This window comes from Phaenicophaeus curvirostris, chromosome 2, assembly GCF_032191515.1.
Source record: "Phaenicophaeus curvirostris isolate KB17595 chromosome 2, BPBGC_Pcur_1.0, whole genome shotgun sequence".
Taxonomy (NCBI): Eukaryota; Metazoa; Chordata; class Aves; order Cuculiformes; family Cuculidae; genus Phaenicophaeus; species Phaenicophaeus curvirostris.
Window position 1 is genome coordinate 30,295,824 of NC_091393.1, and position 144,179 is coordinate 30,440,002.

At 42.6% G+C, this 144,179-nt stretch overlaps 1 long non-coding RNA gene across 3 annotated transcripts; it reads right to left on the reverse strand.

Annotated features, from left to right (window-relative positions):
- Positions 1-22,126: 22,126 nt before the first annotated feature.
- LOC138717792 (uncharacterized) lies at positions 22,127-88,910 on the reverse strand. 3 transcript variants are annotated; one of them, XR_011336944.1, is made up of 9 exons: positions 66,016-66,280; positions 50,644-50,728; positions 48,893-48,985; positions 45,806-45,880; positions 45,194-45,435; positions 38,279-38,560; positions 22,828-23,129; positions 22,399-22,496; positions 22,127-22,301 (listed from the first exon to the last, which is right to left on the reverse strand). It is a non-coding gene; the product is annotated as an uncharacterized lncRNA (long non-coding RNA). The 3 variants fall into 3 exon arrangements; XR_011336943.1 differs by lacking the exons at positions 22,127-22,301; positions 22,399-22,496; positions 22,828-23,129; positions 66,016-66,280 and adding exons at positions 34,121-34,396; positions 34,925-35,065; positions 68,559-68,602; positions 88,835-88,877; XR_011336942.1 differs by lacking the exons at positions 22,127-22,301; positions 22,399-22,496; positions 22,828-23,129; positions 66,016-66,280 and adding exons at positions 34,121-34,396; positions 34,925-35,065; positions 88,835-88,910.
- Positions 88,911-144,179: the final 55,269 nt, after the last annotated feature.

Below are 144,179 nucleotides of genomic sequence, written 5' to 3' on the forward strand. Positions count from 1 at the left end.
TTCTATCACCAGGTACAGGGTGAACCCTCCATTAGAGGGACCCTGCTCGCAGCTCAAGTGTGGATAATTCATACCAATGCTTGAGCATAAACTCCCAGCTCGGGTTAGTTGACCAGCACAGATGCATCTCCTGCTCCACATCTGCACCCAGGGAGAGAGGAACTCAAGGCATCCACCGCTGGTCTGGGCTGCCAGCACAAGGTCTCACCGGCATCCCAGAAGAAAGAACTCGGATCCACTTTATGGCCCTAAACACACACTCTCGTGGTGCTCAGAGAAGCTTGTCTGGCTGTAACGATGTGACTGGTAAGGCAACATTTGGAAACTGGCTTTGACTAAGACTGACTGAGTTGTCGTACTTTAAAGTCGATATCAAAGCACTCCAAAACCGGGAAGAGTAATGGGCTCTCCGCATAATGGCAATAGACATCAGAGCAGCCTAAAGGATTAATGAAACAGAAGGCACAATTTTGTTACTTTGATGCTCGGCTTCCCATGCAGCCTTTTAAATTGGCGTCCTCCAAATCTGCACACACTCCCTTTTGCACAGAACCACAATGCACACAGAGAGGAGCGCATGATGCAATTTGGAGAGACAATATTAGGCTGGAGAATTTTGGACTATTTCTCTTACAGATGCAATCAATGCCAGTTTTGTGTATCTTTCTACCTGTACCAACACAATAATTACCAGACTACAGCATTCTGCAGTAATGATCATTAACTGCAGTAGCAATATTGCAGGCTCTAGGGCCTTATTGTAATCTTCCTCATTTCAGTGTTAAACTACTCTAACTTCATTAGCTTCACTGGAGATACTCCGCTTTACACCTACATAATTGAGAGCAGAATCAAGCCTCCACTGCTGTGGAAAATACTGTGTAGTGCAGCACTTTTCAAATAAAATGTAATTAACGTGAAATTCTAGATCCATATTGCAATTTGCAGAATGATCACTGTGGGTGCAGCATGACTTCCAACTCCCTCTCTCATCTTAATTTAGTTAGAAATAGGAGTGCCTGCGTAATATTTTCTCCATAGCAGCAAACAGAGGCATATTTCTTTTTCTTTTCCTATTGTTATTTTTTTCTCTTTATAAATCTTTGTCAACAAAGGATTACTGGCTCACCTGAGAGAGGGAGTTGAAGTCAGATACTCACCCATAATTAGGGAAACTTGGAATCCTTGACAGTGAACACCTGGCTTCTCATTACTACCTGAATTTTATACTTCCAAGCATTAATCTCTCCTCAGGGTTTGCCATGTAGTTTCATTCTGGTATTCAATGAAACCATCAGGTTTTCCAGGCACTGACACCTTTGAAATGTTTTCCACATGGGAACCAATATGAAACATGTGTGATTATTACCGATTTCTCTGTGTTGATTTCTATTATGGTAGCGCCCTGGAAAAATAGTACAGACAGCAGTAATAAAATCTTTAGTTGAATGACTTTATACCAGCAGGAAGAGTTGTGTTTAACAGGGGCTGGTTTGGCGGGAGGGGCTGCTACAGTGAGTGGTGTTATCATGATGATACTTTGGTTTAAAGGATTCAAAGAACTTCTTGCGCGGTTTTTAGCCTTGAGAGTAAGTCCTACCAGCACCTCTTTCCTCTTAAAAGCCAGCGCTGCTGCGACTCCTCACAGGTCTGTATGAAATCCTGTGGGCTGGCTGGGAGCTGGGAGCAGTCAGAGGGTGAACTCCCAGCTAAGGCTGCCGGGTTACCGCTCGGGCAAATTACTATGATTTCCTTTACTTTACTGAGTGCAGAGTTTTCTTAACTTCCCAACCTTTACCAGCCTCATGGGCAGGAAAGTTTTCTCATTCTTATGAGATCAAATGTGCTGAGAACTTTGTACTTCTACTCCAGGCACTGGAATACCCAGGCAAAGGAATATCTTCGGGGTTTATCTTCTGTTAACTGGAAGGGCTGACTATACTGTGCCTGAATTAGAGTTGTTTAAAGCACTCCAGGCCCAAATCTCTTATTCACTAACACAAGGCTGTAGGGGTAATAAGAAATCAAAATAATCTGAAAGAAGAACAGCAAAGATAAGAGATCCCATGGAGCTAAAACTCACTCACAAGTGGGTTTTAAACAATAGTTCATTTGGTTTCTGGCAGCCCCAGGTGTCACTGAAAAAGAAAACAACCAGGTTGTTTTACCTCTATCAAGTCCAAGCCCTGAGGTGCTTGACAATTTTAAAGTTTTCAGTTAATTCAGGAAAAGCAGACTATGAAATTACTGAAGGCACAAGTAGCACGGTCAGTGAAAGAAAATATGCGAGACTTGCCTGGGATCTGAAGGTGAAAAAGAGTCAAGCAAAGGGAGATTGTGTGACAGCTCTAAGCCAAATTAGAGTATCCAAATTAGCAGGATTTTGCTGATAGAAGAGCAGTTGTGACTGAACCCCAGAAGAAAAAAACACAGTAGACAACTGAGAAAACCCAAAGTAACCTACGGTGGGCTTTACATCTGAAAAGATTAAATGAATGAAGAATGCAAAATTCAATTAAAATATCAGAAAATCAAAGGTGTTGATCAAAGTGGTGTTCGTCTTGCACTCCAGTGATAAAAAGTGGAAAACTCAGGTCCCTACTGCATTTCCCTTACATGTTTCAACTCAGACTCTAGTGTTTTATGTGTCATAGATGCTAAAAAACTCAAGCATCAGTATGTTCCAGCAGAAGAAGAGAGTTTGTTTCATGTCTATATTTGCCAGAACTCAGTCTCTTTTAAAATCAGCCACAGTCCAGTTCTCACCACTGCCAGAGGACACCTGACAAATTTTCTCTGGAGAAGGAGACTTTCTTTCTTTCATTGCATGATCATGATTTGAGTTCTGGGCATGGTCCTCGGAGAGATCAATGCATCTACTTTGAAAAAGGCTTCACAATCATGCTATCAGAACTGGAACGCAAGCATATTTCCCCAGACCTTCCTCGAGGTCCTAAATGCATGACATTTCCCAAATTCCTTGGGGATATTAAATAATCCTTATCAGTCTCCTGGTCACTTGGGGAGCAGATGCAGAGCATTGCCTCCTACTTAGAAGGGCTAGGGCGGTGGAAATATTCTATCTTCATAAATATATGCTTCAAATTATCCATAATTTTTTTTTAAATCCAAAACTGTGCCATAGGGCCAGTGCACATTATGTAAGCAATGTAAGGGGAAGTTTAACCTAGATGCTTCTTCAGTGTCCATTGACTGTTTTTCAGTCTCCACGATTGTTTCAGTTCTTGCATCAACCCCCTTTCTCTCAATTCCCTCTGGTCTGTTTTCTCTGTCTCTGATTTTATGCAAATGTGGGTTATCTGATGATTACAGAACTGAGAATATAACAATGCAATAGTCTTGCTCGAGAGCATTAGGCCCAAGCACAGTGGATCAGAACCTACTCTGCTGTGAGCATTTCTGGGCACTTAGCTGCACATTCTGCAATTCTTGTCTTTCTTCCTTCAGTTCCCACAATTTCTCTTCCATTTATTTGTGTCAAGAATGAATTGCCTCATAAGGCTGTAGGGCAGCCTCATGCTGCTGAACACATCACGGATGCGTTCTTCGACACAGGAACGACATGATGCCAGCTTCCCAGCATGCAGTCTTCATATATTTAGTTGTATCTGCACGTAATCTGACATTTCTGAGAGTCCCCATTTCTTCTCACATCAGCTTCTCTCATCATAGGCACTATTGTTCTCAGTTTTCTTTTAAGAAAAACACCTGCAGAGGAGGTGATGAACGATGTTGCAGTGGTGCCTCCTGCGACGAGCTGGTGAATCTGCCCCAGTATAACAGACAAATTCTGGTCACCGATGAAGTTACAAGGAAAATTGCTGGGCTGCAAAATGTTTCCATGAATCCATCTCAGCTGTTCTCACAAGATAAGGGACCCTGAGGAACCGCTAATCTTAACAGCTATGCTTTGACCAGCTTTGGTCAAGAGATTGACTGATGAACCAGCTTTAACCACTTGTCTGCCAAGAGGAATGAGAAACAGAGAAATCCCAAGAACCTTTCTAGAGACACACAAAAAAAGTAGTGGAGGAGAATCATCACAAAACTCATAGGACAAAGAAACACGTACATTCATGTGCTGGGGAGATCCTGACAGGTAATGGATCAGTTCAAGACATAGAAACATCGCCTTACTCAGAAAACAGCAAAAGAAATATTTAAAAGGAGCCAAAGGACCTGTTTCCAGATTAACTGATGTGCCAGAGGAATATGGAAAAGGCAAAGAAACACATACAGGATTTATCATGTTTATCTTCTGCTGGTAGGAGCAAAGGAGTTCAGAAAACCTGAGCAGAGCCCTCTGAGAAAGCATTAATAACTACATCCATGCCCTCCTGAACACTTAAAATGTAAAACAGCATGCTTGCGTACTTGCCAGGAATGATTTCTAGGAAAGCATATTTACATTTAGGAACTCTAAAGAGTTGGTGTTTTGTTTAGTGGAAGGAACAAAAACAAATGTTGTTTTGGATGAGTACAAATGTTTCATTTTGTGGGTTGTTTTTTTTTTTAAATTCAGTCAACAACAACAAATACTTTACGTCTAGATCCCTGATGAGTCAGGGCTACACACAGGAAAACAAAACCCATAGATTTATGTTGTCTTCTCTCACACTGGAGAAACCCAAGGGGAAATTATGTTTGACAGGCAAAAAAAAAAAAAAAAGAAAGAAAACAGGAAATAATTCTTTTTTTAAAAATCTCTAAGAGGATTAAAGTGATGGGGAACAAATGACTAAAACCTCAGAAACTAAGAACTTCCATCTTTAGGTGTGTTGGTGCTTCTATTATGAGTCCCCACTTCAAATATAACTACAGAGAAGAAATTGATTTTCTGTTTTTATGACTTCTTAAAGGTACATTAATGTTCTGCATAACCGAGTATTTGCACAGTACTTTTATTATGTGGAATACCATTAATTTCAATGGGAGTTTGTGTAGCGCGGTAACGACGTCATTAAGCAGGGCTGTTAAACTCATTGGGCTATATACCATCCTGAGTTACACCCGCGCGCCCCGCGCTCCCCGATCAGCATGCCCTCTCCCACACCTCCCTACCTGAGCCGTACAGTGTGTCCCTGCTTCCCCCAGCTAGCAGGGGCCAAAGACTAAAGTGCTGCAGCTGCAGCTAATGACTAACACTTTTGAGACACAGCCAGCTGCACAAGAACCAGGTTTGTCCAAAAGACACTCCAACGCCTTCGCTTTACAGTGGCTGCACCCTGGGGTGGAATGGCTTCATTTATCGCTTTATCCTCAAGTGTCACAGGTCTCATCTCACGACTCCTCTACAAAGAAGGAACGGAGCAACTTAATTTCCTGGAGGAGAAGTGATGCACACACAGGAGATCTGGTCTAGACACAGCAAACTCCTCCAGCAGCCAGAGCCCCAAGCAGCATCACGGCTAGAGGCTCCTTTCCAGACCCGTTACTGCTGCTGGCAGCAGGGACATCAATATATGACATGTTTTATAGGGGACTATTTCCATTTCAGTCCACGGGTAATAACTTGCATACTCAAGGATTTGCAAGACTTTGTCCTTTTAATGCTTAGGGATTAAACTGCATCTTCAGAAAAAGCTTGAAATAATGGGTGGTGAGTAAGCTGTGCCATCTTTGAAATAGCTCCAGGGAGTATTGTGCTCGGCATCACTCTTACCTGTGTGTGCTGAGCCAAGAGAAGGTGGCACATTCTCCTTTCCTTCCTACCCTACCCATGCCTTGAAGAGAAGAGAGAACTTGCTGTATGTATAGATGGGGGAACAAGAAGCTGGAGTGCAGCCCTGTGAAGGGGATCTGGGGACTTTGGTTGGTGATAAACTCAATCTGAGTCAATAGCGTGCACCCAAAGGAGGGCAACAAAGATGGTGAAAGGACAATAGGGCACGACTTGAGGAGTGGCTGAAGTTCCTAAGTTTGCTCAGCTTAGAGGAGACTGAGGGGTAACCTCAATTCTGTCTACAACCTCCCCAAAAGGAGGAGTAGAGAGGGAGGTGCTGATCTCTTCTGCTTGGAGTCTGGTGATAGGACGTGAAGGAATGTTTAAACCTGTGTCAGGGGAAGTTCAGATTGGATATGAGGAAAATGTCCTTCCCTGAGAGGAGGGTCAGGCACTGGAACAAGCTCCCTGGGGAACTGGTCATGGCTCCAAGCCTGTTGGATGTACAAGTAGTGCTTGGACAACGCTTTTAGATACCTGATTTAACTTTTAGGTTGCTCTGTGTGTCGTCTAGAGTTGGACTCTATTATCCACTCAATTGTGGATTTCCAACTGAGGACATTCTATAAGTCTATGAAAATCCAGCCCCATCCTCAGCGTTCCTCCTGGCCTAGAGGCAGCACAGCAGAATGGACCAGGAGCCAGCAAGGGCCTTGGATGAAGGAAGCTCTCAGTTTCCATCTTCACATCACGGCTTGCAGCCTGAAGTATCTCTTTGACTTTAACCTCTGTCCTTTGCTCTCTTTCCCAATCATGGACTTTTCTTTCGGATGGTTTATTCTGCTTCATTGAATTCAAGTAGAGGTTTGTCAATTTTCAGCAGAAGCAACATCAAGCTTTTTATTTTTCTTTTTTTTTTTTCTTAGTATCTCATTTGGATTGCAGTTATACTGATTGACAACTGCACTACAACTGCATTGAATTGCTGCCCAAATCAGTAATCTACTTTGGTGTCTTAATTAACTAGAGTCAAATTTGAATTGAATTGCTTTTCTTAGAGATCTTTTAGGGTGGCTGTCAATCCAAAGGTAAAGACTTTTATAAAATTGCTGCCGCTTTTTATTTTGTACAATTGCTTTAGATAAAGATATTTTTCTTCATCTCGTACCTCTCAGTACTTACATTTCTTATTTCAGATTCCCTTCTATTTCCTTTTTTCATTTTTAATATATTCTTTTCTCCCTCTTATTTTTTAATTAGCCTTCTATTTGAATTTAATTATTTTCTTCTCTTTCAGCTAACTCCTGTCTTACACAGCACACTATCTCACCACTGCCTTCAATAAAGCTCTGTCTCTCAGCTTCACCTGCCTCTTTCAAGTCTCAACTCACTAATTTATTTTTTGCATTTTTAATCCCCTCCCCAATAATTCTTTTTTAACTCATGAGTTTCCCTTCCAGCCACAGAGCCTTGGTTTCACCCTTTTTGCTTCCTTTATATGAATGCAATGCTGAGGGTCCCAAAAAAGCAGCACCAGATCTGTCCCCTTCCAGTGTAGAGAAGAATCAGGCACACAAAGAAAACCTAGTAAAGAAAACTGATGTTTTCCTGAACAAAACTTGGATGTTTCCTTTTGAACAGACAGGGAAGCAACTGTGCAAAGTATGACAAATAGCGGGACAATTTGTCACATCCCTGATCTCAGGAAGGTGCAGGAGCACTGCAATTAAAAGTTAATAAATATTCCTAGCCTTTATCCATTCCGTACCAACACCTCTTTCCCCGCTCCTCTTCTTCCTACAAAATTCACATATGCCACCTCTCTTGGGCACAGACCCTGATCTTGTTTTTACTGCTTTTACACTGGCTTCACTGCACTAACTTCTCTCGAGCTATCTAAAGCAAGAGCAGACTCGGGCTCTTGTTGCGTTGGGATTTTCTTCTCTTTTCCTTTTACTTTTTAAATTTGATGTCCCAGCTGATCATAAACGGCTGGCTTTTTTCATTTCAAGAGTAGCTTAAGTCTGCTCTCCCCAACAGCATAGAGCAGTTATCAGTTAATGAGATGACTTGTACCCTTGTCCACACTTGCATCACTACGGCTGCTTAAATAAACTGATGTGCTGCAACTGAGGATTAAACCGTCTCTTTCAATCCTGCATGCACTGCAGCACAAGCTGCTCACTCCAGCAGCCACAGAACCAATTGCAGTCCTGGGAAAGTCAAGATGAGCACAAACCCTTGTGCATTAAAGGTAAAGCAACTTCAGCAGTGGAAAAATGAAGAGAGGAACACGTCCTCTGCCTGCTGTTCAGATGCTGCTGAAATCCCCTCCCTGCTTTTTTCCAAATGTACACTGTTTTTTTGCATTTTCACATTCTTTTTTAATCCACCCACACTTTGTTTTTGAAAGGTGCCCTGTGAAGGTGCCGGGGTTAATAAGGGCACTCCAATGTTCGTCTCTGTAGACTTCACCATTCCAAAGCCATGCACATACAGTACAGGAAACGATCTAGGAAAACTAGAAAATTCCTAGCATTAGAAAATATCTTTGGAGCTTCATACTTCCAGGGTGAGGCAACAACTTTCGTACCTTGAAGCTTGAAGAAGAGCTACTTTTTAATAATGCTACGTTTGCTGACTCCACAAGGAAGTCACAAATTTGGGGATACAGTTCCAGAGGGTTTATTGCAAGTGTAGGTCCCATGCTGAAGGATATTGAGCTATAAATTACTATCTGGTCATTTCAACTGGGGAACTGAAGATAATTATATACAACATTTGTTTTTTATTGATTACAGAAACATCACATCCTAACTATTCCACCCCTAACCAGGCTCAGATGTACCCTCTTGTTGCTGCACAGACCACATTAACAAAGATTCCTTAAGGACAAATCGGAACTGGGGATCTGCTTATCAATGCAAAGTTATACTTTGTTCAGAGAACCTAAATTAGTTGCTCCATTTCCATGTTACAGAGACAAAATTAGTAACATTTCTTCACATGTGGAGGTAGCATTTGCACTGAGGTGATTACACTTGCCAAAATAAGCAAAAGACTCAGTTGCTGAATATTTTTTCTGTTATCCGCTATTACTCCCTTCTCTGCAAAAATTCTGCTTCAGGTTTCTTCGACTTATTACAGTGGAGAGCTGAGACACCATTCTTAAAAGCAGCTTTATGTAGAACCAAGACTGTGCAGACACCTTCCACCAGACACACCCACATCTCCGCTCAACCCTGAAAGGTATTTATACCAATGCAAAATGACTGTATAATACTACCACTCTGGCTTATGGTAACTGAGGTCCATCAGCTAACCAATTGTGCACGGCGCCAAAATCATAGAATCATAGAATAACCAGGTTGGAAGAGACCCACCGGATCATCGAGTCCAACCATTCCTATCAAACACTAAACCATGTCCCTTAGGACCTCGTCCACCCGTGCCTTAAACCCCTCCAGGGAAGGTGACTAAACCACCTCCCTGGGCAGCCTCTGCCAGGGACCAATGACCCTTTCTGTGAAGAATTTTTTCCTCATGTCCAGCCTGACCCTCCCCTGGTGGAGCTCGAGGCCATTCCCTCTCGTCCTGTCCCCTGTCCCTTGGGAGAAGAGCCCAGCACCCTCCTCTCCACAACCTCCTTTCAGGTAGTTGGAGAGAGCAATGAGGTCTCCCCTCAGCCTCCTCTTCTCCAGGCTGAACAATAGTACTGAAGAGACATATAAACCTCATAAACGACTTTCCCATCCCTTCCACGTTACACTCGTATGAGATCTACACATAAGCAGCAAGTCTTCAGGCTTAGAAAGGATTCAAAATAAAACTCACACCAAAACAAAAACCCCATTGTGCACATTCTGATTAACTTTTGAGTGCACCTGAAGCAATTACTAGAGTAGTAATGATATTCTTCATAGAGCCTGTCCCTTAATGTGCACCATAATTATAGGAAACTTGGATCCCAACAGACATGGTCTCCAAAGACTCGAGGGACTGGAGGGGGGGTTGTGAAAGGGAGAGGGCTAAGGCCATAAACATAACCAAGGCACCCCTGCCGACCCCTCTCAGCACAGACCAGTGCAAATACATGGTCTGAAAATTAACCCAGCTAGGAAGGAAACATCCCACAGGGAGAATCAATACCCAGCAAAGGATAATGGGAACCCTGTGCAAGCAGCTGTGATCTGCTCTCTGAACATTAGCACCTGTCGGGCGACAGCAATTGATGCTGGTCAATGGGCAGCTCTCCTTACAGCTCAATTCACACAAAGATTGTTAGCTGGAACCAACACGGGTGGCACCCCGTGCTGCCAAATGGTGTCCCTTTCTTCCTAAAGGGGGACAAACAATTACTTCCTCACATAATTGGCACTGCTCTTTTTAATCTCTCCTCCTCCCTTCTGCATTGGCCTTTTTGCAGCTCACAAGGACAATCCACAGAACCCACAGCTAGAAATGGAGTTCTTCAGTTTAATTTCAGAACGTGCTCTGCCACGGAGTTAGGGCACTTCAGCCGTAACAAGGAATTTGGGCTTAAGCACTTCTATTTGTCTTACACTTTCTGGTCATCATTAAAGAGCCTTATTTATTACCCTTTCAAGGGCAGTGGAAGAGCAAAACTGGAGATGCTCAGAGTAGGATGGAATTTGATTTAGCCTCCTTAGGATGGAGAAATTTTGCAGATAGTGACATTTATGCCTGTCTGTAGCTGTCTAAGTTGCATCACCGTAGACCATTCTTGTCACAGCCTTTATACATGTCACACTGCAATGTAATAAAAAGAGAAAAAATGGATATAAGCGAAGAGCCGTGATGCTTTCACAGAGTCCACTGGGCAGAATGAGGAATCAGCTGGGTGTAGTCAGCAGTAGGTCCTGAGGCCATTTCTTTCACTCAGAAGGACCTTGTTTCTGGTGCAAGCAGTAGTAAACAATATCAAAGTCTGGAGAATTTTTTTAGAAATTTCAAGTACGCCTTTTTGACCCGTGACCATATGACTCCTAATATTCTCTAAGTGCTGTTATATTTCAATACCCTGAGCTACTGCGAAACACACACAGGAAGCTGAACTCTAAAGAGATTTAAGCCTTGTTCCTAAATGCCATGCGAATACTCACACGCTCGAAATTAAAAGTGTGCTTCATTGGGCTGGGGTCTGTGAATCTGCTCTAAATACTAAAAGCTAGAAGAACGGCTCCAGAAGTTTGCAAGAAATTACAGTGCCACCAGGAATTACTCCAGATCTTGTGGTTCCTAGTTCCATGCTCTCAGCAGAAGGATATCCAGTTTCCCACCAGAGAACCCGGTGGCATTAGCAAACACAGAAAAGCAGATCGAGCTTACTGAGATGCCAGTGATGGCTCTGAAAGGTAGACAGCTGAGCAGCGTACTGGAAAATGACCAGATATATTTAAACTGGCACAATCCAGTTCACTACATTCTGAACAGACGCCAAAGGTTCAGGGGCACTGCGAGCACATCTTACATAAGGGACACACGTTTCTGCCATCTACGCCCAGTACTGAGCACAGCTGAGTGGAGAGCCGGGAGCAGAGGGCAGAGGATATCCTAGAGTGTTCTTTCAAACTTGACACAGATTTCCATTTTGTCACGTTCTTAGCATGTGTGTTTATTTTCCTTGAATATTCAAGCATTTGGAGCTTTACAGTTGCCAGAGCTTATGAAAAGTGCATATTTAGCTCAAAGAGTTCCCAGATGTGAATTTCAAAATGACACTGTGTTGATTAGCTATAGAAGGCAGCCAGTCAAAGAGCAGAAACAACAACATGTGACTTGGCATCCTCCAGCCAGCCAGAAAATAGTCACCCATTGAATTTTTCATTATTTTTTCCAAAATCTGGGAATACAGCAAAAGTTGAAGGTACAAACAAATGTTCCTGTTTCCTGCTCCACACCTAAAGTCTCACCTTATCATCACTGCTGTTTCACTTCCTCCTGCTGAGAAAGGTCTGGAGAAGACCTGTGGGTCTATCAGGCTCCAAGGTTCCTCCATCACTGAAGTTATCCTGCCATGGAGGCACCTGGGGCTCTGCCCCACCTCTGGGGTGGCGGGGGGGAAATGAAATTAGGCTGTAAGGCATTTATTTTCTCTTAATGTTATGCATTGTTTCCAGCTGATCATTCATCACCAGAGCTCACCCCTATGAATGATTCATGAGGGGCAGCTGTTCCTGGGTCTCGGCTCCCGAGCCACACACACCACAGAAGGCAAATCCAGGCTGCTTGTGGGAGACCTTGAGCACCTGAAGAGCTCTGAGGCCTCTTCAGCTCAAAGAGCTTCTTTTTTTCCAAATGAAGGTAAGGCCACAATGCACCCTGACAGCGCAAGGGGCAAAGCAGCAGGTAAGTTACCCAGAGAGATAAAAGGTGCTTCAAGATATACAATGGGCAGGCTTTAAGGAAAGGTCATAGTCTGATCAGGTGGAAACACTGGGATTCAACATCCTGTTCAGGATTCTTCCAGCTTCCACAAAAACCATGCATAAAACCCACAAAACTTCATTAAAACGTTGATATATTTTGCAGATCTTATTTGCTTCGTGTCCTGTTTTTCAGGGAAAGGTCTGTGCTTAAACTGCAGGCACTACAAAGGACACGGGAAAGCCAGTTTTCACATCCATTCCTGATTCACTCCCGAGTCCTGACTTTGTATAACAAGCTGTATGTCTCATTCTTTCGTGCACAGCATGTGTAGTGCTTTCTGCTGCAGACAGAACGAAGCCTCTGCGAATGAGGCTTCCCAGCTTTAAATTAACAGTAATGTAGAAATAATATCCTCCCTCCTTCTTTACTATTGCCTCAGCTGAAGGAGGAAGACATAAGAGAGGATGTAAAAACCTATTCGAAGAGAACAGTTGGTAATACTACAGTAATTAATATTACAAACTGGCTATTTTTTTTCAAATACAATTTTGCCTTAGGAAAACAGGACACGAGCAGTAGAACTGAAGTGGCAATTTATGCACCATGTGGGGAACTTGCACAAATCAGGAACATATCTTATGCCTTTTCCCCCTCTCCTGTGCTCTTGCCCCTTTAATAAATAATAAATAAATAAATAGATTGCTTCCAGGATGACATTCTAGTAGCAATTTTAGGATATCCCTGGACCCCAGCAATTACACTGAAGAAAGAGAGGTGCTACTATCTCAAGCTAAACATGCAAAATAAGATTGAATTGCCAAAATCTGATGCTATTCTTAAATAAGCAGCACAGATGTTTAGAATGCAAGAGAAAATGATACTTAGAATTTAAGTTTCAAACTCTCTAAACCCACCTTGGTTGAAAAAAGCATCACAGACTGATATTTCGAAAAATAGTTTTTAACAGGAAAGACTCTAAATCTACAGCCCAGGTCTGGAATTCACATATCGCTTCCTTCTTTAAGGAACAGTAGTTTACACCACTGCAGAATGGGAATTTTATCTTTTTCTAACCATACGGCTTTTGTGTTCTCTGTTCTTTATCCTATTTGGATGGTGCTTTCTCTCAGCCTTGGGCTGACCTTTCACTCGTCCCACCACAGACTCCGTCCACAAAGCATTCAAGGGTATTTATACCGCAATGGTTGTTTATACAGAAATGGGCAAGGGAAACACAGTTGTTTGTAAATGCAGGAGGACAATTTAAAATAGAACGAATTTCAGCTGCAGTGCTGGAATTCTTTACCGTGCCTCCGTAAGAGACGTACAAACCACTTACTCTGCAGAGAACAAGGTTACAAGTCGTACATCAAGCATACACTGGAATTACATGGTTTGTGGTAGACCTCTCCGGTGCCAGAGCCAAACTCTGCTCTCAATCCCTGGAGACAACGGGCTCATGTTCTTACAAGGTTGCAGAATCTGGCTTTAAATCAGTAAGCAGGCACACCAGACAAAAAACAACAGGCCTCTGCAGACATATGTCCTTCATCAGATGTTACTTGCACATGGAAATCATTTTTAGTTACTGCAGAAAGCCTTTTGTTGTCTCCAGGAATACCAGTACTATGTCCAGGCAACCAAACAGTGAGTAGCTCCCTGGAAGCGGGAGAGCATTTCTCAGGGGCAGAGGCAATGTGTCTAGCCACCTTTTTTTCCCATTAACAACAGTTTAGTGCAGTTCAACCTCCTCATCACATAGACACGTGGCATCAACACTGTGCCCAGAGAATTAATTATGCAGATCTCTGCTTCAGGGAGTTGGGCTCAACGATTCTTACGGGCCCCTTCCAACTCAAGATATTCTATGATTCCATATATTTCCACTTGCTTCCGATAACATTATCCAGTGACAAAAGTGCAAAAGGAAGAAACATCAAAGCATTATTCATTCAATAAACAAGCTGCTATAGGATTCTTCCCTTTGATATAAAAACCTCTGTTAATTCTCTCAGGCTCATATTTCTCTAATGAAGATCACTTCCAACTATATGGCAAGAGAAGACCAAATTTGTACAGAACACTAGGATTCTTGAAAATGAAACAAGGGCAGTTCCTTCAAGAACAGTGTGGCTATAATGCCTCTCCTCTTCTCAGCACCCTTCAGATTCCAGCTGTGTGCAGAACATGATAATGTTATCTGTAGGGAAAAAATAACAAAGAGACAAAGAGGGTTGGTTATCTGGAACAAATTTCTGCTGCTAAAGGTGAAGCATAACAGAGCTCAGAAACTGTTAGCGTTGGGCACATTGCGTATGCCCATGCTGGTCACACTCTGGGAAACTTCTCTTTTTCTCCAGCAGTTGTTTCAGTCCTATATCCTGTATCCCCAGCATGGAAGATCTGATTCAAGCTGAAGGCCACCAGATTCAAACACACCAGATTTTAAGTCCTCATCCTTTATCACTATGTTTTTCCCCACATCCAGTGAAGGCTGGAGATTCTCCTTAGCCTTCCTTTTGTTGTTAATGTCCTTTTAGAAACATTTATTTATTTTCTTTTACTGCAGTAGCCAGGTTTAAGTCCAGTTTGGGCTTTGGCCCTTGTAACTTTCTCCCTGCATAACCTCACGATATCTTTGTAGTCCTCTTGAGTTGCTTGCCTCTTCTTCCCCCTCTTTTTTTCTGAGTTACAGCTAAAGCTCTATGTTCGGGCAGGCCAGTCTTCTTCCCCGCCAGCTCGTCTTTCAGCACATGGGGACAGCCTGCTCTTACGCCTTTAACAATTCCTTCTTGAAGAATGTCCAGCCTTCCTGGACTCCTTTGTCCTTCGGGACTGCCTCCCAGGGGACTCTGTCAACCAGGCTCCTAGAAAGGCCAAAGCCTGCCCTCTGGAAGTCCAAGGAGGCAATTCTGCTGACCTCCCTCCTCTCTTCTCCAAGAATCAGTCAGGATAGCTCTGCCCGAGACGGCCTCCAACCATCACGCCCCCTGCAAGTCCTTTTCTGTCCACAAACAACAGCTTCTCCCGTCGGCAAACTGACTGTGTCAGGAAACCAAAGCAACCAGCCTCTCTGCCCAGCATTGACTCCATTTCCAGCAGTCTTGGCTGATCTAAGAGAGATCCTACAGGTCTCTCCTACAGATCCTACAGGAGATCCTGCTACCTCAACTGAAAACTGATGAAGAAGAAGAGAGAAAAAATAGTGCTGTGCGTGTAATGGACATGAATGGAAATTCTTTGAACCAATACTGACGTGGGAAATAGTTGTGGACTTAGAGCATTTTTCTGTGATGCTTGACAAACCTTATAACAAACTAAAAAACTGAGAGGTCGGTTTTTCTTACAGTAACATTCACAGCGACTTTTTTCTTTGAAATGATTACTGTTCTGTTCTCACCGTGAAGGGCGCTTTCTCACCCTTGTTGCACACAGTAAATGTTTGAGACAGAACTGAAATAACTCATTCAAACAGTGGCATATCTTGGAAGAAAATCCAGCTGCATGAAGGCAAGTTAGAAAGGGAATGATTTTGTAGGTGCTGTTGTTCACTCCCTGGAATATCACCTATCTTTATGAAGAACTTGTCCTAGAATAATTCCAGACTCTTTTTCACATCACTGGCAGGCTTCTGTGCACACATCGATATCCAGACTGTCCTCTGGATGTTCAGTCATTGGCAGAGATGTCCGTGTGCCGTGGCTTTTTTAAAGACCAGTAATTCCTGCAGGAGAACTAACCCACCGCCCACTGACCTACAGCCCAGCTCACTATGGGAGACAAAACCTCAGCGCTGCAAACAGATGGTGAAACTCCTTCAGCTCCACTCTGCTGCTGTGAATGTGCTTTCTGTATGATAAGTGGCAAAGAACACTGCAAAGCAGAGGTCGGACTAAATGACTTCCTAAGGTCACTTCAAACCTGAATTTTCCTATGATCCTGTGACAGGTGGCAATGTGGTACATGAGACAGAAGCCGCTCCTGCTGCATAAACCTGAGGATTTACTGTCTATTATTACCAAGCTGTTGTTACAGTTCTGCCATCTGATGGGAGGCACTGCAAGAAATAACATTCTGATCATGTGAATTGACTGCCTCGAATGTGCTTTTCCAAATAAAATGCTAGTTTATTTTTATTTATGACTTAAAACTTCTAAATTATAAATTACAAATATATATATTATATATATATTGTAATTCATTATATAGGACGGCATGACAAAATCTAGCGAGGAGTTCGTGAGCTAAAATAAAAGCCAAGCAACTCTCCGACAATTTAGCAGTGTCTGCACACTGTGCTACATCCTTCCAGCAGAATCCCGCACACGAAGATAGAGTGTGAAGTCCCTTTTCTAGGGCTTTACAGCAACCAGGGCTGCGCTGCCAGGAACAGTACAACTCTCAGCCACGTTCAGCAGTTGTGCAACAGTGATTTGGAGCAATATTGGAACGGGACCCCCTCTACGACAAATATAGGGCTGACAAAGTTCTGGAAGGAGCCAACACTTAACAACAGATACAGCGTGTGCCGCAAGGGAACGTTGCTTGGAGCGTAATGTAACGTAAGATAAGATTACACTCACAGCGTTGCTGTTTGCAGGAAAAGCGATGTTACCCCTCCAGTACAGGCACATTCACACATTGTAATGAATTGCAGATTGAATATTATGTTATTCCTGCAGATTCAAAGGGCTGTTGTAGAGTGGAAGGTTGTGGGCGAGGTTGTCCCACTGCTAACAGTGCCAAAGACTCGCCTCATTTCACTTGAGAGAAGGAATTCCAACATCCCCCTGGCAGACGCTCTGCTCAAACGCCCCTCTCCCCTCCAATGCTGTGCTTCCCTTCATGAACACAGTGGGTATTTGAGCCTATTTCAGAGTATTTCAATAAACAGTCCGCTACCTGGTGTCAGCGGCCAGGCACTCAGAGCCCACAGAGTGATTCAGAGCACTCACGCTTCCATGGAAAGACATGTCCTGACTCCCATCCCGGCTCCCGTGGGCTGAGGGTCAGGCTCGTAGAGTCCGCACATGACTGGTAATTTTTAAATGATTACAATGAAAGGAAAGACTGCCTTTTTAATGCCCAAGAACAACAGCTGCAATGTCATAGGGGTTGTGTTCCGAGATGCTCCTAGACTGCAGCCCAAACGAGTGTCTTAATGATACTTCGAAAACATGTAAAGCACTTCTTTTATATGCAATGACGATTCTGTCTGGGTGCATCACCTGCTTGTCCAGCCAGAACAGAATTAGAATTAATGAACCAGATTCTACTCCGACTTGCACAAAATGCAATGAAGCTACGCTGTGTGTAAATAAGAGGAGACTTGGAATAAGTTACTTTCTTAATGACAGTCAGCTTATAATTACAGAGCACCTTTCAACCCCAGTGGATCTCCAGGTTCTCTGAAAAGTGATGCAGTGCAAAGCTCTGCTCTATTTACATGCATCTCCTGTTCAACAGCTCTGAACCAACAGCTCCAGAAAGCTCATACAAAAATAAAGTTTTTATCAAAACCACAGAAAGAGCCTGGGGAAACAGAGTATGATTACTTGCACAGAAATTTGGAGAGTATGCAGGCATTTCACCTCTGCTTCTGTAAGAAATGCCTTTAGAACCTTTTGCAATTATACTTGATGATGGCCTTGTCTTGTTACCACATAGACAAGATGGTTTCTCTGGCACAGTTTCCCAAAGGGGACAGTTTGAGTCTCTCACAGGTGATGCCAAATGACAGTCCAAAGGTGTTTTACCGATTCAAAGAACTATCATCTCTTTGTTGCAGTAATTGCCATGCTTGGTAAGTATGTTATATATGGTCCTTGTTATGTATGGCAATTTATACGGTATAAGAATGTATCTGGTGCTAAAATAGTAATAAAATACAGACTAGTTTCTTGTCTTTAAAAGATGTAAATTATTATTATTATATATGTCTGACCATTGACAGAACAGTAGTAGCTGCCTATATCAGTGAGAGGTGTATTAGAAACAGAACAAATGAATCAAGAGTAGTTTCAACATTTCTCTCACATTCCTACCATCCACGCACCAAACCATCATCATTGCAGCACCACACACACACATTTCTAATTCTTCCCCATTCTAGCCTTTCACTTGTTTTTTCTTTACCTAGAAAATGCAATTGTCCATTTTTTTCTTTCTTTCAGTGACAGTTCCTGTAATTAAAGTTAGATGTGGAGAACAGAGTGCACAGATTATAGACAGAGTGGAAGGATGTTAATGCACAAGTCCTGAGAAACTTTAAGAGGCCTCAGCTGCTCATTAGGTAACATCTACACTTGTATGCAGGTGAGTAAAGGAGCCAAATCTCAGGAACAAACAACAAATCAAGCGTGACACTCCATCTTATTGGATGGAGAAGAGGCCCCCTGGGAACTGGCAGCAGAGTCCTTGATAGTAAAGTGACTTCAGTGAAAATGTATGGAAGACAGCATATGGTTACGCCATCTGACTCCTTATTAAAGGACAGAGGTCTGGTAATAGCACGGGGTCATAACGCTGCAGCAGCCCACAGCACATGTGCTTCTCTCCCAGTAAAAACTTCTGTCTCCTTCACACACCTCTCGGGCCGCGTCGCTCTGATTGACCACAGCAAGTGAGTTTGGCAGGGCAACACGCCGCCCCAAGGAGGAAGGGTTAGGTCATATTAATATAAGAATGCAGCTGATTACAATGTAAGCCCCTGAAAGTGAGCCGACTATAGCACAAGACTGGAGGAATGTGCCTGTCTGCAGGGTCCCGCCGCGAGAATGCATCCCTCTATCTATCTATACCTAGCAGCGTGCGCCTGGCTGCAGGCAGCTGTCGTGCGACCAGAGTGCCCTGCTGGGCTTGTCACCTATCAAACCATCGCACCCGCGGTTATTGCGGGTTTAAACACACCTCCCAGCTCCCTCCCAGCACCTAACTAGTGTCTGTCTGCGGCGAGGAGTGAGGGCTCTTGCTGGGTTTGTTTAGAAGTTTCTGCACCTCCCCATTGACAGAAATTTTGTCCTTCCACTAGAAAATGCTGTTCTGCTCTTGTTCTTAAGGGAATGATTCTGTTATTAAGAATCTGATTTATTTTTAATAACCTTTCCGCTATATATATAGGAACACCCTAGATATTATAATCTAAAAAAATCCCTAGGGGTAATGTGCTTTGGATTAAATATACTGTCTGGAATTTTTTGAATAGTGGGCAGTAATCAAATGAGGTGCTTTCTCTATATTTGTTGTGTTGTAAGAACACACTGCAGTATATAGCATTTTTATGTTTTCTTCCTCTGCTATACAAAAGCAACATTTAAATAACAAAACATTAAAAAAAAATAGATCTAAATTAATTCTTAATAGAGGATAACCAATCCTGCAATCAGACCCAACAGGCCCATCCCTCCTGAAAGCCAAAGAGTCCACCTGCTCTGCACCGACTTCTATATTTATAGATGTGTCTGACTGGGATTTGCCGGTTACTCTGCCCTTCGTTAACGGAGCTCAGCCCTGCACGGTCCCAGAGAGGATGCTTAGGATAACTCTGAAGGGACTGTGGCTCCCCTCCTCAGCTGGTGCAGCCTTCCCGTGCCCAGCTGCCCTTTGGAACGATGGGCGCTTCCAGGCACCTGTCTTCTCCTTGTCGTTGGGACAGCTCATTGCCTTTCAACTTACACCTTTCCTTCCCAAATCTCCTGCCTCAGAGGTTTCACACACAAGCACTAGCTGCCCTCATCTCTCTTTCTTCAGCAACAGTACATGGAAGTCCATTTAAAGACCTCAGGTTGGAGCTTTTGATCTCACTCCTCATCTCCATGGATCAAGTAGGCTGAGCTTTTTCCTCCTCAGTCGTATGAACTATTAGTATGTGAATGTTTCGTCCCTTTCTTCCCCTAGAAAAGAAAGCTTAAAATGTTATTTGCTTTGGATTCTGAGAAGTACAAACTCTACCACATGGCAGACACATGTGAATCCATATGCTAGCATGTCTGTAAAGCCGAGAGAGATTAAAGCCCGAAGCTTCTACTAACAGCTCTCCGTTTTTTTTTCTTGCATGCAACATTTTTAGATCAAGCTCTAAGTGTTCACCGATTCATGAATATTTTTGAGCCAGCTCTGTTCACTGTGATAAATCATGCTGCTTGTGTGTTGGTTTAGTGACAGATAGTTACCTGAAAACTTCCAATATAAAATGGTTTATGGCCATCTGAGGAGGAAAAAATCTGTGATCTTTGCCTGACTGCTGGAACAGTATGACAAGAGGAAACACACTGTATTCAAGTCCCACAGCACGCCAACTTGCTTGCTTTCTTCTAGAAACGGACAGAACTGAAAGGAAAATGACTGCTGGCATATTGTGAAAGTGCTTCCAAGTTTGTACAAGTTCCAGTGATAGATGCAAACACAGACAAAACCCTTCAAAAGAAATGAAAAGTTCTGCAAAGAAAACTGAAAAATATCCTATGAAAGGAACAGAACTATCATGGTTAGGCCTTCCAACAAAAAGAAACAGATGCTTTCTAGGCTTATTTTCCAGAGTCAGATTTATTGTAGTTGCTAAACCAAATATAGATATTTAAGAATGTTATTCACACTGTAAAAAGCACATTTCTTATTTAAAGCAGTGCAAAGAAAACTTTTCTTCTTTTAAAGACCTCAAATACAAGGATTGCCTTGTCTCCTTGAAAGCTAGCTGCTTTGAATCACTCACATTGCTGTGCTGCATGAGCATGTAAGCAGGCAGTTGGCTGACAAGTTACCCTGCGTGAACTGCCCCGTGACAGCAGCTTGTATGCCCCCTTCCGCACACCCATAAAGGCTGCACAGTCTGAATTAGCTCATCCCTCATGGCCATCAAATTCAACTTTTGAATTAGCGATCCCTCTGGGATGGGCAAAAAAATTGTCTTCCATTCAGGAGAAGAATGAGAAGGAAACTACTGACAGACAGCAGAGAGCTGCTATCCCCTCAGCGATGTTCACAGGAGTCACCATCAGATGCCTTCGATCGTGCACCACACTGTCCCTCTGCTAATGGAAATAGAGAGATGGGACTTTCAGTTCTTTCCCTGTCAATCCTTTCATCTTAAATCAGCCTGAAAAACTCCCATTTGTCACAGAACAGGTGTTCTCCTATTTCTAGAAAAATAGGAGATTTCATTCCTTTGGAATAGAAATGAAAGACATAATAGAAAAAATTTCCTTCCGCTGCTGTGTTGAAGCGTGTTAGCATAACACAGTGTTCTGTACTTAAGCCAATAAACTGTGTATCTTCTCTTGATTAGAAGCAAATCGCCTCACATTGATACTATCACCATTAATACAATATCACCACTCTGTGAATACTCCAGCCCCAGGCTCTGAGTGAGACCTGGTAAAGATTTCTGCAAGGTGGAAACAAATTCTGTCTATTTTAATGGTCAAGGTCAGCAAATCTAGTGTCTCTTTTTTTCCAAAGGAATCCAAGGGAATAAACCACCAAGATCCTACTGATTTTCAGTAAGATGTGGACAGTAACCCCTATAGGTGTCTTGGAAAACATCAGCCTGAAGCGCTCAGCCAAGAATGACATTTTGCTCAGTAAATCTGGAGAACACCAGTAACATCAGCTGCACTGAGCGGGAAGGATGGAGGGTAATTAGGGTCCCAGCTGCCAAATTCACCTTAGTTGCAAGCAATCATCGTTTGCACTGGAATTAGGAGGTGGGGGAGACAGACGCGCTGAAAATTGAGCCACTTTTATCAAATGGTAAAATGTGGACACGAGCATTTCATCTGTGTTTGAAAATCCTCACCTTGATAACTAAGGAAGGTCAGAGAGTAAATCTGTGCAGGGATGTGAATGACAGCAAGACCATCCTGCTCCCCAACAAGCAGACCACGCCTCCTCTTTTATTAAAAATATCAGAGAGTACCTTGGTCTCTACCCAGATCAGTACTTTTTCATCTTTTATAATTAGACAATGCTAACACAGAGCTCCCCATAACTAATTTTACTGATGCAGTTTACTGCTACCTGTATTTGTAGTAAAAGTACTGTTGTCATCACCTGAAGCTCTCGGGAGTTCTCTGCAAGGACGGAAGGTGGCACAGGTCTCTGTCACTCCTGTCACCCAGCCTTCCGTACTTCCCAGTCCTTCTCATGAAGCCCCTTCCCGAGCCACTGCTGCTCAGCACTCCAAGCAATTCTCAGGCCAGCCCCGCGGCAGCCGCTGCACACACTTGCTGTTCTAATTTGGAAGAAACACCATCCTGGATCATTCAGTATAGGAAGAAAAGGAGACAAGATATTTAGGGAAAAAAATAGAGCTCTGTTAAGTCACCTACCATTTTTAGTATCAGAAGCCTGTTGGGGTCATTTTCATATTATGGTACTAAACACAAGCATCAAAACCAAAGCGGCAGGTGGAACCAAAGAGATTTTCCTTGGGAGAAAAAAAAAAATCGGATTTCACGTTCTGCAATTTTTTTGGCTCAGTGGCCCATTGACAACACTTAAGGTTACTCTCAGACTGTTCTACATATTTATCAAAAAAAGTCAATAAAAAACAGTGTTGTTTGCAAGGGCCTGGAGCTGGCTATGACGTAGGCATGTTGGCTTTCCAGAGCAAACTCTATTTTACAGACAATCACTCAGAAAACTTCAGTCCAGAGCATCTTATTGGTCTCATAATTGTAGTATCAGGCCACCTTTAACAGCAGATTATTTGATGAAGTAAGTAAAGATTAATAAATTAAGGAATTAAGTAAACACACCTGGAGTTTCACTGCAGCAAACACTCTGGTGATTAGTGATCTGGATCTAATCTCTTTCCTTCAGTGAAGCGTAAATTCAGCAGTGATTTGGACCTCAATCCCGATTTGGAACTTAGATGTTTATTAGGCCAAACTAAATCCATGATCTGCAGACATTTGGAATTCAACAAGAATATAACTGGGAACAACACTACGTCTTCTTTAAATTAGCCTCCTGTTTCCAATTTTCTTAGCTTGCCAGCTTCAGTCCACCTTAAAACCAGTCACCATAGAGGAAAACACAGTTACCTGTTACTGACAACCTGAGAGGAGAGGAGAAGAGAAAAGTGGAAAAAAAAGCCAACCTAAATCGCTTTTCTCTGAATCATCTAATTAAATTACCTCCCCACAGTAGCTGAGCTAATTGCTCTTACCCTACAATTTTATACTCCCATTCCACCTTCCCCGGCTATTTTCTAACCACATTTCCTATCAGTTTCCCAGAAGAAACACTCCACCACTTAGAGTAATGTCCATTTTCCTTGAAGGAGAGGCAAAGTGCTTTGGAGCCTCTCCAGAGTTTTAAGGATCTGAAATGCAAAGTTCAAAAGCACTAGCAAAGTTCCACGGCATTATTCCTTATTCCTATGTTTCCATACAGCCAATGGGCACCAATGAAAACTGCCCCTCCAGCACTGAGATAATAATTCTGAAGAGTAGATAGAAAACTTTGGCTTCTGGCTGGCTGGGAGAGATCTCCTAAGGGCCACCTCTCAGGCTTCTCCAGCCTCAGGCAGTTATCCGATATCCCAACTCAGCCAGAACCCATAGAACTAAACAGGAACTTATTCAGGTAAATTCAGGAGGAAGAGTCCAAAAAGGAGGGAAAATATTCCAAATGCCAAACTGGATTATCATAATGGCCCACTGCAGGCTTAAAAGATGTAAGTATAATCTCTTTTCTTGCACTAGAATTTACACAGTGCTGTCTCACATTCCCTAGTCATAGAAACTACCAGCGTTTCTCAAGTGCCCCAGAATGACTGTTACCACATGGAAAATATCCAAGAAAAACAGCTTCCTTCATCAGACAATCTCCAAACTTCCCTCAGCTACCTGCAATATCAGCACATTATAATAGGAAACACCCTTCAAATAGGTTTCCACCATTCCACACGCAGTCTTAGTGAGATCAGCCCACGCTCACAAAATACCAGCCTCACTGCACCCCTCTCATGTTAAGACTCGAGGCTGGGATTGGAAACAATCAGCACATCAGTATGAGGAGGTCTAGAGTTCTACATTTTCCTTACTTTTTGTATACAGAGGAAGTATAGAAATACGTTATGTGTACGGTTTTCAGGTGGTTGTTTTCAGACTAAATGTTGTTGTCTTGATTAGACACAAAAAGGAGGAGACAATCCATTTTCTTTCTCTGTTCTGACTCAATATTAGTTGATTCAGAGGCAGACTGTATTTTTCTGGTAAGTAAATACTTTATTTCTTTCCAGATTGATATTGCACCATATCGATTTTAGGGTCACAGAGATTTGCCAAGGACCACTTTTATTACTAGAATCTAAACACCAGGCCCAACAACTGGATCTCATGAGAAATCTTGGGCACAGAGATAAGTTCAGTAAAGAAGACATTACTAGATTTATATACCTAGGCTGCTAGATATAGAAATCTAAGGTTAAGAAAATGGAAATTACATTAAATCGTTTCAGAAAAAAAATCAGAATCACAGAATCACCAGGTTGGAAGAGACCCACCGGATCATTGAGTCCAACCGTTCCCATCAATCACTAACCCATGTCCCTCAGCACCTCGTCCACCCGTCCCTTGAACCCCTCCAGGGAAGGTGACTCAACCCCCTCCCTGGGCAGCCTCTGCCAGTGACCAGTGACCCTTTCTGTGAAAAATTTTTTCCTAATGTTCACCCTAAACCTCCCCTGGTGGAGCTTGAGGCCATAAATATATTTGTCATGATTGTCTGAAAACAAATATTTACTAAAATCTATAACAATCTTTAATGAAATTAAAGGATAGGTTTTCCAACTTGCACCTCACCCTCTTGTGAATAGCCCAGGAAACTACCAAAAAGACCATAAAATTCCCCGTTTTCAACTGTGACAAACCTTGACTGCCACCTCGCAGGACAAGAAAAGTGTTTTCATAAAGTCACTGCAATTGTGCAAGCCTCCAGGAGCCTGGGCGGGCGAGACCAGTCGGTTTAAATCAGCTCCGTCTGGCTCCCGGCTATTCCGAGTAGCTTTCTTCCTGCCCGTGGAGTGTGCGACGTGTGACCCCCTGCTCTGATGTGACCAGCTGAGAGCAGACCCCTCCCGTTGGAGCCTTCCCTGGCCGTAGCGACTGTAAATCCGACAACCCGAACACGGCAGTCGCGCTCCTGAAGCTCCCGCGAACAGTGGAGCGCTGCACGGAACATCTCCCCTCCCGCCATCAGGACAAAGTCTTTCACGAAGTACAAAGAACAGGTGTGCACGTTGTCTCTTTGGTTTTGTAACAAGCCCTCTTATTTTTTTTGCATTTCAGCCCTACGTCCATTAAATGCAATTTAGCGGGATCACCGGAGCTTGAAAGGGCAGATCAAACAGCACCGAGCATCCCAGCTGTGCAGGCCCCGATACAGAGCGAACATTAACCTTGGCATTTAGCAATAATTTATTCTACTCAAGGCAGGGAGATGGTCTATTTCTGTCTTGCGTGTCCCATTGTTTTTCTCCTCCTGAAAACAAAGTCGCACAAGCATATTTATGGTTGGACTCGATGATCCGGTGGGTCTTTTCCAACCTGGTGATTCTATGATTCTGTGTATACGTGATAAACTAGAGCAATTCATATACGTATCTGTGCCTAGACACATGTATATGTAACACAGAGAATTATCTGTCTGTCTCACAATTAATTTAAATGTGTTCAGGGCTGAACTAATACTTCAGAAGCCCTTCTAGACGAGCAGACTATTTTAATGTTATTGTTATTATTCTACAGTGTCTGAGCTGAAAGAAAAGCAGCCTTGGTAAACACAGAGTCTACAAGCTCGTATTCACATCTTTGTGGTGCTGCAGTTGAAACCTGAGGATTGTGCTGAAGGCACTTGCTTTAGGCAGAAGACCGTGATCAGTGATTGTACTTTAAAAGTAAACAGTGAAACAACATTAGATTGTTTTTTTAACTCTGCACCACTCTTGGTTAGTGGTGGAACCGGCAGCATGAGCCTTATGGCTGGACTTGCTCTTAAAGGTCTTTTCCAACCTGAATGACTCCATGATTCTACGATTCTGTGTATGACGTATTTCTCTGTTTCACAATATATCTCCTCCTGACAGGTTTTTTTAACTATATGAGATGGATAACAGCACAAACCTCAAAAGCTCGTCAAGAAGCAGAACCTGCAACTGTCCTTCAGGCAAAAAAAGGCAACGATACGGAGTTAGTGTCCACAGCACTCGTTACGCAAATTGTTAAATTATGTACTAGAGAGATAATTGTTATTATAACGACTAGTGACAGGGCTAGCAGCCAAACAGCAGCATTTCTTTTGCCTCTCCCAGCACTGGAGACATCCAGGGGAAGGTCGACTCCAAAAGACGAGTCATAGAAGAATTGCAGTTAATGGCCACAGTACAGAAATAACCTGCTTGTGTTTTTTCTCCTTCTCTTTCTCTCTCCTGTTCTTTGTTCCTGTAACAGATTGTGCTACATAAAACATTTTGCTTGTTTTGATTTTTACTAAGCACTGAAGTTTATTTTGGATCAGTGAGGTGAGAAACCTTTGAAAGGCTCGTGAGACTCCCTAAGCCCGAGAGTCCAGCGTTTGCACCTGTCAGGATCACAGTTTCCTTCAACAGATTGCTAACTTGGAAATCTAGCAGACATATTTCTGCTTTTTTTCCCTTCTCTGCCTTAACAAGAAAAAAAAAAAGCAGTACTGTGTAGGTAACATGTAATCAAAGGTTTCACTTGTCAGATTAAGTGGACTGTGATTTTTTCAGAAGTGAAAATAGCTGCAGCAAACTCAGTCTGCATCGCATAATCCCCCAGGTACACAGACAGTAGTTTGCTTGTCTTGGAGAATGTTAGAAGGCTTAAAAGACTGTACAAAAAAAAAAAAAAAAGAATAAATAAATGGGGTTACTCTGATTAAGGAAAGCAATGGTTGCCTGTGTATTTGTTTAAATCTTCACAGTCATATTAAGGGCTTAATTACTTTTTAGTTAAGGATTCAGGTTCTACTGAGGAAGAGAACTACAAAGAGACAAGAATAATTAATGCAAAATACCCAGAGTGAGGGAGCACACAAAATTTTTGCAATATCCATTTCCCTTACATACATATAAGATAGTTAAAGTTACAGCCAATAACATCAGACAGATTGCTTCTACTGAATTATTGTAATATTGCTTTTTCTGCATTCTTCCTTCCCTTTAGAAATAGATCCTGTATTTAAATTCCTTCCACATGTAACTATTCACAAAACAGAAAGTGAAGAGGTCCTGGGATCCGGGCATTTGCAGGCAGCGCATAACACAGCAACAGAAAGATATAAACAGACTGGAGGTCAATAGTTTCAGAAGCTCCTAAGCTCATTAGCAGTCTAAGAACAACAGATAAGCCCCACTTTAAAAGGCAAGCAAATAAGAAATCAAGTCTCACCAAAACGGGAGAATTAGGCTCCCATGTCACTTCGAAAAATCAGATACAGTTGAACAAGTTCCTTAATCTCTGCCAATTTTCAGAAATGCGTGCCTGCAGTCACAAACCCTACTGGAAAATAATACAGGGTGCTATACGAGCCTCCGAATACCGACATGCTTTTTAGAGTACAGAATCATGGGCTTAAAGTATCTAAACCTGACCTGCTGGACGGCTGGATGCACTGAATTTGGTGCAGCTTTGTGAAAAGGCCGTTTGCTGTCCAGTGTATCAGAAATGCTCAAAAACTACTCCAGTTGATGCCAACCTGTGAGGGAAAGTGAACCAAAACCACAACCAACCGCCAACGTGAGTGAGCGTGAATGAGGACTGCGCTGCCTTCCCCCTCGGCCACACACCTTTTGGATGTTATCCCGATGACACTGAGGAAGAGAATTGTAGGTGCCCCACAGCAGCTCATCATCTCAGAATTGCATTTATGCTGAGCCAGGTCCTCCAGCTTTCGTGCTGGTTTATGCTGACGGCGCAGAGAAGAGCAGCTGCATGGTAATGGAGACTCCTGCCCTATATTTCTATTTCTATCTAGCCCAAAGGAATCATAAGAGGATGACCACATCAATCATAAACAATCCAAATGTATTTTGATGCATACTATGAAGTTGGATGAATGTTGCATTAAGGAAGGTTGTGCCTATTTGCTAAAATAGAAACCATGAATGAAATTACTTTGTCCTTCGTGACTATTCAGTAGTATGTTGTGTTGTTAAAATGTTCCGAGGAAGCACACATGCATTAAAACATTTACAAGCACATTTGTGCTAATGCCGGCAGAAGTGACATTCTCAATGCCATCTCGTCATCTTGTCATCAAAACATCATTTTGTAAATCAGGGGATGGAGACCACGGTATGTGCCCTTCTTAATCACTCAAATACAACACATAACGCTTGATGTCAGAAGATCAGAAAAGCCAGAGATTGCATACATCATTAACCAAGGAAAAGCAATAAGGGGATTACCAAATATCCAATCCAATATATGGGAATTTCATAGATGAAACATGAAGAAATATTCCCTGGAGCCAGTTGGTACTTCCCCAACCCATCACAGTGACATGGAGCACACAAAGACCTAAGCAAATTAGCTTTACCGTTTATATTTGCACTGATACCAAAAGCAGCAATACAAAGTGAGGGGCAGTCTCAATCTTAAGGAGCATTTTGTCCAAAATGGGCAAACGAGGTGAATACCAGCATGGAGCCAATGTAGACGCAGCCTGCAGCTGCTCACACTAAATCACGTCTCCCGACACCATGGAGATGTGTGGTAGAGGATTGCTCTCCCATGCTCACGCAGCAATTGGTGATCAGAGGCAAGCAGAGAGAGGAGAGAAAGCTCCTCCAAGCTCTCTTCCCCTTCTAAATCCATGCCTAGTTAAGTCATAGAGGACTGAATCTGTTTGTCCTGGTAGACCAGCTACAAAGCTAGGAAACTCCAGGCTTCGCCGCTTTCAACACAATCTGTTTTCCATTAAAGCAGATTTCTTCCAAGAGCTTTTTTAAATTAACGCTATATTTAAAGCCTAGCACACAGCTTGTCCTCTATCAACAGGTCACCCAGCTCTAGTACCATCTTTATGTCCCATCCAGCAAGAAAAAAGCCTTTTTTTTGAAAACTATATCCCTCTGTCCCTCACATTTGTGAATATATCCCTAACCAGCAATAGGAAAGCTCAGCGTGAAGGCTGCGGAACTCAGCCATAGGCTTGCATGAAATGAGAGCCACGCATTCATCGCTGCTGGCCTCTGTCTCACCACTGATTTATGTAGAGGCATATCTGAACTACGCTCACTCCTGAGGAACTTGTCCAATTGTAATTGGAATCAGCACGCAGCCTTGGAGGACTGGGCACGGGCAAATCTTCTGAGAAGGTGTTTTTGCTGAAGAAAAAAAACGAACATGGCAAACTGGCACCTAAGTAAAATATGAACCATGTAGCATTTTATTTCCTAAGCTGCACTTTTCATGCTGCCTACCAGCTCTTAAAGGTCAAACATGAAAACTTAAGAAGTGTCTATGAGCGTATACTAGTTGCAAAGCTCTTTTTTTGTCAGTTCTATGAAGCAATAACCCATGAAATATGGTTGACATCTCATGGGCACAGTTCTCCATGCCTGCAAACATTTAAAATTGCACTTGTGGTACATAAAAGATTTATAATGATCTCACCCACAAATATAAATTTTATTCCACGTAGGAGAAAAAAGACCTAGAAGCAGGAGCAGTGAACAGCTGAATATGAGCACAATGTCATAAATTCATAACACTTACAGCTTTTTAACAACCAGTCATAAATGTGACTGACTTCAATTTAATTTATGAGACTTTGTGATAGAACCAGGATTACCTCCTCAAAACTGAGTTTTAAAACACAGTGGGTACAGTTATTGCCTTACTAGGATGTCAGCGGAGGCAAATGGGGTTGGGATGGCCATCTGGAAGGTCCTTGAGACCAGATCTGAATGGGTTCCACCAGATTGTAGGGGAGACCTTCCTGCTGCTCCAAGCCAAGCAGCACGTCCCTTCACAGCACAGGCTGACACCAAGGGACACGTTAATGGGGGCTAAGCAACTTGCCATCACCATAGAATCATAGAATAACCAGGTTGGAAGAGACCCACCGGATCATCGAGTCCAACCATTCCTATCAAACACTAAACCATGTCCCTTAGCACCTCGTCCACCCGTGCCTTAAACCCCTCCAGGGAAGGGGAATCAACCCCCTCCCTGGGCAGCTTCTGCCAGTGCCCAATGACCCTTTCTGTGAAGAATTTTTTCCTAATGTCCAGCCTAAACCTCCCCTGGTGGAGCTTGAGGCCATTTGAGACCAAACCTTGCACTCTTCCTGCAGTCACTGCTGGGCGATAGATGCAGGAAATATCAGATTCACCTCATCTCCATCGCTCCTTCTTCTCCCCTGTACATTCACATGACTTCATTCTTACAGTATTTCACATTTATTTGGATAGATTGTCTGGATTGGAATTTTTAGTGGCAGTTATTTGAAAGGAAAAGATAGTTGGGGAGGGACTGGAATATAGGAAATAGCACCAACCAAGACAACATGGAATGAAATAAGAAGTCAAATACGCTTGCTGAACAGGCTTCCTCAGGCACCTCTGGAACAGCTCATGTCAATCAGCTGCCATGAGTTAGCAACCTTTGCTTTCCAAAATGCAATGTTACCTTTCGCCCACAACTGTATCATCTAAGCCTGGTATCTCTGCTAAAAAAAAAAAAACTAACTGAATTTCATCTACGTGCATCTTATAAAAACTCCAAGACAAGCCCTGATTTCTGGCAAGTCAGCAGAATTGTTTATTTTCTTGGACAAAGACACTGAATTTTACTTTGGATCTGGCAAGAGGAAAATTTTTTAAATCCCCTGGGGAGTCAGAGTTTGCCTCAGAGCTCTCTCTTTTTGCACCTGTCAGAAGTTTGATTTGTTTATTTTTTCTCTACTGTACATATTGGCAGCTTGGAAACCTAACAAACAAACAACTTGTGTGTTTTTCCTGTAACCTCATCAGAAAAAAACAGGAGGAAGAAAACATGTTTTACTACCTAAGCTTTTCACTTCCATTTTTATCTTACATTGCACTTGTTCTTATACATGGAAGATAACAAACAGTCCCTTGTGTTGCCTGTGTGTATGTATTTGAAGGCAAAATATTATGTCACAGTGTGAAGCTGTAATATTGTGCCTATTAAAACATCAAAACTAGCTCAATATAGAAAAAGATATGATGAGGTCAAGCTGCAGATGTATCCCCAAAGGTACTAACTAAGGAGGACATTTTACTCCCAATTATTTTTAAGTATGTGTTGATAACCAAAACCTAATTTGTCTGGGTTTGAGTGATAATTTGTTTGCTAATAGTTGATGTTTACATCAGCTGAGGAGGCAAGAAGTTTTCTATTTTATTTCTGTTTTTTAAAAACTTCAAAGCAGTTACGTTTTCTTTAGAAGACGAGCACTGATCAACTCGGGAGAAAAAAACTTCTAATGACTGAGAGGTTCATGGTATTCGTTACTGGCTGATGTCCTGGTCAAACTGACTGTGAACCCTTGGAGAGCAACACAGTGGTCAATGTGAAATGTAACTGTGATCTGGGTTTCTTGCATAGAATTGTAGATGTAGCTGTAGTCAGCCCTGGGTCAAAAACACTGCTGAATTCACATCGTGCTCCCAGTAACTCTCGAAGAACATTAGAAAACAACAGAGGTAATTACTACACATTTTGTAATAAATAAGAAATCAGCTACAAACACCAACAAAAAGTTTGTGGTGTCAGCACTGGGGTCTGAGAAGTCGGCCTGTGCTTTGTAGAGATGTAGGAGGGAGGTAACGCCAGTTGGCAGGACAGCCCTGAGGAGCTTGCAGAGCCCGTGAGCTCAGAATAAAGTGATTAACATCAAGAGCTCTCAGTACCTGAGAGGAGGCCCTCTCTGTACCACACTGATAGCCCTGCAGTACCCAAATAATCTGGGTGCACCCTGGACTACGATGTGGTGAAAAGCTGCAGCAGCCAAAAGCTCCAGCGATGGCCTTAGACACCACAGCTCTGATTTGCTGCTGAGAGCCCAATCATTTCCCAAAGTCAGCTGTTGTAATACAAGATATTGATCTTTCTTAATATACCTATCTCAGTTCATGTTCTCCAGACCATCAAAACCTGAGAGTATTGTTTCAGGTTCAGAGAACAAGAACACCTCTGTCTTGGAGAGAACCAAGGGAGTCAATACGCATTCAAGAGTTTCACTAAGAAGTAAAGCTTTTAAGATTACAGAATAGGATTATTTTGTTTTAAAAAGAAATAACATCATTACCAAAACATTTCACCTTCCCAAGAAGGAAAAGTGGATTCAAGGTGCTGAAGAAATCCCACTGGAAACCTCATCTATGACCTTGAGTGGGACCTTCCACACAAACAAAATTTGTCCTAGAATGATATTCCATTTATCTGGCCAAGGTATGTGTGTGGATTTGGACACTCTCCTAATTTTCTGCATGTATTTTATGACACATTTTTGCCTCCAGCTCAGATGAAAAGAAGAAGCTGAAGAAAGAAAATAATTATTTGTGTAGTCAGCACATGTCAGCGAGCCATGTCACGCTCTGAGTGAGGCTTCTGTCGCAGTGGCAGAGGTGCAAGGCTTTCGTTTTCAGTTTCATCATAAAACTGTTAGTAAAGTAGTCATTGTTGAAAGCCCAGCTGTAAGCGTTTTCTACACCTACATTTAGTCTTGCACTCACAATACCTCAGATGTTAAATTTAACATTGCCTATTTTAAATAGAGTAACCTGCAGGAGGGAGGAAAGGACAGGTATTTATATCCTAATACATGCAGGAACACAACTTGCGTTTGCACTGGTGCTTCAGCTAATAACTAAAAATGAATATGAATTCCTCAGAGCCTGAGGAGGAGGAATAAAGGTAATATTTTCTTCTTAAATCAGGTATCTGGATAAATGACTGGTGAAAACTGAATAAGAGGTTTCTGTTCTTTTAATTTTTCATGACAAAATGCAATCAGTCGCATTTGTAGGGTCTCTTTCAAAAAGTCTTTCGACTACGGCAGCCCCAGACCCACTGATGTAGGCTCATTTCCACTTAGACTGGGGGGCAATACCACCATATTCAGGTAGCCTGTACCAGAATGACTTCATACGCTACAGAGTCTAGAGCATCTAGCTCTAAAGGAGTCGAGGAGGCTTTATGACTCACTGCTGTCACGTCCCGAGTCTCGGTTCACTCAGTGGGAAAAAGCAGCTGAGCAGCTGAACTGGACGGCAGCTGCCGACAGCTGAGGAGCGTCTCTTCTGCCTGCGGTCCAGAGTTATTCAAGCAGTTTTGTATGTGCCGATATAAAAATAACAGAACCTAGAAAGGCTCTGAAACTGTAAATATTAGGGTTATCAGAGCTAAACAGTTAGCAACTGAGTCACACCAAAAGAGCAGTTATTCATGTGCACAGCACATTTTCAGTAGCGGATGCTAAATCTGCCCTGCTACAGGGACTAAAACATTCTCTCTAGTTTTTCAGAATATTACACAACTGTCATCAATATTTGTCATCCCAGATAAAAACAAGTATTCAACTTAGCACTTTGATTACAGGTGGTAGAACAGCTACGGAGCTGCAGCAGGCAAATACCCAAACACCATTCTGCAGCGCTGAAGAAGCACTGCAAGTAGCATGAAGTTACTACTTGCTCCTCTTTCTTCTCAGATGCACAATATTCCTGTTGGTGGGATGCAAATTTAAAGTGAACTAGCCACCACTTTGACATCAAAAGAACAGTGCGTGATTTTAAATGGTTGCTTGACAGCCAGGCTACAAAAGCTTCCCAGGTGAGGACTGAGAAAATTTTCTAATTTCCACTGAAGTGTACCACAACTCTGCACATTTTAGATGCAAAACCATTTGTCTACCAATCCAGAATGTCTTGCTAGGTTCTTAATAGCCCCCAAATCCTTTCAGGCATTGCCCCTTTACAGGAGAAGCTACAAGAGGAGAGAGAGATTTAAAAAAAAATCAAAGTCAAAACTATTAGGTAATTAGCCCTCATAGTTAAAAGTGCTATTCCAGCACCTGTATGGACATTTATTGTAGGATCTTTGTATCTACACGTACCCCAAACACTGAGCACACCACACCTGTTGGTGATCAGTAACACAGATTTTGAACTTACATTTTGATCTTCTTGAGTTTTCTCCAGCATTTTTCCATTGTACATTGAGACAAAACAGACAGTTACGTGATGGAATACAAAACTTTTTTCCATGAGGCACCATATAACTGGAAGTACTGGAGACTCCTGGGTGACAGATCCTTGTTGATCTAAAACATGATCAAAGGAGAGTGGACCAGCACCTTAGCCAACAAATGGGAACCAATGAGAGACACTGGAGGTGGTGGTGATGAAATTCATGGGGTGTTGGTTCTGGTCCTGGCCCCATGACCTAGCTTCAACAAAACTGAAAAAGGAAGATACAGTGTTGTGCCCTCTACAAAGCACAAGGACGTCTGCGAACAAGAAAGAAGTAAAAAGAGCTAGAAATAATCATTATTTCATAGAATCATGCCTATGATTCTATGACATAATCATTATTTCAGCAGAATAATTGCGCAGCCAATAGAGCATGTTGAGTTGCACACTCTTTCATGTGTGACTTGAACAGCTATCGAATTCACAAAGCAGCCAGCCCCTGGAGAAACAGCTTTACCCACCACGTTGCTCCTGGACACCGTGGGGGTTTCTAAAAGGCAGCCGGGTCACCAGGTCACCAGCCCCCTCACAGTCTGACCACAGAGTGAGGCCACACGTGGCTCTGACGGTTCTCCAAGGCGCACGTACATAACACTGACCTTGATCTTGACCATTCTACCATTTTATCTCCTTCTTCTGATCTTTTTCATTCTCCAGAAACTTCACTTCCATCAAAACACCACTGGGGTGGGAATAAACCAAGGCTGAAAAGGTAAGGGTTTCTATTTTTCTTGTTTAACCTACAATCACAAATAAGAAAGAAAGGGCATTAGACATACCTGAGAATGTGCTAGTTCACAGGTGTTTTTCTTCACCTCCACACACAGAGCAAGCTTCCTACGACATTTTTCTTATCTCCTTTTCAGCTTGTGCGGAACAGTAAACGAGTCTCATTGTTCTGCAAATGAATGGGTAGCCTCGCTAGCATAACTCAAGACGTTGGCTAATGTAGACCAGGAGACAATAAAAGTCTGTGCAATTTATTGCTGGTTTAATGAAACATATTCACACTGAAGAAGTGCTACTTCTTTTCTTTTACTAGCGCCACTCACTTTATTACACAATCCTTTGCGCCCGTGCCATTAAAAACACCAGCTTCCTGGACCACAGCCTCTACAGACATCTTCCACTCGGCTAATGAATATCTCCCAGACAGCATCCATTTTATTGGCACGCATAAAAGTCCTAGCTTATTTGCCTTGCAAAAGTTTGATCTTTATTGGTTATTTATGCTTCATTTAGTTAATTAAGAAGTAACCAGCAACAACCTTGGCTTATCCTCATTTTAAGAACTTAGTTTGGGTCCATTTCCAGTGCTACAACGTGCCGGTTTAGCATGATTTTTTTCTCCTCTGCATAGCCTAAAACAACGACTAACAATCATTTACTATTATTTGTTTCTACTCTAGTTGTGTCTGAAGAGTCATACTAGACTGGGAATCCGGTACGTCTTCCAAAACCATGATGAGAGAAAGTCTATGCTTCCCAAAAGCTCACAATACAAATGAGAAACAAAACAAAAAAAAATGGAAGTAAAAATTATATTATTAATGAAACATGACTGACAAGGTGACCTTCCCTTGGCCACCTTTGAAGCTGAGTGTCTGCACAAGGCACCGGTGAACAGGAAAATAGCTGTGACTGGAAAATGTTTCCCGTGAGTGTAGAAGAAAATATTTTGTGGATGGCTCTGACCGTATATTTTTATCAGCTTTTCAATTTTGCATCTGTGAAATCCAGGGTTGTTTTCTACCCTATCAAGCGTATATTAGGAAATCTGCCTGTTAGGCAGGTGATTGCTTTGCAGATACTTCTTGAACAAGGTAATAAGTAAATACTTTGCACAGGCCAATCATTTTATGGGCACAGATTTTGTGCAAGGCCAGTGTAAAGAAGCAGAGGACATGGGGCACGTTCAGAGCTCTCCTCTGAAACACACAGCCCATGGTTTGCTGCGCCATCCCCACAGCATCTTGCTTCCCTGCCCATTGTAGCTGATGAATTTTTGTTACGTAGAAAGAATTCACGGATCTTCAGTACATTGATCTTTTGCCTATTATTACCTCCTTACACAAATATATTAACTGACTACACTGGGGGATCTCTGTGCCTTTGTTTGTCCTTGACATCCAGTTGGCAAGAAGGAACCAAACCCAGCAATGACTTTTCCTGCCTGTTTTACATTACTTTAATTTGTAATATTTACTGCACTGAGCAGGAAGCCTCTCCCTGTCCCTGCGGGTATTTCTAATGCATCGATACACATGCTAAAGAAAGAGTCGTGTTCTGCATGGACCGCGGCTTCAAAAATAGTAGCAACTCTGCAGTACAAAAGGTGCATTGCTCTGAGGGAATGTTCTGCAGCCAATCTGATGGCTTCTGTGACCTCCTGCGACAAGATGAGGAAGATCGTAAGCCCTACGCCGCGGCCCCTCGGTCCCCAGGCTCCGAGCAGCTGATGTCTTGGTGGAAGCTGTAGCTGCACATACGTCCCTTGCAGCAACTGCTACCTGACACAAACGATGACTTTGAAGACAGAGCCAGGCTAATCACACCGTGACAAATCAGCACAGAGCTGGACAGACATTTTAGACAACTTTTCTGATAGCTGCACACTATCAAAATATTTCCTGAATTTATCATTGGAAAAAAATAAGTGTAAAAAGAGACACCCCTGCATGCAGTGGCCCCTAATTTTAAAAGGTTATATAAAAATCCCAGCAACCAGTGACTGTGCATTGGAAGTGAAAGCTGTTTAATGTCTAAGACTGAGGAAGAGCAGCTAGGACATCTGGGTTGTTTTTGAAGCTCTGCCACAGATTTCTTGTATCTTTTAGGGCTGAAAGGACAGGAAACTGTCCACCAGCTGCAGCCTGCAGGACACTCTGGAGCCCTGGAGCTCCGGTCACCTAGAATGGGGACCCAGCTGGACACACCAGGGCTCTCTTCTGGCCTTTGGGTCAGAATATGAGGCATCATCTGCCAGCAGAGCTTGGAGAAAAAAAATCAAAGAAATCATCCAGGACCTGGGAAGTGTGCTCCAGCTTCTCCACCAGCGACCTCTGTTAAGAATAAAAGGGTAGAAAGCAGGAAAGATGCGGAAGGCAATATAAGGAAAACCATAAAAAGAAGGAAAGAGGAAACTTCCAGCACAAGAAGGTCCAAAAGTATTAAAAGTCTTCAGGTTAAAAAGACTGGAACAGTGTGAAGTATTCTTGTCCCTTATACAAGATGCTGCTGTGCCTCCACGAGTTATGCCAGAGGAACAGTGCAAGAGCTGAAACAGACCAGGGATCAACGATAAACAGCAGCTTGCAGACTTTGGGGAGCTGAGACGTATAACAAGCAATAAGGACACTCCCTCAGAAATCCACCCTCATCCATTTGCTGGCTTGAACTGCGCACCCAGAACCTGTACAGGGGTCTGGGTAACATGTCTGGCATCCTGACATTTCCAAAGTTTGACTGACAGAAAGCAGAAATGTCATTGAAAAAAAGCACAACAGGAGAGAGAGGAACACAGGCAATTAGTCCTTCACTCTGACACATCTCCCCAGGCAAGCAGGAGCAGCGAAGTCAGAACTGTTGCTTGAGTAGGGTCTGAGATCCCAGTGCAGAAAACATTTAAACACGTGCTTTTGATTTGAACAAGACTTGACCAGACACTTAAAGTTAAGTGCAGTTTGATGAACTGAGGCTTGATGAATGGCTGCAGGATCAGACCTTTACACCACACATCTCGAAGCTGCTTTTAAAGATTCTTCACTTCCATGTTTATAATGCTGCCTTCTAGAAACATCACTGTTCAACACAAACCTTGCTTGTTTTCCTTTACAGTGGCATTAAATCCTGGAATTAAATTAATTAGTTGCTAATTTTCACTCTGTAAAAATGTGTTGACACAAGGATTATGATAAACAGTGGTTGGGTCAGATAAATAGAGAAGCATTTACCTGACCTGGAGCCATTATTATAATTAGCTCTCTCAGACACGCTGCAGTCTGTTCTTGTTCTTCGATCTCCTGCTCACCAAACATCCAGGACGTCCACACAGCAGCACCAGTTCACGGTTCATACTGGGAGAAGCGCTTTCTGTCCAGTAAGCAGCAAGCAAAATGTAGCCTTAAGTCTTTTAAGGCTTTAAGCACTACTGGAATGGCTGCTATTTCAAGTTATTCTTGTTTTGTGGGGTTTCTGAGGCATCGTTGTACAGGAGAGCTGGACATCTCAGAGTTCTGTCAGAGCAAACAATAAATTTCAGCACCTCATTAGCAGCAACAGCAACAAATACCCAGGGCTCACGTAGAACTGCACCCCCAGTGCAATCCTACAAGCCAACTGTGCACCGGGCTTATTGCCCCTTATCATGAATTTCCTCTTATTTGAATACCTGGCAATGTTTCAGATAGGGGAAAAAAAAAAATTTAATCTGAAGAAGATTATCAGCTGTTCTGAGTTTCTGAGTCAAATGCCAGATCTTTCCACTTTTCACTATAAAATACAAACAAGTTATTTTTACAATATGAAGAATTCTGGGTTGGGTTTTTCTTTATTTAAAAAAAAAAAACCCCAACAAAGGAACATATGATGTCATGGACAAACAAATATTGTGTTAGTTTGTTTCTAATAACGGACACATTTTTTAAAGTTAGGATAACAGGAAAAAAACAAGATAAAAGGAAAAAAAGATGAAGTTAGTGTTGAATGAATTAATAGCAGGCAGGTGGCTGGGTGGGTGTCATGGCAGATAAACACTGAGATGAAGCCAAGGTAATTATAATTATAATCTGGCTAGTAATGCTTTCAGCTGAGGGCGTATAAAAACGTCCGCAAGTTAATACTGAGATGTTCAGATCAACCTCCTTCTTGTCTGCGCCAGCAGGACACAATCTCATATATTCAAACTCACGTTTTGTGCATTTTTATTTTCCGAGCATTTCAATTAGTATTTTTTAAGAGCGCTACTCTGTTGAAACTAGAGTTCAACCAACTTTCCACTCTCCTTGTGCAAACCTGGAAAACATGAGCCTGCAACCAGCCGAGTCTCTCCTGACCTCCATGCTTTGCTGGACAGAATTCACCTCTTTCTATCATTCCTTTTCGCAGCCTTTCTCTCCCCACTGTGCTATTCACGGGGGTATAAAAAGCTCAGGCAAACAGAAGTCAATGGCAGATGTGTCGGCAGCACTTCTTTCTGTAATTTTACTAAATGGATGTAGCCCATAAAAGCAGCTTTAATTAATGGAAACATTTTAAAGGCACTTATAATAAGCAGGGAAAACAACAGTTGCCAAAGGCAAACTTTATTAACAAAGTATGTTTAATTTTTTTTTTCCTGAAGATGACAGAAGATTTTATGTGCACAGTAATTAAAAGAGGTATTTCTTTATTCAAATGCCCTAAAAATCTGAAAGGACTCAGGTTTGGCACTTATTTTATTTTCTGGAGGATGAAAGCGAGGGAGGACAGTGTTCTTGCTCCCGTATTACAAGGGGGGAAATGCTTTTACTGTGCCTCAAGGGTCTTCTATTATTTAGAAGCCTGAACCTGAAAGGTGCCGAGTGCTCTCAGGTCTCATTGACTTCAACGTCACCCAGTCCCTCATCCAGGTTCCACAGGGCCTGGGGGATGCCCAGCCCACAGCAGACGCCTCCCCCACCGAGCATCTCCTCTGTGCACCCCATCTGCACAAACACCAGAGCCCCCAGTCAGACCCAGAGCCCTCCAAGGTGCGTGCGAAGCGCGGCCATAATCAAACCCCAGCAGGATTTAGCGACATGTATAGAAATTCACATGTACTTCAATGTTTTACCTTCATGGAAGGAAATAATGTACTTCTTTATTTTCGTCAGAGGATGCAAAAATTTATCCTTTTGTTTAAATATTAAGACATTCTTTTGAAAAAAAAGTAAATAAATATTGTAGGTTAATATATCCTCAGCAGGTGAACAACCTGGGAAAATCCTCTTGTCCAACTCAATCATAATTCATTTTTTGCCCACATACACTTTGCACCGTTTTGTTGCGGCACAGGGAGAAACTCAATAACCCCCATGTGTTTGTTTCATCAAAGGAAACGGCTTCTTTAGGAAAATGCCCCCTCACGCACCATCTGACACTGGCTTTCCAATCAAAAATGAAAAGTAAAAGCAAACTGTCCCCACCATCTGTGACAAAGTCCCTTTAATTCTTTAAACACTTCTCTAAAATGTGGCTGTTAGTACCAGCCATACATTGTGCTACATTTGTACATTAGTGTTGTTTTCTTTCATTCCTGATTGAGACAGAATCCTTATATTCTTAACCCAGAGAAGTTCTCTGTCCTTTATAATTCCAGAATAATGAAACTCATTGGGACTTGGCGGGATTCAGTCCTGCTGACTAATCATTGGCATTGGCTAATGGCAATTTTTAATCAAATCTTATTATTAAATCAGAATATAGAAGATTTAGAAAATGCAAGGTTGCAGCTAGAGGTCATTAGTCACGAGCGCAAGGAGTAATCAATACAATTATGGTTGCTCCGATTGTGTTGGACGGGCCAGGTGGTGCCGTGTGATAATGCGTTAGCCTTTCACCTCTCGTGTCCTGCTCGCACCGCAGATAACAGCACGTCTGCTGGTTTCCATCTAATCTCTGGTGGATGCCAGAACGTGCAGAAGCCATTAAAAGGAATATAACCAAATGGGCTACATTCAATTCTTAGTCACGCGGGTGTAAAGTTTCTGCGGGTTTATTTCAGATTTACGCTTGCCCCACTGCAATTCATACAGTCGTCTCTTTTCTAAACAGAAGATATTGTATTGGGTGAGAGAGATGAGCCAGAAATGCTCGCCTTGCAAAGCCATCGACAGCTTAACCTATTGTCAATCATCGTGGCACAAGTATGAAGTAATTGAAATTAAGTCATTGTGCATGTATAGTGATGCTAACGGGCGCAGAACTGGATTGCTGAACAGTTCCTTCTCATTATGAGAATGTGATACTGAGGGTGCCTTATTTTGTTTCTCTTAGGAGTGTATTTAAGAAAGGATCCTCGGGAAGAAAAGACAGGACTAGGAAAGGCTAAAAAAATGAGAGTGTGGGTAGCAGGTGGAGCTACAAACAATCTGTGAAAAGGCTGCACTTCATCCTAATAAATGATTTTTCCATCTCAAACTGGTGTTAACTCAATGGCACTAGAAAAGTTTACACCAGCTGTGAATCTGGCCCTACTGGCAAGCGTTCAAGCAAAAATATTACCATCCGCAAGCATCTACTTTCCAAAAGATGTGCTTTTATTTATCTCCTTTTGACAAAATGATTGGCTCAGCTCCAATGTCAGGCAATTTTTTTTTAAGGATTTCACACATACATCTACCTGGAGCAGGGGCACGGGTCTCCCACCCCTCTCAGCAGGGAACACTGAAAAATGCCTGGTTACCAGAAGAGGGTGATGTCTGGGGCACATGCACATCAGCAGTATTACCTTCAGCAAGAACTAATAAATTCCTTAAATACTCATTTCGGACACAATTTGCTCTTACAAAGATGTCAGCAATTTCACTCCGTGCCACTTTATTCCTTGCACTGATCCACACATCCACCCACTAAAGCAAACAAAGGAAATTCCAATACTGCAAAAATACTGTGTTCACACGAAGGTGAGATCTCCTTATGAACGCCCGAGAGGCCAAAAAAAGTGGATCATGCTGAAATTTCCTTTTCTCCCTTCGCAAACATTGGAAATATCTCCTTTTTCATACACTATGTTTCCTCCTGTGCACCTTCATGTACGTACCAAAAAGAAATAAAGATTCACCCAGCAAGCTAGCTACCAACCACACAGGCAGAATTGCTTTTGGAAATACTGTACTCGAAGACATTTTCATGTCAGCTGTATGTGTTCGGGTATCATCATAACACGGTGTTTACACCAGATTAATACCATATGCTGTGTGGGAATTATGTCAGGTTATAAATGGAAATACTGTATAATATCTGAAATTCAGGAGTGCGCTAGAGTCTGATTTTTTTTCAAAGTGCTGCTAATCAAAAAGAACAGAAGTTTGAATAACATTACCTTTGGTTTACACCGTTGTAGTGAGGGTAGAACCTAATTCAAGCTGCCTTTAAGTTTCATTAAACAACTGTTAAAATTATTCCTAATTGAAACTGTTTCTGCACACTATTAGTGGATTCATGACCTCATTAATGCATCCAGGAGTGCAGCCACAAAACCACGGTGAATCCTCAGATCTGAGGAGAAGCATTTTTCTATCTTTTTTTCTACCAAAATGACACCACTTTTCCGTGTCTCCTCCAGGCCTCTTGTGAGTCCTGTCAACACATTTTAGCTCAAAGCTAAAAGCACTTCTTTAATCTGCATTTTGCTCACTGCCTAAGTAATTTAACAGTTGTCGAGTAGGTCAGGAATAGGAATAAAAGTATATGAAAGTGGGGGAAGATGAGGGATGCGAAGAACGCAGCAGAAGTGTGTCTAAACAGAAAGCGGAGTTAAAAACAGAGGAGAAAGGCAAATTAAGGAGCAGAGCCCGTGTACCAAAGCCAGTAAAATCCAAGGGCGATTTCCACCGATTTTAATCAGACCCCCTGGGAATGACAGTGGGGAGAATAATGAAGGACATGAGAGAGATGGCATCATTACGGCAACGGAGCTCAGCAAAAGCAGAGCAGATGCTGACAGAAAGCGAAGGTTTTCCGAGGGAGCATCTTCCCACACTGCTGAAGAAGAGGCAGTGGGCTCCTTCACAGGCTTTGCTGACCAGCTCTGGAAGCCAGACAGTGCTCCAGGTCTTGATCCCACTCTCTGTGGGGCTTATTAGCTGTGACGCCTGGGTAGGCTCCGGTTCCCACACAGAGCCGGGTCTCCTCACCATTCTGCACACCTGACCCACCTTTCTTTCACATTCAGGCTGCCAAAAATTAAGTGAACACCTGACTCCTCGGCCAGCTCCTTAAATTCACATTCAAAATCTTCTGAACAGCTCTCATTACTCAGGCTGGCAGATTGGAAAAAAGAAAATTATCAGAAAGTGCTCACACGTAAAGTTAAAGTGCTGAGTTTAAATAACATTACATTGTTAAATGCACAACATTATGTGAGAAGCTTTCAGGAAAATAAAGCATTTGAGAAGATCACAAAAGCAAAAGGTGAATTAATCTTCAAAAAATAGAGTTCAGGTGTAAAGATTTTTAGAGTGGATACACATGCTATAGGATCACAGCTTCTCAGGTAGAGAATAAAGTGTCTGCGAGATACTCTACGGCGTGTTCTCCTGTGCTGCAGTTAAGTTGTTCCCTGTATTTTCCATTAAAACACGGTACATATTCATGTTATTCACTTAAACATTACCTAACTTTCTTAGGGATGACAGATTGCCATTTTGATTAAAAATTTAAGGGTATGCTGTTGATTTGACCCTGATTCATATACTGAGTAGGACGTGATATCTTTTGTGCTAATCTAGTTCCAAGCAGATTCATATATATATACACATATATATTCACAGACACACATATATATGTATACATAAAAAAACTGTTGGAGGATTGCATGTAGAAGGAAAGCATTAACTCTCTCTTTACGCAGGACCTATTAATATGAAAATTACTGTAATATGATTAACTGCTTCTCTTAACACCAAAGAGAGTGAGTCTTGAGAGATTATTTTGCAAGGTGATAACATTTCCCTATCCGGTTCGTAACCCTAGGGAAAACTGAAAAAATATGGATTTTGATTTGAACAATAATGAAATGGTAAGTGATATAGCTTTGCTGTCTTATAATGACTGTATTAATTTGCAAGCTGCAGTGCTAAACCAGAATAGAGGTGCTCGAGGAGATACGCCTGTTATCTAGGCAACAGTTAATAAGATGAAAATGCTATTTAGAAGCAGCTCCATGTTTTTATCATAAATATAACTTTAATTCCTTGAGAATCTCCATAAAGTCCTGGCAGAATGTAATAAATGCAACATAATCTAAAAGAGAAGACTGTCATTTATAACCATTCCCAATATTAGTTATGGATCTTTTAAAGTTTAAAAGCACTTTCTGCAAGAGAATCTATCCTATATTTTCCATCCCATACTACTTCCTCAGTTTAGAAAAATGACTTAACTGTGATAAAGAGATTCAATTTTTACCTTTTGCTTGCTTTTGCGTTAGCATGGCAGACCTTATCTATTAATTTGCCAGGGAGAATTTCTCTTCAACGGTGCTCTATTCCCCAGAAGTGAAGAAGTCTTTTCAATTTTAATTTTAGTGTAGGAAAGAAGTGCTCCATAAGCAAATGACAAAATGGAACGATATACAGACGGATGTTTTATCACCAGACTGAAAGGGCAAAGCTTCTGCAAATGCAACACTCTTACAATTGTCAGAATTTTGTATTACTGACACATCCACGACTAGGCTGAAGGAGCCTTTTTATTCACTGGTGAGGCTAAACTATACAGATTGCATGTCACTTTCACTGAAGCTATATTTAATTTGGCAAGACTACAAACCACAGCCAGTTTTTCTGTACAATGGCCTAACTTCAGGCTTTGGAAAACAAGATTTTCAAAGTTGCTTGGAGGTCAGCCTAGTGGTCTGAGAAATGTAGGACTGAACCAAACAATAAATGCAGGACTGTACTGAGTCACCCACCATATACAGTTCAGAGCCTCTTCCGTCTGGCTCCCCTGTGGCACTCATGTTTCATCTTAGAATCACAGAATCACCAGGTTGGAAAAGACCCACTAGATGATCGAGTCCCACCTTTCCTATCAATCCCTAAACCACGTCCCTCAGCACCTCGTCCGCCTGTGCCTTGTCTTACCTTGTATCATCATGCAAATACACTGGCACACTTGACACACACCTTCGCTTGGGTGGGAGGCACCATAACGAGCCAGGAAGGATGAGAAGGAGCAGTGGCCTCTACAATTCATCACCAGACGTGGAAGGGTGCTGCAAAGCGCTGTCTTCATTCACAAGCCGCTGTTTCCAATGCTTCGTTCCTGAGGATCCACTTCACAGCAGCATCTAACACAAGCTAACAGGCTGATGTGCAGGAAGGGAAAGCATTTCAGGTGGCATTTTTAGCTGATTCGTCTTGCCCAGCTGCATAAAATAGACATATAGTTATCTTCTTCTCGGATTTCTTATGGAGTGCTGAATGAGCTTCAGGTCTAAGCATCGTGGGAAGCTCAGAAGCTGGATATACCTCACGAGGCAGATGTTTGTGACAGGCTGAACCATGTGCTGTGGCTACAAGCTTTGCGGGCAAGTGCGATGTTACCAAATACTTAGTGGTACCATACAGGTAAATGAGGATTTTCTAAAGGATGGGGAGTGCTTAAATGCTTCTGGGTAAGGGCAAAGAGAAACAAAGAATGTGTGGGCTCTTATAGTCCTACTTAGAGTAAATCGAGCAAAAGAGAAAGAAGAGGGGGTTATTGGTAAGCTTCAGAGTATGTCTTCTGAAATTTACCTGTACAGTAAATGATCATAATTTTTTTCCAAGTGGCAGTAGCACCAAAATGTGCTGTGGCATGTTGAAACAGCTCTGAAAAAGAAAAACAGTAGAGGAAAGGTATGGGGAATGTTTGTATTAAAATGTATGCATTCTGTTTACCTTTTCTCAAGCAAATATAAAGCACCTCCAACTATTCATCAACCAAACCATTAGTGGACTTATAATCGCTGAGAATGGGAATATTATGAGAGATTTTCTCTGCTTACCATCCACATAAGCAGCTGCTCTAATAAGAAGCTGTCTTCCTTTCTATATATTCTACATGTTGACATGATAGACACCGTTCAACACAAAAGCCTTTGCCACCTTCTCCTGAGACAGAACTGACAGAATCTGATTTAGAATCTGAAGGATGTTCTCCCCACACTGGTATTTCCCTTTCAACGCTCTCTCCTAGGTTCGGGGAGCAGGAAGGAAGGGTTTTTTTGTTCAGCTTTGGTGTGCACAAAGTCTTAGTTTCTGTGCAGATTGCAGGATGTTATGGCACTGGCTGTGTCAATATTGTCTGAGAGCATTCTTAAACCCCGTAGCTCGGAGCAGGTAGAGTTCTGTCTGTAGCTAAATGATAAGGCTGAATCTGCTATAAATATAATAACATCATCGACACACATATACAGATGGCTACAAAAGAGTGATGAGACATCTTGTTTTGCCAAATATAGAACCTAACGAAAGAAAGTACAGACTCTACATTTTAGCTCTTGAGACTTTTAATCTTTGAACTTTTGAGTTCAAGCTCTTCTTGGCTCTGAGAAAATTCAGGGGTTTATTACATTATTTAGTTCTTCCTTCCCCCGCTAAAATGATTGGGCATGAATTAATTACAAATGTGAATCTTGGCACAGGTTTCAGTTTAGAGAGAAACATTTTTTTCCTGCTAACTTTATGCCTTTTCTTCAAGAGATCCAGTGAAGGGACAAGTTTAAATTACAGCAGGGAACACATCTATCCCAGAAAGGTTTGGAAAAAAGCTAATTTTCTTCTAGAGTTTAAAACACTTTGCAAAAACTCAGCCCCAGGAAGGCTCTTTCAACTCTGCTATTAAAATATGTGACCATTTTCATTTAGGTTTATGCAACAGGAATTCAGTGTCACTTAAGTCTACTGCCAGTTTCTCAGCTGGTACAAAACACCATCATTCCAGCTTAGTGGAGTGACATTGCTGCACATCCAGCTCAGCATTTGGCTCCTGTTTTCTATTAACTCTGATACAGGGTAGCTGGATGAAATTCTGTGGCCTGTGTTTTACAGGTAGTTGGACTAGATGCTCTACTGGTCCCTCTTCTGCCTTTAAAACCTAAGGATCTGATGAAAATTACGTGTGTGCATCAAAGGGAAAATACACCTGTTTGCTGCACAAAATTCTTGTGCCTCATTTCAGAAGCAACATGGAAACCTGACTATTTCTTAAAGCAGGACTGCTTTTCACAGCATTGATAATTATATTACAAACAGTATTTAGCACTTGAAATTAATAAATCTTTTGCTTCCTCATTTACACCAGTTTCCCATATTGTATTAGTAACCACACATTAGCTAATCAGCAGGTTGAGAGGAAAGCTGCCAAAAGCAGATCTGATAATTGGCAGCAGTCAAACAATCCTAGCAGGAAACTTTACACTTCCTGCAGACAAGGCTACTGATGGAGACAATGCTGAGATACAACTTTGGGGAAAAAAATTAGGATGTTTAGTTCTTTCATGTTTAATGATCTCTTGGAAAACCAGATTCACGGTTCACAGGGAAATACAGGCGTTTTGCACAGAAAAAACACAGATAACAACCTAATGCTGGTTAAGGGAAACGTGGTAATCTAGTGATCATCTAGAAACATTCGTGAGCTTTGTTATCTGCCAAATTTTACAAGCCATTGAAAACACCTTCTCTATTTGTCTAAGTCCATATATAGTACAGCTATTACTGTGATGTGTGGGTGCTCCACCCACTTATTTGCCCAACGTTCCCCTAAGATAAATACATAACAACAAACCCATCCTACAGGAAGGAATTTTAAATACACATCAGCTGAGCTTTAGACCCGCCTAAGACCTTAGGTGCTTCAGATGGGATTTAAATCAAAACTCAGTATTCTTAACTTCCACTCTTGGGTTGCTTAGCCTTGGCTCCACTTGAATTCCTTCAATTGTGTAAACTAAAGTTTCCCAATTCCCCTCAGGGATTCTCCTTCGAGGCATAGAGACACTCCAATCTGCACCGTATGAAGAAGCTAGGAATCCAAACCAGTGTTGATCTCAAGCATTATCCACAGCTTGGCATCCTTCATTTTCTTCTTGGAAGCACTCTTGTTAATGTTTTACGTCAAATATTTCTCAGACTAAACACGGTAACAGTGGCTCAGAAAAGCAGAGCTGATGATCTCGCGGTTCTGCTCACAGCTGAGTGACCCACCCTCTCTGGGCTCTGAGACTCACACCTGTAAGTCTCTTTTACAAGGAGGAACAATTTCAATGGGAAAACATGAGATATCCTCGCTGCAAAACATCTTATGCCTGGACAGGCAGGACAACTCCAAAGAGATGAAGGAGTAATAAATACATGTCTGAAGCACTATGGGGCTCTGAGAAACAGAACTGCTGGTCTTTGCACTTTATAAAGCAAAGGGGCAGGAGAAGAAATGAGATTACGAATCCTGAGAAGAATTTCCTTTCTATATGTTAAGATACAGTACCTACATTCCTACCAGGCATGCATTTAAGAAAAACCCTTGGCGCTAGCAGTTTTCCCTCCCCACTACAGATGGCTGATCGATGCCTTTCCTTGAACTCTACTCTGCTCACATCAAGTTGTCGAATTAGATACCAAAACCTAACAAATTTCTGATTATGTAGGAAACCATTCCAGGCAGCTTTTCTGTTCTCAAAGAAACAAGCACCTGCTTTCACTCAACAAACAGGGAATGGGCAGATCAAAAATTAGGTACAAGTCCTGGACTTGAAATTATAGCAAAACACAGAATGAAAGAATTTCAGATGCCTAAGGGAGAAAAGTACAGTGTCAGATATACTGTTTAACATTACGCACCTGTCCTATTCACTGCTTCTACTGTCTTTTACATTGTTTCCATGCCATATGTATATAGGGTCCAAAATACAGGGTCCTGATTCACATCGTGGTCTTCAGGCAGGGAAAACATAAATAAACACAAAACAAATATAAACATAATGACAGAATCTAACAGCTGCAGAACAGTCAGTGCATTGCACTCATTTCCAAGCACCTTAAGGTAAAACACGAGGAGTTCAATACAATGTACAAAAAGTGACACGGAGAGTAGGAGGCAGAGAAATAAGGTGCAGCCTAATTGTTGGAACCAGGCTGCCTTTGCAGCCGTTGAAGGCAGATACACCCCTTGCTGGGGGCAGAGATTTGTGGAACCTGTGCTGCCTCAGAACAGGATCACCATCTGCTCGTGCCTATTGAATTTTGCCTCTACCATCTCTACTACAGATCTAAGATGAAGTTCTTTGGCCAGCATAGGAATCACGACTCCTGGGACAGAAGCCTTCACACCTGAGGTACCTTCAAACACACGGAAAATGAGGCCATAAATTCACACCTCATACTAAGTGCTGAATCCTTCAGACTATCGAGCATAGCAGGACCTCCAAGGATATTCCCATTACTACTGAGTATCAAAAGCAGAAGGAAAATGCAGGGTAAAATATCATCATTGAGGTAATCTCTAATCTCACAAAAAAATCTCTGGGAGTTTTGCATTTACTTTCAATGAAAATAGATCAGGACCCTCTGGTAAGGCACGTGTGGATTAAATACTCATGTTTCCAAGGTCACACAGCAAAATGGAATGATATCTTCCCCTACAAATTTCAGATTTACCATTTAATTAATTGACTTTGGCAGTTGGCACACAACCTTTTTTTTAAAAAAAAAAAAAACATTCTGAAATGTCAGCCTTGAAGGGAGAAAAAAATCATTTGATGAATTTAATCTAAGTGCCAACCAAAGCACAAATGTTCCCTGTGGACCCGTTACAACACTGGAGTTCACAACTGATTGCTTGGGAATGAGCAAACTAATGCGGCAAAATATTTACTAGCTAAGTAGACGTAGTTTAATACATACACTCTACTCGCCAGATATTTACACCTGTACCCTGTAAAATGCTGAAATCTTCAGACTTGTTGAATTAATTAATTTAATTAAGGTAAATAAATAGAAATACAGGTTGCTATTTTCACAAATAAGTTTCACAGACTGAAGAGTGTTCATTTAGGATTTCTTTTCCTGTTGTTCTGGTTTTTCACAAATGTGAGAAATCACAAAAAAAAAAAAAAAGTTTTACTCCTGCTTCCTGTACACACACGTCGTGCAAATTATATATAGTTTAATGGATAGTCTTCAGCAGTCAACTTCAGGTACCATCTGTACATATTTCTGGCACTATTTATTTGCAATTAACCAGGGCCTTATGTTTTATCTCCTGCAACTTAAAGTCTTAAATTCTGGAGGAGGTAAGTTTAGCAGAAGGGAATATTGAATTCAGCATTAGGCTTTTTAATGAGAGAAACCAATCCTGCTACTCCATATTTAAACCATTGTGACTCAGAATGATTGCACTTGCTAGGTAAAAAAAAAAAAAATCTCTTGGTTTAAAAAAAATTGTTTTAATAGCACCTGCAAGTGCAGATTAAATTATTTGCAACAATTCATTAAACTTGATGGCTCAGATACGACACCAGCAAAAACAACCTCCACTGACTTCACCAGAACAGAAGGACTTAACTAATAACTGAGAGAATGCGGCAATTTACCGTCGGTGACTCAAGGTGCCGAGTCACACAATAAGCCTTTCATCCCGCGGAGCTTCACTTGAGGCCAGTATTGAAAAAGCAGAACCTGCAAGAGAACAGATATTGATGTGAGACACCAGAAACTTTATTGATGCTGGAGACCGTTTCTTCTTCTCTTCTTTCACGCCACCACACTCATCCCACCCCACCCACGAGCAGTTAGAACAGAAACCGCACATCTTGAAACTTGCAGATGCACTCGTCCATCCGCAGAGACACCCAGCCTAGGGAGAACGCTTGAGCAAAACACAGCAGGTTCAGAAAAATCCCTCTATTCATAAAATCACCTGAATTCTCTGTCTGCGGGTTCCTGTATGAGAAGCAGCAGTCAAAGATATCACAGTGCAGCAGCAGAGCTATGAGCCACACTGACATTTTCAAGAAAGGAATAGGCAGAAGACACAGACGACTGCATCGCCTGTTAGCTAAACTACTTCTCTGCTTTTGAAAATGGGGCTATACTGGGCAGGCAGCAAATAGTTTGTAACAACGTGATGCACCCAAACTCCTGATAGCGCTGCTGTCACTAATGTTCTTGCAGTGTCCTAAGCGCTGAGTGACAGGTGCTTTAGCACCCTGCCCAGAAACACCCGTCTATGATCGTTAGATTGCTGGAAATGACTCGTGATGCTGAAAACATAAATATTTCATCCCAGACATTGGTCACGTTCTCCTCAAATGAGCGAAATTCTCTGAAACCTGCTAGCATGCGAGTACATCTGTGTGTAAGCATGTATAAAAGGGAGAGAGAGTGGGTGGGTGGGGGAAATATGTGTGGTACAGAACAAATAAAACAGAAAACCCCAGCCTTATCTCCTTCCATGCACAAGAAAAGTCTATTCGTGCCAGTGCAAGTACTTCTGAAGCAAACAAATAGACAAGAGGGAGTAAATCACCATGTTTCCTTCCAGCTTTTTATACCCTCCCTGAATGCTGGTATCAACACATTAATGAGAAGGAACTGGCGAGTTGTACAACCAGGAGTTGAGTAAACCTCGACATAAAGCAGTGAGTTAAGAAGCGATGAGGATTATTGAAGTCTGACTGCATGGTTTAATTAAATCAGGACAGGGGGAGAAAAAAAAGAAAAAAAAAATTCAACCAAACCACAAAATGCTGGCCTCACCACTTCACAGAAGTACGTGTTACCATTTCTTGGCACAAATTTACTGGAATTGAGTAAGAGACAGTCTGACTTGTCCTCCCTTTCCTCAGGTTCATAATAAAGAAGCTGTGACGGGGAAGCAGTGCCCTTTCTCCCACTGCGGTCACAGCAACTGCCACCAGCTGCCTCACACATTCACATGCCATACAGACTCCAGAACAGAGTACCAGAAGGTACAACTCCACACAGGAAGAGTTCAACAGTTTTCCTGTGGGAGTCCAAGAGCCCTCACAGCCCTTTGTCATGTTTCCAGCAGTGGAGGCAAGGAAGAGTAACAGAACATGGTAAACACATACTTGATCAGCTCACTCATCCCTTCATGATATGAATAAACAAATAATATTTTAATAGTCCGCTATGGATTTTATTAACTTTCTGTGCATGTCTAAGTTTTTTGCGCTCATGAAGCAATGAGCTGCTCAGTTTTAACTACGTGCTGGGTATTTGTTCCCATCATCCAGTAGTTTTTATTTGATGTCTTCTAGCTCCAGTGCTGTGAGAAGGGTTGAAAAATCATTCTTTATTCACCTCCTCTGCCCCTGCCACAACCTCAGGGATTTCCATAACTTCCTCCCTTCAGGACAGAGGTCCCTACCCTGTTTCATCACTCCACCTGAGGAAGTTGTTTCACACATTTAACCACCTTTCTTGCCCTCATCTGTGCTGAGCCCTGGGCAGATGCTTTTGGAGAACTCAAAGACTTCTGAATGATGCCATTACTGTGCACCTGACATCAGCTCTACCTGCACTGGCATCACTCACCTATATCGGATATTCTATCGCACAGGCAGTATCACCACATCCCTCTGCAACACCTTACACCATTTACTTGTCCTAATAGCTTTGTATTAATATAATTTTTAAGCTATGTTACTTCAGTAATTCTTTCACCAATTCTTCTACTAAAAGGCCCTTGCATGTATCTTTGAGGGACTTACTGATGAACTTCTGCTGGAAAAGCTCACCATTTATTCCCATGGTTTTAATTAGCCCTTACAGAGGAGCAGAGAACCAGGAGAATGGGCTGGAATATATATCAAAAATCAGCCTCTGCCAATGAAGTGCTGGCAGTTCTGCAGTTTCATTATTACTATGTGGTACCTGTGTCGCGTGGTTCACAGAATAAAGTTTCCTCCTAAGATATCTGGCACTGCAAAACCATGAGCAGAGCTCTCTCTCTGGGTAGAGACCATTCCTTGGCATGCACCATGGCCCCAGACTGCTTACAAGCTTACGAATTCAGACTCTGCCTTCCCCTCCAAAATAGCTGCAAAACAAAAGTGGAAAACCTCCATTCTCCGACTACTTTCAGTTCTTGTGCTCTCTTTCTCTTGAGGTAAGTAATTTTGAAGTACAGAAAAAAGCCAATATCTGGAGCCCAAATGCTACTGAGTAGTTTAACTGATAATTTAGATGTACATTTTTAGAAACACTGAAGCTCCTTCATTTCCTATTTCCCTTTTATAGGAAGTGCTAGTATTCCCACTGAAGGGAAGGGACATTCTCCAGCCCATTTCAGTTGTTGTTCACTGACCATTACTGATTCTGGCAAATGTTCAGATTCCTTCTGGGACATTGTATGGTCAGTAAGCTGCACTGGCAAACCATAAAATGATACTATAGTATAGATTAATTTTAAATAACCATTTGAAAATGCAGAGGATGCACAGAATTTACCAGATGATTCTGATTCTTTTCTCATGGGAACAACCTACCTCTTTTGCAAGGCTAACGATTTGCTTTTGCTCTGTAGATCATCGCCTGCAAAGGCACCTGATCCCTCCACTTGCCAGGATCATATTCTATCCCACTGGTTGCGCTTCGGCTCTTCATGTCTCAAGTATGAGCGATGAGCTGAGGTGGCATGGAAGTTGCTCACCAGAAGTTACGTAGAATGACGTGACTTGAAAACATGAAAGAAATACACCTGTGGCTGTGGCCTTCTCTGCACCCTACCTCTCATCTTGTAGTGAAACACAGAGTTTGCATTGGTGGGGGGGGTTTTCCAAGACACTATTTTTTTATATTGCTTACTTCCCAAGACTCTTTTCTTTTGAGCGGGATGTTTTCTCCCTCACACATTTGCATGTCTTGTGCCAGAAACCAAAAGGAGGAAACGAAAATTTCATCTTTTTCGGGGGAAGATTTTTCCTTTTCTAATTCAAAACACACATACCAGTAGCCCAGTAGAATTTGTATTTTCTTTGTTTTTTTTTTTTTTATTAGTCTCCATCAGAAGTGAAAACTTAGAAGGCCTGGTATGAGCTTATTCACTTAGTCATCCATCTCTGAAATGTATTGCTACATGTCTCTGACAGCCATCAAAGTGACAGTACGGCAATCCTCTTGTTTCCCTCTCTGTCCATCACTCAGTAGTTTTCTACCTAATCATCAAGATACGGTGACAATCCCGAGGAGAAAGGAAGCCCAGAAGCCTGATGGTGCCCAAAATTCAGGGCAAAATAAATCCAGACAGGACATCATGAACATTTTGAACACACGGAATTCTTCCACCATGTTTCATAGAATCATAGAATCACCAGGTTGGAAAAGACCTCTTGGATCATCGAGTCCAACCATTCCTATCTGCCACTAAACCATGTCCCTCAGCACCTCATCCACCCGTCTTTTAAACCCCTCCACGGAAGGTGACTCAACCCCCTCCCTGGGCAGCCTCTGCCAGTGCCCCATGGCATTTTCTGTGAAAAATATCTTAGAATCATAGAATAGAATAGAATCATAGAATAACCAGGTTGGAAGAGACCCACCGGATCATCGAGTCCAACCATTCCTATCAAACGCTAACCCATGCCCCTTAGCACCTCGTCCACCCGTGCCTTAAACACCTCCAGGGAAGGGGACTCAACCCCCTCCCTGGGCAGCCTCTGCCAGTGCCTAGTGACCCTTTCTGTCAACAATTTTTTCCTAATGTCCAGCCTAAACCTCCCCTGGTGGAGCTTGAGGCCATTCCCTCTCGGCCTGTCCCCTGTCACTTGGGAGAAGAGCCCAGCACCCTCCTCTCCACAACCTCCTTTCAGGGAGTTGCAGAGAGCAATGAGGTCTCCCCTCAGCCTCCTCTTCTCCAGGCTAAACACCCCCAGCTCTCTCAGCCACTCTCCATAAGACTTCTTCTCCAGCCCCCTCACCAGCTTTGTTGCTCTTCTCTGGACTCGCTCCAGAGCCTCAACATCCTCCTTGTGGTGAGGGGCCCAGAACTGAACACAGGATTCGAGGAGCGGTCTCACCAGTGCCAAGTACAGAGGGAGAAGAACCTCCCTGGACCTGCTGGTCACGCCGTTTCTGATCCAAGCCAAGATGCCATTGGCCTTCTTGGCCACCTGGGCCACTGCTGGCTCATGTTCAGTCGCTGTCAACCAACACCCCCAGGTCCCTCTCCTCCAGGCAGCTTTCTAGACAGACTTCTCCTAGTCTGTAGCTGCTCAGGGTTGTTGTGCCCCAAGTGCAGGACCCGGCATTTGGCCTTGTTAAACCTCATCCCATTGGTCTCAGCCCAGCGGTCCAGCCTGTTCAGATCCCTTTGGAGCCTCCTGACCCTCCAGCAGATCCACACTTCCACCCAGCTTAGTGTCGTCTGCAAACTTGCTAAGGGTGCACTCAATGCCTTCATCCAGGTCATTGATAAAGACATCTCAAGCAGAATGCTGAGAGAAACTGTCAAAGGCTTTAGTGAAGTCCAAGACAACCACATTCAGAGCTACCTGCCTGAGCTTCCTTTTTGTTTTTAATTTTATCCTGGAGTTCCTTGTTCATCCATGCAGGCTTCCTGGTGGTTTTGCCTGCCTCTCTCTTTGTCAGGATGCATCACTCCAGAGCTTGGAGGAGGCGATTCTTGAATACTAACCAGATTTCCTGGGCACCCCACCCTCCAGGTTTTTATCTCACAGTTCCCTGCCAAGAAGATCCCTGAAGAGGCTGAAGTCTGCTCTCCTGACATCCAGGGTAGTGAGCCTGCTGTGCACCCTCCTCGCTGTCCTAGGGACCTTGAACTCCACCATTTCATGGTCACTGCAGCCAAGGCTTCCCCTGAGCTTCCCATTAGAGGCACTTCTATAAAACACTCTTTTAACAGCAAGGGCTGTGCACTGCGTAGCTGCTCTGTGGATGTTCCTGCCACATCACAATGCCGTTGATCTGTAAAATAAAGGCAAACTTCGAAAATAAGTAGTACCACTTCTTCTTCACAGTTTATGAAAAAAGTAGTACCACTTCTTCTTCACAGTATGAAAACATAGTTTTCACGCAGTGATTTAATTTCAGCAGGACTAGCCCGAGAAGGCAGGTCAAGCCCTCCTAAGAACTGCAGAGGCTAATGTTGCTGATCTTGACCAATTAGGTAGTGCCACAGCGTCACCCCTTGCATCAGGGCAGGGGGCCGATAAAACCATTATGAGAGGGAGTTCTAGAACATAATACTAAAAACAGAGTCCCTATAGTTATAGAGCTAACACGATGCTTTGATTTGGAGACTTGAACGTGTAATTTGGAAACTGGAAGGTACCGAGCTCTGTTTCTTCCCCTGCTAGCAATGCTGTATGTGGTCCTGAGGACCATTTGCCTTTATAACACTATCTCATCGGTTCCACAGAGGTACTGCGAGCATTAGTTAATGACGGCTGAGTGCTTTGAACACAGAAAGCCCATCACCTCATAAATACATGTATTGTGAAATATAATTATGTAGTTATTGGAAAAGGCCCTGGTTGTCTTTTAGAAAAAGCTCACGCAACACTTGCGCTACCCAAGGAGTGACACACAATGATGAAGCAGTTAAAACTGAAAATGATACTCTTACTTCTAGACAGAGCATTTGCATTTTTGGAGAAAATTCTTGTTTCTTTTTAGGGATTGCCATAAGAAGCTTTCAGAAAGGCTAAAAATACCTTTTTGTATTAACTAGCTTTCCTTTTCTTTGGGCTAAGCACACAGAGGTACAAAACCATTTCGATGAGCTCCTGGATATTGACATTTCTGCTTGAAAAGTGCAAGTGCTAGTATGTTATATGGGCCCATTTTATGTAGCAATAGGAAACATCTCTCTCTAAAGAATTAATATACTCTAAGACTATGATTGTATAGGTTGCCCTTGTACTTCACTCAGGGACTTCTACATAAACCCTATAATTTCTGGTTAAGGTAGAACAGCTTTTAGCAAAGATGTGTTTTAAAACCTTAAAACGACAGAGACTCCACCAGTACCCTGAAAAAAACAACTATCTTAGCTGTTACAGTCTCATTACATCTTGTGTGAACTTTTCCAGATTAAGCATTCAATCACTGGATCTCGCTACGGCTTTGTCTGCTAAATTAGAGATTCCCCGTGTATCGGAAAACTGTTTCTCAACTTGGGACTTTGAGACCATGACCAGGTCACCCCTTAACCTTCTCTCAGATAATCTAAGTACACTGAGTTTCTTTAATCTTTCAATGTCAGGCAGGATTTTCAGACTTTCAATTGTTCTTGCTGTTCTCTTTCGCAACCTTTCGTGTTTGCCTTAATCCTTTGGCAGTAAGGACATTCAGCAAAAGGATTACAGGATTCTGGGATAGAAATCCATGGGAAACATCCCTAGCTCTGGAGCACCAGCCATGGGAATGGTATTAAAATGAGTGGCCATCAGCTTTTTGCACGGCCCCAGCTAAGCCAGGCTGGGAGATTGTTCTTAGCACAGAAATTGAAGAATTTTTTCTATTCAGTGCCTGGATGTACGCGAGAAAAAGAAGTGGACATCCAGAGCCAGGGCCTCTAGAATTTAATCTTTGACAGAAGAATTCATATTTCAGTACATTTTGAGGTTTTTTCCAATCTGAATTAAAGAATTTCATCTTAAAGCTCAGAATTCTCTAGGAAATTGAATCAGCTTTCCTCACGCAATTTTATTAATGATATTTTTCATGACTGCATTTACAAGATTTGTGATTTGGAAAATAATTCTTTAAGCTTTGAAGGTTGTTTTGCTAAATCCAGTAGAAAATAATGTTTCTGTTACAATCAAATGCTAGCAGGCCAGACTACAATGATAGGGCAATTAAGGGTTGAGGATGCCGGTATACATTAATAATCATACATCACAGTTATGAAGCACCCTAAGCATTTAAAATTCACCAATTAACGCAAAACCATGCTGGTGAGGTAGACAATATAGTAGTATCACAATATATAGATTTGTGGGTCTAGCCAAGAACCGTACAGTTGCATCAAGGTAAAATTACTACTATGTAGATAGAAAAAGAAAACAGAACCAGGTTTTGCCAGGAGAAAGATACTGTGCACCAGAGAATTATCAGGAAGAGCACCCAAAAGCAAACTCCCCACTGACTTCCCATAATCAAACGGTCATTTATACGTAAAAAATGAATGAATAACTGAAATGATTAATAACGTTACTATCCCCCTTCTCTCCTGCTGTAATCTGTTGTCTAGGCTACTTCATCATTGCCCTAACACTTATTTACTTGTAATTGGAATATGCATATAACATTCCCCTAAAGGAGAATAACGCGTTTGTGTAAGTTAGGTCACAGAACACTCAGCAGCAGGGAAATGGGGCTTGAGTTTCTATTTTTTCCTCTCTTCTTCTCACTGCTCTTGTCAGAGCCCACCTGTGTATGTCAACCCACCTGCAAAGGGATTTATCTGAATTTATTTGTTTTATTTATTTATAGTGCTATGCCCTCCACTGTGAGTGAAGAGTCGGGCAAGATACTAAAAAGACCCATGAGGCACCAGCCTTTCCGCCTACATTCTCTCCTCCTTAACCACCTCCCCAGCTCTCATCCCCGAGAACCAACACAGAAAACCTGGAAGCCCAGCCCAAATCTCACACGGCAGGATGTGCTCTGCCCAGTTTAACGATGTTTGCTGTAAACTCAAAAAGTCCAGGAAGCAATAATGTAATCAACCTGCGCCTGCAGCCATTTCTCTGAGGGAATGTAAACAGCAAAAATGACAACGCTGATGTACAGCTCTCCTGTGAAAAAGGAGGAAGACTTGTTATGCCCATCGCACCGGTGGGTGGACTGGGCAATGTGGGATGGGCTACACCTGAGGCAACCAACGCTGGCTTCAAACTGGAGCTGTGCACGGCGTATCTGAAATATTCCTCACACTCACATGCCTGAACGTGGCTCTAGGAGCACCGCAAGGTCCCACCTCAGGCAAAGCTGGCTTAGGGTGTCAGCCAAGGTCAGCCTGCACTCCCACAGCAAAGCCGGACAGGATCTTTTCCCCGCGGGAGCAAAACCTGACTTAAAAAAGCAACTCTAATTTCAGACCGATCTCTAACACCCATCCTGTTTCTTCTGTGTCAGAGACCAAGATAAAGGATGGGAATGAAAACTTCTATTCCTTTTGTTTTTAATGCATTTCTGTTTATCGCTCCATTGTATCGTTTTGTTAGGCAGCTTCAAAGCTTTGTAGGCAGACTGAATATTAACCATCCGCTGCGAACCACTCCATCACTCCTGGCACAGGTTAATCCCTGTATCATAGGCTGCCACCAGTTTGCTAAGCAGCTTAAAAGGACATGTTATAACTTTGACAATGACCTGCTAATGGTTTTACATTTCTCAGAAGTATTATGAGCTATCTTTGTCATTTTTATCTTCTAATGAGATCAATAAATTTATGAAGCAGACATAGATGGTGCAAGCTGCAATGCCACAGCCAAGGACGTGGCATGTATAACTGCTAAACTATAAATAATAATGCAGGAACTATAATCAAACCTTGACTTTTACAGAGGAAAATCAAGTTGCAAGTGCCTCAGTGTTAAAAAATCTCCTCATTTGTTAGGAAAACTGTATAACCTCCGATTTCTTCTTTCACATCACACCATGCCAATCTCTTAATGAAAAGCTTCACACTGAGAAATATGTCTCACTCAGTGATTTTTTTTTTTTCTTTTCCAGTGGGAAATAACAGTTTTTGATGTTTTAACCCTTCCTCAAAGTCTTTGGTGCCTCTACATGAAATAAGTATGTCAAGTTAAAATTTTTGCATAGCTGCACAGCAAGTCTTACTGTTCTTAAATACATTTCATGAGCTCTGCCTTCACCCTTCCAAATAACTACAAAAAGTCTTAGCTTTTAAAAAGGCAAACAGAGTTCTTGGGCTGCGTCCAGTGCAGAGGACGCCGCCTGGGGGTCACACGGCAGGGATTGAGCCAGTTCACGTGTCCCCCACGTATCTGTTTTGCCACCCCGTGCCCACCTTGGGGCTGGGATCCTGGGACACCTCTAGGAGGGGGGAATGCTAGAGAGGCTCCTTCATGGGCTGATCCTGCTGGGAAGCGCACAGTCCAAATGGTCTCCAGAGATAACAGATCATTCTCAACATGTTTGCGGATGGGGTAGAGGCACACAACACCTGAATGGCCTGGGAGCAAGGTACCTTCACCCTTCTCCAACATCTCAGTTTTACACTGGTGATTATCCCCCTCACAAACAAGCCCAAAATATTTGGCCCAAACAAGCCTGAAAGCAAACAACATTCAGCAGACCTATTTTGTTTTACTTTGTTTTACTGTGCCTGCAATTTCTGTTCTATAGAACGGATCAAAAGCTTAAAATCTAGCAGCTGCATCAATAGTTATTTCTCCAGCTCAGTAACTGTGCTGTGGGAAGGTACTGACCATGTAGCAAAACAGAAGACACGTCTCTGGAAATATACGTCTTTACGTATAGGAGATTTGGGCAGAAAATTATCAAAGCATGTATGAGATGATAGTTAAACATTTAAATAGTCCTCATATCTGCAGAGTGAATGCATTTGTCATGCAGTGGTTGCATATAAGACAGAAAAAGGAATGCACCGTATTACAGTACACAACACAGCTGGGTACAGCTTCACCTATGAGGAATACAGTTTGCATTTCTCAGAGTGCGGGTTTCCTTAACTTATTATAGTTATCAGTCTTACCAAACTCAACCTGAACAATATGCTATGACAAACAGCTCCACATCCTACCTGTCTCTTGTGCACAAAAGAATCAGTCCCTGTAATGGGGTTTGGATCTGCATGCTAGTCAGATTCAGAACTCAATTCAGATTCAGCCTACGAAATGGATTTGATGGATTTTTGCCTTCTACAACAAAGATACGTTCAAAAAGATTAGCCTTGAATATATTGAAGAGATATTCTATTAGAGCACAGCTACTCCTCCCCATTCTTAAACACAAATCAAACTGCACTGCCAGATCTCAGAGCCTTCCTTTGGAAAACTATTTAAGCAGCAACAGTGTTATATGTAGAAAGAGATTCATACCAGCTGTACATGTGTCTATAAACAAAGAGAGGGCTAGCTGCTAATCCAAGTGCCCCAGGAACTTGACTTGGCAAAGATTTTCCCACTGCAAAACAGAAAGGTTTGGGTTTTCTTTTTTTTTATTATTCCTTTTTTTCTTTAGCAAATGATCCCAGATGATGAAAATTAAGGCAATTGAGCACCTTTGAAACGTCAGTAACTCCCGCCTCAGTGCACTGCATTGTTGCCATGTCAGGAACGAGCCCCAGGAAGGCTTTCAGTGGCACCGCAGCCGTGCTGCTCTAAGTGCTCGCTGCTGACACTGCTGCAGATGAGCCCAAGCTACATGTGAGCAGAAAACCAATTACAGAAACTACAGAATGGAGAAGGGAGAAAAACACGTCTCCAGTTACCAAATACTTTTCAAACTATTGTAACCTCATAAACCAAGAACGTATTTTTCCACCAGCTTTAAAAAATATTGTTTCTGATTTAGACAGCAAAACTGGATTATGCTTTCTAACAGGGGTGCACATTACCTGAGAAGGATGCGAGAGTCACGTTGCTGGTTTGTGCCCAAGAAAAAGCACAGAGTTCAACACACACGTTATCCCTCAAGCATATGTGAGCAGGACTAATGTGAAGATACATGTGCCCTGTTTAATCTAGGCTTTATTTCTCCAGAAACATCTGCATTCTGCTCTTCACCTGCTCCGAAACGAGGTTAATAAGGGCTCCAAAATGGAAATGCTGGGCCCAGCTCTGTTCCCTCCCTCGCCATATGCAGTAGCAAAATCTCTTTGATGTCAATAGAAACAGAACAAACTGTACTGTTTGTCGGAAGTCCATGTTGCTCTGTTCCAGATACCGTGAAAATCCACCTGGCCTTTTGTGAAGGATTTCCCTTCTCTTTTATGTACCCACATAAAACTGCTCTTTCAGACCCTCTATTTACAGTCAGACATTGTGCGATGGATGAACACCCTGCAGTGTGATCAGGGCACAAACCACCTCACCTATTTCTGATTATCTACAAAGCAGCTGTCCGTGACTGACCTGGCAGGACAGATGCCCCTCGTGAAATTAACAGAGAGGAACACAGGCTTCACTAGTACAGACTTGGATATCACACTTAGGATGACACAGATCATGTCTTAGCAGTGCCTGTTGCTCTTTGACAGCTGTTAAATGAGTCTAGAAAACATGCTTGGGCTGCAATTTCAGTGCACTCACCTGGATTCTGCCATGTCCTCCACCTCTGTGTTTATTTTCCATTCCCGTAGACTTGCACAGACACGGTTCCACAGGGCCCTGGTCTTCCTCTATCCTTACTATTTGTAGTCAGAGTTTAACTAACTTTTGATATTATCTAGACATTCAGCTTCCATTCCCATAGAATCATAGAATCATTAGATCGGAAAAGACCTTTGAGATCATCAAGCCCAACCATACCTGTCCACTACTAAATCATATTCCCAAGCACCTCCTCCACCCGTCTTTTACACCCCTCCAGGGATGGGGACTCCACCACCTCCCTGGGCAGCCTCTGCCAGTGCTCAAGAACCTTTTTGGTGAGACACGTCCCTCTACGTATGCACTTAGTAGGGATTAATCTCGCACGACAGCTTGGAATCTAACATAATGTGATCATTCAACCATGTCTCAGGCCCTTGAAAAACCAATGAAAACCAGTTATTTTCCACGTGCAGATGAGTAGGCCAAAGGAGGAGAAACCTAAAACCTGTTTTGATCTCCTCCTGTCTCCATATTGCATCTAGCTTGGCTCTAGCATTTGTAGAGGATGTTAAATCCTGAGGTGAGAAACACCAAGGTGATTCTAGGGGACTTACCAGGAGCTGAGTGCAACTGCACCTCTCTTTTATATAATAATCTGAAAGACTCACAGCCTCTGGATATTTCTATACCAAAACAGATCCAGGAAAATGATAGCGAGAAGAAAGAAAAGATCAAAAGATTTTTACAGCTATTGCCTTCAGCTGTGTTTCACCTTGTTCCAAATATTTTGTCTCAAAATATTCATCTGATTTCTAATAAGAATGCTGTTCTTGTTAAATACATGCATTTTAATCAATTATTTGCTGATAAGGCCACGGCACGATACAAACCATAAAGTACAGTAGACAAGCAATGAATTCCTATTGTTGGATTATCCTGTGTATGTGGATTTCATGACATTTGAACATTTAATATTTCCTCACAAACATAAGGATATATATTTTACAATTGCTTAAAACCTTACACATACGCTTCATGCCTTTAAAATGACAAGCTAAATACAAAGGTCCAACATTATTATTATTATGGCTGAAAAACTTCATATCGACTAAAGCCACTGACCTAAATACATACATAAAACTACCTAGATGTACTAAGGAAGTTCTACCTTTGAAAATAATACTTCAATGCCAGAATATAAAATATGCCCCCCACACACACGGAGTATCAGTGACACTGATGAATGAGTATTAGCATTTCAATGATGAAACGAGTAGACATGAGTGAACACCACCTGATACTGTAAATAAGCATCCTTCAGAGAAAGGAGGCGTAATTTTCTATCTACAATCTAGCCATGACCTCAGTCCTGACCTGAAAAGACCACTTTCCCTAGTGATTAGATCAGAGATAATCCTGCTGTGGCATGCACCCAGGTGTGTTAAACAGAGCTGAAGTGGTTTTGTGATGAACACTGGATTTTTAATATTCAAAAGCAGGACAAGGAATATCTTGCAAACCAAACTCAATTTGTGCACAGTAAGAACCCATTATTTTTACTCTGTTAACCAACCACACCCGAATTTCAGGCAGCATATATTAATACCTTATGAGTACTCCAATTTACCGGCTTCTAAAAAAAAAATTAGTCGTTATTAGGACTGCTTTGTAGTCTTTAAAACTCTGGTCTGACAGTAAGTTTTACATGTCGCTTTATGTGTCCAGAGAATCAATACACTATTGGACTGGCAAGAACACGTCATTTTACTTGTAGGAGTACTCCAGCAGTAATCCAGAATCCCAAGTTTAGCACTCAGAAGAACAAATACCATGCTCACAATGCAACTAATGCTGTTCATTGCATATGAAAGCACATTTGACCTCTTGATGCAGATATCCATACAACTCATCTACACAAATTTCAGCTTCCTGACTCCAGACTTCCTTTTCTTTAACTCCACACACATCCATCGATAATCCCAATCTCCAGCAGTAATAGACTGCAGCACCTGAAATATTTATCCTAAAGCATAAAGTAGAAAAAAAACTATGACCCACGTGTTGCAAGTGATTGGACAGACTGACCTCCAGCAGTCACTCAGGACTGTTCTCAACAAAAAAAGAAAAGTTAATCTTTTAAGTCTCAGATCTCAGACAGACAAGGTATGTCCATGAATCAGTTGATCTGAGTGAATACGCAGAAGGTCTAAGACTCAAGCGATTGATGTGCTTACACACTAAAATCAAGGGCGAACACAACCATAACGACTCTGACTTGTCACAACCCCTTGGTTGTACAGCTGAGACTTGTCACAACCCCTTGGTCGAACAGGCCAGCAAGAGACCAGAGAACAGCTTCCCTCCCTTCCCTGCATTCACCTACAGAGCCGTGGATCTCCCTTCTGCCACGTGCAGAGCCTCTGAGCCCGGTGCTGCCTGCCCCCTGATCCTTGGTATTTATTAGCATTTATTTGTTGTGCTGTTTCCATGTATAAATACCCGGCTATTGCAAAGGGATTTTGTGCACCTCTATTCCACACAAATTTTTAAAAGTCGCAAGTGCTTTTGTGAGAGTTTCACCTCACAAGGTAGTGAAATAAGATGGTGAAACCACCGAGTAGTTTCACCTGACGCAGCTCCATGAATACTCCATGAGTACCATGAATACTCAGGTCTGGTGAGAACAGATTCCAATAAACAGTCGCCTAAGTGGTTTTATTTTAAATGCCACTACCTCAGTTTCATGAGACAAATCAATTGTCATAAAGCATCTCCCATCTACCTGTTCTTAGGGTCAGTTTTCAGAAACACAGTTTCATCTGAAATGAATACAAACACTTTTTTTAGTCAAGCAATTTCCCCTTAACCATCACTCTGGTCTCCGTATTACACTCTGTCACTGTATTCAGTAATAGGTCCTCTCTCAGGAAAGAACTGAAGTAATTGCGGTGTGTTTCTGCCTACCAATAAAACCACAGAGCAATGCAAGCAGAAATTTTAGGTACCTACAAGAGTATATTAAAGGATTAACATAGTAATGCATTATCCTTACTGCAGCTGAGGCTTGCCAAGACCCACTATTCCTTACCATAAATATCAATTCTTTTGTATCGATGTGGAAAGACATCTAGGTTCAGAAATACATTGATGATATCTGAGGAGGAAGCACTCTTCACTCTCTACCCCAATACTGCTGTTGACCTTCCCTCTGCCTCCGCATCCTTTGAACCACTCTGAAATGTTTATCAAAATCATAAACGAGGCACAAGTCAATTACCCTCTTAGAGCATAAAGCTCTGACTCTTGATTACATGTGCAGGAGGAATATTTACTTTTTAATCAGGGTTGACTGTGGGGTGTGGAGGTAAGGCTATTTTGAAGATTAATTAGTTAGTATTTGTACATCGCTTTGAAGATGTAACATACTAAGTATGTTTATGGCACCCAGCTAATGGCCTTAACTCTTTCAGCCGTGCTGATGTCAAGGCCTTGAGAAGTGGTCCTCGGGGGCCACTGGTTCCTTTGTAGGTTGTTTTGACAAAATGCAAAGATGGAATAAGCAGTTCCAGTCCTGAACACACCTCCACCTCTGCCAAACCCTGCAAGGAAATGGCAGATTTTTAAAGTATCAGAGGAAGATGCAGATAGTTGCAGAGTATCCATTTTTACCTTGTTTTGATCCAGTGTTTGGGCTTGGCAGAGATCAGCAGTTTATATGTGACAAACATGGTGCATCTGTTCTCATGACATCCTGCCGAAGAAAACTACGAGCTCCCATGTTCACATTGCAGATGAGATGCTCTGAAAAATGTAGGATCTTTGAGAATTTGGACCTTTCTCCTATCCAGGTGGCTAAATCCCACAGTGGGATTTAGGTGCGTAAGTATTTTCTGGATCTCAGACTGTAGGACTTGCTCAAGGTCAAGCACGAAGCACATCTATGCCGTAAAGGAGAAAAACATTTCCAGGTTACTGCTCTAACCACTGTCTAATTTCTCCTCTTCCACAACAGACGTCTGAGCTCCCATTTTCTGCAGTAGGACAGCCATTTTTAAATAAGAATTTCAGGAGTTTAGCTTTATTTAATCTCAAATTCACGCAGGGGGTCTGGGGTCACGAGGAGACATAAGCACACTCCCTTTCTCAGGCAAGCACAGACTATAAAATCACAGGGGATGTTCAAACTATGGGATGTACCAACTGCATCCCTTTTGTACCTCCTGCAGCAGCTGGCCAGAGCGCGGCATCAAACCCCAGGAGGAAAATGGCTATTCTGTCAGCCACAATGCTGGTGTGCATCTGCCACTGCGAGAAGGGGAGATTATGAAAACAGGAAAAACAATAAAGGTGGCACACTGACACCAGTCTGATATTCCAAGATCCATCCTCAGGAAAGTTAAGAGGCCTCTTGGCATATGGCTTCAGCTGAGGCGATGGGCGAGATAAAACCCTAAGGTCTCCAGCTGAAAACACAAATGACAAATAAAGAGAAATTTTTGGAGGAGAGAGAGCAGAGCGAGCCACCATGCATGTAACTGGCATTTAGAATCAGATAACAAATGGGAATCTTGTTATCATCAATTATGACAAAGCATAATGTCACATAAAAGCTTGAAAACGTAAAAGAGACAAGGTCCTTTGACTGAATGTGCTCTAGCCACATCCAGCGCAAATTGCACAGGCTGGAAAACTAAGCAGATTCTTACGGGATCAGGTATTATGCGAAGTGTTCAGGATTTGGGTTAATGAACACAGCATTCTCCCAGATGTTCCATCATTGTTCCAGAGTGGGAGGAAAGCTGGCTGCAGACCAAATCAAATTTTTATATTCCTCTTAGATAGTGCCAGACACTAAGATTTCATCAATATAACATCTGAGGCACAGAGACAACGCATCATGGTTGGATAACCCTATATTCAATCCATTTTGCTGAAGACAGGACAAATAAACTAAGAATCAGAACATTCAATGAGTCATATCAAAGGTATAAATTGAAAGTCAACACTTGTACTGCATATAATCTAGCCGAAAAAGAATTTATAGTCTGGAATTTCCCATTTAAACACTGTTGCTGCTTCTTGCAGATACACTCCAAATGCTAACTTTAAACGCTGCCAGTCCTTTCAAGTTGGGTGTTCTGCTTACTTTATAGTATCTTTAGGATGCACATCCTTCTCCAGGGTAACGGAGAGTTTGAGAAAAGAAAGTAATTACTAAAAATGCCTAGCTTGCTTAGAAAAATAACACTAATTAGTTTTTACTAAGGAGTTAAAATCAGTTCGATTTTTTTTAAACATATCATCTTTTTTGTAAGCAGAATTAAACAAGGAAGTTTCTGATATGTGCCGAAACAGAGATCACTAGAGACAAAAAAGGGCGGTCAGCATAACACTCCACAAATGCCTAAGAGGTGATGACAGGAATAAAGAGAGTCAACATTTACAGCGGCCAATAGAAACCCACCACGAGAAATAAACCAAACTTTTCAAAAAATATACAGAAATTAATAATCATTTGCAAAATAAAAAGGTCCAAGTTCATCTCGAGTGCAGGGCTGACGCTCATGCCAAGCAAGAGGCAAGCTGAAGTCAGAGAATAGAGTGTACTTGGAGAATGAATTGCAGGTCTGAGGCTTAAAGAATCCTGGATGGGGTCTGTGATTAAAAAGCTAAGACACAGTTCAGTTACACTAATCTGATTTGGTTCGCACTCCTGCTTAAACTGGTCACAGGCTAAAGGACTGTGTATGTGCGTGCTTACTTGTGCCTACGCATCCATGAGACCCAAACACCTGCACAGGTTTTTTTTACACCCACTGAAATCAGGTCAGCAGTGAGCGTTCACTGGGCATGAAACAACATTAAATTCTAAAACACTCCCTGCCTGGTGCTGGTGAGGGCTTCAGTTTTGGGGGGACAAGCAAGTACCCCGAGAGCCTCCACCGGGAGTACCACAGATACTCACCACAAGCAGCAGATGCACTCTCAGAGGTGCCCTTTCTCGAAAAACACACATCTGGGGTCACATAGGAGAGGAGGAAACAAGTAGGGGAGGAGTACACGGTGTGAGGCTGCTGCCCGAGCACCGTACGATGCCTCTGCAGCTCTGGGGCCCCAGCAGAGCGAGGAGCTGGGGACTGGGGGTACGTGGGGCACAGGAGATGGGGACAGCTGACTGCGCACGACGCTTGCAGCACAAGCCCAACGCTTACCTTGTGCTACACTTAGGGCCAAGCCTTCCCCGGATTCAGCCGCGCTGCAAATCAGAACCGTAAAAATTAAACTATAGTCATGCCATTGAGACTGCAGGGAAATGTATCTCATTTGAGTATATCAAATCTGAAATTCAGCCAGAACACAGCGCTCACAGGATCTTCTCCTGTGTGGGAAAAACCCAAACAAACCAACCTTTTAGACTTAAAGGGGACCAAGAAAATATCTTCTTCATTTATGTCTCATTTGGATCTTTTCACTTCACCAGCTGCAGAAACATGGCGTGTCAGTGAAAGAATATTAACTCGTTCTTAAGGGGAAAAATAATTTGCATAATATAAAAGAGTAGTTTTGTGAAGACTAGTTCTCTGTGTGTAATAAGCTGACAAGCTGATACAGAGGGAGATGTATTCTTGGAAATTCAGCCTTCAGATCTTGTTGACAATAGGTGAAAAACTTGAACTGCATGTATTCGTCTGGGGAATATCCTGCCTTTTTAGCATAAAACATGTTCTCTTCACCTGCATTTGCCTAAATACATCTTGAATTTCCATTCAGCTCTCACTTGTTGGGTTTTTTTTTTCTTTTCAAGTAACTATTTACAAATTAGATTTCTTGAGCATAAACTATCAGAAGAGGCACACTCCCCTCTCTTCAAATGTATCCAATAGATCTAATTATTTTCCCGTAAAACTACAAACAACCTTCTAAATAATGACAATCATTAGAAAACATTAGGGTCTGTCACTTATAATCTCTGCCAACTGCTGATAGCATTTTATTACTGCTTAGAAAGGTTGATTAAAGCTTGTAATAGATTTAGTGAGGGTGAAAGATTAACAAAAAGGTATTTATGATAGAGACACTAAAACATAATACATTCTCAGTAAACACTCGAAAATAAACAGCCCTGTGGCATTTATAGATGTTGCTCAAGATGTAGTTTTTCATCTGCACAATGAAACCGATAACAAGTTTCTACACGCTGAAAAAAAAAAAAGAGAGAGAGAGAAAGGGAGAGGAGCACATTACCTTTGCATGTCTCATGTCAGAGCTAGTGAGAAAGTGCGCTTCAAAAATAAACCGGCTGAAACCCCTGAACAAATTCTTGGGACTGCTCTTGTTGGTCCACATGGTCAAACGCCTCTTTTGAAATTACAGGACTGGAAAATTAAAAACCAGTTTGGATTGGAAGGCAGTGATTCAGGGGCACCTATTTATTGCTGGCCTTGGAGGAGTAGGTTGCTCCTGCCCCTCAGTCCACCCACCCCACACTCCTGGGAGAGGGGACAGAGCCACGTGCGGCCATCGTCTAGGGAGCAGCAATCAGACACATCACAGCATCAAAGCTTTCCTCCTGCTCATCTGGCATGAGGGGAAGGCGCAGCCAACAACTGGACAGCAGCTCTGAACAGTGTCCCAGTTGTCAGAGCGGATGGAAAGAACCGCAAGAGCACGTGGGAGCTCCCACACCCCTCACCAGCAGCGAGGCCCATCGTCCTCTGAAGACACCAACCTAGCAGCATATTGCAAAGATGTCAGGGTGGCTTCATGAGGGGCACTCATGGTGCTCACACAGGGCACCAGGTAAGAACACGCATTCCTGTGGCAGAGTACAGTGTCCCTGAGAAGTTTATTCAGCCACAGGGGCCGCTTGCCGGTACTAATCTAGCAGCCTGCAGGATCAGCTCGCTTCTGGCTTCAGAACAGCTTCTGCTGAGGTCAGATGTGGAAGACCTTGCGCAGCTGAGAAGCAGGTGTCCAAACTCAACAGTTACAAGTTCGAGCTGAGGATGTGAATGCACGTGTCAGGGCAGAGAGCTTCAGCTGTCCTCATCCAGTCCCGACCTTCAGTCGCCTGCTCTACCCCTCTAGTCAAGGAGATGAAGGAGGAGGGCTGGCCTGGCTTCCACAGCCTGTGCCTTAAAATAAACCAAGAGTCTATTCCAATAAACTGTGGTGAGTCAGAGGCTGCTGAACGTCCCCACTCAGACATCAGGGAGCAGGACACGTCTCCAGGAGTGAGCTGGAGCAGACAACAGGGGGACTGCCTGGTTCAGAACACCTACCTTAAGCCTACAAAATAAGACCAGATCACAGAGTCACAGCATCACTAGGTTGGAAAAGACCTTTGAGGTCATTGAGCCCAATCAAATCTGTTCACTACTAAATCATATCCCTAAGATGACCTCTCGAGGTATTTTCTGACCTGATTCTGTAAAACACACCCCCTCACGAATTATCTTCTTTGTCCTTTTTTTTTTTAAAAAAAAAAAAAAAGATGAGCCAGTATTTAACAGCGCTCCTCAACACTGAGGAACTGACACCGGGAAACTCTTTAGCCAGGAATAAGTGACCAGCCAGATCACAGCCAAAACCGAACACGTTTGAAAACAGAAATGATTTGTGCATGCCTTTACAAGGCTACAGCCAGATATACGTGCAGAGCCTGTACACACATCAACGGGTGGCTCATCAGAGAGGTCAAACTGTGGCGATGCAGAATGATCCCGTGGTTAATCCAAGCAGAGAGCCACCCTCTGCAACCTGTGAAAACGGTGTAAGCCAGAGCACTGCAAAGTGGATGACATTTCACAGAACCTTGGGCAGTCTGCCCAAGCCGTTCCTCAAATGCCCTACACAGGCAACACCCAATACAAGGATAAGTCACAGCTTTCATGTTGAAAACTGGAAATTTTTCTTTAAAACTAAGGTTGTTAGTTATCCCAGAAGATGTACACCCAAACCTATCCCACATTTAACACACTCCACAGTGTCACAGCCAACACTTGAGCCCAAATGCACCTTCCGAGATTAAGTTGCACGGTGATTTTTTTCTTCCTCATTCTTTCATACTTGGGGTACAAATAAAGCCTTGGAAACAATATTTCCAGGCTATATAAAGATACACAAAAAGCAATAAACGTAAACAAAAATCTCATATTAATGTGTTGATGTAGTGAGTCAGAATAAACATCACAGCTTTACCTGAAAAGTTAGAGTCTGAAAACAAACCTTGCATGTTTGGCAACAGGCACGGAAGACTTTTAAAAGAAACACCAAAAATAAGCTTAGCGACATACTTTACAACTCCCACAGGTAAGCCTTGTTCACCCAGGCAGACTCTCCAAACGAAGGGTCCTATGAAGCTGGGTGTGGAGCATCCCTCGTGGCCAGTATTCCACGTGCTGCCCGCATCCCATAGAGCCAAAACTTGGTCCCACAGGGAAAACCTGCCCAGACAGCGATATTTCTCCCAGAAACAATAACAAATTGAAAGCCCAGCGAAGGCTGGCATGGTGAGCTAAACCACAGAGCACCTAGAGCAAGGAAAGAGACCGGCATAGTTCTTCATTTTCAGCATTTACATGCGGGTCACCAGCAGAGCCAGGATGTGACACACCATACTATGACAAGTTTAAATTAAATTAAAGGATAGAGAGAAGTTCAGAAGAACCATGAAAGCGATGAAAACTTCCAAACCATCAACGTCTGAACAAAGCTAAATATCCTGAGTTCATCAGATATGAAAGTGGAACACAGCAGAGAAATTCAACTGGGTTGTACTTGGAAGGATTTTTGGCCCCTGGTCTCAGACAGAGGCAGTATTTTAAATTTTAGCTTCCAATTAGAAGGTACTACAGCACAAATTCACATCAAAAACATTGTTATTATGCCTGTACCTTCTTGATTTAATAAAACGATTTTGATGACAGGCATTCCTCTTTTTTTTTTACATTTAAATTCAAAATTAGCAAGTCAGAGGTTAACCTTTGATTATTCTTTTTATCAAGACTCATCACAGTTGAGTGCCAAAGCACTCTTTTTTTTCTGCTGCCTTGTGAAGCAGCTCCATGGGCCCAGCTATGGCTTGTCCTAAACACATCAGAGAAATGACATCCCTTCTCATTTTTTGCAGTGTATAGACATTTCAGGGAAAGATGCTGAATTTCACAGATTAAACAAGTACATTCAAGCAGCAACAGAATAATCACCTTTCACAGGACTGAACTTCAATTTTTGCCTCTCCTGCTTCTGGTGTAGCACCATTCGCCACCTCAGTTATCACACATTCCCTAATGGTGCCTCAAACAGGGGAAGGAGTAGGTATAACCTGGTTCTCTGTATGTTACACCTGGTGGGTTTTGTAAGAAAATAAATGAAACCTTTATTCTCCACATACTAACGACTAAACAGCGAGGGCTATATTTTATCTTTCCATGAGCTCAGTTCAGCACCTCTTGAAGTCAGTGAGAGTTTTTTCATGGGATGTTGAAATAAAACATAATGAAGCAATAATTATCCAAGCTTGCTTGATAGCTGGGACTTATGTTGTGTTCCCCAGATATCAGGAGAGCTTTCTGTTATGTTTCTCAGTTTCGTGCCCTGCGCCCACTCTGTGCTTGAAGCCAAATCTGCAGCACAGTTTTTCTGTTAAATGGAAGGGATCGTTCTTCTAGAGAAAATCATAGCATAGTTAGGGATCGAAGGGACCTTAAAGATCATGTAGTTCCAACCCCCCCTGCCAAGGGCAGGGACACATCCCACTAGATCAGGTTACCCAAGGCCCTTCCCTTCTCTTTGTGGCATCTTAGTTGTCAGCAAAGCCAATTTTCTTTGAGGAGTTAGGGCTCCACACTTACTACTCTCAGGGCAGGAATAAACTCCCTAGAAGAAATCACTGCTAGGGGTGATGGGACAGGTCCTAGGCAGTGAAGCATCTTTGTTCCCAGCCCAGGGAGCCTCATCACTCCTGGTCCCCAGCTCCTGTGGTGCTCTGGGAGCACCTTCTCTCAAAATAACTCATTATTAATCTTCTTCTAATTCTACTTGAAATGGCAAAAAGCTCCAGAAGTATGATGGGTCTATTACATTTCCTGAAGAAAAATTTCATTTTAAACATTTCTCTGCGATTTCTTTCTTTCTCAAGTTACTCCAATGTCATGAGTTAACAGTATATAACTTGAGCTTTTAACCTGAAATTAAATCTGATTTATCAGCAGCAATCTTATCTATCTCACTTCTACAAACAGAGAGTCCAGAACAAACTAGCCAGACAAGAATAGAAGAATTCATACGTGTTTCAAATAACGCTCCGCCAGGCAGTAACTACAAAATATCTTTCCATTTACAAGAGGCAGAGCTTTCAATGGAAAGCTAAATCACATTATCAGCTTTAAATGTACTCCCCGAGAGCCCTGGAGAGGAACCCAAATGCTGAGGATCAATAGGCTCTTTGACCCTCTTGTGTGCACAAGACCTTTTCTGCCTTGTGCTGGTCAACCAAAACTCCTACTTTCACACAGTTTCACTACCGTACGAGTTCCCAAACTGCCCCATGCTCAAGTGGCAGGTTCTGTGGATCATTGGATATCATGGAGCAACGTACTGGGGATGTACATGTTACTGAAGCTGTGCTGCTGTACCAGTTCTCAGGGTAGGTTTCTTTATGTTAGCCAGCATCCTGAAACCAACCTCCATGTGAGCCAAGTTAACTCAAAAGCAAGAAAAATTACTTATTTATCCAATCCAAAGCAAGCAATACAGTTGCAGAGTTTTATAAAATATGGATGGGAAAAAGGAAAGAAAACTTCTAAAATCAAATTCAAAAGGCCCACCAGTCTCTCTTTCCTTCCACCTGTCACACTATGTTTCCTGCTGCTAAATAAGACCTAAACCACTGCCAACCCTCATGCCCAGGGTCTCAGAGCTGTCGTACACTCTCCATCCCAAATATGTATTCATGGGAAGAAGGCTGACACACAACCCTATTCTCCTTGTTGGAGTTTTGAGGGAGGTTTCATTCAAATTCATTTCCTCTCCTCTATTCAGGGGGCCTTCAGTGTCCTCTCTCTGGGCCATTAACTGGCCTCCCTTCTTCAGATGCAAATGTCCCTTCAATAGACCAGGTGCAGACACCCCTTATCCTTCACTGAGCTACCAGTAAATCATTAATCCACACAGGAGCAAAACGCTCCTACTTAACATGACAAATCTCAATGCGAAGCTATTCCAGGCTCCACATTTCCCATTTTAAACCGGTGTATACATTGGCAATCACAGCTGATACAAACATTGAAGTGGGATCTGTGCTTTTCAGATGGGGTGATGGATGGACCCCAGCTCCTCCTAAAGGGCCTGATGTGACGTGGTCACTGACTCTGGAGCAAGAGCAGAAGGAGTCCCTGTTGTTAAGTGTAAGAGGGACAAGCATTTGATTGCTCCTCAGAGCTTCAGACCACTGGAATATGTGGCAGCCCTGACAAAGGGTCTGAATAGATGTACACTTCCACCAGATTCTGACCTGTGTTTATTAATACAACATAACAAAGGGGGAGAAGCCAGAAAAGAATCTAAGCCTTACAACATCTTAAGCCTTGCTGCCTCCAAACCACCTTATCAAAACCACCAGAGACAGTCAGACAGGCTGCTGACTTGCAGGTGGCATCGGGGGCAGCCCGAGAACAAACACCACTCCTCCATGAGGGGCAGGTGCGCCTGCCCTCAACAACTATCAAAACCAAACCCCCACTCTGCGGTGCCCACACGCGGCGCCTCAGCCTCCACGCGTCGCCCAGCCCCACTCCCGCGATCACTCATCTGAAACCTGCACAGCCCCGCGCTGAACGCGGAACCGCTGCCGCTGAGTCACTCTGTTTGGGGCTGCCCCCACATATAAAAACATTTTGGTTATTGATCTAAAGATTCGTGACTCACAGGCTCAATATAGCACTGGCTTTAAAAGGCTGCTTTGTTCTTGGAAGTGACACATACGGTCTCCTCGGGGCAGGAGCCCTCCCCTGTGACACCTGCTCCTTCGGAAGAAACTCTGCAAGGAGTTCAAGATGCCCAAAAATCAAGGAACAAGGAATCAAGGAACAGCTCTTACTCTATCCACTGACCCTTTTCCAGCTCACAAGGCTTGGATGAGGCAAGTTCATCCATGCTGTGGTGTGTCACAGACTATTATCGTAGCATCTCTTCTCACAGCAGATGCATCCAAGATCCCTGGGACCATAAGAGATCACCTGCTGAGTGAAGCTCTGTTAAATCAAACAGCTTTAGCCCCAAAGAAGGTCTCAAGTCAGAATATTTACACCTAAAAATGTGACCTTGACCTAAAGAAGTACTTTCCACAGCCCAAGAAATATGTAGGGCCCAGACTTCAAGGACCTTATCACACTGACACACGGAAGCAGCAGCAGCTGCAACTGACCTCTTCTGGTTCTCAGCCATTCGCACACAGCACAAGAGCTTTCTCTTCCAGTGTCCTCTAGCATATTTTTCTTGCCTGGGGAAATTCGTATGTGATATCTCTTTGAATTAACTGGCATCAGTTTTGTAATCAAGCACTGTTGAGCCAACAGGAAGACAAGGACTTACAGTGTGGAATACACACAAAACCCCAAAAATTGGCCCAATATGCTGTAAAAGACCACAATACAGGCATTCATTCATACAAAAATTAAGTATATAATCACATGATGCGCAAAGGACCTCATAGGATGGTATACAAATTTAAAACACACACAACCCTATTTAAATAAACTGCACACTGTGCTAGATTCTAAAAAAGATGAAGTTACAATAATTGTCACTTTCAGTTTTATATAATTTTCCAAATAAAAATGTGAGAGTTGCCATTAACTACAACTGACAATGTGCGTACAGTACACACATTTGTCAACTTCATTAACCTTCCAAATTAGGTATTCACAGGGAGCTAATGGCAGCATAACACATCATTACAATATTCAATGCAATTTCATGGATATTATGTATAGGGAGAAATTTTAGGCTCTCTTGTCCTTACAGCTGTTAGAAAATATTATACTTCGCAAATATCCCATTAGGGATCGGCAAATGCTAAATAGCAGAATCTGAATAGCATGAATTACGTCCCACTCTCCTGCCTCTCCTCGTCAGGAACAGGGTGCCTCTATTTGTGTCATATTTGGCCATAAGTACAAATACAAATCATCTGCCTGGACTTTCCACCCTCCACACCACTGCTGCTACAGCATCCAGCATCCACGCGAGGATTAGGATCCACGAGGTTCGAGCTTAATCTGCCCATTAACTTCCTTTACCACCTTGGGCAAATCACTCAGAGTTCTTGCATCTGCAACAGTTCCTTGCTTCACAGGGAACAGTGCATGTATCTATTATGGATCATGAGGGACTGAAAAACCAGTAGGAGGGTTACCATTCCCCTCATAACATACAAGAAAAACATTTTTTTTTTTTTTAAAAAAAAAGGGGGGTTATGACACTGAGAAGAGGAGGTCTTCCAGCTGGGAATGAGAGCTGTAAGGCACTGGGTATGAGAAGAATAGTTGAATGTGTGGGAAACAGAAGAAAACAATAGATACTTTGCGTTATCTAAAGTAAGGTTAAGTTGGTAATGAGCTGGGGGAAGACATTCAGCAAAGAAGCAAAATGAAAGGATCTTCAGTAAAAGGAAGATTCTTAGGAAGCCAGAACGTGGGAGAAAGTAACTTTGTGGCACCCAAAAGAGAGAGATGGATCCTAGCACTATAAATGTCTGAACACAGTATGTTCTTACCAGCAGCAAAAAAAATATGAAGGAGGAGACTGTCCTGCAGAATCAGAAGAAGACGTGAATGAGAAAAATCAGGCTTTTCAGCTTTGATGTACTTTTTAAGGTTTTCTTTTCTGGACCACTTTGAATTCCCCAAGCCAGTCATTTGTGAGTCATAAGTCAAGTCAGTTAATCTCATGGAGATCACCATAGCATCAGCAAAGGGTCCTTAATTCTAAGTTTACCAGATATATTTGACTCTCTTTTAAAATAGAAAGACTTTAGTAAACTAATAGGGTGCAATAAATTCTCAGGTTTTTTTCCTTCTGACCATCAGTGAAGTGTTTTAAAAACAAAAGCCACCAGCAGTCGCATTTTGGCAAAATAAATACACACCCATGTGTGATCTATAAGAGCAACAAATTCCAATGCAAACCGTCCCCTACAGAAATGGTCCAGGTTACATAAAGCAATTTTAACTGAGCTTTGCCTTGATGCTGTTTTCCCCGCAGGTCCTAACCAGAGCTCAGTATAGGATCCGTTCACCTTGCCAAACAGGACTGGAGCTAAATTCCCATGTAGCTCACCAAAGAAAATGATGTTTTCTGTAGGTGGCAGCCTGGTGAGCAGTGTTAGCAGCAACCCTTCCTCACTGCTTCTAACCCCGTTGGCTATGTTGCATCTTACAAGATCTGAGATTCTCTCTAGATGGGAAATGCTTGGGATGGTCCAGCCTCGCCACAGCCAGCTCGTGTTAATTTGAATCACTTTGGTTTGCTTTTCTCACTGTTGCTCTCACTGCCAAGGGCTGTCAAAACACATTGTCCTGCTTTCAGAAAAGAGCCACATACTGTGTCATGGAGAGATACAAAACACAGCTGATAAAACTACACAGAAGAGTTCAGCTGTCTTCCTAGTCTATGAATTTAAATGGCATCCTCCTATAGAAACAAAGCAGCTTTTACATTAAGTTAATTTGTCTTTTTTCTCCTCCATATGGAGCACCTGCTTCACTTTGCCACCTCATTTTGTATTTATTTTTATCTCTAGCTCAGTTTTCCATCTTGGAGACCTGATGTCACCTAAACTAGTAGAAAAGTGACCTTTTAGCCATCTTCCTTTCAGAAGAGTCGAGCTATTCATCCCGTCCACCTCTGGTGGTTTAAAATGGTAGCTACGTGTAGCTTTTTATTGCTCTGTGTCTCAACTTTCTATTATAACCTATAGATGAAACACAGAATGAAGAGGTGACTCTGCACCTCCAACACCACATGGAAGAAAAAACTAATGTAACGTTCCAGCCTGTTTAAATTCTCACCAGAACAAAACCATCTGATAACTAGAGAAAAAAAAAAAATAAATATAAACACCTTTTTTCTTATAGCTGCAGACTTAGCACAGACAGAAAAAGTGTAATCTTTGACCCAGGAGAAAGGGAGTATTTTTAATCAGGTGTTGTGCCGATTTGGCTGGTTATTCCTATATCCAGAGCATCCTGGTGTCCTTTAAATTAAAAAAAAAAAAAAATAAGAAACTACAAACCTTCAAGCCGGACAGAAGTGCCAGCAAATGCTACAAACCAGTGGCTAGTGGGTGGGTGGTGTGAAAACGTTTCGTAACTGCTAACAGCAACCCTGTTGTGAAGCAAGCAGCTGTGTGCAGAGCACAGGTGTGCCAGCACAACAAGGGCTATTCATGCCTCCCCAGGGCGCGGGCCAGGTCTGCGCGGCCCCAGCTGACCACATAAAGCACAGGGGACGGAAAAGGCCGAGGGAAGCGTCCACTACAAGTGCAAACACCGCGCGCCACACCGGCACCCGCTCTCACACACAACACACGGACAATTTTAGCACATCCTGCTTGCTGCTGAAATAAAAACAGGTAGGGAAAGCCGGCTCTGCTGTGGGAAGCAGAGTATATCATGGCAGGGGAAGGTAATAGGAACACGACTCGCGTGAAGAAAATAGGTAAGAAAGCACTGGGCTACGGCCAAACCCTTAATATTTTGATTGACTCTGTTGTTCCAATAAATCCTTCCAACCACGTACCAAAGACATTTGCAATTAAAGAAAATTTAGAAGAGATTCCAAATAATGCTAGTGGAAGGGTTACAGGTCTTCTTTTCTTGTGCAGAACCTCCAAGAGAGAAGATAAATTTCAGCAAAGTAAAATATTATCCTTAAAAATTAAAATAATTTACCTTTTGTATGCCCTGCAAAAAGTGTTTTTGCAGCTTTTCTTCCACAAATACCAGTGCAGTAAAAGGTTAAGGGGGAGGGCTGAGTTTTGTTTCCCCTTTCTTTAAAGGAGATTCTTATAAGATGGTTTAAAAAAAAAAACTTATATGAAGAATAGGAACGATAATTAGCAATCCCTGAGTTCTAATTCTGGATATAGAAGCGCTTTGGGCATTTCAGTTGAACAGACAATCAAACATTACAATTCAGTTGCAAAAGGTAGAATTCCTTTGTGGAAAAGCAAAGGATTACCTGCCTGAGTAGGTCTTCTCTGTCTATTGTACCTATTATGAAAAGGCAATTATTTGTTGAAAACAGTCTCCAGATACAATACTTGTATCCAGATGGTACACACCAGGAATGAATGCTTTCCAATTGCAGGTCTATAAAAGCCACCTTTCGTTTGAAAAAATGGCAGTGAAAGCACAACACAGCACAACCACGATGCTGACTAGCACCTCTGCATCCAAAATTCTCACTCCAAGGCAAAATCGTAGAATCGTAGACTACTTTGGGTTGGAAGGGACCTTAAAGATCACCTAGTTCCAACTCCCCTGCCATGGGCAGGGACACCTCCCCTCAGATCAGGCACCCAAGCCCCATCCAGCCTGGCCTTGAACCCCTCCCGGGATGGGGCAGCCACAGCTTCCCTGGGCAACCTGGGCCAGAGGCTCATCACCCTCATCTTGAAGAAATTCTTCCTTATGTCTAGTCTAAATCTGCCCCTCTCCAAGTGTACAGCCACTGTCCCTAGTCCTATCACTACAAACCTTTGTAAAAAGTCCTTCCTCATCTTCCTTGTATCCCCTTCAGGTACTGGAAGGTCACTATAAGGTCTCCTCAGAGCTTTCTCTTCTCCAGGCTGAACAACCCCAACTCTCTCAGCCTGTCCTCATGTGGGAGGTGCTCCAGCCCTCAGATCATCCTTGTAGCCTCCTCTGGACCTGTTCCAACAGCTCCATCTCCTTCTCATGTTGAGGATCCCACATTACAATAACTTCGACATAGCAAAACCCTGTCTGATCCCTACCGGTGCTGCTATTCCCAGATTCATTTCTGCTTTCAAAACGAGAATATAAGCTATCAAGTCTGAACAGGGTTGCCAGCTACTAAAGCTAATGACCAAGTGACCCTATGAACCTAGAAAATCTTCCAGTTCTCCAAGAACCCTTGTGCACAAACCAAGTGAAGAACCCTAGATTATAGAATCATAGAATCATAGAATAACCAGGTTGGAAGAGACCCACCGGATCATCGAGTCCAACCATTCCCATCAATCACTAACCCATGTCCCTCAGCACCTCGTCCACCCGTGCCTTAAACCCCTCCAGGGAAGGGGACTCAACCACCTCCCTGGGCAGCCTCGGACAGGGACCAATGACCCTTTCTGTGAAAAATTTTTTCCTAATGTCCAGCCTAAACCTCCCCTGGCGGAGCTTGAGGCCATTCCCTCTCGTCCTGTCCCCTGTCCCTTGGGAGAAGAGCCCAGCACCCTCCTCTCCACAACCTCCTTTCAGGGAGTTGCAGAGAGCAATGAGTTCTCCTCTCAGCCTCCTCTTCTCCAGGCTAAACACCCCCAGCTCTCTCAGCCGTTCCTCTTGTTCTCCAGCCCCTTCCCTGGCTTTGTTTCTCTTCTCTGGACTCGCTCCAGAGCCTCAACATCCTTCTTGTGGTGAGGGGCCCAGAACTGAACACAGGATTCGAGGAGCGGTCTCACCAGTGCCGAGTCCAGAGGGAGAAGAACCTCCCTGGACCTGCTGGTCACGCCGTTTCTGATCCAAGCCAAGATGCCATTGGCCTTCTTGGCCACCTGGGCCACTGCTGGCTCATGTTCAGTCGCTGTCAACCAACACCCCCAGGTCCCTCTCCTCCAGGCAGTTTCCAGCCAGACTTCTCCTAGTCTGTAGCTGCTCAGGGTTGTTGTGCCCCAAGTGCAGGACCCGGCATTTGGCCTTGTTAAATCTCAGTTTCAAAAGCATTTAAATACTGACCCAAAAACCTTGTTCCTAGGAGATGTGGGACCTCAGTACAACAGTTAGAAACGTGCATCAGCAGTGATAACCATGAATTCCCCAAGCGGCTGCAGCCACACACTTTTGGCTCCTGGCAGTGACCTAGATGTGTATCTGCCCAACGTTCGGAGTGTGGCTGCTCCACTGCTATTAGCAGCAGCTAGTGGTCAGCCTCCCCGAACCACGCTTCAGAAAATAGCATGTACGAGCCTCACTGTTTATGCGTTATGGCTACTATCTGGGGTAAACTGAACATCCTCTCTCACCAACTACAAAGCTCTAGAGAAATGCTTTTATCGCATTGTTATCATTGCTTTCTTCTAAGATGGCCCCAGCTGTCACAGGAAAAATAGGTCCTGAGATCAATCAAGATCAACAATTTGCATGTGTATTTTTGATGCCACTTGAAAAATCTGATAAAAATCCAGTGTTTATCACCATAAAAACATTTGCAACTGAAAGGTGGCCTGCAGGTCTCACACATCCAGTGAACACAAGCAGCTGTGCTCCAGCAGCACATACAATTCCCACGAGTCACAACCTTACCCATAGCCCTCATGAGCAGAAGCTGTCTCAGGGATTTGGAGCACGGTTCAACTTCTACCTCCATTCAGCCCCTGTGCTCTCTGCCGAGCTGAAGAGTGCCCGGAGTGGCCAATCACTCAGATTTTGGCTGAGATCCCCAGTTTTTTACCAATAATCCAAGAAACCATTATCACATTCAACCAAAGGCATTAGTTTGCCTTCTTCTCACTGTTATTTCTACATAATTCTGCTGATCTTGCAGGTATTAATTAGTCACACTTTTTTGCCTGTAAAATATGCTGTAGTAATTTAAGCAGTACTCAGGCAAAAATAGTGTAAAGATTGGCTAGCAGCTCGCAGTTATGAACATTTTATTCGTCACAGCTTACTTAGAAGTGATTTACACTTGCCTCAAAATGTTGAGCAAACCTGAACCACATGCTCACAGAATTCTCAAGTTCCTTTCTGAGATTTCCTTGCAATCGACAAACCCAGCTTCTTTCCAAAAGCATCAGAATTTGATGTCTTCCAACAAAATTCCATCGATCTGCCTTCCAGCACAGCCATTAGTCGGCGTCCTGGGTTTGAGCCGGCCAGGGATCTGCCACCCTTCAGTAAGTGCTGCTACCAAAACTTTTTGGTATAACTTCTATATGGTGTAAATTGTTTTAACTCCAACAGCTTTGAGAAAGATCTATTAAAAAAAAGAAAAGCTGAGGATCTGGCCCATCATATTTGTCAAAAAGCTGTTAACACCATGGCACTGACTCTCATTTATTCAATTGCTGGGGGGTTACACCAGCTATGCTTGTGCAAAACCAGGACTGATTTCAGATGAAACACCTTTCAAGAGAAACCTTAACACTGACATTCTCATCCTAAACCTTCCAATCAGTCTTACAGAAACCCTATTTTTGTGCTTTTTCATGTGGAAATTAATGACTTGCTGTTCTTTTGTGTGATAATTTAGCTAAGCAACAATTACTACTTTGTGTCCTCAGCTGCGGAAGGGACAGAGTTGAGTTACTTCAGTTCATTCCCTCTTCTCTCTCTCTTTGGATTTTTAAATTAAGTATTTTTGTATTTCTAGGCAGTTTGCAACAGGAAATAAATCAAACTATCTGAATATTACCCTCACCAAAATATTACTACAGATATCCAATTCTTAATCTCAAATATAAACAAAACTTTGCACTCATATTGTCTCTTCAAAATTGATGCATTTCTCAAATCCAGACCAAATTCTGCCCTTCAGCTCCACAGAGGGATCTGTGCAACAATGATTAAGCATAAAAAAAGGACAGAACTGCTGCCGTGGAAAACGGAGATACAGTGTGCAAAAAATAAAATCTTCAGTCATAAAATCCTTTTCTTCTAGAACTGTGACTTTATAAAGTTTTTAGAGAAAGACTCAGTATAGATTAAGTCACGTATTAAAATATATTATACAAAGCTATCTTTGCAACACCAGGTTAGTGCACTAGTAAGCCACGAATATGACTTCTCACTATTTGCTACAGTGACGAGCCCAGTAGCACTAACGTCGCTAATGCCACTGCAAAAATTCAAAGCCCAGTGAAGCCTCCCATGCACAAATTGCGCTAATCACTTCTTAGAAGCAGATTACCTTCAAATGAGAAAATGTGAAGGAATAGCACCAACTGCAGCAAACAAAAACCCACTAGTTATTTAAAGAAAATTGCACATGGCGATGCTGCCAAGATGCCACAGTGTCTCCATCACAGCCGGAGGTGGATGGCTTCTGCAGGCTCGGGCAATTCACATTTCAGATTCCTTTCCCACTGCACACATGTTCAATTTTACTCAACAGCAAGCCCTATTTGTCCCTTATTTACCTTCTAAAGCAAAGCCCACATTGGTGGGAATGAGCACCAAAGTGACACTTAGAAAAAGCAACATCATTTGAACAGCTGTAGACAGTCTGTTATTTATCAGAAATTTTAACAAAGGCCAAAGGAAAAAAGCAGCAGTTCAGCAGAGAGCGAGTCCTGCCCTAGCACAGCTGTTACACAAGATGGGAAAATTTCAAAATGAGAAAGTAAACACCACTCTATATTCTAGCAAAGAGGGAAGAGATTTTTCTTCCCAATCCTTGGAAATGGCAAACTTAACACTAATGAAATGCAAACATCCCCCCGTCCCCAGAACATAAAAGCTGGGATCCAGTTGTGATTCTTCCCTAGTGGTATTACTTTGCCCACGCTACCCACAGGGCAAAAGCTACAGATGCCGAACCAGCCCACAGCAGCAGTAAAGCAGCAGGGCTTTACTGACGCTCATGTCCACTGTCTGATGGTTTGGCTGGACAGGCGTCGGGCTCACGGCCGCTGCCAACCGCTCCCTTCTTGGTGAACTGCAGTCCGGGGAAACACCCAGCGGGGTAAAGTCTTCCCCCAGCAAACAGATCCATTAAAAACACCACAGAGAGACCCTTTCAAGGGTTCTTCGGACAGATTCTTGTGGAGGGCAGGAACTGACCCTCCTGAGATATCAGTATCACGAATTCAAAACTATCCCCATCCTGCATCTGGAGCCACAGTGATGGCAGCTCTAGCACGGACTGGTTTGATTCAGCTGCTCTGTCATGTACTACTCAGATGGCAAATGCAGAGAAGGAATAAACCCCCAAAGCTCTGACTGAGCTAAGGGGGGACTTCAAAAGAGTACTACTCCACAACAACTGAAGGCGAGCACTGCACAGCTTAACACCAGCTAACACAGACCTGAGCTGCTGAAGTCAGACACACAAAAGACAACTGTGGAGCAGTGTGGCCCTCAAAACAGGCACTGAACACTGAGGAGAGGTGGAGAGGGTCCCACTGCTAATCCGCTTGGATGCAGGACTGTAACTGATGCGGGCAGCCTCCCATCGGGATAAGCAGCACGTGGGTGAAGGAAAGCCACACTCCTTGGTCACCAGTTCTCATCACAGGGTCCTCCCAGCACCTCTGTCACTATCCCTCCTAGGAGCTGGATCCTAAAAATTAAAATGGGTCAGTTTTCCCAGGGCAAAATGTACTTCCAGGAAGCCGTTCAGAGTTACACACCCTAATTTACCAAAATCAACATCTCGGGCTGCCAGAGGATGTTAAGACATGGAAACAGGACTTGCTGCTTGCTAGCACAGGAATTCATTGCCTTCACTCCCAGTTTATGTTGTAATCTCTGTAAAAATAGGTTTGGGGTATCAGCATCCCCTACACATTGCATACAGAGCTCAGGTCCCTGACCTACGGCTACAAAATCCTGCTCTGGTGAAGACACCTTCGCCCCACTCGAGGGGATAATGTTGTGGGTCCAAACCTGCCCTGTTTCAGATCTCAGACAGGCAGCAGCTGATGGAGAGGGCCAAGCTCCGTGTCAGGCTTAGCCACAAGTAAGTGACTTTTCCAGCAGGAGAGACGCTGGACACCTGCACAGCATCCGAGGGTCCATCTGCTGCTGGAGACATCACAGAGGCAAACTCAGTAACTTGGGATGTAATGGGAGATAAGTCACAAGGTGGCGGAGGGGGTATTTCTTTGTTTAATACAGTTTTCTACTATTGGGAGTTCTCTCCTTGTTGTTATGTCTGGGACAATACGGGAAGCAAGGCACGGAGATCTGGGCATCTACAGGATGGTTTTGTACAGAGGATTGTGCCCCACGGGGCTGTAACAGCAGGAACCAGGCGCTAAGCAACACCAGCTCTGGGTGATTTCTGAGCACCACCGACAGCCTTTCAGGAGTCTTCTTACGAAGCAAGAGAAGGTAGTAGAGCACCACAGAAACAACCACAATCAAGTAGTTTGAGGACATCTAGGAGATATTAGATGCAGGTTTGGGCTTCAACCTTAATCTACCTCTCACCTGAATGCCTGAGTCACTGGTTTAGGGGTATTTTGGATTAAGCTCTATCCATCTCCTGTGTCAGACTAACTTAATTTTGTGTAAACAATCACATATTAACTGGAGAGGAAATCTCAGCTGTAATTTTCCATCCCCTGTGGAATTCTTCACTGTCCACTTCTTTATCCCTGACTCAAAGTCTATTTATCTGTACAAACAAGGACAATCTCTACTCAGCAAAGCGAGAGCCCACGACAAAAGGCTCAGGGGTCCAGGTTACACCTCTTGCCCACCTCTGACCATCGGGCGCTACCTCTAACAGCCTGAGGCACAGGCTGGGGAAGGTGACCAGAAACTCTTAGGTAGTGTCACCACAGTTAACACCCCCTGTGGTCACAGCGATCTGACATTTGCCAATGAAAAACTGTTTAGTCAGAATTTTTTTTTGACCACCATTCTCTTCTCCTTGACTCCGTTCTACAGTGATTTCCCCTGGTTATTCAGCAAGCAACAATCTGCTGCTGCGCTGAATGCTCCGTGCCTTATATCATATCCCAGAGGTCCAAAGCAGGACAGCAATGAAATAACATTCTAGCTGCATTTCTGAATTTCAGCTAAGTTAGAACACTGTGGGCAATAAAAAAAAGAAAAAAAAAAAAGAAGGTTCCAGTTACTACTAGAAATTTTATTAACTTCTGAAAGCAGAATTTTTAATCATTCACTTGCAATATTTTCCTTTTTAAAACAAATATTCACATTTCTAGGAACTGCTGACTACCGTGCTTATAAAATGGAACCCATTTTTGCTGCGTCTAGGGAAGGATAAGGAAAACATGATGCACAAACCAAGAAAACTGTAAGAAAAATATTGGCTGGAAAGTCTGTGTTCCTGAAGACAACCAAGGATAACATTTAAGCAGAAACTGGTTTTGACATTCATCTGTCAGTAGCTCCCTTAAGCACTGGAGACTCTCAATCTGCAAATAAACCCCTGATTCATACAAATGCATAGACTAAACAAATGCATGAATCCACCAAGTCTTTTTCAGAAAATTTAATCAGAAATAACCCTTCAAAAACAGATTTCCAAAACTCTAAAGTCTGGTTTTGTGCGCCTGCGAACTGATACGCCTATTTATTACATATAATGCATTATTTTTAATGTTTCATTTCAATTTTAGTGCAAATTCTACTTCTTATTAGGAAAGAAGGATTAGCGTAGACACACTAGCCTGGCGATTACAAACTTGCACATATGAAACATGATCATTTCAATCCCATTTACACTAATTACATCCACAGCAGCACTTCCACATACAAGCTCACGTGTGTTTCTGCTTCAAAACTTAAAGCACATTAGCTCACACTTAACTTAGGACATTGATGTCTTTATCTGGAATAAGCTAAAGCATTTCTGGTTTATTTTTTTCTTTTTCCATCACCTGCTCACTGGAGACTCAACGTGCATTGTCATGTTCACAAACTGTGGCAATTGAAATGCACAAACCGCAAAACAGAAGAGAGAAACAAAGGCATCAAAACTCACACCTCTGGTCAATCTGCATATAAAATTACATTTATTAATATAATTTATAACAATTTACTTAACACCCTCTCCACAAATTTAACAACACCCAGTGACACTTGATATAGTCTTGATTTCCGAACAAATTTCATTTAACAGAAAATGTTGCCTGTTTCTCTGCTAAAATAACTTTAAAGTTTTCTTTTCAAAGGTTCCCTATTGCTGGTTGGTAATTCTGCTGTACATGTAATAACTCATATGCTTTCTGCAGCAGAAAAACTATGAAAATATCTTTGCCTCCATACAAAATACTGGCAAAGCTTAAGGATCCCTTGCTGCTATTAATTTATGTATTCAAAACAGAAGTAAAAAAAAAAATTGTCTCCTTTCTGAAACTCAAAATCTAAATTGTAACTAGGGACAATCACCAGATGAGATGAGGCAAGAGAAGAAGCATGGTTGTAGCAACTCCTTCACAAGTCAGCCAGTTTAGGAAAAGGAAAAAAAAAAAAGCTCTAGTCACACTTACTTTAAAACAATAAATACTAGAGGGAATAGAGGTTCTGAGCCAAATCCTGCTTCAGGCAGCAGGAAGATAGGTAGTGGCTACAGTGGCAGTTTGGATCAGAACTAGTACTGTTATCTAATTTATAGCTAAAGCCATCAACCATCTTAGCTCACTCTGTTAAACTCAGTGAACCTCACATTTTTGAGATGCCTGGTGAATGTCTGAATAAGCTGCTCTACGGGCCAGGGGAGGCTCAGGCAAAGTTTTACCTGGATAGCAACAGCTTTCCTCACAGGCTTTCTTTTCAGAACTTTTTCATTTTAAATCACTATCAAATTAAAATTGAACTCACAAGATTGGCTCTATCTGACTGTAACAAGCAAGTGGCTTAAGATTATTCCTTCTGTTAATAAAGTAGCACAGCGCTCTTCCTGCCTCGCATTTTACCAGAGCATCTTTCAGAAGCATTAGCAGAAGATTACACAGTCCTCCTTGATTATCTCAGACCTTAAATTTATTATGCCCCTATCACACACAGCTATTATAGTCAACTGCAGGTTTGTAATTGCTCTCAGTGGGAGAAGGTTCAAGCCCTTTATTTCTTCGTCAGAAGGATATTGGGTCTGGTCCAACTCAGGCCAGGCTCATACTGTTTTCTTCTCTAAAAATCTATTTCCTTATTTTTAGATTAATTCAAGCTACAAGATATCATCTTTCTCTCTGGCCCTTGACCTTGCAGATAACCCTTCTCTATGCCAGCAAATAAATGTGCAGGAGAACATAATATTAATTAAAAGGCAGCATACCTTTGATTTAAGCATCAATTAAAAATACGATAATATCCCTGAAGGAAAAGATCTTGAATATAGTTCATTGCTGAAAGAGTGAGTAAAATCAAAGTGTACCTGTGAGCCAGCATTAACAACGTGGGCATTCTTCCCTCTGCTGCAAACCAGTCACTCAGCTGCATCATCCCCTGAACTCAGGGGTGGGATCCTTGCCCACGTGAGCAGCCCTCCTTTACACCACCACCACCCTCAGGTTCTGCCAACCAGCTCAGAAAAGAACAAGCCTCACCTGTACTTGTACTCTGATGAGCTTGCGCCTCTTTTCTTAAAGTGTGTTTGCCTCTCCGGTTAGCCGTCCTCTGTGAAAAGACAAACTTCAGTGTTTATTTTTTCAAGACACTTAAGAAATAACATCTATTATGAATTAACATGCATTCGTAAAAAAATGCATCTTTTGCAGGAGGAGGTCAAAATAAATGCTAGTTTTTGGGACTAGGGGGGGAGGTGGAAATAAAAAGGGAAAACTTTTATTCTGGCTTGAAGGGGTTTCCAGGAATTTAGAGTTTAACAGTAGCTCAATAGGGGAAACAGTCAACATGCAGGTTTGGCTTTCCCAGAGTCCACAAAAGCTTCCTTGCCCCAAAGATGCACTCGCTACTCAACCGCTTCCCCTTGAGAATCCCCCGCAAAAATTGCTTCCAAAGAGGAAAATCAATGGGGTTCTTCATTGGACAGAGAGACACTATAATCGGGTTTAGGAAGCGATTAAGATGGAAAAGATGGCTGATGTAGGAATTAACATTAAGTGACAAGTCCCCTAGCGTCTGATTTTGTTCATAATCTGCACTGCAAAGTCAACTACCCTTCCCAGCCCCTCACTATTGAGTTAAAACAAGAAAAGGACTAAAACCATATTTGCCGACTACAGCTGCTGGTTTTGTCTTCTGTTTAAATGCTATTAGTTTCTCCCTTACTACATTCTCAGCAGAAAACAATTGACTACAAAACTTACATTTGGAACCAATTCTATATTTAGAAATCTTACAAAGCTGAACACAGTTGGATAAGAAATTCTCATTTAACGATATCAGAAGGATTAGGGAGTAATAAAATGCTCATATAAATTTTTTATAATACAAGCAGCCAAGCTAAGCTGGAAGATGAATATTAAAATGCCTAATTTTAATTGGTGAACTAAAAAGCCTAACAGTCCAAAGCCCACTGCATGATACACAGCACTACTGAGAAGAGTTGATGTTCTTTGGATGGATGTCACAATTGTGTATTTTCATAATTATTTCACTGATGTGTCATTTTAGCACTAAATTTCCTGTCTTATGTACTTGTTACAGGTTTAATTGCAATACGCGTATAATGTAGGTTAACCTCATGTTACCAGAAGGTACTGTCAATTTTAACTAAAAGGTAACATTCTTTTCTAGTTTCGAGTACAAATCAATCCTGGCTTCCTCTCAGCCTGCATCATAAGTTACCCCTAAGACTCCAAATATTGGTGTCTTTAAAAACCGTTTACACTGTAAGTGCTATGATGCGACGTTCTGCCTTACAGGGGCTGAGGTGCACCTGAGTTTCGGTATCTAAGGACTTCCACATTAGTGAAGCACTTAAATCTGGACAATTTATGTGCTGAGCAGCCAGAGAGGCTTTGGGAAAGCAAAAGCTCAGCTACAGTGCTGCAACATGACACAAAGATCCAAAGTGAGGATGCTTGAGGAAAGGGTTTTGTTGAGCCAGAGGTTTTGATGAGACATGAGCAGGGTAGAGCATCATCAGGGCAGCTCACTGTTTACCCAGCGCAATCATATTTCTGCTGAATGCAAAAAACTGTGATAATAAAAAGTATATAGGTTACAAATACAAACTCTATAATCCCTAGCAATTTAGGGAATTTTTGCTGTTTCCTATAACAACCTTATCACACTTTTTAAGAACTGTCATAATAAAGAAACAGTTACAGCACTTAAAACTGTGCTACTGAAAGCAGCCCATTTAACAAACTGCCAATTAGTCACAATCAAGCGGCTACTACTACAAATTTGATGGAATAAATAAATAAAATAACAACTACTTTGATTTATTTTTTCATTTTTAATCTTCTGGAACTTGATCTTTGGGACACTGAGATTTTCAAAGTGCTCTACATGCTGATTTAAAATATGGAACTTGGAATTTGCCCAGAATGATGATATCCTCATAAAAAGGCAGGCCGGTCAAATTTGTTAGCGCGAAGCAGAGACATCCAGGCTTTAAAGACCCATGTGCTGAGAGAGTCTCACATTGACATGGCTTTAAAGGTCACATGCCTACTCTGCCTCAGCTGAACCCCAAGGGATGCTGTGGCTAAGCACACAAGATGTTCAGATACTACAATTAGGTTTAAATGGGCATATGGCAGAAGAAATCTGTTCCCATTGGAGGAGGAAAAGGAGAAGGAATATCACAAGCAAAATTAAGAAAAATCAGGATGACAGCATATTACTAAACTAATAGAAGGGGTGATACTAAAGGGAGGAGGTTGAATTGCAGGGAGACACTTGAAATTAAGAAGCCAATTCTGGGAGCACGGCAGGGTGTTCAGCGTTCTCACTGACCTTCAGCTGGAGAAAAATGTCATTTTTTCCGATTCATTTGGATTTTGGTACATCTTACATTTATCTTATGTTTTCAGTACAAGGCAACTAACCTCAAAAAAAGCTTGCGGGAGTTCACACAGGACAAAGAAGTAAATCAGTGAGTAATGAACAAGATTTTTTTTCCCCTCCTGTTCATCCACCAGTCTCTAAACCTTGCAGTCTTTCAGACTCTATGTGCCAGCCCACCTTACAGAGCAGATGTTAATTTGCTAACAAGTTTGGACTCAGATCCGTCTAAGAGACTTTCTTCTTGGGTCACCCTTTCCTTGGGCTAGTAAGATAGAAATCAGCCTCAGAAAGAATAGTTTTGTGCAATAGTTCTCCTTCTGCCATGCCTGAGCTCAGCTCTGAAAGCAGGGCTGCAAGTGCAGAAAGGCTTATTTGTCTTCCAAAAGACACTTTGGGATGGTTCTTGGCTCTGCATTATCAATGAAAGTGCAAGCAGCAGGTCGGTGACCTCTGCTATCGGCACTGGAGTGTGATGCATCTTACTCATTTTTCCCTTGAGAAATACTTTAGAAGAGCACAGGTATTTAAGCAATATTTCTTCATATCTTTTCCATCAGGTATACTTTTAAAAATCCACAAAGCATGAAAAATTCACCAGATCTCCCATTTAAAAACTCCTCAGGTCTACCGACTGCTTTCTCCACCCATCTGGAACAACATCATTTTGGGGAGGATTTTTCCATACGGACACATGACAAATGATGCAAAAAACCTCTTCTGACACCTCCTCTATTGTATCCGAACAAGGCAGGGAGTGTTTGGTAGCCTTCACAAGGGCTGGGCTCCTGCTGCTGCCAGAGCAGAATACGGAGTGGGAGGAAAAGAGTCCCAGAGAAGCACAACCAGGAGGCTGCAGGAGAGGGGCAAAAACTTCCACCTCCTCCCAGACCTGCCCCCCAGTTCAAGCTCTCACTGGGATGTGAACTCAGCCCAAAGCACAGTGCAGATCGCAACTGCCTTTGCAGCGACTGGGAATGGCTGGATCGGGTTCTTCTTTCCCAGTTTCACATATTTGTGGTGCATTTGTTTGCTTTGTTTTCCTTAACAGTACATTCTAACAATATTATTTTAATTAAAGTCATATCTACATAGAACTTTGACTGCATCTTAATGAAAGGGTTTTTTGTTGGTGGTTTGAGTTGGGTTTTTTTTTTAGTTTTTTGGAGGTTTTTTTGCCTGGTACTTTTAATATCTAATTACCAAAGAAAATATAATGAAATCCACTAAATGTGAAACAACAAACAGCAATTCCAATTAGCAAGGGGATTGTTAAAAGAATTTACATTTCCAAAGTGGTAGCCAGATACTTTTTCTTATTATGTTACATGCTATTGATTTCACGCTATCAAAGTTCTTCTGCACAACAGAGAAGCATTTATAAATTCCACCCATGATTCTTCCCCCAGATAAGCAGCACTGAAGGGGAAGGAAGGAGTGGGCAGCAAAGAGAGAAGAAACCTGGGAACTTTCAGCCAGAATCCATGGGGAGAAAACTAGAAGGGTTTTGCACCTTTCCTTTTTTCCTACACGCCTAAACCCCAAGCACAGTCTTTATCCACACGAGTGCACTCAAATCCATCAGGAACTTTTGTAAATGTTGACTGTAGAGCTAGTAGAAAATTGTGACAATAACGGCTCCTAAGGCTCCAGCAAGACACTTCCCTGCACGCAAGAAAAACAATGCCAGAAGACATCTGACTACGTCTGTTTTCCTTGATTTTGCTGCAAAGAAGAGCAATCATCTACCACAATGCCACTCTGCACCACTTTGCTGAGAAGCTGCACCTCAGCTTTTGTTTACAGACTTTTTTAATTACTTAACGCATCCCCCACAACTGAAGGATCCCTTGCACACTAAGTAGTGTAAAGTATCAGACTGCCACCCTCACTGCATTCGGACAGACTCGGGAAATGATTAGCCCAACACAATGTCTTACAAGGGTAAGAAATTTTTTTTTTCAACATAAAAATGGCAATTTAACAGAATTTAGGTGGGAAACGTCAGTTATAGTGACAGCACTTGAGTGCTTATCACAGAAACCTCATTCTCAAAGCTCAGTTCTATGGCAAGCTTTAGCTTTGTTTGACTAAATTTTCAGCTGCCAGAAATTCAGACGAGCAACGGATTTTTTTCATGTTTCGACTTTAAATCCTAAGAACCCATGGGAAAAAAAAAGGGGGGGGGGGGTAACCATTTCTAAATGTTTACAAGAAGTCCAAAATATTTTGTTTAAGAAAAAAAATAGAATAATTGTGGAGGATTGCTGATTTTTGCTCGGGGAACTATTTTGCTTTTCTCCCTCCACCCTTTGTTGGTCCCTCCTTCACCTCGCTGGGGACGCCCTCCAGGGGACTCTGCCCAAGCAGGGGCAGCCAGGAGAGCTCTCCTGCTAAGGGCAGAGTCAGGTTCAAGCCCAGCTCCTGTTCACAGGTCAACCCTGCCACGAGGGGAGACCTCATTGCTCTCTACAACTACCTGAAAGGAGGTTGTAGAGAGGAGGGAGCTGGGCTCTTCTCTCAAGGGACAGGGGACAGGACGAGAGGGAATGGCCTCAAGCTCCACCAGGGGAGATTTAGGCTGGACATTAGGAAAAAATTCTTCACAGAAAGGGTCATTGGTCCCTGGCAGAGGCTGCCCAGGGAGGGGATTGAGTCCCCTTCCCTGGAGGGGTTTAAGGGACGGGTGGATGAGGTGCTGAGGGACATGGGTTAGCGACTGATGGGAACGGTTGGACTCAATGATCCGGTGGGTCTCTTCCAACCTGTTTATTCTATGATCCTATGATTCTATGTGGTGCTGGTGTGGCTGGGAGCAGGGTAGGTGGCACAGGAACCAAACTCACCCCTGTTCCAGGCACACCCAGAGCGTTCTCCGAGGCGGTGGTACCTCAGTGCCTTCCTAACAGTGTCCTCTCCATGGAAACTTGGGCACAGAGAGAGAAGAGCTGCAGGGAGAAAGGAGGCAGAAACATAAAGCAGAGCCATTTCCTGCCCAGATACCCTTGCCCAAGTCCTGGGAACCCTCTTGACAAATACTGTGAAGGTCAGCTCTAGCTATTAATAACAGTAAGCGTCACCAGCTCTGGTTGATACCGCCAAAGAAAAACACACAGCTGATTTTTATCCTTTCTCTCAGTCCTCTTTGAATCTTAATTTCAATCTCTTCCATCTTTTCTTATTTGATAATTTTCCTTTTTATTTCCTGCTTCCCATCCCAAAATGCTGGGTAATGCTGCTGTGCACTAGCAGACAGACGTCCTGCTCCCCAGAGCTCCCTGTAATTCAGTGGTGTGGGAACTGATTCATGTAGCCACATGTAATTTGTATAGCACTTTGGGACCCTTCTGGAAGAAAGACACTATAGAACAGTCAGATCATTTGCATAATAAAAGTTCTGGTGGCTGTTTCTTGGATTAGTATTAGATTAGTATTATGTTTCTATGTCAGAAGAAACAGGAGCCAAAATGGAGAAAAAAGTCATTTCCCCTAACTCAGATATGCATTCCATATATTAAGTATTGTATATTCATTAGCGTTCTGATTTTCCTTCCCGCTTCCAAAACACACTTATTTTCCAGATCCTGTTTCACTGTTTAAAATAAAAACTACCGAACACTCCAATTAAGATGTTGCATTTTGAGTTTAACATAAATACTGCTCCTTCACAGCAGCTAACCCAACCTCAGAGGCAATTTCCAGTGTACAGCTTCCAGATCATTCAATGTAGTATCACAGTCTCTCTCTGATGGGATTGTTCTCCTCTCGCAGGGTTAAGTATTCATCAGTACTTTCTTCAAACCAGTATCCAGGAAAGGGCCAGTGAGGTTGTTCTCAGGCAAGACATCAGATCATCTCTTCCTGATGAAAAAGCACAGGGGGAAAGATGGCCAAGATAAATATGGAGAAACTTAAATTCTGAATGAATGAGACATCCTAAGTAAAGCAGGGGTTAATATGAAGAGAAGAGGAAAGAAAATACTTTCTGAATCCTCTGGTCCAGATGTACAACTGATATAACTCAGATTAGCTTCACTGACTTCGAACCCAATGTACGCCAGATAAAGGATCTGGTTGACTTATTTTTACCCCCTACTCTTTAAAACAATGACACGACACTATCCACAGCCTCGCCTGCAGCAACACGCAAGCAGAAAATAGTCTGTAACAGTGATAATAATCCACCTTTTCTTAACATAGCTTTTAGCTTCCACCAGTAGCCTAAAAATGCCCCACATAGAGCTTTCTTACTCATCTTGTAGCACCAACTTCTTCCATGTACAAGAGGCTTATTCCAGACTTTCTTGGAATTAGTCCAGATGCATTGAAGATTAAATGCCATTATAGTCATTCAGTATCCCTCTGACAAACTTGTATGTACACACCATGCACTGCTCAGCTCAGCACCAAGCTGTCGCAGTTTCATGTCATTTCATATAAACAGGCCCTCTTCGGTTTTTAACTTATTTTTTAGAGTGAAGAAGCTGTCTAAAGTGATACTTTTCAGTGGGGGACACAGTCAAATATAACATTTTACATGTACAAAAAAAGCTTCCTATTTTAAGATATTCTAAAGAAGTTCAGCAGTTTATATACTTGCAATGTCAGGACTGATTTGATCTGCTTCCTTATTGCATGATGGCGCAGTTATACCGCACTTTCTCCCACTTGGAGATGGACCAGAAGTTCACTGCAGTTCCCGCAAGTCCAGCTTTGGGTCAGGACCTTATTTCATAAGAAACAGCCTGTCTGCAGCAGGACTTTCTGCTGGTGTGAACAGCTGTTCGGTGTGAGTGCGGATGTCAAAATCTGGTCCTGAGCCGTTTTAAACACATTCTTCCATAACTTGTAATGCATGTTCTAAAAAGTTTGAGCACAGCCTTTAAAAAAGATGATGCTACAGCAAGCTACCCTAAAGCATATCACAGTAGCAAATGTGTCAATGTTATCAAATAAAACAAGATAGACATCTGTTATTTAAGTGATTACAAAGCATTTGGTGTCATACTCAATAAATAATAGTCTATGAAACTCAAATGTAACCCTGATGGACACTTAGCAGAAATAATTTCAAAATTAATAGCATATGTGGAGAGTATCTGATGGTTTTCCACTCTGAAAAATGAAAGAGAGCTATTTGTGCTAGGAATTGACACTCTTCCAGTTATCGCCGCGCTAGGGTAGCTGTGCTCCAATACAGTGTACCATGTGCATAAAATATTCTCAGTTTAATGTGGGCCAGAAGTGTGGGAGAAGGAGAAAAAAAACATAAAGAAGAAGAAAAAAACCCCATCACTGACTGATGTAGTTTGGAATTCCAGGCTGCTAGTTATTAAAGCGCCCTTCGTTCACCTGCTACATCCAAATCACCGTGTGGTGATTGGCATTTTCTCTCGTAATCAGGTATTGTGCGAGCAGTGGGCAGCTGGAACCCTCCGAGAATCTTCACTTGTCAGAGATGAATCAATCATCTCAAAAGATGTCAGCATCTGCCCAAACTATTTTATATTAGAATAAATGGCAGATGGTGGTGTTTTTATATTTAATCAGTTCCACCAAATGCAGTTTCATCTCTTATAAAACTAAACCATCTGCAGTGTGTAGGTGTACAAATCTAGCTAAATGCCCACTGTAGAGCCTTTCCTCTTAAAGGTAAACTGTACATGTTTAACATTTGTGCATGCAAAGTTCAATAAATTTCAAAAGCTTTAACAAACTTCTCTGGTTTTATAAATACTTTTATTTTATTTTTGTATTTTAAATATTTGGTATCAAGGGTGAATGCCTAACTCTGGCTTCTGAATCTTATTATATAAACTGCTCAGACTTGACAGTATTAAAATACTTTCTATGAAGGATCATTCCTCCCTTCTTTCTGCATAACTGTAAACCCCAGACCCAGCCCTGGAACATACGGCACTGAAAGAGCCTTAGTGACTTGTCCAAGGCCAAAAGACCTCAATGCAGTATAACTCAGAAAAGAAAAGGTCTGATCCTGGCAGGAATAGACCCAAAAGTCTTGCCCTCATTAAGGCTGAGTCTTGATTTTAGCAAAGTTTAGTGTTTGATAGGAATGGTTGGACTCGATGATCCGTTGGGTCTCTTCCAACCTGGTTATTCTATGATTCTATGATTCTATGATTCTAAAGCTTTCAATACTGTCTCCTACCAACCCCACAGACGAACTAATGAAGTACAGAGGAGATAAAGAACAGAGAGATGGACTGCAAGCTGGTGAACTGATGGGCTGAAAGGGTTGTGATGAGCAGCACGAAGTCCGGCTGTGGGGCACTACAGGGGTTGATTCTGGGTCCAGTGCTGTTTAACCTCCTCATTATGGATCTGGATGATGGGGACAGAGCGCAACCTCAGCAGGTTTGCAGTCAACACAAAGCTGGGAGGAGCGGGTGACATCCCAGAGGGATGTGCTGTCATCCAGAAGGACCTCACCAGGCTGGAGAAATGGGCCAACAGAAAATTCAGGGAATTCAACAAAGGAAAATGCTGAGTCCTGCCGCAGGGGAGGAACAACTGCCTCTGTCTGTATATTCTGGGGACTGACCACACAGAAAGCAGCTTTGCGGAAGAACAGCCTGAGGTCCCTGGAGGACAGCAAATAGAACACGCACCGAGAACGTGCCCTTGCAGCAGAGAAGGTGAACAGCCTCTCAGGCTCTGTTAGGAAGAGATCTGCCAGCTGGTCAAGGGCTGTGCTCAGCACTGGTGAGAAACATCTGCTGCGCTGGGTCTAGTCCTGGGCTGCCCAGTTCAAGAGACCGGAGCATACTGGAACCAATCCAGCAAGGAGCCACAAATCAGAGTCGTAGAATCACACAATCACAGAATGGTTTGGGTTGGAAGGGACCTCAAAGCCCATCCAGTTCCAACCCCTGGCAAGGGCAGGGACACCTCCCACTGGATCAGGCTGTTCAGGGCCCATCCGACCTGGCCTTGAACCCCTCCAGGGATGGGGCAGCCACAGCTTCCCTGGGCAACCTGGGCCAGGGCCTCATCACTCTCACCACGAAGAAATTCTTCCTAATGTCTAATCTAAATTTTCCCCCTTCCAATTTAAAGCCATTCCTCCTAGTCCTATCACTCTGTGTCTTTGTAAACAGCCCCTTCCCAGCTTTCCTGGAGCCCCTTTCAGTATTGGAAGCTGCTTTAAGGTCTCCCCAGAATCTTCTCTTCTCCAGGCTGAACAACCCCAACTCTCTCAACCTGTCCTCGTACGGAGGTGCTCCAGCCCTCTGATCACCCTTGTAGCCTCCTCTGGACCTGTTCCAACAGTTCCATCTCATTCTTATGTTGAGGATAGATCACAAAGATGGTGAAGGAACTCATTTTATCCCCATTTCTCTCTTTGTGGCAGGCTGGGCTGTCAGTTGCATGGAGACGCAATTGGAAAATGAATTTCTCCAACTGCACCTGGGTGAAGTTTGACCACCAGCAGGCTGGACAGCTGATTCTCAACACAGACAGGTGGGATTTCGTGAGGGCAAGAGAGGCAGCAATAAAGCGGCCACGCATCTTAGCACTGATTTCCATCTTTGCACGTTTTCCCTTTTATCCAGTCAGCCCTTACGCCAGGATTAAATAACCAGTACAAGTCAGAAGTACTGACACACCGGACTCTGCTGAGACTAAAATTAAGAGTGAAAACACTCGGTAGGTCTAAAAGTTCCCCAAGTCTCATGAAAGTAAAATTCTCTATCAGGAAGAATTACAGTCCAAAAATGGAAAATATTAAACATAGAACTAACTTTCTAATATTTCTACAACTTTGGAAAGTAATCTAAAAATAAAAACTTGCCATAAATTTAGAAAAAAGATCCTTTGCTGTGTCATAAGCTTGAAGCACTAAATCACAGAATCACAGAATCACAGAATAACCAGGTTGGAAGAGACCCACCGGATCACCGAGTCCAACCGTTCCTACCAAACACTAAACCATATCCCTCAGCACCTCGTCCACCCGTGCCTTAAACACCTCCAGGGAAGGTGACTCAACCACCTCCCTGGGCAGCCTGTTCCAGTGCCCAATGACCCTTTCTGTAAAGAATTTTTTCCTAACGTCTAGCCTAAACCTCCCCTGGCGGAGCTTGAGGCCATTCCCTCTTGTAAATATAACATTTTCCATAGCACGGTGGCAAGAAATATGGTGTGAGGCTCTTGTGTATTGTTAAACCCTTATTTATCAACCCAACAGTGGTTATACAGGGAATGGCCACAGACTACAATAAACCGAGGGGAGAGGGAGCACATTGTAATCTTGCTATTTTGAAGATGTGATAAAAAATAAATGAGACTGAAATGCCCTTGAAAAGTTACTACCTTCTCAAGGAAATGTAGGCACAAAAGATATAAGTGAAGGTTGTACCCATGGCTCGCACGGAAATGTGCTGCCCACAGAGGCTGGACACCCCAACAGCACCAGCAGGTTGGGGACAAGACTATGCCAGGAACAGGTGGTCAAGAGAAGAAAGGACACAGCTCAGAAGGGTTTATGCCTCTCCCACCTTCCACCCTGCACAGGAGAGGAGCAAAGAGTGGTTTGTTCTCGAATACTGGTCCGTTCCCAGCATTGTACCTGGAGCAGGACCTTTTACTAGAGGTCACCTCTTAGAACTACTCGCTCATCCATGAGGAGCTAGCAAAGGAGGCACCTCAGCTGGGAAGTAGGGCACCCATCTAGGTTAACACAGTGGTTTCCATTTACAGCGATGCACGGAAACCTTTTCTTCGGTTTCCGTCCAAGTGCATTCACAAACACTCCACTTGGGTTTCAGTCTGAGTTTTCCTGTCAAATACGACTCATCTGAAACTCCTTTTTACTGCACGAAAGTGAAAACTGCCCTATGCTGCATTGTTTAAGAGGGGGTTTTTGTACCTTGGGAGCTCAAAACCATTTTCTGAGTTATTAATATGGTTTTCGGCCTTATATTTTCCCTAGGTCAGTCTTTTTAACAAAACCTTTCAGGAGTCATCCAGGACACATCCATATACCATACAAAATCTTAGTTTCAGTGTAGGAATCACTTGTACTTTTATGCCCAGCTGTCTTAACCATCCCTTGGTTCAATGCCATTTGTATTAATAAGGAGAGAAGTGGGGCCAAAAAATCTTTGAAAAAGAGTCTTGTAAGGGTTGTTATCTGGGCATCAGAGCAGGGAAATGAGAAGGCTAACCTCTAGGAAAAGGTAGTCTGTATGGGGTGCCTGGGAGCTTTCCTAAAGACAGAAGAATGAAATGAAGCATTGATACTATCCTAAAGAAACGCATACTTTGCCTCGATAAAATCTCACAGATTAAGAAGTTGGGGAGGGCAGGCTATGCAAGAAAGAAATCGAGACAAAGAGATGGAGAAGGCAGTGGGCCAAGTAAGGAAGCAGGAACCAAATGACACTGAGTCTGTGATTCAGAGAAAGAGCTGTGCACCACATGAGGACTGGGGACTGCCTGGAGGGCTCTGACAGACAACTGCAAGTGGTAGGCAAAGAGAAGAAAGAAAACGCAATGAGCATACATATTCTTTTTTCTCTTTAGAAAGATACACATATCCATTTTTGTACATAAATATATATTTTTGTGTCCATAAATATGCATGTGTATATATATACACATACACGTACGTGTGTGTATGTGTTATTTCTTGTGCCGTTCCAGTAGAAAAGTGACTGGTGTGCAAAGAGTGTTTGTACAGTCGCTATCAGCTGTCACATCCCCAAAGAATAAATTGTAAACTCACTTTTCCAGTAGAATGGGCATTCTCAGCAAAGATGAGCTGGTGTTAGTCAGGAACTTAGTGGGGAGGCCAAAAGGGCTCATACAGCTGTGAAAGCATAACAGGCTGACGGACTGTTTATTGGAAAACTGCCAGAGACACCAAAAGAAGAGACCACGTTTCAAACCACCCCATCAAAATGGAGCTTGGGAGTTCACCGCAAACTCGAAAGCAGAGTTAAGCACCAGTTCAGAGGTGCCCTACCAATGCTGTGACACATTTTAAATAACGGTGTTTGTATAAAATTCTTACTTGACTCATTCTGAGCTCCTGACAAATCATCATTCCAAAGGCAAAGTCTCTGCAATATGAATTTAATCAAAACCACTATTCAGAATTTCCAAACAGATTTTTTTTTTCTCCCAGAATCACTGAAGCGCATAAACACTTCATCTACAATATCTACATGTTTAGCTGCAAGGGTCTGCTGTAATTACTTAGCCGCAGACCGTGCCATGAAGTACTGTTTTCAGCCACTATGCTCACATCATTGAAATTAAGATCATAGAATCATATAATTATAGAATCATACCTCACAAGGTTCACACTGGCCCTCTTCTCCAGCTTGTCCAGGTCCCTTTGGATGACATCCCATCCTTCTGGCGTGACAACTGCACCATGCAGGTTGGTGTCACCTGCAAAGTTGCCGAGGGTGCCCTTGACCTTGCTGTCTGCCACGAGAATCGTACAGATCTCAGCCCACCCAACAAGTGTAAGTACACAACATCCACAGCAAAGCAAACCCAACTATTTCCTTTCTTAAAGGCCTAATGATCCTAGATGGAGGAGGCAAGGAAGGGATAGGAGGTGGCCAAAAAATTATTGACATGTAGAAGCAGGTTGGTTTTCTGGAGAAAAACTGTGCCAAGGACAGAAAATCCAAGACAGAAAGTACAAAGGTGTTAGCAGGGGACAGATATGAAGCTGGTACAATAGTACATAAGGTGATGTGGCAGTGAAGGCAGCGTCTATAATGCCCTGAAACTGAGGTTGGGAAAATTTGATGTGATGCAGCTAAACAGGAAGCCAATGAGTGGCATAAAGGGAAAGCAAAACCACTACTGGATGACTTCCTCTACTGTATTGTCAACTCTCTATGCAGTTCACAGCTCACAGATTTACCTTGTTTTCTGCCACTGACACTGTATGACATTTGACACACTGATGGTGGCATCCTTACGGAAACACACAATGCTTTGTGCAACCCTGTGTGGGACCAGGATGCAGAAACCACCTGGGTTATGCTCTTCAGGTAACAGAGGCCAGGTGTGTTGCTGTCACGATCAACTTTGCCACTGGAGAGAGGAAAGAGGACTGCAAATTGCTTTGCTCCAGCAGTACTGCTTCCCAGCCTGATTTACAGATATAGATATGATTTAGTAGTGGACAGGTAAAGTTAGACTTGATCTCGGAGGTCTTTTCCAACCTAGGGGCTCTACAATTACAGTCCAATTTTAGCAGTCAGGGAGGACACATTCTTTGGCTGCCCAACAGAGAACACAACTAGCAATGAAGGAGGAGAGGAACAGCAGAAGTAATGGAAATCATAACACGTAGGCTACAAGATCATGAGAAGTCTCTTTCGTAACTCAGTGCAGCAAATAGGGGTGGAGAAGGTGAACTTTGAGGGGGCAGAGTATAATCTGGAGTCAGTCTCGCCCAACTAAATGCAAATGAAGTCCTCAGGGAGAAGCAAGGCTTCTACATTTACATCAAAAATAAATGAGAGCAGAGTCTCACCCAACATAACTACTTCTATTCATGTCTTTTGGCTTGTTTCTTTCTCACCCCACAAAATGCGGCGTAATGGGCAAATGAATATGGAGTTCTCTTGCAATAAATTGGATGAGTGAACAGAGGGAAATCAATTTCTTTATGATGGCTCCTACTATGAACAAAACCAGAATGCTTAACGAGTGCTGGAATGATAGATGGAGTTCTAGGACAGAGTCTATTATTACATTATGTTAAACTAAAACAGCTTTATTGACTTCAATACATTTATTCCAAATTTTTGCACAGATAGAGACTGTGACTGGAATACCCACAGCCTACAAAGTTGTGAAGCAAGTTCTGGAAAGTAGGGGGCTTTCTGCTTCTTCTGACACTTAGAACTAAACTAGATCAATCACCAATCATACAATGCCTAAGAAAAAAGACTCTAACATTGCTAACAATGGAATTGCCAGGTGAATTAACAGACAATTTCTCTAATTTATGAGGTTAAAAAAAGAAATTCTTACCTGGGTTGACACTAAAGAGAAAGAAATGAAACTTTGCAAGGACATTAAATTAATCAATTAAAATAGCAAAACATGCTCTTTCCTATAATATGCAAGTGGGCCGCAGAAGTCATCTGTGTAAGACAATACCTAACTCAGAGTTTAATTTTAAATAAAAATTAATGTCATATACAATAATTAGGACAGGTATCTTATACTTTTTTTGAAACATTTCCTTTTAAAGCAACAGTTTGATTACCGTGTTTATACTCTTAAACAAAAAATCTGAAGATAGGCACCAGACCAGAAAGTGCTCCTGTCTGGGTCACCAATACAGGGCAATATCAGAGGAATGGTGGAGCATATCAAAGTATTTATGCTTATTTATTTGTTCATCTATTTTATCTTTTTACAACCCAAGAGCTTGGAAAAATTACTTAGAAAGGGAAAGTCTACCTGCAGTCTTACAGACCCTGAGGGTTAGGAGATGACTACAAACTTTTTCTGAACTACAAATTTTTCACTTAATTTTGAAACTGAAATGTCACTCTTGCAAAAATTGTTTCTTTCAATATCCAAACATTAAAAAACTTACTTCTGCTTATTTTATACCTACTCATGTGTTTGGCTGTTGTTTGAAGAGGGGTTCTAACATCTCCTGCTAATTGTTCATCAGTAGTTGTTGTTTCCAGTGACACCTCCTGTGTCAGTCCCCTCCTAAGTAAAAAGGGAGAAACGTCACACTATGAACAAAACATTCATGACTGATTTTTCCCATCCAGAGGCTCAAATTCAAAACGCAGCTTGCAAAGCATGTAAACGCACTCTTAATTTTAAGCTCTGTTCCTCAAGCATGTATTTAAAGTTAAAAATTTTGCTAAATGGAGATTGCTGTAGGCACATCTTCAACGCTCTGCTGGATCGAGTTGCAAATGCTGATTAAGATGGAAAGCTAATTCTTACCACAAGGAAGTTGAACACAATCTTAGAAGACATCTATATTTTAAGGTCAGATTCCCAGCTCTGATACAGACCTTTATCTGTAACATCTCAGAAAATGTATAAACACATCTGACAAACTGGGATGCACGTCTGTTGGCCACTCCTGGTAACTAGACACACCACCAGATTTGCAGCACACACGTATGCGCGTTTCCTGGCTCCCCTCATGTCCTACTTGAGCTTCTTAAGTAGAAGGTTACGGTTTAAGAGTAAGTTCATGAACCACCCTCTTTATGCACCTCGTCCATAGACAGCATGCTTGTCCCCTATGGAACATTTCATGCTTGCAGCCCTTGCAGCAGGTGTTTCAAAATGGTTTGCAGATGCCAACACATACCTGAAAGTATGATTGCACCGTTAGAATACATTCAGGTCATTCCTTTTGTCAGCTACAGAACACAAAAACTCTTATGATTTCACCTCAGTGCAGTGCTCATTGGCTTAAAGAGATTCTACAGTAAGCAAACCACAGCAAGGCTGAGATTTTCAGGGAGGCGTTCAACATGTCAGCCTTGAAAAGTATTCGTCAGCTTTGCAGGAGACCTTTGCACGTAGTACAATGCCTCCGAGATCACTGAGCAAGCCTGTCCTTTCACCTACTGCATATGTGTAAAATACATGCTGCCTCCCGTCCTCTGAGCACAATTTGAGGAGGAAAATCACCTCTTCTTCTGACAACCCTGACCAAGCAGTAAAACCCGTTGTTACCTCACTCCTCGCTCAGCCTCCTCCTCCGAGAGCGGTGTTCAGGTTTCTTTTCTCCATGGTACTACATCTGTCACTATTACCAGCCTTCAGCCTCCGCTGGATCTATTACACATCATTCTGTAAATACATTTTCAAAATTACTTTCCATCCCAGGTCGGGATTCAACGTGTATCCAGAAGCCCTGTAAAAGGAATGGAGCCATCAGACATCACGTCATTCTGAAACAGCCCCAAAGAAACAAGTCAGCTTTTTGGAGGAGACAATACGCTTTGAACGTGGTCATTAGCAGCTATTCCTGATGACTGTATGTAGGAAAAGCCACAACCTCTCCTCTTCATGGTGGCTGCAGATATAAACCCTTCATTATTGTTTCTGCTATAAAAAAGTTCTTTTGCTTTCCCGTGTATTTAACCTTTATGGTGGCAAAGAAATTCAATGTTTAAATCAGCTTTAATTATATTTTTTCTTGAGTGTTGCAACATGGTCCCTTGAGTGACATCTTTATTTGTGTAAAAGGCAGAAGAGTTTGCAAAAATGGGTTTTAAAACACTACTTCTGGCCCACAAAAGTATTACTCTCACAGGACGCAAGAGACAAAGAAATGAGACAGAATTTTTGCCTAGAAAGAAAACTCAGATGGAAAGCATTCTGAGGAATCCAATTAAAACACCAAAGGTTACAAAGATTATAGATGGCACTGCGACCTGAGAGGACCACACAACCTGGTCTGACCATTTTCAAGGCTGTCTATCTAAATCGACTCTATAGCATCCAGGACAACATAGGATTGATAAGGCACAAAGTCATCTTTGATCCTCTCCCACATCATGTGCTTTCTGTGGTGCATTAGATTTTACATGTAAAATGACTGCATTTTTAAAGATACTTATGCACCTTAATCTTTGGGAAACACAAGTCCAAATACTTTTCAATCTCTGGCCTATTATCAGCTGGAAACCTTGTCAGATTCAAAAAATTGATAAAAGCAATTTCAGTCACTTCTTTTTCGCTGTTCATCAGAACAGATCTTTTTCATACATTGGTCTAATTTAGACTGCAAGCTCTACAGAGCAGGGAATATGCTTCTACATTTATACAACATCCCATAAATTTATGACACTAGATGTATTTTTATAATAATAAGTAAGAAAAAAAATCAGTGATTTCCCTGAGATGACACTCTCCTCACACTAGCAATTCACATTAACGCCTCCAGCAATAGCTGGTGCTGGCTGTATCAATATCAGAGCCTCAGAAAGATCCTGAAATTCTGTTTGTGTGTTTCTGTAGTGTTTGCATTTGGGGTTCTCGGAAAGTAACAAAGCATTGCAATACAAGACGCCTCTTGGCTCCTTGCTGACATAAAGGCACCGTGCTTATCAGTGAATTAAAGGCAACTTTTAACATTCCCGTGGCTAAATCATTACTGATACAGCACCAGTACATCAAATGACTCGGATACATGCAAGTGCAACGCACTCAGCTTTTGTTTCATTATGAACTTCTTTGATACAACTGCTGTACCTCCTTTTATGCAGGTCTTCTGTCCTCTCTCACCTTTTTTTAAGTACTTCTCTGGCCCACATTGCAGGTTTCAGGAATAAGCTTTGCTTTAGAGGTATGCATGCAGAATGAATGCAAAATATGCAGCCAAGATAAGCCCTGGCAGATCTGGAAAGCAGAGTAGAAGGAATCATTATGCTCCTCAATCGTTACCTTTAAAATCTCTTCCATCTGATAATTACACAACCAACAGAGGGAGAAAAGCACTTTTCATTTTCCTGTGATTGTGCGGAACTTTTCAGGTTGCCTACTCCCTGTTTGAATCCTTGGGAATTAATTGTTTCATCCACCCATTTCCACAGGACCAGGTCACTAAGTAATGAGACCCATAAACCTTTACAATTAAGCCAAAATACAGATAACATAGGAAAAGGCAGAGCCTTTGGTGGCATAAAAGGACACCTCTGGCTAGTTAATGGGAATAGCCGATGCATTCCTGATCATAAGTGCAATGATTTTAACAGCTGCTCTCACAAAACAGATCCCCTAATTAATACATCCGAAACAAACTTGAGCTGCTAGATTAGGGCACTGTTCTAGCAGTGGGAGCATTGGTTAAATTGCGCATCAGATCGCTATTGTCTGGCTGTGGTACTGATAGTCACATTGTAGAGCTGATTCTCTAATATTCTTGGGATGCAATGTACTGCATTTTTTTTCATCATTTCCTCTATGTGTAAACTGATCTCCTGCGTTGAAGCAGTACTATTTAAAACAAAAGGGTTTGATTTATAGCCAGTCCCCAGCCTCATAAATCACACCTGCAGCGTGGTGCTCTGAGCTCCCTGTGTTCTGCCAGCATTTACCTTTTATAAATGATTTGGGTTTACCTCCCATTGTGATGGAGCCTAATACAATTGCATTCTTCTCTCCCAGCATTCACTCTTGCTGTTGCTCATTATTCCCACTGGGAATTCAGACCTAGTTTTTGCAAGCTTGTCAGGAGGGAGGGGACTGGTGGTGGTGTGGGTTTTTTTTAAATTGAGGAATGTGAATTAAAAATTTATGTTTGCATTCTGTAGCTTTTTCTGTCGCTAGCCATACTATGCAGTGCATTTTTTTCCTCCCCATTGACTATATTTATATTTAAGCTCCCATTTGCTAAGCTATTGATTTGGAACTTAAGCAGGACAGCAGCTTGAAATGTCCAAAATAGAGCATTTGTCCTTCAGAGTAACCCAGGTATGCACATCAGCCAGACTAGAAACTGCATAAGGAGCTTAAATTCTCATTAAAAAAAAAACCAAACAAACAACTTAAAATATAAAATAATGACTTGAGTTCCCTAAGAAACTAAGTGCAAGGATTTTATTTTTAACTCTCGGAATCTACTGAAATGCCCAAAAGACGTTTATATAATATTTTGCAATTGTGTCTAAAGTTCACAACCATATAACAACTCTAATTGGCCAGGCACAGTTCAGATACTCAGGGATAACGTGACTTGCTTCTGAGAGCCAACAGCCTTAAGTCCTGATTCAGGGAATTATTCCTAAGTCATGGCACCTTTTAACTGAGATTGATGGCATTTATGCACGTGCCTTTATTTCCTGTGGTACCAAAACAATCAATGATTTAATTTCTTCAATTAATGACCATCACCACTGCCATGTTTACTGTTAGAGAACACTACTACTACAAAGCCAACAAAGAATTAATTGTAGTTTGAAATCGGTAAAAGCCAGAAAACCTAAATTATTTTTCTGTCACGAATACTCAGTACAGCTTAGATTCAGTTTTGGAGTCCAGTCTTTGGAGCATTTAATGGGATAAATTATTTGATGGGATGGTTGCAAAATTTAGACTTGAGATCTGGAAGGCTGCGACGTGTGTCAGCTGAGATCAGGCTCAGGCCTAAGTAGTTAGAAAAATATTTGTGAAATGATTAAGTATTCAGAAAAGCTACTCCCTTTCCAATATAGCTCACAGGTGGATTGGAATAAGTGGACCTGTTCCAGTTCAATGGAGGATTAAGCTAAACACTCTATTTTCAAAGTAGCTTAAGTGAAACAAGAAGACATTTTGATTCTTGAATTAGAACTGTCCACACATGCACTCAGTCAAGAAGAGCTGTTGCTCTTTAAATGCAAACCTTATTTTCATCAAATTAATTTTCAAATGAAGGCAGTGAGTCTTGAATTATTGTGCCCATTGCCTGAAAATTCATATGAAAGTATTTGTAAGAAAAGTAGGCTTCCCAAGTTCATAGTGTGGGCACATAAAGATAATCAGTTATAACTTCTTGCTAGGTAATGACTAGCCTAACTTTTAGAACCCATTTTGGATTTATAATGTCCAATGTGTAAAAACTAGCAACTACAATAACTGCTTCCAAAAAAATAATTTACTGAATTAAAATGAACAACTGTTTCAATTCTCCAGCAGTTCAAAATCAGACTATTCTGAGCAAAAAAAAAAGCATCTATAAATCAAGTCATAACTACCAAGATGAAAACACCAAATTTTTAATGCAAATATTTCTAACTTAAAATTTAAATTTCTTTGATTTGTAACTCAAATTTGATAGAGCCATGAGAAGAGATGGTAACTCTGCAAATATAGTCCATCTGATGTTTTATTGCAGGACAAGGTAGCAAAATCACTGCATGAACCTTCTCCTTCATTGCAATTGTTGTTTGTTCCACAGGTTAGTTTTACCATCGGATTTAACTGCAGCAGAGTGCAATTATGCAAATCCTGGTACACACGTATAACATTAAATTACAACTTGCTATCTCGCCTTGCACAGCCCCAAAAGCAGCCCTGCAAAGTATGTAACTCCATGGGCTGTTACAAGTCCTCATTCCGTTTATAAAGTACTTTAATATATTCAGCCTCTCATGAAAAGGGGTCCAGGATTATGAGCTTGATTCTGAAGTAGCTTCACGTGCAATCACATCCACTGAAACATTAGGGAGCTTTTCTGCAGGTTTGGCCCAGCACTATTTCAAGTCTTTTTTTCTAACAGTATAGTCATGACAAATAAGATATCCTCACATATTGGTTTCAAACAACCCTAAAATGCCAAGGTTTCTACCCAAAAGCAACATCTCCACTCAAAGTCCTATCAAAATTAAACCTGCAACAAAAAAGGTTTGTGTAAAAGAAGAGATTTTAGTCGAATGCATAAAGCCTGCTTCTCCATCAAAGTAGTCATCTGGGTTAACTCTGAAGATGGATTTAAATATTGGCAAATGAGCAAGATTTATCGCTGTCTTTACACAAAGCAAAAAGGCATTAAACATGCCCCAATGGCTTCAAATAAACATAGATATGTTTCGGTTAATGGCTTTGTTTAGAATGTGAAGCAGCAATTATAAACCATATCTGGAGCTCTGATAAACTCCTCCAGTGACCCCTCTGATCCTGTCATGGCCAATTTAAATGAGACTTCTAAAGTTATGCCTCCTAAATTTCCATTTGCACGCAAAACTGTTTTAGATTTGCATACACAGTTTTGACGTCTTCACAGACAGCACTGAAGATGAAAATCTAGAACTCTACTAGAAATTTCCACCTGTGATTCCTTACATGCTAATACTCTCAACACAGTCCATCCAGGTTTTTTTCTGAGTTCACATTTATTTAATCAAAAGTCTTGCAATCCATTATGTTATTGGAACCCAAATGCCTGCCCCAAATGTTCCTGCAACAGAACTGATATTTGTAAACACATTTCAATATCGAGACCTAGCAGAAGATGACTACTTATTTCCACTTCTGTTGTTCATTTATACCTGGGAGAAATCAATGAAGAAAATTGAACCAAGCAACTTGCAAAACAAATCTGTGATGGATCCATTAATATGCAATAATAATCAATAAGGAGGGATTTCCTGGAAGTAAACAACTAGCTGGAGGAACCACTAATGCTGAGAAATTTCCAGTGTAGAGTACAATCTGATCCTGAAAACACTTATTCACATCATCAGTCCTTATTCTTAAAATATAATCCTGCTTTGAGAGAGCTGGATTTACTCATTTAAGTAACACCCTGCCCAAGTACCATAGCATACCTATCGTTTCTTATGTACATTAAGAAAGTACCATATTTAGATCATTTGTTTAAAACTTTTGCAAATACTTCTGCAAAAGTTACTTTAAAAGGAAAAAAAAAAAGGAACGAAAGCAGCTGTTTTCTTAAGAGTTTAAATTAATAAGTTAAATTCTATGTTCCCATGGATACACTATTCTGGTCTCACACTGGTCTTGCTTCAGCACAGTAAGCGGCAGGGAAACGAGCTTTCCTCTCAGCGTTTCAGCAGGTTTAGTGCCCCCTTTGCCTCAGTGTTCCTCCAGTGGTGCCCAGTGGGGTACGTTTTCCTCTTCTTTTTTGTCCTGAGAAAAAATTAATTCTTATTCGTGGTCCTGCAACTGATCTCAAAACAATGTGAAAATAAATATACAACTGCGTCACCTCTCCCTAGTGCACCCCAGGCACCTTTCCCTGGCTGGGTCACACGCTGCAAGCTACTCGCCATCATCCCGGACCACTGGTACAACAGCATCACCACTGACCTCCCCTCCAGAAACGTACGCCTTTCAGTTTATGCACAGAACCCTGATTTCCAGAAGAATTCTTAGAACAACTGAACGATGATCAATGCAAATATCAACTAAATGCCTTTGCTGCAAAAGAAATGAGCTATTCCCAGGTGTCACGCCAATCTCATCTCATCCAATTGCATACGTGGGGAATAATTCTCTGGTGCTACAGGTTGTTCTGCTTTCTTAATCTTCAATGAAGACGAGCATTAGGCTCCCCAGGACAAGTCTCAAAGACATTTTTAAGGAAAGTGTTCGATAAAAGGAGAGCAATTTTGAAAGAAAAAAAAGCCTAAAAAGAAGAATAATTTTCTTTAGATGCAAAGGAGGCAGAAAAGGGTAATGTATTTCTCACAAGGTCAGTAACGGAATATACAGCTTTTCGTTTCTGCGTCCCTAGTTCAGATGCAGCTGGGGCTGTCAGTGAGCACAAGTGGGGAGCCTGCAGGTACTGGTAGGCTGCAAAACAGCCAGGAGGCAGAGTGATTATTTGCAGCAGCATAGGAGGTGGAAAGGAGGCAAAATAGGGTTAAATTAATGTTAGCTTTCAAAAATAACATGAAAACACATCTCCAGACTGAATACAGTTAAGAGAAATCCCATCTTCAGGGAGAGGTGGACCAGTGACCTAACAGCTGTTTTCCACAAGATGTTTTCAGATCTAATAGGATCATTGCCTCACTCAGGTCAAATGAAAATTTTCCCGGGACTAACTTCTAAGTTTGCTGCTGGTCTTTCAAACATTCATCAAAACTCCTCCATCATCCGGTGCATAAAAAACTGATCATCGATGTTAGCTAGGTTCTGAATAGCCAGCAAGGTTCTTTCTAAGTAAAATATGATTGTCAAGTTCAATATTACTACAGTCACTATTTTTAAGGTATGCCAAATGATGCTAAATCTCAGTGTCTATAAAGCCAGCCCGTCCATCCTCTATCGGGAACAACACCACTGAGTTTGCTTTTACTGTTGCCTTTCAAGTTTCATAGAGCCCTCTCAGCCCTGGGGCTACACCATCCTATCTACTGACGAGTACATTGGATTCTGATACTGCCTGGGCTTTCAGGACATTGCTGCAGAACAAATCATCATCACGATCAATATCTGGGGAGCTGTGACATTGCTGGATGTGAGCTCGGCTCAGCAACTCCATTAGCACCATCAATACACACCCCATGGCCACGTGAGCAGTGATGCGAGGTAGTAGCAGTCACTTCAGAAGAATCATTGACTGACTTAGTATGCGGACACAGAACTGACAATTAAATGAACTAACGGCTTCAATTTACTTGCTGTGATCAATCCAAGCTACAGTGCAGTCACGCGGGAAAAAGATGGGAGCAGGATGACCTGAACCACAGCTCCCAGTTTGTGACACGCAGCCTCCCAGTAAAGAGCTTTTCTGTCAAGGGCAAATAACACACCTTAAAAATCATTTATCTTGGTTAATTTTAAAGGCGCTCTTTGAGACACAAGGAAAAATATTGTGGCCAAGAAAACTCTGAAACAATTAAACAAAGCAGCTGCTGAGCGAGTTGCAGATCTCATTTGCAAAGAGCAGGGAAACTTTCTGCACATAAATTCGAGTCGAAATCTACTAATTACTTGCCTGTGCTCCATACTTGGGTCTGATTCTTCGCTATCTCGCATAACGGGTATTTAAATCTGTGCAAAGACTGCAAAACATGGTTACTCTGAGCAGACTTTTACAGCCACTCTGCAGCCCACAGAGCCAGAGAGTGGAGAGCTGGTCCCCAGAGCCAGCACAGCGGCTCTGCACCATTATAAGCAGCAAAACCTATATTTACAGTATGTTTTTACACGCTCCTCCTCATCCACCCCTTTTTTTCTTCATCCCGGATACAGAAATGGTTTGTTTACTTTTCATATCCCTATCCTGTCTGAAAAAAGGTACAGCACTCTTTAAAACTGATAAAACACTAAGTTACACTGAAGTGGTTTTGTGAAACTCATCCAAGTTCTTCAGTACAATTGACGCGGTTTCCTTTTAACATAGATGTGGCAGAGTTGAACAGGCTCCCTGGAGACTCCAGTTATTTTCAGTAGCAACAAGAGCCCATCCCAAACATAACTTTCAATCTGTTCATCCCTCCTTGAATACTAAGTAGAGCTTTTTTGTTTTATAATATATCAAAACCAACTCTGTATAACAAAACCACCTCCAGCACTCCAACACCACCTGAATTGCTTTCTAAGATCTGTGTCCTAATGCCCATTGTTCTCATTGTTAAACACAGATAAGGCCAAAAAGGCTGTGGGCTGCCTTTATCCTACCCCACCGCATGAGAAATTCCACTGGGAGAGTCACAATTGTGTCAAGGGCAGCAGACAGCACCTTGAAATTCAAAAGAGGCATGAATGAAGAGAGGATGTACCCAGAGGGCAACAGAGATTTAATGCAAGACAAAGTATTTGGACTGCTAAAAAAAGCCAAAACAATTACCTTTATTTTAAAAGCCTCAACTTAGTAGCAGTTCTATGTAGCAGCATCAGTCAAAAACAAAAACAGAGAGAATTACACCTTTTTTTTCCCTCTCAGTGACTCATTTTTACAGGCAAGTAAGAAAATTCCCCATCATTGGTCTTTTACCATTAGTATAGATACAGGATCTCTGTAAATGCACTGGAAATTCAGTTTTGGCAAAGCAATGGTTATTATAGAAGCAGTAACTTTGATTTTTCCAACTGCCTGCACGTAATCTCATCTAAAATCTTACTCTACAACAATAAAGTTTGGAGACTGTTTTCATGGGCTGCAAGATTATTCCAAAGAAAAGAAACCAATTAAGATGCATTGTTCAACTGTGATCACTCATTCAAACAAACGTATCATTTACAGAACACACTCCTCTCACATTTCACATGCTCCAAGTTGACAGTGTGCTCCTCTTTCCAACAATTTGCATGCAGAGTCTGAAAAATTTCTCTCTTACAAGGAAAAAAGTCCTACCCACATACTTGCAGGCCAGGTTGGACGGCGCCTTGAGCCCCCTGGTGCAGAGGGAGGCGTCCCTGCCCATGGCCGGGGGGCTGGAATTAGTTGATCTTTATGGTCCCTTCCAATCCAAACCATTCAGTGATTCTATGATTCTACGTTAGACCCCTTTTAATGACTTTTCAGAGGGACATGGGTCTCATGATAAAACGCAAGAGATGAAGTCATAGAGCCATTGAATCATAGAATAACCAGGTTAGAAGAGACCCACTGGATCATTGAGTCCAACCATTTCTATCAAACACTAACCCATGCCCCTCAGCACCTCTTTGTCCACCCATCCCTTAAACCCCTCCAGGGAAGGTGACTCAACCACATTGCTGTTCTCTGAAGAAACTTCAGTTGCATGACATATATATTCAACAGACAGCAGCTTCAGTCCATGAATTCATTAAACTATGTTTAATAGTAAGCATAACATTATAAATATTCCTGAAATCATCTTGTTTATCTTCTGTCAGTTAATTTGACATGACTAGAAACAATTCAAAATTTGTTAAAATAATTTGTAAGCCAACTGTTGTCATCATGGAAGCTCATGCAAGTGCTCATGCCCATGTACTGGAGAAATAGGAATATCACATCATATTTAGCATGATTATTGGGTGGTAAAACACTGCAGAACAGGTTGTAAGAACAATTTAGAGTGGTACCGAATGGTTGCATTATTAATTTCATCATATTGCTTAAGACAGCAAGTAGATGATCTCTTTCTACTTTTTAAATTATTATTTATATGGACCCAGAAGTCCTCTGTTACATAATGCTGTAACCATTGACACAGAAAAACTATTGATCAGCTAATCCATATAGAAAGATTTAGCATCGGTACACAATGCAGCAGTTTTACAGTTTGTGTGCCTAAGTACAGCTCCAGCAGTGCCATCCAGAAAAGTGTAACTCCAAAGGAAATTAATTTGAATTACTTTAGCTGCCTTGTTCTAGGATTTTAGCGTTATGCCAAATTTTGCTGGGAAACCAGTCCTGATCTCTTCCTATTCTTATTGCTCACTGGGGGCAGACAGGAGGTGCAGGTGGGGTTATTTCCCACACATTTTTCACTTCTCAGTTCACAGTTTACCATCACTTTGACCTCAGTGGCAGTAGTGACCAAAAATAAGACCAGACTCGGTGTGCGACCAGTTCAAAGGGCAGTTCATTCTCCAACCACTAAACATTATGTAGAATATTAAGAAGCAACTTCCGTCAAACCCAGCAAGATGCTTTGTGGCAAACTGCTGTAAGATGTGCCTCACCAATGTCTACCTCCTTGGAGAGGATGTCTTCACACGTCCTCCTTGGAGAGGGAGTCTCAATGCAATGGACCCCCCTGCACTTTCAAAAGCAACACCACCAAGAATCAAAACAATTCTCCCTCCTATTCTGTACTGAAGGAACTACTAAGACTTTTAGTGTGCCCCATGACCCATTGCTGACACCAAAACCAACATTCCCAAGAACAAGATTGGGTAACACACTTTGTTCAAGGCCTTTAAGCCTTTGAACAATAATATGGCAGCAGGCCCGATCAAGCGGTCATAGAATCACTGGCTCGGGTTGGAAGGGACCTCCCAAGGCCATCTGATCCAACCACCCTGCACAAGCAGTGCTACCTGAACCAGGTTGCCCAGGGCCATGTCCAGATGGCTTTTGAATATCTCCAAGAACAGAGACTTCACAGCCTCTCTGGGCAATCTGTGCCAGAGTCTGACAACCCTCACCATGAAAAGTGCTTCCTGATGTTTGGACAGCACCTCCTGTGCTCCAGTTTGTGCCTGTTAGATTCCACAGCCTTACAGAAATATGACAGAGAGCAGCCAGCTGCGGCACTGGGCTGAAAGGCAAGACAAGCAGGCATCGCTACACAAGAAGACAGAAAACACTCCAAACCTTTCTTTGCACAATTATAGGCTCCACACACACAGAGATAAGTTTTTCACTTCTTTAGTAGTCCTGTCATGAGGTTTGTGATACAGCTCCTGTGACAAGCTCAGCTTGCGCCCTTCGTGCTCTCCTATTGCTGTCAGATCAGCCTCAATCTCTGCAGTGATGGGCACACTTAAATAAATTACAGTGAAACTTCTGCAAACCGTCATCTGCAAAAGGCCAAAAAGCCCAATTTTCTTCATTATAGAAGATTGGGGGCAGGAGTTTGAATCTTTGTGCATTTTTTTTCTCTAGTAAAATAGCACTTTAATGTTTTTGGAAAGATTTTCCCTTTTTTTTTTCTTGTGGGCATATCATCAAAGCCTATTAGTGCAATACTCTCTATCGTTCATTTACTGGAGAAAACTCGTTAAACACATGTCACTTCAAAACTGCGTGACATAACATGAAATTGAAATGACCTTTATTTTGGCACACGACTGCACTGAGTTCGAGTATTACCGAGTCCCAAGCGTTGCCTGTTTACAAATGCCAGTCAAGCTACCACCACGGCTCTAATGTGCTCAGAGATTGTGCAGCTCATGAGCCACTGTAACTAACTGCAAATAGTGAAGTAGCTGGGGGGAAGATCCACAGCTTACCAGGGGGAAATGCTGCTACTTTGAGACAACAGGTTAATTTATGTTGGAAATTTGACCGAATGGAAGTGGGAACTTTGACCAGTTACTCACTTTTGTCAGATGCTGTTTCAGCGTTTGGCCTCCTGTCTTGCAATCCGTGAACTTGCATCTTGGGTCCAGGTTACTTCTTCCCGTCCATATGGTTCTCATACCAAGTCTGTAAGAGTGACAGCTGCATGAGTCACGGTCATGCTTAACTTCAAGCACAAAGGTGTCTAATTCTTAGTCTTAAAAATGCACATGACTGCATCATAAAAAGCCACAGGCTACAGTGCAGTTCTTCAAAGCACTGCCACAGAGCGCACAGATGTGTACGTCAACCTCCTCGCACCCACTGCTCCACTTTCAGGACTCAGGATAGTCAAACAAGAGTCAGATTTCCACTCGTTTCCTGAGGTTGCTCAACAGCTTTGGACAGCATCAGATGGATGCCGTGGATCACTAAGTTTCTGTCCTCCGGACCTTTTAACACACACTCAGCCATCTCCCCCTCTCATTAGGAGATTCCTCGTGAAGAAGTGCTGAGCTCCAAGACAAAGACATGACTGATTCTTGTATCTGTTCCAACAAGGGGCTCCACGGCTACAGCAAACGCAGCATTTCACTGTGTCCAACTGCGGTCCTTCTCCTGAGGCCTAACAACACAAAAGACATTTTGTAATAGCTCCCTTTGAAATCAAATTAGTAATGTTTCAAGGCGTGACCCGTAAAGGGCTGCTGTCCAGAATCTACATGTGTTTGACAGATACATCTTCCACCTAACGGGCCTCTTCAAGAGTACAGATGGAATCAAGATGTGTGAACAGAGCTGCAAAAACAGAGCCATGGGATTATCGGGATACACAGCAAATAACTCTATCTCAACAGATAAAAAGGAAACAATATCAGATATAGCATAAAATAGCTCACTCCAGCTGGTAGGACAGCTTCTGACACCATTATATAGGTGAGATTATCACAGAGGAAGATGCTAGTCCATATGTGCAGAAGCTAGCAAAATATATCCCTAAGTAAACTATATAACCTTATGCCAACTCCTTATAAAGGTCACACAAAGTCACAATCCCCTTTTCACATACGTCCATACACTGATAAACATTAAAGGTTAGTGTGGGCTGTACCCTGATGGGCTGGAGACTAGAATCTTGAGAAAACAGCTTATTTTCATCTACCTAGCCAGCCATTTGTTTGCTGAAGGAGTAAGCCTGGGAACTTGTGCACAGTGCGTGTTTGGTTTCAAAGCACTAATAAAGGTCAGGGGACAACATTTTGGAGACAAACATCAGCGCACCTCATTGCACAGAAACTGTGTGTATTAGGTTGAAACCAAATGAACAGAAAAGTCAGAAAAGAAGACGAGTCTTCAAGTTTGCCATTGCTTATCTGCCAGAAAACTAACCACCTCACTGTCCTGCAGGGTGAACGTCTCTGGAGCAGAAGTATGAAGAGGAGATCTCCTTGCACAGTGTATGAAAAAGGGAAAGCATTTGGTGGTCAGCCTTTCCAAACACCCAAAGGTCCCGTTTGACTGCACAGAGAATTAATTTAAAGCAGAGCAACTTCCAAATGCAGGCCAGGCCTCAACTCCATAACTCATTTTCACTTGAATTCACAGACAAGGAAAAAAAATCATACTGCTATATCAAACCCTCCTACAGCAGCGGCTGAGAGAGCTGGGGGTGTTTAGCCTGGAGAAGAGGAGGCTGAGGGGAGACCTCATTGCTCTCCACAACTGCCTGAAAGGAGGCTGTATTGAGGCAGGCGTTGGTCTCTTCTCCTAAGCAACTAGCAACACAACAAGACAAAATGGCTTCAGTTTGCATCAGGGGAGGCTTAGATTCAATATTGAATATTCTAATATTGAATCAAGGGGATTCAATACTAGAAAAAAATTCTTTACTGAGTAGCAAAGCACCAGAAGAGCTGCCCAGGGAAATGGTGGAGTCACCATCGATGGAAGTGTCCAAGAAACGTACAGATGTGGCACTTTGGGACATGATTTAAAAGGCACAGTGATGTTGGGCTGACGGCTGGACTGGATTATGTCTTTTCTGACCTCAATGATTCTGTGATTCTACTTTAGGTTACGACTAGAAGCCAGGGCTAAAACATCATGGAGAAACACCCGTGATTGACAATGTCTATGTAGATATACTGTATCAGACTGCCAGTGGCTCATTTCTTCAATGACATTCAAGTCCTGTCTCTGCTAACCATAGGAACAGCAATCATTTCAGGAAATGAAACTAATTTCTGCTTCTCTCAATAAGGACAGAGGTGTGTGATGTACTCTTACACAGTTCTGAGATAAGGTTATAGCCAAGATTTGGCCTAAGTTCTTACATATTAACATTTTTAGCTGCATTTTATTATTTAAAAATGCCATCACTGACTAACACTCATAATTTTCACACTATTTTTCCAGGAAGTTACTTTAGTGACCAGGGAACACATATTGATTACAGAACTTTTTGAGTGCCATCCTGATAAACTTGTAGAACGACACCCTCATGAGATAGGCGCAATATGAGAGTCAGATCCTGATACAAAGGACCATCCCAAAGGAGGCAGGGATTCAGCTCATTCTCCATGTTCAAGCAAATCTCACTACTCAGACTGCGAAGGCGGTCAGTTATTGCCTTGACTTTGATCATTAAAAGCTGTTCCTCAGGACAGGAGCAAGAAAACCAAATCACTACAACTAGAATTTGATGTTGAATGACTTTGCACATGAATCCTAGTATGGCCACAGCTCTCTCTTGGATTATAAACCTAGTTAAATCTTTGATTAAGGGGTTAGTAAATTATGGTAACCTGACCCTTCTCATCAGTGTTTCTGTATCAGAAGCAGAGTAGCACCCTCTCTTCCTATCTGAAGTAGCAACTAGTATTCTCCATGTGACTGGAAAATAAGCTTGGCCCTGGAAACTACTGTCCAAGTAGTGGCTAAGAGGAAGCCTAAAAAAAAAATAGCATTAAAACTAGGATTGAAGCCCAAAGGCAATGATCAGTCTGTCTCATAGACTGTCACTCAGGTAAGGGAACATGAGTCGATGCTTACTGAGTTCCCCCTGAGAGTGGTACCTCTTTCTTTTCAGTCTATCGTGACATATTTACAGCTTTGTCTCTCAGCAGTCCCTACTGAGGTTCCAGGGATCCACACTGGCCTGCCATTAATGCTATTTTTCTTGAGCTACTACTGCTTAGAGCCAACAGAAGATATTCAGCAAGGAATTAAGAGTCTGTGTTAATGTGATTTCTGTCATCTCCATACAGCCTGGATTAGATTAAACATTCTTTCTCCCTGTCTCTGTTTCAGCACTGCTTACAAATGCATATGGTATAGAAGTAAGATTGCACTAGCTACATCTGTACTGGAAAAATGAACAAGCCCAGGACTGATCTTGGGGGCTGAATCTACTGGTTGCAGATAATTCCAATTCATACCATCTAACCCTCTAAGACTCCAAAACAAGATGGTCAGGTACCAGTTCAGAATGGGTCCCTGAACTGCGTTCATAAATTATTTGAAAGAATCCTAGTTGGCCCAACTCTAAAGCCTCCCAGAGACTCTTTTAACACTTTAAGGGTAGAGAATGCAGTGCTTGGGAATGTTTCTTCATAAGTTTTTTTAATAGTATAAACATTCCTTATAGAACAGAAAAAGAAACTCAACGTCATATAGAATCCAATGTCTAGAGCTTTAATTTTACAGTTGTTTTCATTTAAATTCCTGACCAAAACCACCTTACAACCTATCAGTATTATGTCCTACTGATTTACAAAACTATTCAGTGCTCCTATGAAAACCCTGATTAGCTGTAAATGTAGTCTCAAACCTAACCCATTTATTAGACATGGGAAATGCTACGGGTACACAAATTATACAATCATATCCATAAATGATACAATCCTTTCAGACCGGGAGTCTAGAAGTCTTTCAGACCTCCCTGGAGAAAGAGAAGAGACACAGTCTCTCCTAACATCTGTACTGTTCAGCAGATCTAAAACAGAAACTAAGTCATATTAAAGAGCAAGCAAGCATTTATCCTAGGACAGTTCCCCAGCTCTAGTCTGAGTGTGACAGGTCCCACACTAAGGTCACCGGTAATTGGGTTATTCAAGCATTAATTGTTGATGCAGAGTCAATCTGTTCCTGCTCAGTTATGCAGGTAGGCCACTTCACCCCTCAGTTTCACTGTCCTTTCTCGAACAGATAACCAGACACAAGTACAGCGGTTTCAAATCCTTCCAGAGTGGAAAAGATCTCCGCTCAGAGATAAAAATCCCCGATCCTCCCCAGCGTCACTACTTGGTAACTCCAAGGTGTTGAGACCACGTTTAGCTTTACGGAATAAAACATAACAAGCTGTCAAAATGTGCATAAATAAATTAGAGTCATTATTCCAGCTTAAGGTTCTGGGGACATAAACAATTCTCTTGAAGTTCACTGTGACATATTTTGCAGCGGGAGCCAGGCATTAAAATCACGTCCGGCATACACAGAGCTGTAAATGCATTCTGTCTTAGGGCCTGGTGCCTTGGAACAGAAAATAAACCAGCGCAGGGCCAAATCCCTGCCCCTGAGCGCAAGTTTGATGGCAGAGCCCATGTCCATATGGCTAAACTCTGTCCTTCTGCTCTCTGCCCAAAGGGGAGCCCTCATCCCTATCTGCCTGCTTGGAACGGTCCCTGGCTCGCGCTGCTGCCCCAACGCGTACGGGACACCGTCGGGGACAGTGCTGGCTGGCACAGGCAGAACCGTGCAACGGAGCTTGCTAACAGTTAAACACCACAGGTCACCTCATGCCACCGCTCCTGGCCCTGTCCAGATAGAGTCCGGGGCTTCTGCTAGGATATTACCCTAAAACATGGTTATCTTTCATAAGTGACTTCCAGTTGCATAACAAGAAATGCAAAAAAGGCACAAGAAATGAAGACATAGATAGGTTTTGTGTGTACATAAGGGAGCCGTGCCAGGTGAGACCACAGATCCATCATGCTTCCAGCACTAACTAACAGCACAAACTTAGGAAAAAGTATGAAGTCAGGATAAGCACACAGTGATACCTCCACAGCAGGCCCTCCTGCAGCACTCATGACTCAAGGATTTCCCAAACCAAAAGCGGTATCTTGGTATTTAACCGCCCTCGGAGGATTCCTCTGAAAGAAAATAAACTCCAGATTTAAGCACTGCATAATTAAAAAGTCAGTGAAAACAGGCTTTAGCAATTTGAATTATAAACAAGGAGCAAACCTATTCATTCAGAAAACGCATTTTACATCAAAAGAACATCAAAACAAGGGTGAACAAGAGTAGTGTCATTACAAGACAGCATCAAGCTGAAAGCTACAATCTCTAAGAGCAAAATGGCACTGACATCCTCACAGAAGGCTTCTGCTAGGACTCAGTGCACATAAAAGAAAACCAAAACAAACTTCACAGCATACTCTAGGCAGAACCTGCTGTGACAGAAATCACAACAAATGGCTCAGTGGCAAAATGTAGGATCTTTTTCTATTTTGCAACCAACCATTTTTATAGACAAGCTTCCTGGCGATGTTTTGTGGTATGTCCCTTTAAGGTTCTGAAAACCACCATAGCAGCTGTGTCCTTGGGTCTTGATGGGTATTTCTGAGCTACTTGCGAAAACCATATTAGGAGCTGAGGCAGCTGTGGCAGTATGAAGAGCTGTTCCATTCCTGAGTGGGAAATTCCATGAGATAAAACATTCTTGCATTTTGTCCAGCAGAAATACTGTATTTCCACTGAAAATGCCATACTAATAAGCTCACTAGTGTCTTTTTCTAGAAATAAATAAGACAGAAAGATTTCTAACACTGCATTCCCTTCTTTCTCCCCATCTTGCTTCCTCCTTCTCTTGGAAAGGGAGTAAGTTGATCAAAACAAAAATCTAAATGCATACTTTTCTCCCTAATAATAAAGAAATGGCTATTCCCTTATTTTGCCTCAATGTATCAAAAACATACCAAAGGAAAACCACTCTGCTTTCCAAAATTGTTGGACCGAGGAGAGGAGAGACTCCCCAGAAACACTCCGTGGTTACTCACAGCCTGGTCACAGCATGCAGGTACGAGTTTTAACATCCATGACCTGACTCCTCCGAGACTTCCCCTCACCTCCGTGTACTTTTGGAACACTTCTGCGCCATGTTTACATGTTTTTATTTGGGAAATCAGGGAAAACCTACACAGATTAATTCGGAGTAGGTGACAAGCCAGTTGCAAATCTGATGGTGATACGTAGATTAGAGGATTGTTATGTCACTCGATTCTGTGCTGCCAAGAACTTCCTCATCTGCAAAACGGTGACAGCAGTGCTGCCACCCTGACAGGACCCTGCGGGGACAATGAACTGCTCTGCAGAGCTCCCACACCAAGGAAACGTTACATGAAGAATAAGGGAGTCCATCAGCACCCTACAGCCTCTTCACAGGCCAGAGGAGCATCAAAACCAGCCCTTTTCATTCTCACTTGTAAATACTGTTGCTATTGGCTATCGGCCACTCAAAGGAGCAAAACTCAAGGTTCTGCCAGCAAAGGCTGTGAACGTCCTCTCAGAAGGAACAGTTTCATGCAACAGTGTCCCCGAGCCTCTCCCACCTCTTTAGTGATCTATTTGTCTGGGAGCATATATGGAAAAACCAGAGGGATCTCTACCAGGTATCCCTGGAAACAGGCTAATACACAGGAGGGGCAGTTTTACAGAAAGACACCGTGAGGCTCCTCATTTCTTTTCCTCTTAGCCAATGTTGTGGCAGGAGGAAAGTAGACATAATAAATATGGGAATCCCCAAAAATCTAAGATAGGCTTTTCTGAAAACACTGTCTGTACATTATATCCTACTCTTTTCCTCTCTGGTGATCACAGTCCTGAAGGCAGACAATTAAATACGAGAACGGCTGTCAAGCAAATGGTCTGCGTTCTTGTGAAACCATTTCACCACTCCACAAACAGGAAAATATGTAGCAAGAGGTGTGCAAATCGGGCACAGATGCAAGACTGCAATTGAAAGGTGAGGGTCATCTGCTGAAAGCTGATCTCCTTCGTCCTCCAGACTCTGAATTTTCTTCCTCTGGCTTGAACATGTTTGTTACTTTTATTCTGAAATTGCTAGAGTTTTCTATTCACATTTCCAACAACAAACTGTGTCAGCTGGGGTCCCATATTTAAAGTATTTCTCAGAAAACCCTACTGACCACAATAAAATATTCCCCTGTTGGCTCACACAGACCGAAGCATTTGAGCCACTGGAAGACATAACAGAGAATAAAACATTCAGCTGTTAGAACCCACTTACCCAGTTAGTTTCTCTCTAACAGCCTTTCAAAGTTTCAGTTCAGTGACATGAGAAACTCCCGAATCTGGAAAGTGACCGGTTTGCAGAGAAAGTATTAGTTTCCAAGGGCTCTGGTGAGTTCTGGTGAGATTCTCTATGACCCCAGAAGCCCCGCAGACATACACTGTAGTGCTAGAAGGGCTGAAATCTGTCCTTATACTTTTGCATCACTAAAATCCTGCATAAACCTCATTCTGAAGGCTTAAGTGAGACTTAAGCAGTACACAGCCTCATACCAGGTCTTCTTTGTGTTGGCACAAATTTCACCCAGGCAAGACAATATTTGCTCAGGTGCAGTACCTTGGGTGAGAGTTAATCCCTTTCATTTCTGACACAATAGTTATTATGTACAATAATTAATAAAAGCCACTCTTGAGATCGACAACCTACACATTTTCAATTTCCTCTCATGTACTCTAGTCTTTCATATGCTTCTTTGATCCTGCATAGGTGTCAATCTTCGCGTGCGTATAGGTCACAGGAAAGTTCACCTCATGTTAACAGCCTGGTCACCTTCACGTGCATTGATTTTAAGCCATTTCCACTCCCAAATTGCAATTCACCACCTTATTTCAGTCACTCCGTCATTCTCAAATATCAAGGTATGGGACTATGATTTTATTTGGACTGTGTATTGAAGAGGAAAACATCAAGACAAATATCAAAGCTTATTTCTCGGTTGGAGATGTGCGTGCTCACACTGCACCCCTCCCTGCCAAGGGAAAGGTGAGCCACCCGAGGCAGATTTCCGAGGGCTCCTAGCCCAAGAGCAACGTTGTTGAGACAGTGATCAGACTGAAATCGCACAAAACACAGAACTGAATCACGCAGGCTTGGAATGCCTCGTGAAATCCACACAGAGGGATCTCAACTTGGGAGAAGGCAGAGTTCTGATGAAGGCAGGGTGCTGCCCCCGGCTCTGTGAGGAGCACAGCTGCCCCTCTCCTCCTCCAGCCCCAGAGGCTGAGCGTGGCCGGACCCGGCCGCAGCCTGGACTCCCCTCCCAAAGCAAGATGCCCTCCATCGTTTTCCCCCTTTTTCCACAAACCATGAGTTCCAGAGCAGCGCAACGAAAGTCCTGCCTCCTCTGCTGTCTCAAACAGAACCAGACGCTGCCTGGGACAGTGAGCAAGGCAAGAGGGACTGGAATTAATCTTTTCCCAGAAGGCAAATCTTATAGAAATGTTTGTTTTCACTCTTCTGTTCGACATTCCAGCTAGTGGGAAGCTTCAGAAACGTGTTCCAATGGCTTGTTTCTCCTGCTCCCTCCCATGGCAAACTGAAATCAATATTTTTAGATTCTTGTCATTCCCTTAAAGACACACTCTTTCTCCTTCCCCCTCCCTTTCCGAGGTCACACAAACTTTGCTTTGGACTCCAAACTATTAATTTTTCACATTACTCATTGCAGGTGTCTGAAAAGCTTCTTACTCATAAGCTCATAGAAGGATGTGTTCCCTTTTAATTTCCTTTTTTTTTTTGTTAAGACAAAGAAGAGATACATATCTCAGCAACAGAAACAAGGGCTCATCTATGTCATTACAACAAGGTGTCTCCAAGCCTGCAGTCCCCCGCTTCGCACACGCTTGCTGGCTTTGCCTCACATTTATTCGGAGCCCTTTATTTCTGTAAGAACAGCAAAAAACTGCCAGTCAAGGAAATCTGGAGTGGCTTCTCATCTAGGTAAAGTCATTGCAGGGGATCGCAGTGAAGTCTAATTCATTTCTCACAGGACACCAAACGCTGTGCTGCATGTTAATAGCTCAGTAGGCACTAGCTTAAGCTACAACCTAACTAGAGCTTAAAAGCCACGTAGCCCGTTGTTGGCCTCCAGAACTCGGCGAGGATGTCCCTCAGCAATGCCTGGAAAAGAGACAAGCGTGTAACACAGGAAGTGGCTTGTGAAGCAAGAAGCAGCCTTCCTCATTTACCAAAAGTTCCCTTTTCTACTCGGGTCCTCTCCCAGACTAGCTTGAACCAGCAGAGGAATATACCTCTGCAGCCCCACCTGTCAGCAGCAAAGAATGGTTGTGCATCTGATTCCCCTCTCTCTCTACCAGAGCTTTGCTTTTGGATCTCCTCAGGCTCTTGATAACCTCCTGATGTTACCACAGCTGTTTGTTCAACACAAACCCATAAAATACTTGAGGTTGCCACATCGCCCTTTTCTCCTGTTCACACCCAGGTCCTCTTCATCTTCTTACATACAGCAAACAATTCCCTGCAGGGTCCACATTTACTGTGATAACTAATAAATCCTTTAAAACTTCAGCTGTGACGCACACTATACAGCAAGATTCAGTGTACTGCTGTCAGGTAAGACTCTGCTGATGCCTTCAGACTTTACCGATAAAATAGTATTCAGGTTGTCACAATCATCTATTCAAGTCTCCCAGAATGTCATAGCAAGAGCTTAAGGAAAAAAAAAAGAAAAAAAAAAAAAGAAAAAAACAAAAAGGAAGACAAGAAAAACAAAGAAACGAAAGAGAGAGAGAAAATATTTTTCCCCATTGAGACTTCAGCAAGCCTGAGGTTGTGTAGACAGGGTGGAGAGTGTTTTGCAAAGGCAAAAAAGCAGATGTTTTCACAAAGCCAGTTTTGCCCAGCTCACCTATACAATCCCTCTGGTTCAGAACAAATCGGATGCAAGCAGCACCACAATCAAGTATTTCTGGTTTGGCCCCTGGGTGGACAGAACACAGCTGAAATCCAGATGATCCACATTTTTTACATCAGGTAAGCTAGGATCACATACAGAGCAAAACAAAGTAATTCGAAATGCCCCTATCTAGACTTCGGGCCTGAAAAATATGCTGAGCTGCTTGTGCTTGTTTGGAAACACTCTTAAGTCTAAGTCAGCAAGAAGTTCGTTGCATTGCTTCATGCCTACCTGGGACAACGTCCCATGCAATTGTTTGTACAGCTGGCTAGAACACTCAGGATGTCTGCTTGCGGTGCGAGTCCTAACTCCCCTCCCCTGCGGACACTTGAGGATATATTCTTTAACGGGCTATATTAGGCACAGTTCTTTCATTCAGTTTTCTCTCCGGCTGAGGCTACCTTTTCATAAATGCCTAAGTCTACGTATACACAAATACACAGGCATACACAGCAAAAAGAGAGAGAGTGAAAATACTCGTCAATCCCTATTAACAAACCTTGTTTTAATAACACAAACATCTGAAAGCATGTCTTTGTACAAACCTCTCTGAAAGCCAATAGCCTGTTTCCCAATCAAAGGCAACACGTTGCCCATGCATCAACAATAAAGTTGTCACAGCGCCGCCAGCCGTAACTTCCAACCTCCCATATCCAATATTTTGCTGAAGAAGAAAAGGCACAGGCCCTAAATCTGGGTGAACTGACTGGCAAAGGGCTGAGCTTCCTAAAGTTCAGCTCATTTTTTTCTTGGCAAAGGCATTTAAATCCCCTAATGTAGATTTATGTCATTTTGTCTGGGTGCCTTCCCCACAGAGGCTTCAGAAATTAATCATGCCTTCTCCATAATCATGGAAACATCCCTGAGTTAGCATGAAATTACTTTTTTTTTTCCTCCTCATTTTTTTCAGCTCTTCCCTGTTCCAAAATTTACCTGCCCTGGCTGCAAATATCCCACACTCTATTTTAGTCTTCCAGAGAATTTTATCAGTGATCGTTAGCGCAATGCTGCAGATTATCATTAACACCTTCCACATTTCTTAAATTGTTTTATATATTTTGCTGCTGTTTGGTTAGATTCATGGACATCAGTAAATTCAAGATCTTCACAGATATTTTCCTATCTCGTGATTTCAAAAGGTTCTAGACTTGTGGTTAATTGGTTAATTTTAGAGAGAAATGGCCAGTAATAAGCTACTCTTTTTTTTTTTTCTTTGCTATGTTTCATGTTGCACTAGAAGATGCAAAAAACTGACAAATAAGAACTGCAAAAGAAAACATTGGAGCAGGGAGGTGGTGTGTTTGTGCCAGTTTAATATATGCAAAATGAAAGATATTTTATAAAACCTATTAATAAAAATTATTCCCAAGTTAAACCAAAGTTAACTGCAGTATTGCTGCTCTACTTTAAACAGCCTTAGTTTCATAACTAATTATCTCACAATTACTAATATTTTTCCTTGATGAACTCTGTGCTGCCTCATCCTAATGAAAATGCTGCAAGGTAATACAGCAGTTATATGACAATGCAAATAGGACCCATTCAATTTGCACAAAAAAAGGTTGCAAGGAGCAATTAGCACTTCATTAATATGATATAAAATGCTAATTTGCCATATATCCCAAGTGACTCAAAACTCCTTTCCATCCATATGTGCAAATAATAGTTAATATGATGCAGTGTGTGTGAACCAGGTTCACGGTGCATTAGCTAGAATCCCTGTGTCAGTTTTCTGTATAATAGCTATTAGTTAATATGAACAGTAGCTCGTATTTAACCTATGACAGCAGTGTTAAACGATAAAAGGATCTGTTGGCAGCAATATCTCATAATTCCACCTCTGTAAAGTTCTCCCTTCCTTGCTATCCAGGATGAAGTATTGGAAACTGACTTCTAATCTAATTTATAAAGCAGATTGAAATGAAGTGCTGGTAGCACTCAGCTCGGCTGCTCAGCATTTTGAGAGGCAAGATCATTCCTGGTGAATCGCAGAGCTCAGACATTCAGGCACTCACTGGCAGCTTCTAATGATCAAAGTATTTGACTTAAATAATTGATTTATTTATACCAGTAAAGAAGCTCCAGGGGGTTGTGAATATTATGAGATATAATCACACCACCAGGGAATTAGAGACACTCAGATGTGCCTTGTGCCTGCTAAAGCCCTGCGGGTGTGATTAGTATATCACACATCAAAGGAATTTGCTCTAAAATTTTTCATATAATAAATTAATAAAAATAATTTATTTAAATAATTCCCTGATTTAACAGGGCAGATCTGATGCGAGATGTGGTATGCGGAGAACTACAATGAGGCATGTCGATCTAGGACAGACCAGAATCCCTGACCATGTCCACTGAGAGCCAGGAACCAGCAGGATCCTCTGGCCAGCAGGTCCTTCCGAGGCATTAGCATCAGCTCAGAGCTCACTGCCTGTGATGAGTGTTCCCAGAGATATTAGCCAGCCCGAATTGTCTGAGATGGAGCAAAGCCGCGCTCCTTCAACAAATCCTTTCAGGAAGGGAAATGTTGATGAACAGTGACATACAAGGCAGCTCAGCACGCTGGCACAAGCAGGCTCAGCAATGGCTCCAATACCCCGTGGAGAGCCCAGGCTCCACTGGCCAGATTGTTTATCCAGGTATTTTAGTAGCTACCTTAATGGTTTATATGGCTTTGCCACTGCAGACTTTAAGTATTTTACAATCTCAAACGCACTTCTCACCCCAGCATACAAAGGCAATAGGGAAGGGTCTTTATTTCAGTCGTACTCATAAGAAATCGAATTACACACAGACCAACCAACTTGCTGAAGGGCACACTGACAGTTTGTGCAGACCAGGGCATTAAACTCATGCTGACATCCTGAAGTATGTTTCTATTCCAGAAATGCACCAGCTTTTCCATAAGGGTACTACTGGAGCACCTCTCATATGAGGACAGGCTGAGAGAGTTGGGGTTGTTCAGCCTGGAGGAGAGAAGGCTCCGAGGAGACCGTCCAGTACCTGAAGGGGCTACAGGAACGCTGGGGAGGGACTGTCTGCAAAGTCATAGAGTGATAGGACAAGAGGGGAATGGCTTTAAACTGGAGAGGGGCAGATTTATACTAGTCATTAGGAAGAAATTCTACACAATGAGGGTAGGGAGACACTGGAACAGGCTGCCCAGAAAAGTTGCTGATGGCCCATCCCTGGAGGTGTCCAAGGCCAGGTTGGATGGGGCTTGAGCAGCCTGGTCCAGTGGGAGGTGTCCCTGCCCATGGCAAGGGTGTTTGAATTAGATGTCTTTAATGTCCCTTCCAACTCAAACCATGCTACAATTCTACAGCAACAGGCAATTAAAAACATGTTATCTGTATCCTAACACACTGTAAGGGAAGTGTACAGGTGTTCCACCTCCAGAAGTACAATCCTTTCCTCTACCCCAGGACCCACAGGGCACGTTTTTGGAGCAGAGATGTGCATAACCTCAGCAGATCCTCTCAGAGCCCTAGAAGGGCACGAAGATGGAAAGCAGTATCTGGTGAAACTTGTGCCTTGGACAAACCAGTGCTCCAGGTGCAAAACATGATTGCTGTCCTCGGGCTGCAGAAAGAATGAGCAAATAAGACTTTTTGAACCCATGTCTTAACTCCCCTGGGGTCAGACCTAGGCTGTCTTATGTCGCTTTCATGTCCTCCAAAGACGTTGCAAAAGAGCTCCACAACTGCAATGCTGTTTAAACAAGTCACGCAACTTCTAAGAAAAGAAATCAACAGCAATTATAAATTCCTGCAAAAAGCACCATCTCTGTGACTAAAATTAGAAAGGGAGAGGCTTCAAGGGATTTCTCCATGCCTATGGGAAAAGCCCAAGACTGCACTCAGTTTTTCCACGCTTAAGCTTCATTCCCATCCCTGCATCGAGGTTCTGATTTTAGCAGAAGTAGCATTGTGGGTACTCGCTGGGCCCATTAGCAGCTTGTGCTACAGAGGTACCTGGGGCCATATAAACAAACCCGATCTCCTCCATATTATATGTGGCTTTATTGCAAGGGTCAGACCTGAAATCAGCCTCTAATGCACCCAAAATTCAGCCTCTCTCACTCTGCGTTCAAGAAAAACTCCCCAGTCTTGGAATTTCTGGATTTAAACTGAGCCTGGCGTCACGCAGTCCACCACCAATTAGCCTGACAGTGCTACGCGCAGCATGCTGTGTTGAAACCAAATGTACACATTTATGTTTATAACCTCTTTCCCTTTCTTTACGTCATTTTTCCACAATGGGCATAATAAATACAGTCTGTCCTACAGATGCAATTTCACTAGGGTGCACAACAAGAGGGCTTCTTTCTCCCCAGCACCTGAGGATACAGCACCATCCACCTGGCAGGATGTGGCAGAGATTTTGAGGGGGCAGCTCCTACATTTGGGGAGGTTTCATGACACAAGGTGTATTTGCTTTGTAGTTCTTGTGTTTCTCTTCTGCTGGGGTTATCCCGTGCCAATATATCCTTGTAGAACTGAGTTGAATACAATTGCCATGAGGAATCAAAACAATAGTCTTCATACCTCAGCCCACTCTTAAAAAAAGGAGTAAAAAAGCCAGTAAATTGTTGCCATATCTCTCATCGTTAGAGACAGACTCATATCACCAACTCTGACACCAGTTTCAAATTCTTCCATTTTTCAGTCACAGCCAACTTGAGCTTCAACAGGTACCTGACCCAAGGGAGTCCCTGGGACATCTCAGATGTGATCCTGGATTGGATTCTAACACAATTCAGTAATTCTGATCCTAACAATATCCCAGTCTGCAACTCACAGCATAGCTGCCTGACAGTTAAAACTTCAAATGCCAACAGGCAACCCTTGAGGCACACAGTCGAGTTTGCAAGCGGACAGTGAAGATCAAGGATTATTAACATCAGCTCTTAGAACTGGGGGGAGGACGGGGGTGAGGGGTGTTCAAACAGTGTCTGGTTTGTTATCTATACCAGCTGTGACCTGGGTGCTACTCTCAAGGATAACAACAGCTACAACACCTTGAGCAAACAAACTACTTAGAAGCCCTGCTTACAAGAGAGAGCTCACACCAGAAAACAGCCCCTGAACATCTCAGCAGTGAAAATAGCAGTTCCTGATAGATAACACTTGAATAACAAGGAACATAACAGTACTAAAAGCTGAAGCTTACCAATATACTAGAATTTTCCATGTTTATTTATAGCTGAAGGTATTACTTACATCCATACATGAAGGCCTATAAGGGACTATGAAATTCTCTCTGCATACAACAGTGCCCTTTCCTTTAGCTGAAGAGGGAGGTAGATAGCATTGCTCAAAACCAAACCTCATCAGAACAATGAGCACCACAAAGAGGCCTGACATCTACTATTAACTTAGCAGCAGCCTGCTGACTGGCAAGCCACTCAGGAGGAAAGTAATTGCATGCCAACACCTGCTATGATTTACAGGACAAAGGTGACTGAATAGGAGCTTTCGTGATCAGGAACTGGCCTTGAAGGCTTGGCTGTAGTGAATAAAGGATGGTACTAACACATGGCTCTGATGTGCCAAACCACAGCCAACAGCCAGAGAACTGGAAGGAAGGTCAAGGCTTCAGGTGGAAGTAGCTTGTCTTCCCAAAGACACAAAGGTGCCATATTTGCAGAAACTGAGTCTCCATCATCATCCTCTACTGCAGGTATTCACTCTGAAGGTAACACTAACAACAATCACCACATCAAATCACACCTATGCAAACTGAAAAAACATCTAGACTTGGGAAAGAAACGTTTCAGGGCGTAAGAAACCAACAATAGACGCAGCAAGGGCAGCGGGCTTTGTAAGTGAAAAGCAAGGGGGCAGCTCTCCCTTCAGCAGAAAGCCACCCTTCCTTTCAGCCTCTCTCACTGCCTAAATTCAGTTTCAAGCTGCACTCCTTCATCCCAGTGGCTGTGTCCCAGGTATTATGAAATCTCAGCGCTGGCAGCATTTGCAGCTGTAGGAAGTCAGATAGAAGCCCTAGTGCCACCAGCACTGCTGGCAACGGAGCCCGGCAGCCCTATCGCCAGCTAGGGCCTTCAGCACACACAAAACAGTTAAATAAACCACAGACCTGGGGATCAGCAACAGACCAGCCCGGAAAGGAAATTCCCTCCTTTCGAGCTGGCTGTCAACACATCGCTTTTCTCTGAAAAACCCCTGATGAACACGGCATTGTCTGCCCAAACCAGCCAGGCTCCTCAGCACAGGTTTCAAATCTGGGACTTGAAGGTGACTGAACCCACAGCTACTTTCCTGAAAAAGACTGAAGGAGTTTTAGGGGCACTGACTGCTCAGTGGCTCTTAAAGATGAGCTGTATGAGAATCGTAAGCGCCGATGCAAGGCGCTGGAGCTCTCGCACTGATCTCCTGGTTTGTCCGCTCCCTTCTTATAGAAGGACATACCCTGCACGGCTGCCTGCGCTACGTTCCTCCTCCCCACGTCGTGGGTCACTGAGGCCTTCGTGTTGAGTAGAGGTTCTGTGACTTGAATAAACACAACGTCACCTGCAGGGCCAGACTCAGCCCTTGGTCTGTGCTTGTAAAGATAGAGCCAATGCCATCCAGGGAGGAACCCAAAGACAAATTTCCACACAAGGCAGAAAGACCATTACTTATCTTTTTAGAGCTTTATACTGCTCCTGATAAAATCTGTAGGGAGTTTTCCTTCAGTTTTAAAGGGAGCAGAAAGCTGCACTGTAAATTTTAAATGGAGTTTGCAAAGTGTTTCTTTTTTAATCTTGCCTTTTTCAATAAACTTACAAAATGAGAAAAGCTTCTTTGCAGCTGATAAAAAGCCAACAAAGGTACAACTCATTACTTCTTAGCAGCCATTGTACATGACAGAAGCGCCGTCATTTAAAGGGCACCCCCATTCTGACAAAGAACTGCAATGATTTCTAGCGAAACGTTTAAATCTAACTCCTCGTTACTCAAAGTTCCCCACCCCACCATCAGTCTGACAGCCGTGGAGCCTGTGAAAGGAGGAATGTAATGAGTATACATTAATGTTATATACTTTCCACAGCTCTTGTTCTGGTGTGACCAGATTTATGTACGGAGCAGCCTGAATGTAATCCATCACGGTTACACGTAGCACTGGCCTCAACATTTCTGCAGGTAGCCACCGTCTCCAAACCCTCTTAGCTGCGGCGGTATGAAAGGAACCGAGATGTGGTGACACAAGGTTCATTTGTTTTGGTGGCAAGACTCGATTAAAACAACATAACGGGGTTAAAAAAAATACTAATCTGTGAAAAAATGTGAAAGCGAGTTAAGTAAAACCTTCAAATATTCCCTTGTTCAGGACAAGCTGTGTGGGCTGACAGCTTCTCCCAAGGGAGCGAGAGGTCATAGAAAAAGCCCTGCTAGGAAAGGACTGGCTGTTAAGGCAAATCCTCACCAGCCAGAGCCCCGAGGAGGCTGAAGCTACTGATGCCCAAACACAGAGAAGACATTGTAAAGGAAATATGGGGGATGAGAATGGCAGTGGAGGAAGGAAAATAGGGACTGCCTCCCACACAGAGGGACAACAAATCCGTAAAAATAAGAAACTGCTTTTTCACTGCACAGATTTTTAAGTAAGAAAGGCATGTGCCATGGTTTTCAAAATGCCACTTGGGCCGTTAGGGAGCTCCATGCAATCGCTGCTTGAGGCACGAAGGAAGACACGAAGGCAGCTTATTGAAAGTATAAGAGAAATACAAGGAGGCTTCTTTGCCATGAAGATTTCAGTTACTGCCATCTTCAGTGGAGACAAAAAAATAAAATGACCTCAGGTATTGCTGACTCCCCATTTTTATCTCAAGTTCTGCAGCAGCCAATGTCGTTCCCAGAATGCCAGGATCCTCAGGCTCACAGGGCTCTCATTTTTCAGTAAGGATTGCTGTCCAACACGGTCATGTTTTAAAGCCTTTCCTTTCACGCACAAGATATAATCATTAATGTAATGCAAACTTTTGGAAATAAAGTCACTTTTCAGAGAATCTCAGCTGGGAGTGGGCAAGAGAGAGGAGGAAGAGCCATGTAAGGAGGTTTGAGTCTCTGGAGCTGAGAGGATCTTCACAGAGCTGGGACAGCTGAAGGGAAGAAAAGCTCTCTCGTTGGCATATGTTGTCCAGAGACAAAAATGAATTGCAACTGAAGGAAATAATAATGTATATTTAGAGACAGCTTTTCACTGAAGAACTTGCAGGCGATTTTACACATCTGTGGTTCTCATACCCCACTATGCTCTCTATACAGTTACTCCTATAGTTGTTTCATGGCATCTGCCTGGAAATACACAATGCTGTGCCCCAGGACACAAAAGCAGAGCTGCTAACAGGACTACAAAAGCCCTCCTCCCAGACACCAGGTCTCATCAAACTCCCCAGCATATCTGTACAGTCAATGCTCTTAAGTGACATGATTATAACGACTAAAGAAAAAAGAAAACCTAGAAAGCAGATTCGATACTAAAGAAAGGCAAAAAGTTTCCTTATTTAGCACTGAAATGCTCTATCTCTAAGTCTCTTATACTACTCCTAAGTTCTTCTAAAAATGAGCTGCGGGAGAGCAGAACAAATTGCTGGAGTCCTGCACATGAAATAATTTGTCCCATGTGTGGAGTTGGATTTATTTCCCCAGAACTTTATTCCCGCAGAACCTTTTTCCATGAAATAAAACTACTAAGGGTAAGGAATCTATTTGCAACCTCCATTCTTCACAATGAAGACAGAAGTTGTTCCCACAAAGTAAGCAGGATATTCAGCTCTGGAAGTATAATTAAAAGACATCTATACAGTTCCTGAAGTACTCATAGAGAAGATGTGGCCAGCAAGACCCAGGACAGCCCATCAGAAGCCTGGTTTTCTCATGACATGAGCTTTCTTGCAAATCCCATGGCAGTTTCCTTTAAGAGCAGTGTTGCTTTTCTTTAAATTTGTATTAAGAACAGCAATGCTTTGTTTCTTCGAAGGCAAAATCATCCCAGCAATTACTTTACAGGATAAGCATCTCTGCTTTCACTTTACAAAATAAAAGGATCTGTCTCTCTTGTGCATGGAGCACTGCAGGAGCAACATGGAGTTGGCAACAGAGTCTACACAGGAGGCTGGAGGCTGCTCAGAGCCCTAAGACAGTGGCAGCAGGACAGCCCCATGGCCCTGTAATACCCCGTTACTCCTTCCCTGACCCTCTGGTGGCCTCCAGAGAGTCTGTGAGAAGGGCCACGTGCCCAACAAGCACAACTCCTTACCTTTCTCATTTTCTGCAGTTCCTGTCCAGGCCCAGTAACGCTGAAGCTCAGCTCTCTCTGAGAAGTTAAGGAGAAAAAAAAAGTTACGTTTAGCACCCCTAACAGCCAACACAGGTCAGTTCCAAATGCTCCTTCCATTGTGCTGTACAGCTTTATCTACCCCAAACAGCACATCCCTCGTGTACATTCACCAGGCCTCTATCTTGAGACAAAGCCGGGAAAGAGAATTAGCATGCGCTGCTTTAACATATTCAAAGTTTCTTTTGGCTTTCTGTCTCCCGTGTCAGCACTTCCATGCTCAGGAACTGACAGCAACAAACCATGCACGACAAAGCTGAACTGATGCTACACGTGCCCATGCAGTAGGAAAATCATGAATTTGTGACGTGGCTCTGTTTAGGAACACTCCAGCCACAGAGCACTGGGGGTTCTCTGTGAACAATTAGAAACAGGGCACTAGCTACCAGATTCATGGCAGATCATTTCTTGCAGAATATATTTGGGTTGAAAATGGGTGTGTTTCTATTGAACAAATCGCATGGAGAGAGCAAAGGCCTCGAACAACAAACCGATGCCATCTCCAAATGCCCAAGCTGACCACGCAGCAGCAGCAAAAACCGCTGCCGATGCTAATTATTAAGGACGGTGCATGAACATAGGAAGAGTTTGGGAACACCAGGCTTTCTCCCAGGTCTCAGTTGTTATTTCATAGAATCACAGAATCATAGAATAACCAGGTTGAAAGAGACCCACCGCATCATCGAGTCCAACCATTCCTATCATTACTATTACCATCTCAAAGTCCCAGAGAAACAGGTAGAGGTTTAGAACAGATCATCAACATTATAGCCACATTTGTGGAATTTGGGTGTAAGTAGAAAAGTTGTAAGAGGGAAGACTTGGGAAGAATTACTGGAAAGTCGATCTGTGTGCACTGCTGGAATGCTTAATGCTTCTCCAACAAAGTTGCAGTTTAGTTTTACAAGTATGGCATCCTTTTCACATTAGCACATGGTATGCAAAACATCACCCTGGTTTCCCAAAATAGCAGTTCTAATGAGTTTCATGGTAGATGTCCCGCTGATCAAACATGGGTTTATGAGCAATACAAAGAATCAATAGGATGCTTGCACCCCATGCATCAGCCCAAGTACAAACACACTGCAGAATGCCTCCTGCCCACACGAGCTCTGTTTGCTGCCTAATGAGCAAGGAGACACACACACAGTCGTACTACAGCTCATGAACAAGTTCAGCTGAAGTTGCAGCATACAGCGGAAACTGCCCAACAGAATATTCCAAAGTGTAATTGGATGGATACAACTTTCTATTTGAAAAAGGAAGCAAAGACTCACGATACATGGTTCACAGAGTTTTAACCTTTCTCCTCCAGCGGACGTATGAGAGAGAGGAAAGGAAAGAGACAAAAACGTAGCGTGCTTTCCAGCCTCTCCCTTCTTCCACTAACTGTACACAAGCCCTTTCACAAGCCAGCAGTGAGCTTGGGCTCCACCTGAGAGCATCATCTTGGCACAGGGGGACACACATCAGGTCTGTGTACAGCACTGAATCCCTAAATGGGAATATTAAATCTCCGAACTGGAACGTTAATACTTTTCATCCATACTTTAAGGCTCCTGCAGCAGGGCACAGGAGTTGGGCAAAGCGACACAGCTCGTGAGGAGATACCGATCACTGGTCTAACTGGAACCTCAAAAGCACTGAAGATACATTTCTCTGGCAAAGTGGACCACGTCACTTCTTAGGGAAGCATGAAAAAGGCAGTCAACATACTGTGATTCCCATTCATAACATATGAACAGACACATCCTAGTCTTCTATTCAAAACATCACTATCTTGACATGTGACAAGAAACATAATCATGCAATCAGCGAAAAAACTGGAATTACAAAACAGGCACCTTGGTCCGTGACCAGGGTGAAGCTGTATGGCCATAGCCCCATCAGACATGCGAGCAAGATCCTGAGAACACAACAAGAGCAGAAGCATGCCAAGAACGTGGCTATAAACCCACGAGCCCTTATACCAGAGTCCAACACGCTGCCATCACACAAGGAAAGACATTTCCACATGTGACAATTACACAAGAGGGAGTGCCTCATCACAAAAACCAGGCAGCCTGCAAGTCACACCCTCTCCCCAGCTGCAGGGACTTTGGGGCAGCAGGGAACTGGCCTCTCCTCGAGCTGGATGAATTAAACAGCCCAAGCTGGATAGGACTTGCAAGACCTCAAATTGGGCAAACCTACTGCAGAAGGACAAGACAAGTATTTCCTATAGCACGTAGTTTCTAAGCTCTCCCCACCACTCGAAGAAGCTCAGCAAGCTGAACGGCTGCATTCCCAGCAATTTTCCCCCGCAACGTCTATTTCCCAGGAAGCAGAGACCAAGCCTAGTTAAAACAATCAGGTCCCAGCTCATAACATCTTGCCCTCTTTTCTGCACTGGGAGCACCATTATGCATTGCTCAGCCTCTCACTATCACACACACAATTAAGTTTGGCTTCTAAAAGCCCTACCTGTAATTGGAGCCAGCTGCAACCTTTCTGACACATACTAATTGCCAGTAATGACTTTAATGCAGTAAATTCACATGCTGCAATTGTTTTAAATAAAGGAATCTCTCGTAGCTTTTCCCTGAGAAAAATCTGTTAATCTTTGCTGCTGACTTATCAAATCCTCCAGTCACCTGTTTGCCATCATTTTCATGAGCTGATAACGTGTTTATTAGAGCCATAATATGCAGGTGGAAGCGTAAAGGTCTCATTTGGTGGAGTATGAATTCTGTTTCGTATATCAGCACAGAAAAAGCTTGGTTTCACCATTCAGCCGTGCCTCAGAAAAGAATAAGATCCAAAATAGTATCTTTTATTCTTTTCAAATGGAATATTAGCTCTTCTAGGCTCAGTACATATCTCAAAATACCATTTGGATGAGCATGACAGGTTGGTTTTTGTTAAGTCCCAGATATCATCACTTCCTATGGTGAATCTACCCAACCTTAGTTAATTTCAGCTTAATTGTATTCCCTTTTTAATTATTTTTATACATAAAAACAAGTTCTACAAAACAATAAAATGTCATGTTGCTTCTACAAGGCTGGTTTAGGAGCTCTTTGCAGAACGTATTTTAGTTTCCTGCAGAAGACCTTACCTGAGGTACTGGAGGCAATATACTTCTGTAAGAATTAACCCAATATCTCCCTGGAAGTTTTGTTCTCCCTTCTGTGTAGTTTGGGGCTTATTGCTGGGGTTTGGGTTGGTTGTTTTTTTTGGGGGAGAGGCAGTGAGGGCCGGTGGTTTTTGGGTTTTAAGGCATGCTAGTGAAATTACTGCAATTTGGAAATCAATGCCCAGGGTTTAGCGGTCTACTTTTTTCCACCAGTGAGTTACTCAGAGTGGGTGCTCGCAAATGGATGTTGTGTTGTACTAGTGTTCACTGGCTCTCTGGTTTATGTGTTTGATGTACTGAGTGCCCTCGGCTCCTGGGGCAGAGTGTGCTGAAACCCAGCCTGAAATGGTGCTATCTCAGATATCTGCCATCTCCAGAGAGATGTTCATAACCCTTGCCTCCCCTGTGAGATTGCAGGAGAAAAAAAATGGATGGACCAGAATGTGAGGACACTCAATCAAATCTTTAACTATATGAAAAAGAAGAGAAATAAGTACCAAAAGCACTCAAGGAATCAAGGCAAATTTTTCACGTGAAAGAGCAAGCCTCAATCTGAAGAGAAACAAACATGAGAAAGAAAAGAAACTGTAAACAAGAAGCCAGATGAAAACCTAAATTATGTTATGGACAGCCAAACTTACCAACTGCCAGAGGAATTGCAACTGAGTTAGGACTCCTTGACTTGGCTCCTGAGAATGTAAAGTAGGGGCCTAATTCTAAGACAGTATGTGGTTTACTATAAAACAAATCTAGCATATAATAATTTCCTTCCACAATTCCCATGACTTGTGGCACAGACCCAAAACCTCTTCCATGATTCACTCCAAACCTCCCTGGAGAGACGCGACGGCCAAACTGTTAGTTTTAGTGCATGAGTAGTTTGGGTGAAATGACAAATGCTAACGCTCAGTCAGGCTGTGGAGAAGAGGTGACCACAGCTATGAGCAGACAGCACAGCTCCACTGACAGTTTATTATTAGCATCTCAAACATGCGTAAAAAACACCGTGTTTTTTTAAGGTAAATAACATTTTCCTACCTAACTGGCCAGTCCTCAGGAATAATTTGTTAGTCATTCCACAGCACAGGCCAATTTCTCTTTTCCAGAGAGGAGAAAAGAGCATCTCAGCAGATCAAATAATCCAACGAGCTGACGCTCCGAGCTGCCTTACAACCCCTAAACTCTGCTTCTGTGCCCAGTAATCTCCTGAATCTGCATTTTATACAAACTCTGAGCCAGTGCTGACCATGCCCAGACTAACACCTTCTGGAATAGCCTTCCCTACTGCTGAAAATCTTGCCAGAGTAAATAATGTACCAGTTTGCTGATGCAGCCTATTCCAGAACTCCTCCTAGCTTTAACCTTTCCAAATAGTCTGAATCTGAAAATACAACTAATCTGCAGCTTCAAATAGTCAAATTATGCATTCCAAATTTCATGTTTGTTGTTAATTATCCTGTTTTTCTTCCTGTTTGTAGATTAATCACAGATCAATCCACGCAGAGAAACAAGTCTCAGCCTCATCGTCTCCGCTCACTACTCACTGCTCGTAATACAAGAATGATCACTCTTACCACAGTATTTCCTCCTTGCCCCTGACTACGTGTCTTGAGCTGAGGAGAATACTGACAAGTATTAAATAAGGTATGCACTTTTGGCAAAGTTTTGCAGAAAAAAAAAAAGTCATTTCTACCCAAAATTGTGAGCATTTTGGATTCACGCCTTTCTTAAAATGCCTCCTAGATACCCCAGTATTAGTAAACAAAAAAAATAGTACAATGAGGAAGAAGATGAAGGAAGAAATGGAAAATACTTGCAACATTTGACTGTAAAAGCTATGACTGGACAGTTCACGTGGTACAGGTAGTGCTATCGAACCACCTCACCTAAAACTCGTGGCAGCTAGAGGTAACTCAATGGTGGGAAGCAGAAAGGCAGAGGTATCCCTCAGAAGACCATCAACATCCTTTTTTTTTCTCTCAGAGCAGTTTCTACTTCATGTGTGATGTCCCTCCCACCCAGTGGACCACAAGCTCTGAGCAGGAGCAGGAAGCCAGTTATTCCTGTTTTTGAAGGGGAAATGAGGACAGAGACAGGAGGAGGAGAGAACCGTGGTGACCACTGGGGAGGAAGAATTTGAAGAGCAAGATTTCCCGATTGAGGTTGAAGAAAAGATGACTAAAGGAAGAACTATGTCTCCCTGGATATTTTCCGACACCTCCCAAAAACGTATCTCTAACAGCACCAGCCTTATCAGATAGCAGCAGTGAGAAATGGAGGTGAGCCAGCGGACAGCCACGTGAGCCAAGGAGGGCAGGGGGCAGGCAGCACAGAAAGCTCCTGCTACTGCAGAGCCCAGGGAAACAGGTGATGCTCACCCCCCAGGCAGCCCCCCCGGCACAGGGAAAGGACAAAGACTGGCCACCTGAAACCCTGGGTGTTAAACATTCAAGGACAAAACTCTGAAGGGGTTGCTTAGAGCCATTACAAACCCAGCAGTGCTGACAGGAGTAAGAGTTCAGCTGGGGCCAAGGCACTCCAGCCCAGCTTGCCAAGGTGGAAGTGGCTCCATACAAACCTAAGCAGCCTCTCAGCCTTCTATCTGATGGGCTCTTAATGCAGTTCCCTCATCTCCCACTTGTGAATACAGTCGTAATGCTGTGTTCTTACTTGCTATAGAATGCCAGAGCTGTACAGCAGTGGAAAAGCTGGAGACAATTCAGGACAAGAACCAAGGATTTAAGAAAATGCCTGGTTCATTGTCATTAATAAAAACCCTTCTCAGAGTGGCAAGTTTCTGTATGCTATGTATCATGTGAACTTCCCTTGAAAACAAACCACCACCAGCCCCCTGAGGACTTTTCCAGCAGCCACAGAAGATACCTAATGAAGCAATGTTTAAGAGACCTAATTATATGAAAAAATAAACCTTGATAACCATCTTATCCCACGTACAGCTCAAATATGAATCAGAGTTTATTTTAACCATCCTCGTAGGTTAACACAGCACAGTCCAAGTTGCACTGCAGCAACGCAGCTTCTGGGAGATCCCGAAGAGGAGCTGGGAGCTCGCCCGCAGCAGGATGCCTGGCCAAACAGGTGAAAGAACAGAGCTGTGATATGGAGGACTGAAAACAGCAGCCTTGAGAAAGCAGAGCTTTGCATTGCAGACTAATATCATTCTATCAATTTTGGCCACTTTGCTCTGATCACCTGTGTCAACAAGGCATTTCCTCTGTTCTGTACCTTGAGCCACATTGCTGCACCTGCCCTTGAGGGAGGAGTTATTGGATTAACCCAGCTTCCTCTTATCTGTGTTTACTCACGAAAACTACTCTGCAGAGAAAACTCCCTGAATCAGTCCCAGAGCTGCATTTTCACTTGTATGCAAAAACCCAGATGTGGCATTAAACATGCAGAGCTAAAAAAAAAAAAATAGAAAAAAATATGACCTCATTGTGAATAACCACCACAAGCCAAGCTGGGTGAAGTCACTGGGGATTTTTCTTTCCAGCACGCCCACACCGCTGGGACTCTTTCAGAGGGACAGACACCTGCAGTGCTGCTGGGCACAAGCAAACCTTTCTTCCCCACTGTCCCTGAACTGGGGGGAGAAGAAAGTGGGTAACCAACAGAACAGACAAGCAAACAAGTTCAGACACATCACTTTTCCCACTTTTCCTGCCTACACTGAGCCAATAGCGAAGAAAAAAAAAAAAAAAGTGGAGTCCTAAGGAATTCTCCTTCCTAACACCACTGCTGGCTCTGCTCCAAACCCATGACCCTTACAACATGTCACCGTAGGATTGCTGGGCAAACTTCTAGAGTCACTGAAGCGAAAGAGAGAAGTCCCCAGATTTTCTACTGTGTGTAATTCTGTATAGCACGAGCTAACCATAAGCCCCCCCCACCCCCGAGATACTTCTTGGTTCTAATCTTAAAACAGGCTCCAAAAAAAGAAATAGAAGAAAAAAAAAAAAGAAAAGATGTAGAAAATGAAAACTACACAACCTTTAGCTATAAAGCAAATGAAGGTCTGATGGCCAGAGATATCAGGCTCCAGCATTATTTGTCACGTAAAACAGCCATTCAGCTCAGAATTGGGGATGAAAACCTCAGGGCTGACTGCCCAGGTGCTGAGATGAAGTGAGATGAAGTTCCTAATGAGCCTTCTCACCAAAAAATCGGCTTCTTCAAGGTGAGCAGAGATTTCAACTGAAGGACAAACAGGAAACTGTTAATGACAATCTTAAAAGGTTAGATAAGAGAACAGGTGCCAAAGTACCTTATACTTACGTACTTGGCTTCCTCGTGCAGATACTTGTCACCACTTACTGCCGCCTCTGTGGACCTTTAATGACCACCACATTGCTTACATAAGCCTTCAAGTAACTCATTTGTGTACAAGAACTGCAAACTCTTATCTACTCGTGAAAAATCTGGAAATGTTCTTCTTAAAGACAAAGGAAGCTGGCCATATCTCTCACATGTAAATGGTATTTTGCCTCTGCTGAGGCCATTCTCTCATTTATGTCAAAACCAGCGACTTGAAACCAAAAGTTATTCATTCAATGCATCCACTGAACCTTTTATCTACGGATCTCTAAGGGACTAAGATCGCTTCACAGCATCCTGGAGCTCGGGAAGTTCTCATGGTGACATAATGGCCAATTCAAAATTCGCCAAAGACAAAGACATACTGATGTAATGGATGCAAATTTAAATAGTGTCGTGCAGCTTTCCAAGCCCTTGTGCTATTTCTGCTGACAGATGAGTAGATTCTGGTCAAAACGAGTCCACACCTACTACTGCATCAAGCTGCAGCTCCAGAGGAACACACCACCTCTTTCCAAAAGTGGGCAGGAGAGCAGAGTACCAGCACACTGAAATGTTTTCTCCCCCTGTATTTCTAAGCACTTATAGCAGCGCTTCTGAAGTCCCCGTCTTCTATCAAGTGGAAAATTTCTGAGATTCCAGAGGCCCACACGTGACTTGGCTAGAAAAATGCAAGACCCAACCTTCCAGTGCACGAAGAGATCATTCACAGGACCTGGGATAAGAACCCAGAAACAAACCAAGAGTTTGATCTT